Source organism: Fistularia commersonii, chromosome 2 (assembly GCF_037954325.1).
Source record: "Fistularia commersonii isolate RoL2024-O1a breed Wild chromosome 2, RoL_Fcom_v1.0, whole genome shotgun sequence".
Taxonomy (NCBI): Eukaryota; Metazoa; Chordata; class Actinopteri; order Syngnathiformes; family Fistulariidae; genus Fistularia; species Fistularia commersonii.
This window is the reverse complement of record NC_141285.1, coordinates 18,394,457-18,538,635: the sequence shown is the minus strand read 5'-3', so window position 1 is coordinate 18,538,635 and position 144,179 is coordinate 18,394,457. Positions and strand designations below refer to the sequence as shown.

The following is a 144,179-nucleotide window of genomic DNA, read 5'->3' as shown; positions in this document are numbered from 1 at the left end:
GCTGGGGTTGAACCATTTCAATAAGTTACCATGGATTTATCCAGTCAAAACCGCTGACTTGGCCGTCCATGTGCTCGCGCTTCATGTCACCGCTGGGACCTCTGTTTATTTCATAATGCTGCCATTTTCGGGAAGATTTGATGAAAAAAAAAAAAAAAAAAAAAAAAAAAAAAATTAAAGTTTCCCAATTTGACAAAGAAACTTTTTAGTTCAGAGTTTAAAAACTGCTGACTCTTTTCATGCTGTGGAAACTTTTTCGAAACATATTGTAAAGCGTTTAAGATTGGAAGCGGGCGTATCTTTGAGAGAATTGTAAAAAGAAAGAAAACAACGAAAACAGCACGGGCAGGCCTCGTTTTAATAATGACACCAATAACAGGTAAATAGCCGCAATAAACATACGTGTGCGTCGAAAATATGGTTTCCATCGACTCAAATTGCGGCATTTCATTTACCAGCCTGGTGAATAATCACGCTGTAAAGATAGCTCAGTCAGCTTTGAGTTCTTGTAAATGACTCTCTCCATTCTCCGTTGAAAGCTGTCTATTTAATTTCTCTCTTCTGTCCTCAGAGCGGTAGCTATTAAGTGCCTTCATATGTCAAGCCAGTGACACCTCCTTCATTCTCTTCGGCTTGTTTAAGCGTGCCCCTGTATTGTTGCCCGCCGTGCTTGACGTGTTAATAGCTTAATAACGTAATCTGGCAAATAATGACACCTCATCACAAAGACAGAGGCCAAATGTTTACACGGAAGGCTGTAATTTATGATGACAGTAATCTGAATAAAAATGAATTTACTGGCATCGTCTCATTTGCAATAAATTTTCACTTCTCCGATGAACAACTGATGCTCCGCGGACACCTTCCTTTGCTCTCTAGCTGTCTCATTACCCTGCCTTTCAAGTGGCGGGAGAGACGGAGGGAAAAGGAGACGGAAAAAAGGGGTGAGAATATGTGAGAGAGAGAGAAAAGGTGGGAGAGGAAGGAGTAGAGGAAGAAAGACAGAGAGGGCAAGGAGGAGACAGCCACTGATAGAGCTTGTTATTTTCAAAGCTATTTTCCTCTCTATTGTTTGCTGTGAAACAGGAATAAGGGAGAAAAAAAAAAGTTCACACCGATTTCAAAAAGTCTCACTTCCTTTTAGACAGATGTGGTGTCATCTTTGCTGTTTAATTAAAAGGAAATGGAGGTGATGATTGCAACACAGACGTGATCTGATATGATAATGTATTTACAATCATCAAGATGATCGTCATTAAGGATGTGTCAAGGACGAATTCATTGTGGGATTTGGGGTCCTGAGCTGTCAAGTGTATTTTTCTGAGGCAGTTGTGAGATTGTCAGGAGGATGCCCTGACAATGACAGTCACAATTAATAATTTGCCGAAAGAATGTGATTGAGTTTTATACAGAGTTTTGTCGAGGCAATTTCTGAGGCTACAAACATTTACACCTGCGAGAAAAAAAAAAAAGGCCCAGCCAAGACTGAAACATGAGACAAAAATACCCTTGATACGTGGGCTATATGGGATTCCATTATTAAATGGCTTTGAATTATTTTATGCACGCCAGCTTGAATTTTTCATAAGCGGTGCATATGGAAGGTTCATCAAAACAAATTGTTCGATTTTGACAATTACTACAACAATCACATCCTTCTTTCACTGCACCTGTTTCAAAATGAATAATTTGAAGTCATTTTAATTGCTTATGTGACAGCTAATCATCAAGGCATTAATTTATTTATCGAGCTTCATTTGAACTTCCTCCTTAGTGATAACATATCCAGCCTTACTCTCTAGAGGTACAAGATACTGATTAAACTGTAGCAACCTCCTTCAGTATTATGCAGATGCCAAAGCGTGAGCCCTAGAGTGGCTGCAATAATAAGATGTATGATCTGCACTAAGTCAAGATATATTGGTCATAGAAGTAAAATTTTAGAGGAAGAAAAAAAAAAGCCTTGTTGATGTGATTGGAATATTTGAAACTTAAATTGCTACCCGTGGGAGAGCGATGTCTGCTCTAACTGCGAATTTCCCTGAGCCGAATTCGCCATCTAGGTAAGCGAAAAATGTTTCTTGGGAGAGGCCGAACACATTCGGAATCAGAAGACTGACTCGACATCGTCGAGTCGTGTTACGTGACGAAACAGAACTGAGGAACATCTGCTTTAAACTCTCAGAGAAGCGGAGCATTAGCCTGAATGTTTCTAGCTGCTGGTGGCTCATCTGCAGTTGGTGGTGTGCCGGGATTGGTGCGATGGCTATGGGGAAATCAGCCACTGTTCTCTCTCTCTGGGTCCCAAGCATGGCCATTAACTGACTGCCAGCAGCTCTGGGAAGAGGAACAACAGATGCCAGCAACTGAAAAGCCTCCAGCTCTTCAGCTAAACCAATCCCAATTGAGTCAGGACGGGCCTCTGTAGATTTTTGGACATACAGTGAACAAATGTGGACATGAAAGGGGGAAGAGGAGGGCTGTTCTGGAGGTAAAGATTTGTTAACCCTCTTGAACTTGACAAGAGACGGGACCGAGGCACAGATTAGCCCTCTCAAAGCTGGCTTTAGTAAAAGGTTGCTCCGTGAATATGTGAATATCGGTGTGAAGTGCCACGCGCTTGTGCGCGCGTGCATGTGTGCGTGTGTGTGTGTGTGTGTGTGTATGTTTGTGTATACTTTGTCGGCCCCTGCGCATTTGCGTTTAAATAAGTTTGACTGTTTGCACATTCAAAATGCGGACACATGCCGCAGCAAGGACATCACCGCATTAAGCACTATGTAATTACAGTGATGAAACAAATTAATTGCAATATAATTACATTCTATGACTCTGCTTTTACATTACCAGCAAAGATTTCCTCAGTTTTGCCATAGCCTTTCGGTGCCCACCCCTGCCCCCCAAGTTGTTTGACAGCTTTTTAACTTTTTTTTTCCTCCCTAAAAATGTTAGCCTTTATTGTTGTATACAGTTACACATAGAGTACAACATCAGAGAAATTTGACCACTGCATTTAACCCATCATGGATGCACCATGAGCAGAAGGCAGCTAAGAAACAGCGCCAGGGGAGCAGTTAAGGGTTCAGCGACTTGCTCAACAACACTTAGACAGGCTTGGAGGAGCCAGGAATCAAACTGGGAATGTTCGGTTCCAAGGACAACCGCTCTAACCCTCTGCGCCAAGGCCGACCCCTCCGCCTTTTTTCCTCACTAAAAGTTTTAAAAGGGTTCAAATTCTTCATAGTTTAAATTTGGCAAATCTACGAAGGTGTCAATGCCACCTCGGGGTTGACAGGGGTCACCGCGGTTGCTTTTTACTTTGCAGCGAAGCCAAATACTTCTGACCACATCAAACTGTCCGAGGAGCAGGGGAACGAGGAAATGACGGGATGGCAAAGTAGGAAGTGGAGACGGAGAACAGGGCGGGGGGAGCAAGAAAGCACAAAGCCTGAGTAAACACAGCTAGGTCTGCATCTGGAACCAACTAAAAAGATGCTTAATAATGCAGAGCCGTGCAGGCGGGCCCTGTGCAGCTGTTGTGTGCGCAGAACCATGAAAGACTCTCCATCTGACAGCTGGCTCCATCTAGCTGGCTCCATCACCCTCTCCCTTTCTTTCTCCGCTTCCCTCTTTCGTCTGTGGTCCAGAGTGGCAAAGAGACAGCAGATTAGGGATTAACCAATCCCTGCCATCCTCATCTGTCCCATCTGCCTGCCAGCAGCCAGGTTTTTCTGATTCCGCAGAGAAATGGGACATTACGGGGAACACGGGGAGAGGGGGACATGAGACGTTGGAGAAGACAAAGCAGGACTGACTCGGTGGATGCCGGGACGACTGAGTCGGGGCAAAAATACAGTGAATGAGAAGTGACTGGCTTGTGGGCAAGGGGAAGAACAAGTGAGTGTCAGAAACATGAAGGCAAAAGATAGAACAGCAGGACCTGACTGGGATAGACAGAGGCACATTTAGTGTTCAGTTTGGGGAATAAAAGAGGAAAGACCTCAACCTGATGATGAACTTCAGGCTACTTTAACAATTTAAATCAATGCCATGATACACGCTACGATTCTGTAATCTCATGAAACATTTACAGAACCTGCCACTCTGAATATTCAACAACTTTTCAACGTACCACCGTGTCTTAATCCATGACTTTCCCACTCCGGGCGGTGTATGAACATACATCACTTTATGTGCAGAAATTCCACCTGAAACAAAGCTGGCGCGCTTTTATAGAAGCTAAAAATACAGCCTTGTATTTTGTCTCAGTATCAAAGAGACCACTTGTCTTTTTAATAATCTGCCAGCTCACATTTGGCAAAGACCAGAAAGCACACTCATAGAAATAATTGCTGTTATCTGTTAGACTCAATAAAACCTCTACAATTGCACTATTTGAGATAAGATTGTGTGCCTTTGCCATGTGTTCCCCTAAACGAAGCCCCACTAAATGATTTAGACAGATACACACTAAGTATCTACTTATACATTATGAGTGTAATAAGCTCCGGGCGATTGCAGGCTATTGGAAACATCAGTCATTGAACAAAATAACAAGGAAATACGAGGAACATGCATGCAAATCTGTTTTTTTTTTTTTCTTTTTTTTGCCAAAATAATTCAGATTTCCGCTCTTTTCATTTACTGAGCATTTCGCATTCTCTCACATATCAGTCTTTTGCAACGAGATCACATCCTGTTCTGCAAATTGTAACCGCGGTGTATTTTCGAGCGGCGCATTTTCACAGCATTTGTATCGTATCATAATAATGATTCAAACTTCAGGGACCATGCTCTGCTCAGTGACAGGGGAATTTAAAAAAGAAAAAAAAAAGTTAGCTCCTTTTCCTCTAGAAAGGCACCTGGTATCTTAACAGGCCCTCAGCACTAGTACCTGGCTCCCTCTGTGCACACCTTTAAATCACACCCAGGATAGTTGCCTTGTCAAAGCTCTCTCGGAGAGCCAGGCATCTGAGAAACATTAAAACACTTCCTCATGCAAGCCCGAGCCTCCCACAGGGCAGTGAACAGGAGCAGAGCCTTTCTCTCAGGCCCAGTATCCGGGGAGGATACTGCTCAGTACCGCTTGGAAAGTCCCAACTCGGACAGCGGTGGTTAATATTTTAATAGCCTACGGCTGAGACAGTTATCATCCAAGTGTATTCTTGTTGGTGGATTTAAAAAAAAAAAAAAACTCTCTCTCTCTCTCTCTCTCTCTCTCTCTCTCTCTCTCTCTCTCTCTCTCTCTCTCTCTCTCTCTCTCTCTCTTTCTCTCTCTCTCTCTCTCTCTCTCTCTTTCTCTCTCTCTCTCTTTCTCTCTCTCTTTCTCACAGTTAAGAACCCGATTTGAGTTTTTAATTATTCTTTTTTGAATTCCCCAACCAACTCTCCTCTGTTCTTTTCCATTTGTGCTGTGCCGTTTTTCCAACACTTGTATCCAGGGAATCACTGACAGTGTCCTACTTAACTTTTCACTTTCTTTCTTGTGATTTGTTCTTTTCTTTTTTTTTTCAGTTGGAGGGACTATTACTGATCAATCCCGGCTTCTCTCCAAACACCTGCATTTATATTGATCAGTCATCCACTTTCTCTACTTTTGAACTGAAGGGAAGACTCGTCAGCGCAGGTAAAAAAAAAGATCAAATCCCCTTATGAAGTTACAGCTCTGTACGGTGAGATCCTTTACACAGGAAACATTGTTTACCCGCAAGTGCCAAGCTTTGGAGTTAAATGGACGCCAAAACAATTTTCACCACTGAACCGGTCTCCTTATGCAACTTTGGAGCAACTTTTGTTGTTTCCACTAATCAGCATCTAAAGCTTCCGCCCTCCTCCCACGGTGCCCTTCTGTCATTTCAATCAAGTAAGAAATGGAGGAGAGAAATCAAACAAAATGTGTGTGGAGTTAAATGACAGACAACGGAACCATCTGCACATATCTGCATTAGTGCTCAGATTTGCATGTGTGTTTACATGTCTGCATGCACACGTTTGCATATTAAGGATTGTGTCAGCGCACATGCAGGTCTAACAGGTCTTTCTCTGTGAATGTGTACGTGTGCGTGCGTTTGTGCGCGCGATAGCACCGATGTGCTTGTGTGCTTATGTGTGTGTGCCTGTGTGTGTGCGTGTGTGTGTGTGTCTGTGTGCATGTGCCTGCTCTGAGCCAGCCGTCAGCGCAGCCTGCAGGGAAGGGGCTGGGGTTACGGCATCAGCTGCAAGGAGGAATGAGAATGGCTGAGAGTCAGACAGACACTGCCGTGGGTTATTATGTTTGAGTCAGACCATGCACTCCTGGGAGCGCCAAAAATATTGCTGTTACAGTTATAACATTATCACAGCAGAATAAATAAGACTGGACCTACAACTCCAAAGGAAAGAGTTTTCTAAAAATAAATGCGCGGGATAAAACCCAAGTAAAATAATTAATTAGATAAATCTCATCACAGCACTCCTCTGCACACTTAATTGAAGTGTGCTAAACATGCCGGCGCTTTCAAAATTGAGAGGATGGGTCAATCCGAACCTCTGCACCTCCATAATGAAAGAGAAAAAGGAAGATAATAGCACACATAACCTCAAGCAATTAAAGGGCTCTAGAATGTGGTGAACAAGCTTTGCCCTCTTGGACACTGTTGACCCAGGGTGCCCAACAAGGCCCGCTGGGAAATAAGCACTTATTAAAAATGGAGGAACAGCCACAAATCCGCCGAGGCTGTAATATGCTATAGAGTAATTTAATTCTACTTACATGTATCACTTCAGCTTCTGCGCCGCGTATGAAGCAATTCAACATTTCATTTGACAAAATATGACCTGTCAAGGGGCTGAATAATAACTCCGCTTGATCAAACGTGCGGATGTGCAATACGGTATCGGTGATGGTTCCAGAAAAGGTCCTGCCATTCATGATGGTAGTAGCTCAACATAATTGTCATCTCCCCAGCTATCCGGAAACACGATGCAACTTACAAAAAAAGCAATTCATAAAAAGCCTCATCTACTTAAGGGATTATTTTGAAAGTCTCTCTTTACCCTCCAACAGACTGATGAAAGACACTTCCTTGCTTGATTTGATCATCCTTCATAAAGGGGGAAAAAAAAATAGTATATTGTGGAATCACAAGTCCTGGCATGGGTTTGGGAATATTGGTTGTACCCTTCTCAAGAGTCGGGAAAATCCCCTGACATGGTCTCTCTTTCTTTGTGCTGTGTAGTTTCATCGCAAATAAACATACTGTCTGTTATTGTTTTCCCACAAGAGTCTAAGAGTTAAAAAAGTATATTTTTTCGTTTGCTCTTCAAAATGAAATACAGGTCAGTGTCCTACATAAGTTTGCTGCAGTTTGAAAACATTTCTGCAGCATATTTTATGTGTAAGGTTCAGATTTTTGCAAAATTTCGGAATTCATCACGAAGGAGGTTTTTTTCCGGATAGAGTGTAAAAAAAAAAATCTCTTTGCTCAATGTAAATAAAGATCATTGCTATAGATATATATTTTAGCATAAGAGCAGAAAAAAGGACCACTAATGTGTCCATGAATAAAACAAATGCTTTTGGGGAACAATTTAGGATGTCTGATTTTCTCTGTGGGTGTTGAGATGAATAAAAAAGGCCCTTCTTGAGCATGCATGTCTGGTTGTCTTTGGGAGAGCGGCCATGCCCTGTGGACAGATAAAGGAGTGATAGGACACCGGGGGATAGGGCAAGGACACGTGGCGGCCCGCCCCTGGTCATTGGTGACAAGAGCGGGGGGACGTTAAACACACACTGGGCTGACTCCACACTTTGATTTAGCGCTTTTGCCTAATGTTACAAAGGGGGGTTACAAAGGCCCACTGGAGATGGGATCAGCAGATCTCACGACTGTCGTCATAAAGAAGCCTGCGGAGGGCTCAAACCTCGGCTCTCGTCTGATGCACAAGCCAGGCTACCGTGCATGCGTATGTGTGCGCGCGCCCGCGAGTGTGTGTGTGTGTGTGCAAGAATGTGTCAGTGAAACACGCAGGGTGAGAAAGTGAGAGAGCGAAAGAGGGGTGGTCTGTAGACCATTGAGAACAATTCACAAAGGGCATTTAATGATTCCATATTGATGATCTGTAAATGGCTTAATTTGTCTGAAGACACACAGCAGAGGCTTGCAGTGGTGAGAACCGTATTGACTCAAAACACAGGATTTAATACATATTAATATTAGATGAACAACTCATTAATGGATGCATCAGACAAATCATAATATTGTGTCATAAATAGATTGAAGCCTTTTAAGAATTTATGGAATACGGAATTATTTTTCCCGATACAGACCCAACTTGCAGTCATAAAAATGATAAGCGATTTAGATGCAGGTAAATAATCTCTCCCTTTTTCCAGCTAGTTACTCTCACTGTGGGCTGGGAGGTGATCTCTGCTCCAGACACTTTCAAGTCTACTTAATGTAGCCTACACAGGCTTCACAGGCTGTTTCATGCTCTTATGGAAAACAGGTCTTTGAAATCCCTCAGCAGCCCAATCTTAATCTCATTTGTGAATATGAGCCGAGCCACGACAGGACCAGGAACATCCTCGTCTTCCTAAAGCACCATTTCATTTGTCAGGAGATTTGGGTCGGTTGACACTGGAGGAGTGATTTAATTGATTTTAATCACACACCTGAGATAGGGAGAGCAAGGGGGCTGCCCTTAACGATTATTCAGAGGGCCCATTCCGCGCCGTATCTCTGCCTTTAGCCCCGTGTTTGTTTTGATACATCAGCATTTTGATGGATAGGACTTAGATTATGAACTTACAAAGCAGTGTGGAATTTCAAATGTGACCTTGGTCTTAATGTGGGGGCTAGAATAACAAAACCATTGTTCATCGGAGAAAAGTATATTACGATGTTGCACGCTTTGGTGAAAAAGCTTTTTCCAAGAAGCAGCATGCAGTATGGATTTTCTATTTCCAAATGTTGCTGTCAGCTTCCTGACAGTGTTGACGTATTATCTGAAGTTGACTGTCTACTCGGTGTTTAACAGACACACATTGTGAGAACGTTCCACAGTCAGCGCTCAACTTTGTGCCGCTTAAAGATGAATTTCTCCCTTTTGCCTCTTCAGGAAGTTGGAGCCTTCTCCTTTCCCTCAGCGCTCCAGTAATTTGTTATGAAAGATTTTGTAGACCAAAAGCAGAGGCAGTGGGAGGGGGTGGTTGGGGGATTGCGAGGTGGGAGGGGTGCAGGACCACGTTGTTGCAAGCCATTAGTTGGGAAAACAGTTTGGTGAACATTATAATGCAAACCAACCCAGAAAAAAAGAGTGGAAGACAGCCTGGGGAGAGAGATTTAAATATGTAATAAACTAATATTTCATTTATTTCCCTCACATGGGAACCTGACCATTTAGCTGCAGCATAGACAGATCTAAACCTCCTCACTATAATCAGTGAAGCCAGCAATTACAAACTTCTGTGCGAGTATTCAGAAGTAAATCTGAAGCGATTGGCATGCACAATGCTTCAGGATACGTTTTGTTTTTGTTCCGCGTGTCCGTCTGTATGATGCAGTTGCATCTTTCATTTTCCCGTGCCATTGTTGTTTCGCAGGCCTCCTATGGTTTGAAATGTCAAAAATAGCAGTGAAAATCGAATCAGAAATTCAGAATTCTATCATATTAAAGCTATATTTTGCATTGTATTATTATGTTGTCTTTTGCCCTCATTCCTTCATTCACAGGATACGTCAGAGCTTTGGCTTTGCCCCGCTAACGGTAGCACGGTGCGAGCGGATGCTTTATTATCTGATTTTTCCTGTCTCTTCTGCTCCGTGTAGAATACAATGGCATTCATTCTTGATGAGGTTGCTGTCACTTTTAATTTCTGTTAGTTTAGGCAAAATGAATGACAGTCGGCCTTGTCATAAATATAACATGCGCCGCATTAATTTTTCAGAGAACAAGAATGGGAGGCTCCCGTTACTAATTCCTTTTCAAATGTGTAGATTTATGGCCTTCTCGATGAGTGCATCTTTTTCAAACTTTGTAGCAGAAATATATTTCCATCTCATTAATGAGCAATTAAGGAAACGTAGAGTTTGCAGCAGCCAGAATCTCAATACAAAAGGATGTGTGTTTGATGGTTCTTCATGGCAAGTGTGTGTGCGTGCACGTGCATTCTTGAATGTATCCTCGTATCTTACAATCAATTACTCGTTACTTTTTCTAACCCTGCGTGCGTGCATATGTGTGTGTGTGTGTGTGTGTGTGTGTGTGTGTGTGTGCGTGTGTGTGTGTGCGTGTGTGTGTGTGTGTGTGTGTGTGTGTGTGTGTGTGTGTGTGTTTCTCCCACCTCCCCAGATAGATTCTAATTATGGGTGACTCTCATCCCTGAGTTTGCACCATGCCTGCTGTTTGAAAATCGTCACTGACAGGTCCACTCAACTAACCCTTATACAGCAGCCGAAAGCCTCAGCATCACCTCAGTTTGTAGTCGCATCAGCAAGAAAAAAAAAAGAAGACGAAGAAGAAGAAGAAAAAGAGAAAGTGGGTTTCCTTCAGTCAGTATTTTAACCCAAAGTGAGGGGAACGATGATTCTTCAATAAGCCCTTTATCAGCCATCTTTGTTCTTTGTAAAGAGGGAAATTCACTCTAGCAGGTTTTATCACGCCAAATTAGTTTGTGTTGAGTCCCTGCTTTATGGCAAAAAATGGATTTTTAAAAAAGTAAGAGAGATGAAAATATGGATTGGATATGCTCAAAAGAAGTCCTCTCTCAAAGGCAGTACATCCTCAAAGAAGTTGGGGGAATCTGATATTCTTTTTAATGTCTGGAAAGCTGCTGAAGACATGAGCTACTGTATGTCCTTGTATTGGGTCCACTGTGATGATATATTACACGGGACCAGGTTAGCTACTGAGTATCCCCAAATATCTAATAAAAATGAAAAATTGAACAAAATAAACCTGGAAATTATATGAAATATTTTGCAACTAAACTGTAGCCTCAGATGGTGAGTTTTTGTAGATTCTTATTTGAAAATTCTGTTTTATGCATTTTTAAAACATGTTAAAGCAATTAAGATGTATTATTGCGCTGCTGCTTTATCGGTATGGTTATGAATAACTGGCAATAACTGTATAACTGCTGCAGGAATAACAGGCGGGAAATATCACATTTCTGCAAGTCTGTTTTGAGCGAACAATCTGGCAGCTATTATGTGACATTAATTTGAGTCATGATAGCTGGTTTAAAAAAAAAAAGAAAAGAAAAAAAAATTGCTGCGGCAACTAAATATAAGACCCGAATCCGTAATAATTCAATTTTCAACACATCCCATCCTGGAGCAAATGTCATTCATATTTTAACCCTCATTAGGAAAGTCAGCGGCAGCGGATCTCTGAATTACATTTTCAGGATTCCACTCATCTTGAAAGACAAAATCACTCTAAAGATGGCAGACATTGACAGAGGAGTATGAAGGAGTATGAGAAGTATATATATATATATATATATATATATATATATATATAGATTGATAGATAAAAAACAGGGATACTTCTTCTTCTGGGCTTTTTTAATGAGGTAAAATCCCCACTTCTTGCCATTTCCCTGCCTTAATTGATGATTATGTTGTTACACAGTGGAAGCACTTCCCTCTCTCCTCCCAGTCATTATGATATGGACAGGCAGCTCTTGAAGCTTCAAAGGGAGGAAGGATGTGATTTAAGCTCAATTCAGCCATCCCCTGGCCCACAGGTAAAAACCCTTGTAAACAGTGAATGCTAATCGCTAATTAGCCCTGTGGCTGAATCACACAATTTCTGTTTGAGCTGACCGCTGTTACGGTGCTGCTTAAGGGCATGTTGTATCTCTTTTGACGACCCAATTAGATATTCAGCTGCAGAACCATAAGGCAACTGCATCATGAATATTTAAAGAGACTGCCACAGATGAGCACGAAGGGGCCACTGAACTGCATGTCATGAAGAGAATGTTGGGCAAGTACCACAATCAATAGTCTCTTGATGTTCTCCGTATTAATGTGATGATTGGTGTTTTTTTTCTTTTTTTTAGTGGTGGAATGATACGGGTCTCAGTGACGAGAGGGCTGGAGTCAGAAGGGGTCAGGATCACAGCGATGAATGTCCAAATGAAATCTCTGGTGGACATGAGCGTAGACCGCTCCAGACAAAGCAAGTGCTTAGGAATCGAACTCCAGGTTTGCAGGTTTGACTCAATCTGAAGGGACTGGCAGGTCTGTGGCACTGCCATTGAATAATTAGGCTACTGTCCTTCACAATATGTCAGGCTAACTGACTGAGGAAATGCTGCATGTTCTCACCGCAATTCCTTTTTTTTTTCTTTCTCCATCGCCCTTTTGGTGAAGTCTGAATATAAAGTCAGCACATGTGCTGACTCGGTCTTGCATTGGGATATGGAAAAATGAATGCCGTGTCAAACGTGGGCACAAATTGCAATGTTACTATCAGCGCAGCCGAGGTTGAAAAGACAAATTTTCCATTCACTTTTGACAGACAGGTTGACAACCTGCCACTTCTCACCTGTTCTATTAGCTTTCTTTCTTTTTTTTTTTCCTTTTTCTTTGTTACCGATGAATATTTAGTGAGAATTTGTTTTTTTCATACATAAAACATTTGCTTTGCGATACTGAAAAGGTGCATTAAGGGGGTAATGGATTCCTACTTCCTTGATCCAAAATAATTATGATAGATGTGTCAGGCGGAGTTTGAGTGTTATGTGGTTAATTGGTATTATAATGCTGTGACACCTAAAATTGATTCTTTGTTTTGAATAACACTGCAAAAGAGCACGCTGGCTTTCATTATTGTTTCTGTTGAAATGAGGATTGCCTGGTTAAACTTGACTCGCCCTTAACAGGTGAGTAAAGACCTGTGAAATATCTTCCAGAACAAAACAAAGGTACTTCACTTCAACAAGATTGTGTTACCTGTCACTGAATTACAGGAGGTTCAAACACTTTTCTCAAGTAACCAAGGTAAACATGTTTTTTCAGCCTAGGGGCAACTGAATGAATTACCATTCATCATTTCATTATGCAGCTATACTGTATGCTAAACAGCTTTGCATAGTGAAAGAAAAAAAAAAGTTTCCTTTCTCTCTCACCTAAAATTGATACTCAAAGTTACCTCAAGTAATATCCCTTATCTGTTCAATTGTTTCCCTTTGATTTCACCGTGACAGGATCATTTGGATGAATAGCAAAGAGCAAGTGTAAACCTCTCACCCTCCACTCACTTACCCCGTATAACTCCAGGCAAATTGTTTTTACTCCGGACCCCACGACAGCAGCTAAAGACCCACCTGCTCATCCAATAACAGCAAATCAAATCACATAGGCTTCCCTTTCTTGGTTTCAAAGGGACATTCTCTAAGTTGATTCTTTTCATTTAATTCCAGCAAAGGGATAGACCCCCCCCTCCCCACCTCCACCCCCATGCTCACCCTTTATCTGCTCGTGAGAGTGGGGGAAGAAACAGAGGATTATCGATTTGCACTCAAACAGTGGGCCAACCTAAAAAGCCCCAATGAATTGTCACTCATTATTGAAATTATCAGGCACTAATTAAACTGGCAACCCTAAGCCCCCAGGGCTGTGCTCATCTCCAACTGAATTTCAGCTCCTCAGACAGTAATAGGGAGGCAGCATTAGCTGCTACTGGATGCTAATGAGACCTGGAAGCTGTCTCTCCCTCTTAGGGTTTCACAGAAGCAACTGCTGAATGTGAACCACAACTACAGCGCAGAGCTGTTTGTGAGCGCTTGATTGGCAGAATGAGAGAGAGCGAGAGAGGGAAGGAGCGTGCATGTGTGGAGGAGAGTGTTTTTAAGGTGGCTGTGCGAATTCAGACGGTCCTTCGAGTGCAGCATCAACAGTTACGTTCGGCGGTAATTTCAGAACCTGGGTTTGAATTTTTTTTTTCTTTTTATGTTATACACCCCCCATTTGTGCTGTGCATATTTCCGCCCCACTCCCATATCTCTTATAGCTGTGCCGGAGCTATTGACGTGCTCTTCGTGTGCTTCTCCGCGTCTTCTCTTAGCGAATCAACAGACACGGTACCATTGAGAGTCTGACTGACTTTATCACATGGTACACAGCTTGTTAATAACTTCCTCTGACAATTCCTCCTCATCTTTGCTGATGACCAGAGGGACAGCTGTGATTGTCATGTTTGTAGGGGAAGAAAGACTCTAAACAATGATGTCACGTCAGCCTCTCTATTAAAAGACTTCATATTTTGAGCGGCATAATTAATACTCTTGGGCATGTCGCTACCAAGTTGGCACTCCAGGCAAAGGGCTGCCACTCACCTGATAATTATTTTTGGAAATGGAGCCCAAATTACAGTGATTGACAAATGCAACAAAGCAGAGACAGCCCTGAGCATTGGTGAAGAAAGAAATGAGAAATAGTTAAGTGGTTAATGCACTTTCGCAGTGGATTTAAAGTTTAAATCACTTGTCCTCTCACGTCTCAGATGTAACTTTGGCTGGGGTCAAACATTTTAGCCCCTGTATCCTCCAGTTGGAACAAACGAAAAGGCACCTGCAGAAGTAATTAACACTTTTATCAGTTCTTCTTGCCAGTGCACGCAGTTAATGCAAATGTTAAATTAATTCAACGGCAATTTCTACTCTTTCTTGGATATATTCAGCCCTCTGTCGCGGAGCTCTTCGAGTATATGAATCCAAGTGAATCCAAGTGTGTCTTCTCTTCACAGGTTCTGGGAAAACAGGCAAACAGTTGTTAGCCTGTCAGGTTGCATCCGTTAGATGGCGGATAGAGAAAAGCGGCATGCCTCCATGCTTTTTACACCTTTCGCCATGCGTAAATCAGCCACTGTGTCATCCTACTTGGAAGAGAGAGGGGGACGAATTATATCAAGTTATTTGTTTTGTACCAAAATGAAATATTTATCGGGAGTGAACACCTACCAGGAACAGACGACAGGCCAGGGTGCTTCATCTTCTCAGACTCATATTTGGCTTCCACCTCCGCAAAGGCCAACCCATGTCCTGGGGGTTTTCAGTGATTCAGGGAAGTCCGCGAGCTTTGAATTCACATTTCAAAGCTTGAACTGGAGGACTGTTCTGGAACTGTAGGGAAGAGATGTGTACACACTCTCCAACCAATTATATGGTGATCTCCTTAATTTTTTCCCCATGTTTGATAGGTAGAAGATTAATAACTCTATATGGCCTTATTTGGCCATCTTTCCACATTTTTGACTCTGCATTTCTATATTGAAACAAACAGGGGGGAGCTGCTGATTTATGCATTTGTGGTCGGGAAGGTTTCCACTACAATATCAGGCCACAAGGAAGATGTGAAGTTACAGAGCAGTCATTAGGGTTTATGTCGTTTTCCTACAAAATACCCTGAACACACATCATTTACCACAATTTAAGCTTGAAATACTGGTTATAGAGAGGAAAACAGAAAGATTGATGGGAGGTACTGAAGAAAAAACACGAAGGTGGAAACCTTAAATCCTCCAAGTGAATTAAAATTTTAGGTCTATTTAATAGAAACACACACTGACAGGAAAACCATGATACTGTTGCGGTTTTAGAGTGACCGCTCTGAACGAATTCCATCACATTGGACTCCATTGAAGAAAATACAGTTCGCAGCGAGCGGCAGCAGGGTGGTAGAAAGGGAAATATTATTTGCCTACGCTCCAAGTGGACCACTTAAACGCTTCTATTATTGATAGTAGCAATAATGTGGAGTTCTGCTCCATGTCGTTTGCTACGTCATTTCATGTGTTTCAACAACAGCCCTCGCTAACCCCCGTATGCTGGGAAATCCATTACAGTAGGAGAATGCTAAATACATTAACAGAAAAAAAAAAAAAAAAAGTTGGATTGCAAAAAGTGAGAATCATTGTAGCTTTGTCCAAACCTATTACAACACTGACCCCACTGACATCAAAGTAACAGTGATTGAGATGGTGTCATCACAGGCCCAGACTTCTCTGCCAGTGGGCCTACCGTACCTGGAAAACTCGTTTTCTGAGAGGTCTCTCGTTTGATCGTGCATGCTGGCGACGCATGTCAACCCGGGTTATTCCCACAGTTAATATTCTTTCATAACCCGCCATGCAGGCTGAACTTGATTATTTTGGCACATGGGCAAACAGCTCCAGTGTTCAGGTGGTGCATACAGTATCAGAGACCCCAGTCACAAGGGTGATCTATTCGCTGAAAAGGCAGGGTTCTGGCAAAAGACTCAGCACCATGGAATAATGAAGCCGGTCCGACTCTGTGAGCATGGGCAGAGCAGGTTACATTAGAAATGCATGAAGGCCAATAGGTGGTTACCTTAGGTCTGCTCCAACCCATTTATATTCCATCATCTCGTATCAAAGCCGGAAAATGTTTTTGGAGAGGAGGAAAAGCGGTGAGAGGCGAGCTATATTGAAATGTGTGTATCAACAAAACATGCAAAAATGGCTGTCAGATTGCACCGGGCATGTGAAAAACATGCAGAGGAGTCCAAGTTGATGGCCACCACAGAAGGCACGAGACATTTCTTTGGAAGCCTTTATGGCTGAGATAAAGCCTGGCTCGAATAATGAATCTTTCCTTTAACAACACTTTAAAAAGCACCATGATTTTTACTTTGCTGTCTCATTACCAGTGTCCACTTGGCAGAAGCGGTAGATTGAGCTGCCCAGAACCTGGGCAACTTTCCTGCTGTCCACCCACCCTCTCTGCTTTTTCCTCCTCTCTCGGAGACTTGGTGCTTACTTAATCATGATTAATCGCTGCCTGGATAATCAGATACAACATCAAAAGGTTGGAGATGACAGTCCAAGGACACTTGGGAGGAAACAAGGTATACCAGGCATTCATTAGCTTTGGCATGGCAATCATATATTAGCCCATAATACTTTATTGTCCTAATTAGGCAACGGAGGGGCTGCAAGTTTTAGCACTACCAATATAATCCACATACATATATAGTAATACTAGCAATTGGTTTACCTCAACTTCTGGCTGCACAATGCAAGCCTCATAGGAAACACCCTGTTAGGTCTGTTATTGGTTTTATGTTTTTGTTTTTTTTTCTTCCTTTCCTCTTTCTGCCCTGGAAGCGGTCGGTCTGTGCAGTGTATTATGTCCACTCACACCCAACCCCTAAGCTGGGCAGTGTTTTTGATTTACAGTCACCTACTTGGGACAAACATAAGACAGGGTTTTCCCTTCCTCCATTATTTTACTCATCTCACTTCACACTGTGAGGTGCAACCCATACTGTATATTTCATTTCTTTTTTTTCTCCTCCCTCCCCTGTTTTAAGTCTCCCTGGATGGAGCCTGGCTTGCACTGCACCATTTTCCCAGCTACAGTAGCAGTGGTGCTGGGCCTTGTTCAACCCCATTATTTCTGGGAGCCAAATTCCCATGGTCCCAGGAACAGGCGTGCCAGCTCTGCCTTCTTGGCTCTCTTCCCTGGTATTGTTTCCTTTGTTACATCCAGAGCTGCATTTCAGTCCGTTAATGTTTGCGCTGGGAGGTCCAAATTCCCAGTGTTCAGCTTTAGAAAAGGTAACTTGAAGTTCAGAATGCAGCCACTTTTTTTTCTCTAGCAAATTATATTTTTCCCTCACTTTTATTTTTTCTATTTTTCTTGTTCTTTGTTGTGATGCTGTGTATGCAGCGATAACAATACCATAAACTTGTTCTGGATGAATTCTTGCATTCGGTGCGGTCGTAAAATCCGTCTTTTACGAACACCAGAGGTACAGCTCATAATCCAAATTATAATATTTTTAATGAATTTTAGACTTCGTTATCACTTCTGGTACATGAAAATGTATTCATTTTATTTGCAAATGTTGAAGACGCATATTTTATATATGTAATTAATACTTTACACGATAAACCGTGTCATATCTCCACCCCAAATTCCTGCACAGATTATGCTCGGGAGGATCTCCAGATTATACAAAAGTGATCACCAAATTTGAAGACAGGCTTACTATTGAAGAATGGTGGCGTTTCCTCATCTGTAATCCACTTTATCACCCATCATTCCAGCGTTAGCACCCTAACTCCTTTTCTCTGATGTCAACTCATGTAGCCACCATGGCAGCTCACACATGGGATTAAATGCAGGGTTTGTTGGCTCAGCTCAGCATGGAGGGAGCATTTCCGACTGATGTTGGCTGTTCCACTCCAAGCCACAGCACTTGTCTCCCAGAGCGCAGACACGACGGTGTCAGGTAATTCTCTGAGGAAGCGCCACATGCCCCTGCAGAGAGCAGTGGGGAAGCCGGTATCACATCTCAGGAGTTGTAATAGCAGCTTTGAAGACTCCAGTCCACTAATCCCACATCATGTGATCATGTGTCTAATAGACCGACTTCTAATTCACAGCATTGTAGGGGATTTTTTGCTGTCACTTGCACCAGCAGAGGTTTACAGTAGGAGAGTGTTATGTGTTGTGAAAATAAATATGAGACTCTGCGCTTGGCTAAACTTGGACACACACAACCACAGGTACACACAGATGGACACACACACACACACACACACACACACACACACACACACACACACACACACACACACACACACCTATGTAAAGATCCATAAAAGTAAGCACTGACATTTCATTAAATTTTGAACTGTGAAATGCAAAAGTAAGATGATTATTTCATGTGACTCGAGTCATTAGATATATGGTCCACAGCGAAATAAAAATGATCAACAATGAACACTCTTTGTGCAGGACCAAAGCACTTCCTTAATAAACAGTTAACAGAATTTATATTAGGTCGGCCTATGATCAATAATACCATCTCTGGTGACTCTGCAGACAGTCTGATCACACATCACAGAAGATATTCCTTGTAAGAAATTTGAATCAAATACCTTGAAGACTAGTTTCATACAGTGAAATTGTCTACTCCATAGTCATAAGCTGTCAAATCTTAGAAAAGAGAAAAATGCAACAAGACCCTCTGAGTATAGTGTGTGATCATTGCAGAAGCCCAGGTCTGTTGAGGTTTGTGTGACATTTTAAAGTCCTTTTTGAGTGATTATCTCTAAGGTACCATGCGCATTAAATGGCTGAGTTAACCTTAACACATGTAAAACCATTACGCCTATTGACGACAGCACAGTGTAATCCTACTTTGCAGTTTGATATTGACACTCATGATCAAATGCTAAGCTCTGCTAGCAGATAGGTTGTCCCTCTCTGGGGGACGGGGAGACAGGCAAATGAAGCAGCACCAGATTGATGAGAAATGAGTGTTCTGTAAATTGTGTGTGTGTGTGTGTGTGTGTGTGTGTGTGTGTGTGTGTGTGTGTGTGTGTGTGTACACTCCTCTCCTGTAAGGGATACTGCAAAGCCAATCAATTAATACTTAAAGTGGAACCAATTCTTGTTTCACTTGGGAACTTACTGAGGGCTTTGCCCCTTCATTTTCATACTGAGGCCTGCATTCCTAATTATGAACAGTGCAAATGGATGTTAAGCCATGCCAAATTAAATCTTAGTTCATTAGATATAAGCTCTTTAAAGATTGAAAGAAAATATTTGAATTTTTAAAAAGTTTCAATGTGCAGTGTCCCATTTTTAATGAGGACGTTGCAATGTGAGGGAGGAAAAAGGGAAATGTCTTTGTGTGGATGAATAATCTAACCAATATGAAATATTAAGTCACTGTTTTACCCAGTGTTTCTCCTCAGGCTGTAGTGTTAGGCTGGATAATAAAAGATTTTCCTTTGGTGAGGTTCTGCTTTGAATAAAATACAGAGGTGCATGAAGGGGAAGCTCAACTGTCTAGAGGCAACTGGAGTTCTGAATTGCATTGTAAATATATTCATTATTCCTAAAAAAAAAGGGAGGGTGCATTGTTGACAGACGTCAGTTTCATCATTAGAAGTATTCTGAGTCAGACAGTAAATAAGTAAACTTCTCTTATGTTCTGCAGGAAAATGCATAAAACTTGAGGATTTTAATTTTTAACCATGTTTGCCGCCTGGATGAACCCTGTTATTGTAACGTTGGCTTAATCTACAGTGAGTCTACAAGCTTGCAGCAGTCTGGTCCGACGGAGCAGCGGTACACTGGAGCTTACCTTTACGTTGAATGGAAACCATCCCTTGGTTTGTAATGGGGGGAGCAGATGTTCAGCATCATAGCAAGGGCTCTTGCTGTTCTACATCGGCAATAGCTCACCACATGTGAAAATTTATAAAAATATTCACACATAGTCCAATAATGGAATTTTTCCACACAATGACTGCCTTGTGAATATAGCATTAAAAAAAACATTTTTGAATTATAATTGAATTATACCATTGTCTTGCTCTTTTCTTTGGACTAAGATCTTCCTGTTATTTATCTGTCATTGACAATCTCGCAGAGGCCCATCGAATGCGAAACACGGGAAGGGAGGACCGAGTGTCGTCAGAGTTTTACACAGCGTCCATTGTGTAACAGCTGTAAGATACAGAGAGAATTATTATTAACTCTGCATGCTGCTCTGCTTCTACCTCTGATAAAGTGGAATCCCAGAACAACCTTTGGATTTTGGCCAATAACCTTGGAGGGTGATGCTGATTGAAAACAGTAGTTTGAATCCAGGTCAGTCATTATGTCTACACTGCTGAGGCAAAGATACAAGCCTGAGCCGAGGGTGTGGTGATGCATCAAAGGGAGAGGGAAAGCAAGGAAAATATTCATTTCTGTTAAACACTTACAGCCATGTAAGAATAATTCAAAATCTAGTTAGCCATGAAATTCTGAAAAAAAAAAAAAGAACTGCCATTTTAAAGGAGGGGCGGGGGGTTATAACGGCATTAAATTTCTCAATTCCTCTATAATTCCATAATCACTTGCTCTTTTGATTTTCACTTTACCTATTGGGACAGAAGGAAAATGTCGAATTTGCTGTTGTATCTTTCAGAATGATATGACACCCAAAACCCAGGAGTGACTGTGTCTTTTCTCCCCGCAGGAGAAACAAGGATGATGATTTGTTGAGAGGCCCCGGGGAATGACTGCGCCTTGAAAACAGGTGGCACAACATCACACCCCAGACTGCCTTCAGGGAATATTTGTAGATATTCAGGAAATGCACAAAAACAAAACACTTCCTTCGTACAAGCAAACGCCACCTACAGTACAACCCAGGCTCTGAAGGTGATTAACTCCGCTCCAGGCGTATTACCCCAAGTGTCATTTTTCAGACTTGAAAGATATGCTTTTTAAATAAGTTACAATTTTACACGTTGATGAATTCCGTGCTATGACTTTGACTTGCATATATTAAGCACGAACCGCGGTAAGCACGGGTAATATGTCGCCTGTCGCGCCGAAAGTCTCACCGACTGACTCACTCACTGCTGAGTGAGATAGGTCAGCAAGAACAATTTCTTCATTTTGACAAATCACTCTAAAATCTATTAGCAGAGAGGCCAACTGTCAATCCAGCTGCCCAAAGGTCCTTACAGGGCCTTTTGGTATGTCTGAAAAATGATGTAATCAGCCCGTCCTTCCTTCTTAGCAGCGCTCCATCCATCCTCTCTAAAGGCATGCTCCCTTTGGCCTCGCTCTGGATCAAGTCCCCATAAGGCCCCCTGACCCCGTTAGAGGCACATGATGGGCGGCCCTGTCACTTCAAATGGCTGCCCAGGTCCGGTTTGAGACTAACCCCTCACTGTGAGTAAACCTCTGCGTTATTTCTGTTTTATAGGCTACAGGCAGAAAAGTCTGCGGAATAGATGTGGACAACTTAGTTATTGTCACGCCGGGTGAGGCGGGGAATGTCGTTACCGGGTTCTGAATGAGACTGGATTGAAAGGTATGAAAACTAGCCGGCTGTCGTTTTCGCAGCGTGAGAAAACTAAGACAAGTTTCCCGCACTGTGTCCGCAATGACAATTATCTAAGACAAATGTATCACAGTATATGCCGGATTACATATTTGGCCACTGCTTACCAAAGACAATGTTCAAAGGGGTTATTTAAATTTCAAGGAGATGAACACCTCATATATGATGTGTGTTTTCACTTTTGGAGAGAAACGCCTTTGATGGTGAGAGAGGAAGATGTGGGTTTGTTATTGAAGTATAGAATAATAAGGCCACTCCATGTTGGCCGGCTCTCTGTGTACAAAGACCTTGATATGAATCCAATGCACTATGTATGCCCCTTAGAACAAGCAGGGATACAGGAAAGCATGTGGCTTTTGATCCTTCTTTCCTTCTGTTGTCTTTCATCTGACCCATCCTCCAAAATTGTCACCAGAACTCATGTAGAAGGCAGAACAGAGTTCTGCTAATCTAATCCTCTGGGGTTACGCTGTTTTTCTGGCTCACTTCCACTTCTTGAATACTTATGGACATTTGTAGTAATGAAAACTGGCAGTGGATGCCACCCTGAGTCTTTAAAAACAATCTGAAACAGATCGTACCAAGTGGACAGGAGCGCAGTCGCGGCTGAGCCTTGATTTGCCATCTAGTCTTCATTCGCCCTTTCAAAAAAAAAAAAATGCTCTCTGTTAGGACGCGGAGTTGCATCTTTGAAGAAGTGCCAGATTATCTACGATATCAGCTCGGTCGGTGTTCCCCCCTTGGAGGTAGAGAAAGAGCAGGTTCCCCCTCGCTCTTTGCATGATGAACGTGTCAGCGAATTACACTCTAAAAAACTGATTGAGGCTATGAAGGGGAGGGCATACCAAAAGATAATATGTTTGGTTTGGAGTTGATCCGCTGAACATACATTTTTCTCCCACATAAATTTCCTCGGTCCATTCTCCGCAGCAGTCCCCCCTCCGCTACCACCACCACCACCACCACCACCCGTACCCCTCTGCACAGTAGCAGAAGACTTAAATTCTCTGGATTCAGCATTTCAACTTAATGCATTTCATCCCTTTCACCTAAGGGTAGCATTTATAATCAGGAAAAGTGATTTTATAGTAAATGATGCCTTTAAAACTTTTAGTTTATCCATACCGCATATCTGTGGTGTAGTTTTGGGAGTCCGGCTCCAAATACTCAAATGACCGGGCTTTGATTCCGGGTGGCTGCACGAAGGTGCCCGTGAAACCGACCGTGATGTTTGGCCGCTCAGAAACCGGCAGCGTCGATAAGCTATAACTGAATTCGATAACGCTAAAAAAAAAACAAAAAAAAAAAACTTTGCATCCAAAGGAAGAACTTTTTATTTGTTGCAGTTCTTCAAGATCTTGTCCATCGCCACAACTGATTTATCTTATACGTTTATAAAGAGGCTTTTACTCTCAATTCACAACCTAGAAATGCTATTATGCCAGTCTTCCATATCAATTTTAAGGCAGCCTTACCACTTCAGAGGTACAACAAGGTATTCATATGATAATAATCATAATATGTCAAGTATCTCCAGCCATCAGAGATGCCAGTCTCAGTTTAATGATTCTGGGAAATTGAGGATTACCCAGGATATGAGAGCAAGCCTACAGTTTTCATATAGTGTGGGAGGTTGCAGGGCTCTGTATTAGTAATCACAGGGGAGAGCTGAGAGGTGGGAGAGAAAATCTGCTTCTTCTCTTCTCTCATTCATCATAGCAGTCCTCTGGTGAGGAAACATGGCAAATGGCCAAATGAATGCACTTCATAAAGCGCAAATGTCTCCTCTGATGTGCCTCTCACCAAGCATCTTGAGAGTGGGGGAAAGATTTCCACAGATATATTATTGTCAAAGTCTGCTGCCCCCGCTTCCTGGTGTTATTATGATATTGTTGGAGATTTAACAATAAGATTTGGTGACTTCACTCAAGCAGTTACCATAACAATGTTACAATGATGACAGCAGTTTTCAAAAGCTGCCTAAACTGAATGAATCATATTGTTGGACTCAGTGATAAGTTTTTGAAAAGAATCATTCTTTTCTAATCTTTTATAATACTGTAGCCGTACAAGATAATCAGATAACGGAAAGAAAATTCTCATAGGTAGATAAACGTGATGTAAGCAGAAGGGATATAAAATAAGATATTGAAAGTGGAACCAATTCACACCACGGACAATAAGGTTGTCGGCACCACAGGGAGGTGCTATAGATCTGTATCCCCCATTTAATGCAGCACATGTAGGCCTAACTCAGAACAAGAAATAAATTTGTAAGGCTTCTTCCAGCATCCGCAGCATCAGTTTCTATGTTTCATATTTTTTGTGGCACATATTAAAATAGAAAAAAATCCTGTCATTTCGAGAAGAAGTGTAAATGCGGTGAGACACATTAGGAAGGTAAATATGAATTTGTATTGCTTTGTTTCAGAGGTGAAGGAATGAGGGAATAAATAAGGAGCGTGGCATTTATCTTTAAAGATCGATGAAAGAATATGTGACATGCTCTCAATAGATAGTAAATGCAATGTAATCTAGCATTTAAAACTCTCTGGCTCCGTGTCCTTTTCAAAATATTATTCTTGTTATTATCATTATTATTATTATTATTATTATCATTATTACTATTATTATTATTATTATTATCATTATTATTTTCATTATTATAAGTAGTAGTGGTTGTTATTAGCATTATGAGTAGTATCATTATGCATTTGTATTATTATTGTTGTTGCTGACGTCGTCATTGTCACCTTCATCCTCTTATTTTCAAAATATGACATATCTAATTCATATCACAGTATACTTTATATCACTCTGCTTTACATACCAATGCACTACTTTTGAAAGGATAATAGATATTTGTGAGAAATGTGGTGAGCGTTCGTTCATAACATAAGACTTCTATTTTTTAACAATTAAGAAAAAAAAAGTTGAAGTTCTCAGCAGGCCTTAGTTTGTAAATGCACATGAGTAAAAACCAAGGAGGGAGATCTGGAGAAAAGAAAAGACATTTTGAAGCTGAAATGATGAAATCTAACGGAGGCAACCTGAAAGGCTCCTTGTTTCTATGCATGTGTTTATAGTCTCTGTCTTGTTAGACCAATTATGCCTTTTATGTATAGTCCCTCTTTGTATCACTGTATTAATTACAGTATTGATTCAATTTAACACCTAATGCCCAAGAAACATAAATCATATTTTCCACTTAATTGTGTGTTTGAACTAATTAGGGCAGAGCTGAAGTTGCTAATAAATATGTAGGATTGTTATTTATTATTTATTCCCTGTGTTGTCACAATACTATTGTAATGCGATTAAATTGTTTGTACATGTTAAACACTATAATCAGGTTTTTGCTTTTTCCAGTTATTAAGACTTCAGAAGTAGTATGATATTGTTTAAATATTTCCTGGCAGCAGTCATTCTGTGTTTAATTTGAGTCAAGTCCACAAAGCCTTTTGGCTGGCAAATTTTGTCTGAAATCTGTTAAAAAAAAGGAAAATACATTTGTGTGTAAGTGGTGAATTCTAACAATACTGTACTTTTTCCTGTTGTATTAAATGATTAGTTTGTCCTTTTTGGTTATTTCTATCATCACGTCGCCTCACAGTAACATTCGGACATTTAAATTGAGACTTTAAAGAAACAAGTGGTAAGACAGGGCAAAGAAGGTGGGGGTAAGAGATCCAAGAAGGCTTGGCTTGTATAATTACACTCTCAAAATGGCATATTTACTGTCTCTGCCAGCGAGGTCATGCCTTCTGTCGTAGTAAATGTAGTGAAGTATGAAAGAGCCAATTACGGCACACTGGGTGACCTTTTAACAACTATTACCACATCCCATCAACACATTATCATGATGAAGATTGTGATTTCACAAGAATTACAACGTTGCCCTGTCACGTCAAGCCCAAGACAGCCTTGTCGTCTGATGGCAGTGACAGCACAGCTTTGAGGAATCAGCACAATAAAAGGAGACAAGTAAAATGAAAAAAATATATAAAGAGTGAGACAGAGAGATATGGTAGAGGGCTGGGGTGCGGGGCGGGGGGGTGTGGGGCCAGAACAATAGCCCCATACAGTACATTAGCTGTAGATGTCAAGCACCTCAGTCGTTCCCAATGAAAAGCACAACAAATAAGACGTTGGCCTGTTTGTATTCATTATCAGTCAGCACATGCCCCGGCTCCTGCATTAAACATTAGACTGCCTCTGATGTCTGCTTAACAGTTTAATTCCCTCCCCGCCGCTCAGCCTGTCATAATAAACCCAGCGAAGCACACACAAAGTCAAATAAGAGTGTGAGGGGGCCGCCTTTGTGTGTATGTATGCATGTTTGTATGGCTGTTGTCATGTTTGTTACTGTGTGAGAGTGTGAGAGTGTGTGCGTGCGTGTGTGTGTGCTCGCATGTTGCTGGTTGAGCGACAAACAGATCATCCATAATAGTTCTTGGCCTCTATTGTCAGCCCGGCCTTTATTGTAGTTTATCTAATCACAGATTAAGTTGATTTTAGAGAGGGATCTTGTCCGCCAATGGTTCTTGGTATCAGTGTGTGTGTGTGTGTGTGTGTGTGTGTATGAGTATGTATGTTTTGTTGTTTGTTATGTCTGTGTCATTTCTTCCTCTATGTATATGTGTGTGTGTCTGTGTGTGTGTGTGAGTATTTTCTCTTCCTGCGCGTTCCCTATCTCCCCGCCACAGCCAGAGGTTGGCAAGAACACCACATGGTCATAACAGTCTCCTTGAGAAGGGGACCAGGCTCTTAGGCTGGCAGGCTGGCAGTCTGGCACAAAGACACCAACCTCTGTCAAAAAGGAGGACACCAATGGACACAGAAATCCCTATTCAAAAGAGATGATTGGATTAATTAGATAAATCCACTGTATCCAATGCAATTGTGTGTTGTCCAGAAATATGTTCATGTTATTGCTAAAGGTATGGCCTTTGACCTGAGCATTCACACAGTAACATTGGCATAAGGGTGACCATCTGCTCTCTAATCTGACAGTGTTGGAAATATGAAGGCCTTCATTTCCAGTGAACATTGATATTATTAGATTTATTCCACTTTGATAATTTAATCCACTTATGAATTTATTCAGTGTAGCTGGCTGTGCTAATCACTGGCTATGAAAACACTGCAACAAAAGCTGTCTTCTAATATTAATAAATCACAAGCACTGGTGCACTGTAAATATGTTTCAGCAACATTATCAAAGAAGGGGAGGGTTTATCTTATTTCTCTCTCTCAGGGAAAATAGTGTAATTACCCCTTGGCGTTGTAAAAGAGCAAAACAGTTTCGGGTTTTACTTTTTCATGACATTTGAACAAAGATATAAAATTTGAAAAAAAAAAAAGAAAGAAAGAAAAATCAGTGGTTGTCTTGTATTCAAATGCTAATGTGTGCTCGCTGTAAAGACTGTGACATTAGTAATTCAAGATGTTATTATTGTGTTGGGGTTCTTTTTTTTTCTTGTTGAAAACCCTTTATTTGTCTTGCAAACGAGAGAAGAGTAATACAATGCATGTATGTCTTTTAAAAGGCATGTTTAGCCAGCAGAATGTTAACTAAGGTAAGCAGTGTTGTTTTAGCCCCTCAGTAACCACGCCAATTATCTGTAAACTTATTTTTTTCGACTTCCATGCATACTTAATGCATCCCCTGTTTCCCTCTCGCCATCTGCCCCCCCCTTCCATCCCCCCATTCCACCCCCTCCACCTTCCCTTCCCTCCCCCCCTTTCCAGCACTCTGGAATTTTTATGAGATAGGACAAAAATGGGCACTTCCCTTATTAACATCTCACAGTGGAAATCAAATATGCAAGGAAAGTAGTGTATCTACTAATTAGTGCTGAATTCATAATTACTGTGCTCATTGATGGAGATACATTTGAATACGTTCATTTCCTTTGGGAGAGAGGCAGGCTGTCCGGGATAGACTGGGAGAAAAAAAAATCCCCTTCAGCCCCCCTCCCTTTTCTTTTGGAAATTAGGGATCCGTGGCACATGGCGATACTACCAGACTAAGATCCGAAGTGCCCGCAATTTTCTTCAGATATAATTAATCAAGTGAAGCATGTAACCTAATGAATGTGTTTGATATCCGCCCCTATTCAAATATGGGCTTTATCATGATGTGTGCCGGAATTGCTTAGAGCTATGCATAGACAGTGACATTGCATGGAAATGTTCTTCAACAGTTACTCTTTGCGTGTAAACAATATCCATGCTTGTCAAGGCATGAAAAAAAACAGACAGAGACACATTTTAATTGCAGTAAATTAATAACAATTAAGCCGCAGGATGCAGGGTATCTTGACAGTGCTTTGTTGTTGCCCTGGAGATAATTTCACCGACTGCCTTGCAAGTCTGACAAACAGGTGAAAAGGTACAATGAAAAATGTTTGACATTTTTACAGATAGAAATATGATATGAAAACAAGAGCAGCTTGGCTCACTTTCACAGTAGATTAGAGAAATACAGACTTGATTAATTAAAACACTGACTTTGGAAGTATCTGAAATACTGGAAGACTTGGACCATGAAAACTGATGAATGAGTTCAACGTTCAGTCAGAAAAAGCTGTCCGGCACAGTAACCGATAAAAATGAAAAATGAAAGCAAACACGTTAATAGTGCCGGGCCGGTGGGCAGATAGACAAACGTACATTTCACAGGGAAGATCTATAAGTCCTTACTGTGACCTCGGAGTGTCAGAACAGTAGAGTCACGTGACGGACAAAGGCTCTCTAATTAACAGAGAGGACTCTGGAAAGCCGCTCCGTAATGAGGCACCATGCTGGACGGGCCTCCACTGAGGCACTTGGCCCATATGCAAGGCTAGCATCGCAAGAATTTACATACTGCAGGTCAATTGAACATATGCACACTCAAAACTGACTAATGACTTCCACTAGCGCTCTGATTCTATTTCACAGCCTGCTCTCAGGATGGGCATAGTATAGAACACTAATGAGGATAACATTGGGAGGCATACGACTACAAACATTAATATATGAAGGGAGACATGGGCTCAATATTAAACCTGGGTGCGGGGGAAACGGGTACCGCAAAATATCCATGGGTACAACTTAAAGCTGCATGGCTGCACCTCCCACACAAATGGAGGGGCAGGATTTCACAGTGTGGATGATCAGCAGGGAGCAAAAGCCAATGTCCAGTAAAGTGCCATCCTTGTCTCTTTGCCGCACATTTACTCTCAGACAGCTGATGCCCAGTACCTGTAAGGCCACCCATTCACTATTAACGTTGTCCCCTGGCCCCCCCCCACAGTTTGGACAGTTTGGGGTCTCGGCAGGGGTGTGTGTCCATCTGTATGTAGCTGCATGCTTGTCTGCTTGACTGCTTGCATGTGCATGCATGCGTACAATGGGCATGCACATGTATGTTTGTGCATGAGAGAGGGGGTTTATTTTGAAGGGGGTGGCAGTGAGGAGTTGGAAGGTGTTAAAAGTAGGAGTGCTGGTGGTGGTGGGGGGTGGCTCTTATTTGGCTGGGTGTAAAAAAATGCCCCCAGGTCTCCTGATGGAAGAGACAGGTATTAGCTCTGAGACCTCAACAGTCCCAGCTTGCCATTAGTTTCCTCTCCAGCTGCACCAGGATCCGGACTATGAATCTGCCATGGCTGGTCATTCATCAGTTTCACAGTCCGCACCAGCACACACACATTCCAATAACAACACTGTGAAATAGTGAGTGAGTGAGTAAGAGATACACAGAATGTGAGAGGGATGGAAGGACAGAGAGCAAAAGTGTGAGAAAAATATCTTGTCAAACAGACTTTTACTTGAGCAAGTGTGCAAGGCAACTGCATACTGTACATCTGACTCAAATGGGGCTATATTGCCTGTCCAGCAAGAGAAAGGGAGAGAGCGTGCTCGCGGACAGGCATTCGTACCGATAAAGCCCTGCTCCGAAATGTTTGTCTTTGCCTGATTGTATACATGTGGGTGCAGTCTACCACAAAAAGGTGATGAGACATGATATAAATTAACTCTTGGTCCTGTGCGCTGCTGTTTCGCACAGTTGAGCACTATCCCTGGTCCCACAGAGTGATATGGAACTTCCTGTCAAACAGGAAGCATTTAAATGTTGGTTGGAGAGTTATGGAATTGCCTGTGGAAACATATCGGGAGAGGTCAAACGTAGAGGTCAGCACTCCAATCTTTCCATGTCAAGGTCTTCTCTTGTCAGAACTTTGTTTGGTCTTTGTTTGTTTTGGGGGTTCTGGTGTTTCTTTTCACTGTCATTTAAAATCAAGCCATTCACCTTAAAAAAGGATCCGGTAAAGTATGAAACTATTTTTTTATTAACAAATAAACTCAACAGATACCCATTTAATAGCTTAGCTCTATAGTTGTAGGAGTTTATCTTTAAATATAGTCTTCTTTCCAGTATTTAACAGTGCATATTCCTTTATCCATGTTCAATAAACATGGAATGATTTCTTCTGTCAGCACACACAAAATAAAATTACTGTATCATTTTAAAAGTATCTAAATAATGGTTGCAAAGATTTTTGAAAGTCACCGTGTCTTTAAAACAAGTCTGTATTTCACTGAGATGCTACTTTTTATCTGAGTCTTTGTCATTATAAACCAAATTACAAATTACTAATATCTTATTTTTTTCTAAAAGTATTCAGTTTCTTCCGGAGCATGGTACCAAAACAATAATTATTTATTTATTTACATTTATTTATTTTGTGTGCCCTGAGTGAGTGAAGGCCACAAGCTCTGTCATGTAGTGTATATGCTAACTCAAAAGGAAGGACAGGTCCTAGCGATTCGGTCGCTTGGGTTGATGTGACCAGGACATGGCCATGGCAGCAGTGAAAGCCCGGTTGAGCCATAGTGACACGTCGTCTCCATCCATCTTCAGTCTGAAACATTTTACGCTAACTGACAGAGCGTGGCGCTTGCTTACCCACCTCCCAGAGGAAATAGTCCAGACTGGTGTCTTCTTGACATGCACTAAAGAGTGAGCAGTCCAGAGGTCCAGAGGGGCATTGTGTATTCAGTCCAAGACGAAAGGTTAGAGCCTCTGAAAAAAAGAAAGAAAAAAAAAAAAGTACTTCAGTATATATTGTTGAAAGTGACAATGACTTTTTTTGGAGTGTTATTCAAACCTGTTCAAAACAAAGTAATTCAATTACTACATTCAGATTCATTTCCTCTCGTTGCTGTTTATGTGTATACATGTGCAGTTACAATGTAGGCATCTATTAAGTTTAAAATAGAAATAAGTTTACGAAGGGAAAATAATTTATAGCGCAAATACTGTCTGAAAATTTTAATTATTTTGGAAAGTAGGTAAAAAGCAGCTGTATATCTGGTAATTTTCTCTTAAGGTTATCAAATGAAAATAGATACACACACATATGAATACATGCATACCTTCACAAATGCATACATTCATACAGATACACTGTAACCTTCTTACTGACACATTAAATTTTTGTCTACACTTCTGTTCATATCCCGTATCTCGGTCAGGTATCAAAAGAAGAGGGGGAGGTAGAAAAAGAGAATTGAGCAGTGGTTGTAGTAATAAATCACAGGATCGCTGGTGACATTCATACAATACGGATACAGTGTTAACTCAATGAGTCGGACAGCCCTAGCCTGTTCCTCCATCCTGACCTTGCCTCCCTGTCGTAATCAATCATGTTGGCACGGCACACACGCTCCTTATTTATTATTACTCTGGACCTGCATGTACAGTAAACAATGAGTAGTATACATTGGAAAGACGGAGAGAGTGAGATGCTATTATAAGAGAGGAGGTAAAGGTCCAGTGGAATAACCGGGGGGCATATGTGTCCGGCTGGACTACTGAAAAGATGGCAGGCAACCACTTTTAGAATGCGTAGGAATGACCAATACTAAGTGCCCGTTGCATCAAGAAGGTCACAGTATTATGACCAGTTAAATTTTTACAAACGCTGCCGCTGATGTTCTGTGATGTTCACACACTGCACTATATTTGCCCCTCATATGAAGACTGGCTTCAGCCATAGTAGTAGACTACACTGACAGGAAAGTGGTGTTAAAACAGTTTTCATGTCTCTATTTACTCCGGGATCACATTAAGAAGCTGTCAGACAAATGTCATTCAATGATATGCCTTCTGACTTTTTTTTCTTTTATAATTATTGTAATCCTATATCTGTGATTCTCAGGTAGCAGGTGTATATCTTGAGTGACAAACCGTTTTCTTTGTAAAACTAATAGCTTTTAAAGTCAGTGTAAATTAACAATGACCCAATGTGAAGCCTTCATCACACCACCATAACAATCCATGAAAGCAAGCCAAGCCAGACGTCATATAGTCCCATATGCAGCCTATGCAGGGGGCCTGTCTTGGCAACAAAACAGGGCCTCCATGTACAGAGGAGGGCCCCTGAACTCCTCATGAAGGATGGCTGGCTATGAGGAGGGCCGAGGGGGAGTCAGTTTAAAACACATACCATATGCAGTGAGGAAGAGCCTCATTTATCAGCCCCTGAAATTCCTTGGTTTTTACACCTCAGACCCCCCAGCACTTTTTTCCCCTCCCCCGGGGGTTAGTCACCTCCTAACTGCGCACCGTAGATGACAGGTCACAGAGACCTGGCTTTTACTTCAGACCACAGCCCTGATTTGTATTTCCACAGAAACAAGAAAGATTTGAAATGTGGGTTTGTAATGGACACTCTTCAGCGTAAAATGTTAAACATATAGCAAAATGACGGCCGTGGTTTACCCGAGATCTACCTATCAACTTTCCTCTGATTTAAGATTCTTTTGTTTTTTTTTTGTTTTCTTGTAATGTCCATCAACCTCTCCTGTCACTTTTGCCCTTCCCCTACCCTTCCTGGCCAAGCTCTTCTTCACAGTTGGACATCATCTGGCCCGTGAATGGCACATTGTTATGCCTGTTCCTCAGTGGCCGTCCAAGCAGATGCCATGAGCAGTCGCAGGACTGGTCCCCCGCACAAGGTTGGTACCTCACGTCCAACGCTGAGGCTGTAAATTATATCCCGTGAACACGCAAACACTTTGCGGTCAACTGACTTTCAATAGTTCAGAGAGCCACTGAAGGAGCATAGCATATCCTGATTTTGTTTGAGTGAAGACCAGTTTCAGGCAGTGAGGGAAGTGGCCCCGCAGCGTATGACCATGGCCTAGACGAAGAGATCACACATGGACAGCTGGGCTTTGAACTTCTTACCCCTGCGTTCCTGGGGTCAACAGCTTGGTGGCCGCAAGGGTCAACCAGCAGTAACAGGCCATCTTCTAGTGAACTGCCAGACTTGTTTTGACTGGGTCCCCATGGCACCATTACGCCATGGAGACTGGAGGTGATTTTCTTTGTAGGGATCAGGTGAAGCAAAGTTTAGATATGACATTTAGACTTCACTCTTCAACATGGCAAAATATGTGGAGAAAAAACTACAACAAATAGCTTCTACAATCAGAAAAAAAAAAATGTCCATTGTAAGACATGCACTTTTATAAAGAGCCCGCCATTGGTATGAGCTTTTATCATAACAAACATAAAAAAAAAGTAATTTCATCACGCCTGGTAGATGGATAGTAAATGGCACTATAGATCTAAGCGGATACGCAATAAAATATCATTAGCGGTGATGCTGGGAAATATATGGTTCAAAATCCAATCAAACACATCACCTCAGTGTATTTGAAAAAGAATCATTCTTGTTGCAACTTGCTACTGACAATATTTACACACTCAAATCCCATGTCTAGTCAACGGATGCATCGTGGCTCTCGAAGATATATGGGTTACTTTTTTCATAGCACCTCAATTACAAAAACATGTATTGGGGGAAGAATAAATTAATAATAAAACCTCCTATCTGAACTTCTAATATTTTGCTTGGCGAAGGGAAACGAATTACCCTTTTCAGAACTGATGATGTATTACTAGCGTTTGATCCTTAGAGGTTTCACCATGCTCACATTCATTACTTTCAAGTGCTGAGGTGTATCTGCAATTAGAAGCACCTTGCAGTGGATTTCTGACAGTCCCGCAGACTTGAAACACCAGATCATAGAATCATCACAGCATTATACTGCAGGAGAGGGGACAGTGTCTCCTTCGAATGGAGGCTAAGATGGGAGGATGGGGCGGTGGCGGTGCTGGGGGTGCTTAATTTAACCATGTGCCCATAAGTGAGGGGAGCCAGTAAGCAAATGAGGACCTTTCATTAAATCAAAGGTGATTTTTGTTCTGCTAATGGGCGCCCCAAAAATCTAGTATAGCGGCGAAACATGTGATCATTCTCGGTGGAGCCTGCTATTCTGCTACAGACCGGTCAGGGCTATTCTTATTACAGTATGCATAATGTAATGAGCATGCTTGTTTAATTTAATCACACAGAGTGGACTGTGTAAGTATATCTTTAAAATGACAAGGCCATACAAGTATCCAGTCTGATACAAAAGGGGATGAATAATACAATCACTCATCAAGCATGTAGAGTTAATGCACTTCCTATTTCACAAATGACAGCTATTTACATGGCACGGTGCACTCATAGCGTAGTTTTCTCATGGCCCTTTTCACTGCATTTTCCCATCACGGAGCACAATTTTACACTCCTATGCTCAACTCTAAAAGCAACTTCAACAATATCGTCCTCAAGAATCTCTCATCCTCAAATTCTTCATTGACTGGTCATGACAGGGCCAAAACTGGCCCTGAAACACCTCTGAGAAGCAAAGGAAATTTAGCCAAAAAACACGCTGAGCCATTATGTTAAAGTAAACGACAGCACTTCCTAATGTCATTTGGCAGTGCTAGCACTCAGCAATTAGGGCCTCTCTTAATGCGATGCTGGGAGCATTTCTCCTCAAGGTTAGCGCCTCATTTCCCCACGATGGGTCTGCGGGGCCACACCAGATGCATTGTGGGAGCTGGGGGGGCGCAAGTTAGGACAGGTGTCTGCCACCTTGGATATCTCCCTTTGCAGCTGGCACCAGCTGGCACCCCCAGTGCCCCATCTGAACGGTCCGCTCTCCCATCTCTGTAGTGGAGAAGGAGGAGGAGGAGGAATAAGGGGGGCATGTCAAGGGCAGACCTGGTACAAGCTCACTCACAGGGCACCCATGCCATGACATGACCCGGCCACTAGAGGCCCTGTCAGCAGTGAGGGGTAGGAGTAATGTGGTGCAACCATGCCCGTTTGGAGACCTGCTCCAGCATCCCTAATGGACCGGCAATGATGAGGCCCAGCAGTGCCAGAGGGTCAGAGGCAGCTTCTGTGGAGGACGCTGCTCTTCCCACTGGAGAGCAGAGGATGTCATGTCTGAAGGTGGTCTCTCCGGATGCACAGCAGTCATTTTGCCAAGAGGTAAATGGGAGAAGAATCTTTGAATTAGTGAATTACTGAGGCATGTAATGTACATTTGTACATACAAATACCCTCACATGCATTTGTTAAGTTCACCTAGATAAAGCATATGCCGTGTACAGTATACAAGAGCGGTGTAACGAATCCTCTCTTCATCATCTAGTTTAATTAAATTAGTTTCAGAGAAGCACTGATTTATTTTAATAAACATTGTGTTTAGGATTGTCCTGGTTGACAAGAGATTCTAATATTTTGTCCGTACCATTTAAAAGAATCACCAGATAAAAATGTGTTCTGCAACAAATATAATCAACGGAAACAACAATCATAAGAAATGAACACATCACTCTAAAATCTTTACAATTTTTTTTCTTTTGCTTGGGGCAGGTTATAATGTTGATGGTGATGTGGACTACAATACGAATCATAATAATAATAATATTTTTATTGTTGCTATATCATCATCATCATTATCATTATCATTATTATTACCAGTGGTAGAAATAGTAATAGTTGCTCTAGAGCTGATGTATCTGCCAAATAAGTGTATACAGTATATACAAATAAAGAGTGCAAAAATGCACCGTCTAATGTACACATTTGCATATGAACAAGGAATGTTTATGTATTTTAATTTGCATAATTATGGCTAAAGTAGTCCAGCATTTGCTTTGTGTACAATTATGCAAGGGTAGCAGCACATATGTTTTGTATATTATAACTGTGTCATGTAAAAAAAAAAGAGTAAACTGATATAGAAACAGCACTATCTTTATTCTTGAAATAAAATGTAATTTTATACAAATAACATGATTTTAATACCAAATAGATCTTACAGCAGTTTAAAAAAAAGGGGGATTTCTTCTCTCATCATGTCATATTCAATTCAGAAGCTGTGTGTTCTCCAAATATGAGAGTCCTGCTTATTTCTACCGACAAAAAACAGAAAGGACTATTTTTGTCTGAGTTGATGTTGCGGGGTAAAAGCAAATTGTTATGAACGCACACCAGCCGAATTGTCTACAGTCAAGAGAAATCACTTCGCATTAGAAGCGCATTATGTTCCAGGCAATACCACAGAGTGGTTCTCTACTCATGATGTGAGTTAATTCACTTAATATGTCTTTAATGGGGAGAGGCTTTTCTTTGTATAAAATGCTTTCCACACTGACCATTATCTGAAATCAAGCCTAATGATGGCTCCAATTTATGATAATGACCATTATCACACAGACCACCATCAGGTCTGCCAAATGATCAAATGCCGGTGCATTTCTTACTTGCGTTTTGAATTCGTTAGTCATGTAAATTTAAAACCCTTGATGAGGCTTACCCGGTCTCCCCTCAGCCTCCTGTGTAATATTACACATTTGATGCTCATGCTACTGTTGTTCAGACCTTATAGTGAACTAAGGCTGCTTTTGAAGTTCTCATCCGGTGTATAGTATATCATCTTTGCCCTCATCAGCCCTTAATGGGCCAAAATAAAAGCAGAAATCTCATGTCCTTAGTTAACATACTCATCAGCTTCAGTGTATGTAGGTGACTGTGAGGCAATAAATAATAATAACTCATAATAATACACATTTGCTCTTGGTATCTGATGCCACATGATTCTTTTGAAGTGCAGACTGTTGATTACTGTAAATGAGAGCTGTTTCAGGGTGGATTGTGGGTAATTATATGCAGTGCACCCTAGGGAGCAGTGCTAGGACCCAGGGGACAGCGGTTCCACGGGAGAGTGAAGCACAGACAGAGCAACACATGCTGGGCCACCGATTCCCAGCATGAAACGAGTCAACAGGCCTGTCTTTTATTTCTAATGTCTGTGATTTACATGAAAGAACCACTGTCACTGAACCGCAACAGAGTGTTGTATACCACAGTTTGATTGACAGGATTTCATATTTCACATGTCCCTGCACCAACTACTCCCTCCCTGAATAACTTGATGATTATTGCAGCATTATCGCATAGAGCACATTTTCTGTAAGGCAACGAATAAAATCTCTTCATTAAACATGTAATAGAAGAGAGAGATTCTTTTTATCTCAGTTGTTTTATTATTTTCTTGTATCATTTAAAATTGTTATTCCATGTGTAGACATAATCTAATTTGTACATTTGAATTAAAAATAAGAGAGAGGTGAGTGTTTTTTAATAGATAGATAGATAGATAGATAGATAGATAGATAGATAGATAGATAGATAGATAGATAGATAGATAGATAGATAGATAGATAGATAGATAGATAGATAGATAGATAGATAGATAGATAGATAGATAGATAGATAGATAGAACATGAATACATATAAATAAATAAGTGAATCTATAAATGAAATGTGAGGTCTGCATTTTTTTTTCCTTATCTATCACATATACATTGACAATGGAATTCAAATTAGGATGCAAGGTGAAGCAAAGTTTCCAATCATGCTGGGAGCCCTGCAATCTCTGTCTCTTCACTTGAGCTCATTTCTCCACTAATGACTTTGCCCTCTGATGCAAGCCAAGGGATCATCAAAGGTCCTTGAAACAAAAAGGGAAATATAGCAATTACTGGGACTTTCATTGGCAAGAAAGAGATTAAAAAGCTCGTTGTTGTATAAGCACCCAAGAACTGAACTAAGATCAATTTCACAATTAAATGTATATTCAAGCACTTCAGTGCAAGATTATTCATCATCAAGTTCTTCCTTTCACGGTCTTCATTCCTTTTTTTTTTCAATGCATGATAATAGAATCAAATGTATTATGTATTACTAATCACATGACAAAAGCCTGTGGTGCCATTAATGCATGTAGATTCCAAAATGCTGTGCATGTACAAGAAAAGTCATTGCCTTTTTAACAGTGGCCTGAGGGAATGGAATTGTCCCTTAGCCTCCATAACCACTGACACAAAGGGTCCCCAAACAATTTCAAATTACTACTTTATTTCTCTCTCTTATATAATCCACCCACATTATTAAATCTACCACCTTCTGGGACTTTACTGATACAATATTACAGTGCTAAGATGTTTACATTCGAGACAGCCAGCTTTCCTTGTTATAAACATGTATGCCCTTAGGACTTGTACAATGCGTATGCATACTACTTGGCCTAAATGAAGCATAGGTCATTTTGTTTTTAAAAGGGGTCAATATTACCTCAAGCAAGGGGCCAAGGCCAACACCAGAACCTGACTGAGCAGAAAATGGCTCCTGATACTCACAGATGAGATCTATTATATATTAAACATGCTTGTAAATATTCACTAGTCAGACCATTCAAATGGAAAATATGGTTTAGGTCAAAGGTCTATGAAAATGTTGTCTCCAGAGGAGGTCCCCCCTAGAATAAAAGCAATGATGATAACAGGGAGGAACACCCATAGGGGACTAGGAAGAACATTAAGAGTTGTTTTACATGTTTGACTGTGAGACACCAATGATACCAGGGAGATAAATGATGGGCACTTATCAGCCTGGAGTGACCTAGAGTTATGTACCATGGCTAATGGGATGTTACACTCCCATCAATTATATACAGCTGGGATGTATTACAACGAATTAGGACTTGATAAAGTTTTCAAAATAATTCTGTCCAGCCATTTTATTAACATAAAATTACAAACAGTGATGAAAGCTTGCTGTTTGGACACAACACTCCATATTGAGATCTATGAACAGTAAAAGTGAAAAAGGTACAGATGCTAGATAATACACGGACATCAATTTATTAGCAGTTTGTCACTCTGACAGGATCACATGACTCGAAAATTATTTCATCATGTTCAAGTCCAACTGTGGGACTACGGTGTTATCTTCTATTTTTGTCTCTCTCAACCGTATATTTCAGAGGCCAGGAACAATGTAGTCTGACAGACATATTCTTTATGAGGGGCTCGTGGTCTCTCTAATTTGACACAGTTGTCAGAGATAAAGCTCCTTAGAGAGTGTGGCCATGCTCTGGGTAAGAATGGGGATTAAATTAACACCCCCACCTTCACATCCTCTGACCCCAATACTGAAGAATAAAACATACATGGTGGCTCACTTGAGCAGCCCACATCTGCCTTCCAACTTCATTTCTGAATGTCACAATTTGATTTTAACGCTAAATTATGTGCTGGTCAGCTTCATAAGCAGAAATCTCGAAAACAAATTTACCAAACATGCGGCTAATGTGATCAGAATGAAAATCCAACCAATTTGCATGACAGGCATTCAGTACCTCATAATACATATAAATATGGCAATTTGTTCAGCGGTATCTTTACTGTAAATTTGGGAGGGTTAAACGCCACCTCAAGCTGCTCAGACAGTGTAACAATACAATACACTCCGTCTCCTTGGTAGATTCCTATCAAATGACCAGGGCACATAAAATCAAATCAACACTGGAATGGATCATATCAAATTCTAATGAAAACATAATGTGCTCTTAAAATGTGTGTTGGCCCGGCAGCCAGTCATCCAGAGAGTCTCCCCCAGATGACGTGATGAATAGGGAACACCGATGGAATATGCATCAAAGTCGAGCTCATGATTTATGTAATAGCAGTCACTTGGACACTGATTAGCTGCTCTGTCAAGCGTGTAATACGAGAGGCACAACCCCTGGTTTATCAGTCATTTATCTGAAGTGCGTCCTGATATTATCACTGGATCCTAATGTCATCATTATGCCGCACAGCATGTGCGGGCCAGTGTGTCATGGTGCCGACGACACTGCCTGTCAGGAGTTCAAGCCTCTTCATTTGCAAAGTGCTCAGACATTCATAGCACTATGTCAACAGTAAAATAGAGAAGCAGCATCATATCAGGGATGGAGGGATGGGGGCACACAGGCGCGCTAAATAAGTGGACACTTGAGGGTGCAGAGAAAATCTGTCATATCTTCGTGGCATTGCTTATATGACGATCAGGCTAATTCTTGCGATGGGAGCCGAATGACAAAGTGTCAACGGAAAAAAAGAACAAAATAACAGGTTGCTTTTTCATGGAACAGACATAAAATCTACAGTACACTAGGTACACACAATGACAAAACCCAGACCTCCTCAATGTGCAACATGAGGCCCACAGAGCCATTTCAGCTGATTAAAATGCACACTCACACACACCATGGTGTGTGAGAGGATGGTGGTTGTTCAGTCTGTCAGGACTTTCCTGCTCTCTGAGAGAATATCTGATATCATAAATGACTTGAACTCCTCCTACGCCAACATAAGAGTGAGATTGCAAACACAGGAAAAGGGAGCAAGACACAGACATGCAGTATATGACTGAGCTATGACAATCATCCCTTACCGGATGAAGAAAACTGCTAATAAACAATTTCTTCCATAATGAGGAAAGGTTGGGGTTGTTATTCCCACAAACATCTGGTGCTGTACACTAAAAGGAAGCTGTGCAACATGTAAGTCTATCAACACCTCACACAAACAAAAATAGAGAGGGAAACTGAGCAGGAAAACGAGCTCTTTGAATCTCAAACAAAAGATATCAGCGCGGGTGCCAACACAGACAGGGCACCACACCTTGGCAATGATGCTGCTTACAATCAAAGGAACAGTCGTCATCTGCGGACCTGTGTTTTTAAAGGATATCTTTAAAAGATTGAAAAGATGTGTCATTATGGAAAACAATTGAGTATGGAACCTTTGATATACGGCTTGGTACGTCACTCACACGCACTTCGGGGCTGTTTATTTCAAGGCACCATGGCTAAAGAATTCCCTGAATTTATCAAAAAAAAATACCCAGTATAAATTTTATTCGAAACAAAATGCATGCCAGTTTTGTTCTTCATAAACTACAGAACAAAAAGGTGTTTCATTATTATTATTATCATTATTATTATTATTATTATTATTGTTATTATTATCGCTGTTGTTCTTGTTCTTGTTCTTGTTGTTGTTATTTTCATCATCATCATCATCATTAATAACCAAAATTGGATTGTTACCTCGTTGTATTAACAAACAAAAGCTTTCACTGCCAGTGCCATGTATGGTTATTTTCTGGCCATCGATTGCAGCATTAAAATGATTTGAAACAGCATGGCTCAGAAGATCCAGCAGAGGGGGCTGCTTACTGCAATCATATGCTGATTAATTGAACTTGATTCTCCCCATGCTGCGAACATAAGTTGTTCCACACTGTAGGCTACATGTTGGTATGTGGGTAAAGGTTACAAGGCTTTATCGAAGTCACCTTTTACCACAGGTAGCCCCTCACACCATTTTTGATGAATATAAAGAAAACAGTGATTTCCTGATTATCCCTCATCAAGCATATATCAAACTAGGTTATGTTCATTTTTATTAATTGTGCATGTTGCTCTCTAATTAGCTAATGAGAGACAAAAAAGCAGGTTTAGAGCAGAAAAATGCAAATTACTCTTAGAAAATAGCACCAAAAAAGTAAATGGCAAGGCTGAGAATCATCCTTCATTGAAATGTCAGAGATAAATGGCTCAAATGTCACATCAATTAAAACGGGGGACAGTTAGTAGTTCATTAAAGAGAGAGCCATATTGCACCGTCGGGTACCGTTGCCAACCCTTACTATCTGGGGCAGACTGGCAGAGGGTCCAGATGGCACGGAAATCCTCACAGATTTCAAAATGGTCTCTGCAGGGGTGGCGTTTTCTCCCCCTCTCCCACCCTCACCGCTGAGATGGGGTGTGGGCCACAGGCCCACGCCGGCCTACACATTCCAAACCGAGGCATGCAGAGAACTGAAGGTACCACAGTTAATAAAGCTACAGAGGACAGCAGACACTTTTAAACAATATACAACAAAAGCAGCACACATGGTCATAATGGCTGAAATAAATGCTACAGTTAAATCTAGAACTGCTCCAGGCAACACGAGGAAACTCCCTCTACTTTAAACTGCATAAAACTCCAATAAATGCAATGTTCACTGCCTCAAGTGTTGGTTATAATAATAAGCTGGATTTATTATTCGGCACCATATACATACAGACATACATACACGCGTGCTTTTTCATTTATTTATCTTTTTTTTCTTAATACTACAGACCTTATATTAGGGACCCAAATGACCCAACTAAAAAGCTGCCACAGGAGATGCGTCAGCCATTAGTGGAAATGTAACTTGACTAAAATGGATGCTGGGAAAAATCACTGTTATATTTTTCTTGAAAAACTATCGAGCAAATTGACAAAATCACTAATGAGTCTATTCTTGGGGCGTGCAAGGGACCTCTTGAAAGACGGCACATCCCAATTTGAGACTTGTTCGAAGAACTGTATCTTTCTCCGGCAAGGGAGGAGTCGGGACTTTTGCGCGACCAATGATAGAGTAGAAGCGGACTTTGGCACCTCGTGATTGGCCGGCTCGACCACGCTCGCTGGAGAAACAGGAAGAGACTTTCTGTCACGCTGGTTAGGCAGAGCGAAGAGAACGGACTTTTCCCTTATACCGTACGGATTCCTCTTCCGTTACTGTAAGCACCGGAGTTCATCTTAAGCTTTAAAATAATTTTAAGACTACCTGTCCGTGTGTCTTACAGATTATGACCGCGTCGGAAGACGTCATTTGTGTAAAATAGTTTATCGTCGGGCCCTCAAATGAAAAATAAGCCACTCACGCTGTCGACTCAGCTGCACCCGAAGCTAACTCTTCGGCATTATTATTATTTTTTTTTATTATTATTATTATTTACTTCGCCCAAAGGCTGTATAAACAGAGTCAATTATACTCCACGAGTCTAACCAGTTTTCTAAATGGCGAACTGTCTCCTCAGCTTTAATCCAAAGTGCACTGTGCTATTGTTTGGCTCAGAAATTTCTCGCCTTCATTGTCAGTTCAGACAAGCCCCCGATGAATACAGTGAGAACAGCAAGAGTAGAAACATGAAAGTTGAGGCAGGCGCATTTGTGATCGCATACCATGACAGATGTAGTGGTGTGTGAGTATGTGCTGCTAGTTTTGAGATACGACGGGGGGGGGCGTCTGAAAGTCTCAATGAAATAATTGATTCCTTTCTTTTATCTGATAACCTTTCCTTTGCTTTGTAAAATCCCATACGTGCATGTGATTTATCCCTGGACTGGAGGCCACCTTTACCCTTACTGTTTATAAATCTACTAACTGTTCTGTTTTTGCATTTACTGTTTTATATTTCCACTTTTTTCCTCTTCTAATTTTGGTTACTAGATGCTAATTTGGATTAGTAAAGAAATCCGTAAGCACAAGGTCTTTGAGCAGCTTTTTTTGTCAAAATGCATTTCCATATTTCTATTTCCACTCGAGTCATAGAAAGCTGCTGTCATCAACATTGCTTCAAACAGCCAGTGGCATGTAATAGTCTGCTCAGTCGCCAATTGATTAATTGTTTTTGACGACATTTAGGGTTGTAATCAAATGCGATAAACAACATTTTATCAGTTTTGAAATATTTGATTCGGAATTCTACAATGTTTTTCTCTAAATAAATAATGTAAAAAGAAGGATTTAGTTGTGTCTGTATTTCAGTGGGGACACCATTCAAAACGTACCAACTTTCTGCCGTGTGTTTTTTTTGTATTATCCAATCATTTAAAATCCATGAAAAGTAATTATAAACTTTATTGTCAATAAAGAGGAGAAAGAAATGTATCTACAGAATTTTGACACTTTTCAGCTCAAGGTTCTTGGAAGGATAGGGTCTTGGTTAAAACTCTAACAATCAATGTGACCTTTATTTATTATAACCCTCATCTCTCAAAAACTCACATATAACATAGTCAATCATCTCCCCTTCCCTCAAAGTAAAAATAAAAAAGGAGCTGCTGTCTGGTTATTGCCAGTATCCATCTCAGTCGTCAGAAAAGCTGCACGTTTTTGCTGTTGTTAAGGGCTGGAAACCAGAATCCCATCGGAGTTGCACCCTAAGGAACAAATTTAATGCTAGAAAAACATCCCGGCCATCAACCAAAAATGACGGATTGAAAATAATGTCGAGCTATCTTGGGAATCCCCCACCAGACAAGGGAACAGACTGCATTGTTTTTCTCATTTATGTGATATATAGAACAGAAAGAGGGGAAAAAATGGGCGATTTATTGGTTAGATAGGCGTATTCTTTGCCATGCACAAAAGAAATATTGGATAGTAATATAAGGATCAAGTCGCATCATGACATTGTTTGGAGGCAAGGTGTTCGAATATGTAAGTCATCATCTGTTGGTGGCCCACTAGGTTTCCAATAGATCATTCAATGCAAATATGTTGGAAATTGTGGAAGTTGCCACATGAATATGTCAATGAACACAGTGTAATTTGTGCCTTCTTAGTGGGGCAACTAGATGGAGAAGCAGAGGGAGAGCCTGTGCACTCAGAAGACCATCTCATTGCTGAGCCCCCTGGGAAAGATCCAAGTCAGTGGATGTGAGAATGGTGTGCACACCATCCAGATCCTAATGGATGTCGCACCTGCTGAAAGGTACTGTACAACAGCCGGGCCGGTGACATGATAAACAAAGGTGTGAAATTTACAGGCAGACAGAATCCACTGCTGTGATGGAGTGCCACCATTCCTCATTGGAAGCAGGGCATTTTTGTAGATCCCACAAGAAATATCCTGGAGAAAGTTGGGCAAATATGAGCAGGCTCTAGAAATATGAGGGGCACTAGAATATAGTTGTGCTTGAAATTAGATTTCTGATGGCATGCAGTTGTGATTCTTCCTGCAGTATATTTGAAATTTCAGGAAAAATAACTTGTTTATTACCCACATGGGAGTTGATTAGAGCAGATGTCTGTAGGGTCAGCAAAAGCCATAGAGAGCACGGACTGCTCGCTCTTGTTTATTTATGTTCCCCCAACTTGTATGCAGTAGTCCTGAGTGTGAAACGACACTCAGAAATGTAATACTTGATTGCATTTCGTGCCCTACCCATCCCTCAAAATTGCTAGAATGTTGACAGTCTTACTGAAGCGACTGAAACTGATTAAACCCTGCCTTAATAAGTAGTAATTCCATATTTTTACAGGTCCACATCCAAACTCTCAGATTGGTTTTGATTAGATTGAAATTAAATATCCATGTATCACAGATTCACATTTGATAAACTTGAATGGTTTGGGAAATTAAACCATTTTCATATGCACCCAGATAGGAAGTTATCCTTTTGAAATGTATGTTCAAGTTCTAATTTATGGAAACCCATTAATGACCTTGTATGTTATACCTCAACGTGCACTTCCTTTTCAACTGTCTGCCATTTCCTAAAATTTATCAAGCAGTAAAAACATTCCACTTGTCGTTAATGAGTTTAAGTGAGAAATATTAATAATATGAAATTTTGATTATGGAAGATGTCCTGTAACCATGCCCAAGCACCTTTCGCCGTCTCCTTGTGAACAGGGTTTAATTTGTGTGTTCAGGTTCAGTAGGAATATGCAAATGAATTTAATGATTCGCATCACTAGATCATTCCTCAGTTTAATATCATTTTCTGTGTCGGTCATAAGCAAAGCTTTGATCACATCACGTCTGAACGTTCTCAAAGGTGTGAGCAAGAAATTGTGAAGCAAAGTGTCTAGATCGTATCGTAGCCAGTGCTATTGTCATAAGGCAGGCAAACCAGAGCTGCCCCAGATATATGGAGTAACGCAATGTAAACAGGCATTAAGGGAGGCGAGATAAACTGACAAAATATAGGCTTATCTTTCCAACCGGCTTTACATGTAGATCTCACAAAAGCCTGTGTGTAGCTGTAATAGTTCAGATCAGCCATTTCCATTGATTTATTTATGACATACTAAACAAGGCTCTTCCCAGCTCTGGATCTGGTTTGGTACCAGCTTAGGAAGTCAGGGTGATAAATGATCTCTAAGGCCATATTTTGGATATGAGAAATAGATAACTTCGATGCATAACTTGAAGCGACTCAAATCTTGGGGAGCTCATATGACTGTTTTTTCTCTTTCTGTTATTTTTCCAGCACTCGCTATTGGTTGATATTGAGCTGCCAAAGCAGCAAAAACGCGTTTGTGGCATTGATAGATAGTTATTGATAAATGCCCTTATAGCTACATAAATGCTCCTGAAGTATTGCTTACACACCATGACTGTCAGCTCTTTCTAATAGAAACATCTCAAGCCCCTTTTGCTTCCTAACTGATCTTAGGAACATTTCTCGAAATCAACCTCCTCTGCCAGTCTAACGACAGCCCTGAAGGCACCATCAGATGAACAAATTCATTACATCTCAACAACCCCTGTTGGGGCCCTACGCACCACACTCTGTGTTAACCAGCTTCCCTCCCCTTTAGTTTTTAGCATGGCCATAGTGGTTCCAGAAAAAATGATTCACATTTTGTTTACAGGAGATTACTATTATCTGAAATATGATGTTTCTTGCCTCCCTCACACAGGGCACAGACACATAATACTGAGGAAATCATACTGCAGTTTTTTATTTGGGTGAAAAATGGAAAAAAAGGGGCCGGACTCCTGCCCCGAGACATTTTGTGAGCATATTATTTTACAATGCTTTGATCAATTTGTCTGTCAAGCTGCCTGAGATGTGGGGGGCAGAAAAAAGCAATTTAGCTTGTGAGGTCCTCAATAGAAATGTACTACAGGACGCTGTATATGACATGTTGCATTAGAACCTGAGTAGCCTTTATTGCCTGATAATGTCGCAAGGCAGTGTTGATATCAATCATGCTTTAACAGCCAGTGTGATGTGTTTTTATGAAAAGAAAAAATAATGCATGAAGCATTTCTTGGAAAATAATTGATTTGATTCTGAGCTGCGGGGATTTCTTCTTTTAACATGAAAATATTGTATTAAAATACAGGCACAAAATGTGCTTGAAGCTAAAAATTGTAGAGAACAAGCTCATTGCATATGCTCCTATAGAAAATTGTAATTAATTTTACACGGATAAACATTCTGTCTCATTTGCATATAGATATAAACAATATATTTGTGCATCTGAATTCCCAGCACACTTGGGTCACGTGAACTGCCTAAAATCCTAAGTGGCTAAAACCAAAAAAAAAAAAAAAAAAAAATTATCATTATATTTTCCAGGCCATAAATCCGCCTTTTTTTCTCTGACACAAAGCCACATAAATCTGTGTCTGATTTTTCACATTGCACATTGTTTTTAGTTAATGATTTTCATCTGTTTGTTGTTGCTGTGATAGCGGGGAAATGTACCATATGCTCCAGCAAAAGACAAATGATTAGCAAATGAAATTCTGGACAGCTGTCTGACTGAAAGCGTTTGGTTGATAGCATTCTGCTACCATAATTAGCTTAAGCTTTGGGTTAATTAACTTTCTACCTGGATATGCATAATAATAGCATTCTGCAGAAAGCCAAGGAGCTTCCAGTATATCAGCAGCAAAGGCTGGCTTTTTATTTTGGATTTCGGGAGCATATTTCAATTTCAAGAGGCGATTTAGCTCGGGAGCATCATCAAATGTTGTAGATTTTACTCCCCGAGCCAGATAATTCTGAAACAATGGGGGTGTATTATGTGGCAGAAATGCCATTTCTGAATGTAATTAAAGCGGATGAAAGCAATCGCCAATTTTTAAACGCTTTTGTCTAGCACGAGGGCTACTTGTAAAAAAAAAAAAAAAAATACCCATCAAGACGAGAAAGGAGGCAAGAGAATCCCCAAGTCCTTATATAAGAGGCCTTTGAGATTGAAGTGAAGTACAACAGTAATTAGTCTTTTGTATGAATTTGCCGGCCATGGTCACGATTAGTTAAGTATATGAGGACTGCATTGCTCTTAAGGAGGAGGGTGTTGAAGTCTATTTATCACCAGTTATCCTTACAGCTTTCCATTATCACTGACAACACCGGATGGGGCCTGAGAACTGCCTAATTGTTCTGAGGTGGAGTGTTTTTGTGTCAAACCCATCACCCCAGTCACATTGGCATTCATAAGCAGCCAGACATTTTCCATCTATCTCGGCCTAATACCCAAGCTGTCACGACAGCTTTTTACACACTACCAACGCCAGTGTGAAATATCTGAGGTGATGCATTTATCGTTTTTCTCACACTCATATAGTGTTGTGAATCAATGTCCTGGTTCACGCTGAATAGCAGTATGGTAAATGTGTTCCCTGTTTGGGGCCTGTTTACATGATGTGCTCACATGCTGAGAACCATATCTAGGGCCTATGCTCTTTTTTTTTTTTTAATTTATTTTTTCCTGCAATTTTGTCTCTTTCACTTTAAGTCTCCGGCCTTCTCTGATGGTCTGTTTTACTCAGTATGAAAATGTGAATTCTTATTTTGCATGAACTATTGCAAGGGCAGTGTGCTAAATAAACTGCTTACATTTGTTAATAAAATGCTTTGTCATACAAACAGTGATCTGCTGAGATATTGAATGAAATCATCAGAAGGCAGGGAGAGGGACGTTTTGACACGGTCTCTTTGGAAATGGTATGAATAATTCATAGTGCAGTGATATTCCGATGATTTTTGTTCTATTTTTTACTGCAGCCTTAGAATATTGTTTTGCATGTTGTGAAGTGCTGTACTCAGCTGCGTATTCATTAAGGTGCTGCTCCCACTGGCCCTTGGACCCATCTGTGCTCTATGTTTATGCCTTGTTCTCTCGGGACTGTCCCAATCAAGCTGCATGTGCCATTTCCTGAGCAAACCAACACCTGTGTAACACACTACCTGTAAACCGCCCCGCACAGACGAGAAACTGACATTCACTCAGATCAAAATCTGCAAATGTTATGCTTTCTAAAATGGAACCTCCAGGGTGAAGAGGAAAGTCAAGCAAGAGTTCCCGCTTACTGTAGATGTGGCTAAAAGCAGCTCCTGCAGTGTGCTTTTTGTTGTTTTTTTTTTTTTCCCAGTGTCTGCCAGGAAGTTTTCCTGACACAAGGGTTGTGCTAGTTTGTTTTAGAACTTGATTGGATTCTATATCTGCAACACGCAGAAGTGTACAGTGTGTGACATACTAGGGCAATATGCAGAGAGATGATTCCGCTCTGACATCTTGGAGAGGAGTATGAGTCAATTATGCCCAAGTGTTGTTCTTGCTTATCTTCCTGCGGCACCAAACAAGGATTTAGTCAAGGATTTAGGGGTGAGGGGGCGGTGGTGGGGATCATGGTAAGCGGTTCACAACAAAACACTCAAAACTCCTGGGAGCGGGCACTGATTTAAAAATAAATTACAGAAGACGAAGCGCTAACACTCAAGGGCCCTCAGCAGTGCTGGCGTACACAGGTGAAGATTAGCCTCCTCGCTAATCAGAGGAACAAGGCAGTAATTTGCTCTGAACACAGACAGTAATTAGGAATTGGTGACACTGGATTCCCATAATGCCTTTGTGCTTGACGTGGTCAAGTTTTGACAGAGGCTATCCATGCAGGGTCACTGTCCCCCCAGTCTCCCGGCCCTCTTCAGTGGAGGCTCTAAAAGGTCCCTGCAGTTACAGGGGATCCCTAATGTACTTTATGCCTCCCTCACTGGCTCCTTACCATTCGGGTAATTGGAATCTCTCACTGTGGCACTTGAGAATAGAGGCTAAAAACGCTATTTGAAACTGCTCAGTAGTCTGTTGTAGATAAACATTGCTGCTTCGGGGTGTGGATACACTACATAATGGAGTAAGAGTTAAGGCTCTGGTATTACATGCCTGCACTGACTCCTGTGGCTAGCCAGCTGGGAGAAGGCCTAATTGTTGTGTGCTTTGTTGCCTCCTCTGCACCTACCACCACCACCTCCGTGTATCGGGATGGAGCGTCACGGTCCCCTCGAGTGGACATTCCATAATGAGAGTCGTCGGATATTTAGAGAGACGTTTATCGGGCCCATTTGATTTATTTTGAAATTGCAGCATGCTGAACGTGAGTTGTACAACAGAGCAGGAAACATTTCTTGCAGCTTGCCACTTCAAAAGCTCTTGACTTTAATGCTGCAGTAGCTAGATGGGCATCTGAATGATCTTCAAATGGTTGAACGAGCCTGCATTGAGCAAGTGGCTTACAATTGTATCACTGCCTTTGGTTCAGAGACCATCAGGACCTTGACATTCATAGAGACATGCTGTATTTTTTTTCCCTTTTAAGACAGTCATTTTAGGCTTTTTTCATGCTCTCTTGAGTCTTTGACGTCTTTGAGTTAAGTATCTGCAGTTATAAGGCTGAGGAAAATATTGGACCGCTCTTGGCCTTTTCTATTTCATCCTCTGACCCGCCATGTTACCCATGATCAGTGAAGGAGAACTCTGGCAGGCTGTGTCAAAAGTGACAGCCGATCGAGTCAGGATGAGCGCCATCACGCTTCACAGAATGGAGGCATGAGTTCTGAGTTTTTCCCCCTTTTTGTGCAATATACCATTACACCCTTCGCCAGATTCTTTTCAATTAGATCTCGTGGTTAACCTGTTTCATTCTTACGTCTGCTGCAGATAGAAAAAGTCTCAGTGAAGTCTTGTGCAACTAGACATACAGAATATGCCAAAGGAACCTGCTCTTTTTATTTTTTTAGGCTTTTGTCCGCTACGATTGTTTCCTCCTGGATGAATAAAATAACTTTCATCATTATATAAATGCTCAATTCATTCTTTATATTAGTGTTAGAAAATAGCTCTTCAAATGACTCCCACTTTACCCAGCAATGATTTATGGTAATTGGAAATTGATTGTGACAGGAGCACAATATTGGAAAAATTTCTGAAATCACAATCTTCTGTCAAGGGAAATATTCTTTGTAGAGCTGCGGATCCTTGCTAGATTTGAATTATTGAATTATTACCTGTGATGAAAAACCGAATGCCTAAATGACATTAAAAATATTATAATTAGTCTCCATATAAGTATTGATGGACGGTAAATTATTGTTTTTTTTTCTTTTAGATATACATTTAGTTGTGAAGTCAAACTGACTTACTCAAATCAATTACTGATATTCTTGTTTTATAGTCTGATTAATGTGTTGCTTTATGTGCAGGGGATTGCTGTTATGTTCAGACAATTGAAGATTACTCCTCATTTGACTGTTTTCATGTGATTACACCAACATTAATCACACAATTCATATCTCTTGTCTGTAGGGCACACTTTCTAATGTTGCCGTCTGGAGTTTACAAAGCTCATATGATGTTGGACGGTTTGTGATTCACTGAGGAGACTAGAAATGTTGCCAGCACCGAAGCTACATCTCAACTGCCCACGTGCTCTTTAGATAAAATCCCCTATCGCACCCAGAGGTGACAGACTTCAGCTCAACTGATGTTCTTCCACTTTTATTTATTTATTTCACTGTTGTTTACCAGCCATAACATGTACTGTATTGCATTAACTTTTACTACTGTCAATGTTCTATCACAGAGAACACCTTTAAAGTAGGCTCATCCATAACGGTGGGGAAATTAGCCACGGTGACAAGTCTGAAGTGTGAGCTGGAGGTCAAAGGTGCCAAGCCTTAAGCAAAGGTACTCTAGCCTTTGTCCAGTAGATTGTAAGGGCCTGCAGGTCCAACAGGAACATTTCCACACACAATATCCCCGAGCTGTCAGTGTGCAGCGGCTGGAACATCCTCTCAGAGAGAAAGGGGGGGGGCAGCATGGAGGGGTAGACGATGAGGAGGTGGTGGTGGTGGGGGTGGGAGGAGGTGCATGTGGGTGGAGTGAGGGGGTGCAGAGAGGGAACAGTGGCCTGAAGATCCTTATAGAGAGAAAGAGGAGATTTGTGTGTGTGTGTGTGTGTGTGTGTGTGTGTGTGTGTGTGTGTGTGTGTGTGTGTGTGTGTGTGTGTGTGTGTGAGACAGAGTTGGGGGGGTCAGAGTGTAGGTGGTGTAGAGCCAAAAGAGCTGGAGAGGGGGGGAATTGAGGAGGGAGGAGGAGGAGGAGGAGGAGGGCAAGTGAGCGGAGGGATAGAAGGAGAGAAAATGACAAGTAGGGGCTGGCTGGGCATTCACCCATGCCGACAGAGATTGCCATGAGCCATGGCCATTGTTTGAGCGGGTCTCAGCGCAAGACCCGCTGGTGGGTTCCAGAGTTTTCACCACTCAACTATAAACTGCTGTGTGGTTTATTTAGAATTGAGAGTATTTACACCTTTTACTGTATTTACACCCACTGTTATATGGCACCCAGGAGATTTTCATCACACAGCCACAAACTAGCAGGCAGAGCAGCTCTCTGAAAACTGACCTGCTCAGTCATAACACTCCAGTAAAGCACAGCTTCACGTGTCCAATATAAAACGTTGCTCAAACTGTGACCCGCAGAAGTGTAAAAACACTTTAGGGCCGGGTTGTAATGGTGAGGAGGATAAAGACGGCCTGTGTGTTTAACAAAGTAAATGTCTATTATTAATACTATACAGGATAAGCCAATTTTGAAAAGGGGGCACTTAAATGGTGATATTATTTATTTATAAGTTCGTACAGCAGTTAATGGAATTGGCGGCCTTCTTTAGATCCACATCACAGCTTGAGGTCCACTTTGCAGTAATGCACATGCTAAGAGAGGACCTTCCCAGTAGGGTCTTTAAGTGTCAAATATGGGTCAGTCTGCTTGCATTGACCTGGGGGGTGGTCAGTAGCGGAGAGAAATTCAGCTGTTAAGTGATGCCAAGTCAACCATCGGCAAATTCCTCCAAGCATCTACTCATGCTAAGATGCACGTCCAAGTGCAGCGCTTTGTCGGCCAGCTCTGCACCGGCCAAAAAATCCATTTATTCTTGTCATGAACTATAAACTAGACCCAAGCAGAGTTGTAACTGTTGTTAACGCTGTGCTCTTAACTTTTTTCACAGAACAGCTGCGAGACTTTTGAAAAGTTTTTTTTTTTCTTCTTCCTCTTCCCTTTCCAAAAACGGTCTGCTTCCTTAATGTTGTTTGAAATAAACTGTTAGCACTGTTACTGGTTTGACATCCGTTTTGCTTCCCACTCTATCCCGCCGCGCTTCATAGAAGCATAAATTTACTGTAATAAATATGTGGATTGCTGCCTTGGTATTTGTTGAACTTTTTTCCTGTCTTTCACAGTTCCTATTTGTCTCACAGTTGAATGAAGGGAGCCCTGCAGAAATGCATAAGTTTGGATTTTAAACACGTTTCCATTAACAACTTTACTTTCCCTCAGTAAATTATGTCATCTTGCATCTGTGTCACTTGTGGCATGTTATAATACTCTTGTGACATATTCTTGCTCTGTTCAACCAAGAATTCTGTATTATGATTGCTCCTCTGATCCCCACCTCTCCGCCCTATCCTGCCTTATATCCCTCACAGGAGCAGCAAGGCCCCCCAGAGCCGCGTGGTCAACGATAGCCCGGCAGAAACGAGCCCCGAGTTGCGGCGTTGCGTTGAATGGCTCCAGGCGTACTTCAATGAGCCGCAGACCACTGGGAGTCTCCCACTCCCTGCCTTTCACCACCCTGCCCTGCAAGGAGGTCTGTCATGGATAAATATTTGCAGAGCCATGACTGGGATCAGGCTTTCACTCTTAATTGTCAGTTACATCACTTACACTCACTGGCTCACTGTGTTATAATGAAGTATTTTATGGCTGGGAGAGAGAGAGAGCGAGAGAGAGAGAGAGAGAGAGGCTGGGAGAGCAAGAGCAGGGGAAAAGCAAGCAAGCAAGCAAGTGAGTGGGTGAGCAAAGGAGAGAGAACAGAACACAAAGCTGTAACTTGGTTCAGTAATCTGTGGCAGCTCTTACCACGCGTGTTGGTCTTGGCAAGGTTTTCCATGATTCTTGGCACATTCTTTGAAACTGATCGAATTCCACTCTTGACATTTTCAGACGGGAAGCCTTTTTTAATGAGAACATGTGAATGGCGGTAAAGTTTCAATGAGCGTATTGTTGGCTTGACCAGTCACCTGCACCCAAAAATGAAAGCGCCCCAAAAATGGACAATACGTGCACTTTCAAGTGCTAGTTTTGCGTTTGCCGATCGGGCCCTTAGAGGAAAACAGGGAGTGATGAATGATCCCTGACATGTTTGTTTTGAGAAAAACACAGGTGCTAGACCTATCATTTTTGAAATGATAAAGTTTTTCATTATTTTTGCTAAAAGAAAAAAAAAAAGGTGGGGGGACTCACTGCATTTAAAGATTTTCAGAAGCCCTCATTTAGACGCACAAGCACACCTATACAGGGAGGGAAAAAAAACACTAATGTATGCATTTAGCAATTGTGCCTCTCTTCCCCTGCAATCAGTCCTTAGTTTCTCTCTAATTTCATGCAGATCTGCAGTGCTTGAGTGATGGCATTTTCAATGAGCAGGTACTCCATTGAGACCCTGTATACAGCTATGAGTCCCACGCTCCCGCAAAGGCAATGCAGAAATACATCAGGACCAATTACGATATCAACTTTCAGTGTGATTCCCTTCGCCACCAAGTGCTTGTGTACCAGCCCCAGGCTCTTTCAAATCGCATCTCATCTGAAGTCTTTGGGGTTTTAATTAAATTTCAGGATAGATGGAATTCTTCATTAGTACCTGATCTGAATAGGTGATTGTGCTGTGTTCTACCTCTCTCCCTCGCCTGTTGTTTTGGGGCTCAGTAAATACAGGGTTTAGGGTTGGATTGCTCTCAGTAGTCGGAACCATGGGCCATGCCAGTATAAAAATGTTAAATGTTAGCATCAAGAGTATTTGTCTTTTGAGAAAGGAAAATAGAGATTTTTTTTTTTTTTGCTTGTTGATTCACAGATATTAAGCATTAGATTTTGGCATATTGCTGTACAAATTCTTACTTGATCTATTCACGCATCTACCGCCTGCCTAGGGAAAAAAAAATGAAAAAAAAATGAGTTTAATCAGGTCATTACAATCTCTGACAACCAACTTTTGTTTGCTCCGTTATCTTGTGGGAGAACCTCTGTGCGACAGCAATCGAGCTTGTCATGTAGTATTGAGATGTGACCTTCACTTGAAGTGTTGCCATGTTTATTTACACATTTCTGACAAAACAAGCCACTTTTCATATTAGCTGTCACGACATACCTGAGCAACAGAGGTGACATGAAAGGAGATCCGAGGTGCGGTTTTCTATACCGCATGACTGATTGTCATCTGCAACTTCACACACAAGTTTGGTCGTCAGCGGTAGAGGGATGGTAAGAGCATGCATGCGTAACGCTCAGTGTGTGTGTGTGTGTGTGTGTGTGTGTGTGTGCGCGCGCGTGTGTCGCTGTGTGTGTGTGTGTGCACGCGCGTGCGTGCACTCACATTTTTCCTCTTCAGAAAAAATACAGACGCCATCGTTGGTTCTTAAAACGATGCATATTCTTATCTCATTAATTATACATCCATATGTAACAGACGAGAGGATCTTAGTCTCGGTAAGCGGCGCAGGGAATGAGCGGGGAGGGGGCCAGGCTAAGGGGGTGGGGGGTGCTCTTCAAAGCCCAAATGACTGTGTTCCTGTAGGAGCTTGAACCTCCCCCTGTGCACAGCACAGGGCGAGATGAGACACTCACCAGGACTCGCCCCTGTGATGTGGAGAGGAATTAGGGAAATGAACGTTTTCAGAATATCGAATAATCAGAGAATCATCAGCACCCCGTCAGCCTTCAAAAGTATGGATCCCTCAAGACTCAAGAGACACTTTGACTGGGAGTCAAAGTCTTCCCTCCCATTAGACACAAAGGATAATGAGGTAGCTGTATTTCTACTATTGTCTTTTTACTCTCACAACCATGTATAAGGTGACTGTCAGCCAGAAGTCATGTCAGTAAATCTGTCATTATCAGTGCTGATGGAATTAGATTTAGGATTTTCTGCACAATTTATTGTTTGTTTGTTTTTTCTTTTCTTTTCTTTTTTCCACCCAATTTGCCCGCACACACAAAATAATGAGGATATCAATCATAAAGTCAATATCTTCATAATCACAAGATCTGTTCGATTTTACTGTGGGTCATTCTGGCTCTGCCTCTGCAGCAGCCCCATGGCCTCTTGGTAGGTAATGACCTGTGACATAATTATGGGATGTCTGTAAACATGTAAGTGGTTCCTCTCAACTTTTATTTAAACAATTGACATCACTGCTCCCGATCTAAAGAGGGTCCTGACCTCAGACACACCGTATTAGGCCCTTTATGAAGTATGGGGCCAGGGGACTGCTCTCCAAACCGGTGGTGGTCACCTTGACTGACCCACATGAATTCTCTGTCACTGATGAGGCCATAGTTCTTTAACCTCTGTACTATCAGATGAAAGCACAGACACTTGTGTCCAGCACAGAACTGTTGAAGAAGTCTTCACGAAGAAACAGCTGCCCAGACTTTGTAAAAGACACAAAGAGGGCAGTAGCTTGTTGCTCAATCTGAGGGGGGAAAAAAGGCAAAAACGTAGAGTCTGCTGGCACGACACATACTGGTTATTTGTCTGTAATATTTGCTGCCACCGGGAATTGTCACCGCTGTAGTTTGGGCGTGCTGTCATCTAAGCGATATCAATATGTACCATGTACGTCGTCTGGCCAAAAAAACAAGCTTTATGACATGGAATAATGCATAAAAGAAATTTCACTTGTGCATCTTATCTCCTCATAATGTTAAGTCTGTCTGCATAAGAGCCCGTCATCTCGTTGACAGCGTGATTATTACCTGAAAAATTATTAAACAGTTCCTACAGGCCCTGTTCAAGACAAAGAACTCACATGGGTGTGCATCAATCAAACGTATCCCCTTTAGGTTTTACACTTATTCCCCCCAGTTTAGGCAAATTGCCTTGTTCGCATGGCTTTGTGTAGTGGAGAGTGACTATAAGGTAGCGGGGGGAGCCTGGGGAGCAAAGGATGTTCACTCCGTAGAAGTGAGACAGGGGTGTGACATGTTTTCACACAATGCCAATTTAGAGGGATTTCATAAAGATCACTTGTCATGTGCTCTCTTAGACCATATAAATGAGAGAGAATGGGAGATCACTAATTGAATTTTCATGACTGAGTACATGTACTGTCTCTACCCAAAGAATTTCACCCCCTCTTGATAACAAGACTATTGTTCCTGATCTTGCTCGCCGTGCAAAGTGTTGTTCACGTGCTACTAAAGCTCTATGCATCGGTGTCTCCTGGTTCAAATACTGTCCCTGTTATTTATCAATCTGACCATTCAGTCACCGCCTACTAATCCAGAAAAATAAATACATTTATATGTATGTATGTGTGTGTGTGTGTGTGTGTGTGTGTGTGTGTGTGTGTGTGTGTGTGTGTGTGTGTGTGTGTGTGTGTGTGTGTACATATATATATATATATATACATAATTTAGCTACTGCTAAAGTGCTAATGAAATCAAAGCTGTTAATGTGGTCGGTTAAGCTGTGGATGATTTGAAGAATTCTGCCATTTAAGTGAAGATGATATAATGAATCTACTCTGAATAGAAAGCAATTAAAAGGACAAATTGGTCTGATTAACCTCAAAGTCATCCCACCGACACAAATGGTATGCAACATTCAAATTATTATTATTAAAAATCTGGAGCAGATTTGCAGTCTTTTTGGCCTCTCTTAATCCTTTTAAATGAAGGAGCGAACTTTTTTAATTTTAGCTGTGACCTTTGAAAGCATAACCTAGATTTTTCTGCCATAGAAATAATTTTCTCACATCAGCTACTGTAGCATGTTATTACTAGTTCTAAGGTCAAATTGAGGGACTCTTAGTATTCATTTATTAATAAGCATTATTCTAAAAAAATTAATACAGAGAACCTCTGATGGAGAATGGACATTAAACAGAGACGGAGAATATGAAAAAAACATTAATGAGTATATTTCAAATGTGAATAATCCATATTAAACAAAATTCTTATTTTCACTAACATCATCTTCTCTCATCAGCTGTCAGTCTTTGACGGATTAAAAAAAGGAACTCTCTCTTCGCTTCCTCTCCTCTGTCTCTCGCTCTTCCTCCGCTCTCTGTTCCAGATGCGTTCACCAGCCGCGTGTTATGGTTGCTTCTGAGAAACGTGAAGTTTGGAGAAACCGTCTCATACAAACGCCTCGCTGAGATGGCGGGAAACCCCAGAGCGGTGCGGGCAGTGGGAGGAGCCATGAGAAGGAACCCAGTGAGTGTGGCTGACATTGATTGATGGGCTTCCCTCTTATTGACTTTATTTAGTCAGGGAGGGAGTGTTATCTTTTTTGTTTTTGCTTGTTTTGTCATAGGTACTGCAGTTTCTGAAACTGCACTCTTTAGCGAGCACAATCAGTATCACATCCTGAAATGTAAATCAGTTATTTTTTTACAACTTTGACTTTTAAACATTCCTGTTAATTGTGTTTCCTTCTCTTTCTTTTATTTCTTTTATGTTCCCACTGAGAATTTAGTGGACAAACAGTGAAACGAATTGCAGTACAATCTCAAATATTGATGCTCAACATTCTCTTAACTGATGAGCAAAAATCCAAAAATCACAAATAAATTGAAAGTGTCAACAATATAAATGTTGATTTGCTTTACATCCGTACCTTTGGACTAGTATGTAAGATACTCAACATGCCACTAATTTACACTTATTATAGTTTACAGTCATTACATTAACTTTCTTTACATTAACTTAGGTAAAAATGTAATTTATGTATTTTAGAATTGTTTCTCTTAATTGAGAATTCTCATTTTAGTCTGTGTATTCTAATCATTTTAAAGGATTGAAAAAAAATGATAGGACTGATTTGAATTATGACTGGTCTGTTGTGAAAAATAATTCCACAATTTCAAAACTGAAATGTGACATTATTTTTCAACATGTTTTTCCGATTATTTATGAGGAATTGTAATCTGTATTCCCACATCTAGTGTCCGAAAACCAAACCGGGGGTGTGTCTGAATACGTGCAACTGCGAAACACACACCTCTCCTCAGAGGAGTGAGGCAAAGTAAAAGTCTACCTACAGCATAATTCAAAGCCCACACCTTTTGTTCCTGTTTACTCAAGCCTTTGTTGAAGATGTTCTCTGCAAATCTCAGATTCTTGTTGGAAACCTGGCCTGCATCATTTTGCCCATGAATCCACTGTGTACCAAATGGAGGGCTAGAGGGCAAGTGGTGTGTCTTCTTTTGATCAAACCCTTTGATCAAAGCCCGTTTAGCTCTGCCCATGTAGTGCTGTGGGCACCACCGGTGTGCTCTGTGAGGAAGAGAACACTTCTTGTACTGCAACGCAGCCGGCGAGAGATATTCTCCTATATTTGCCGCAAAATAACTCGTGTTAATTCTCACCTTAGAGTGATGTGTTTTCCCCTTGGATATATATATATATATTTTTTTTGCAATTCAATGCAACTTGAATATTTTTAATACGATGTGTTTCTAGATTAATATATATATAAATATATGCTTTATACATTACACTCCTGGCATCGTTTCTGGTTGGCTATATAATACTTCTCAATGTCATGTTTTACAGATTTTTTTTTCCCTTTAGTCTGGGAGCCTGAGCCCTCTGCTCCTGATACAGATCCAGAGTCAGATTGTCAGTGTCAATTACTTGTCAGTAGCACCGCTCCACTCGGGCTTCAGCTGTGAAAAGCTCAGTGTGTTCAATCGATCCTTGCCTCTCTGTGGCACTTCTTCACCAGGATTTGAGTATTGATAAGCCTGGTGTAGTGCTCTTTTCCCCCCAAGTGAAGAGGCAGATCCGGAAGCCTTGAGGGTACCTTGCTCTCCCTCCAAACCAGGGGAACAATATTGATCTGAATACTCGAGCAGTATTTCTCTGTCTGCAAGGTTAATCTGGGGCTTGGAAAGTTTTATTGCTGTTGATATGGGAGCAGGTTTAATGTTGGATTTCAACTCGAACACGCGGCACGTCCCACTTTTATATGAAACGCTTGTGGAGCAGCCATGAAGTTAGGATGAAGTGACTAAACCAGAAAAATACAGTCACAACGCTACAGCAGTTGTGATGTTTTATCATAAATCATGAACAAAATCAGGGCAATATTAAAAAGGGGGGGGGGGGGAGGAAATAATTGCACCACGATTGCCACTTTTCTTGTACAGAATTTCTGAATTCACAATGATCGAAGTGTTTTAGGGTTGCTTGTTTAATCTTTCTCCAGCCATTTAGTTTACAAAGAACATGGGACCCCCCTGGCAGTCGTCTGCAACAAGAGTAAACGCTCCACCAACTTCCTCTTTTTAATGATCACAGAGTTATCAGATCTTAATGTTGACACCCTCTCAATTGAATATTCATCCTGCTGGTATTTTTGCCCATTAATTTTTGATTGCTTCTTTGCTTTACACTTTTAAAGAGTAAAATACATTTATACCCAAAGACTGAACCATCATCCTCAATGTGAATTTGTTCAGGATCAAACCAGACACTTCTGGTGTGGCACTTTGTTTTCATGCAGTGCAAGAACATAAACACAAAAAAAGAAAAGTGCAGATTCACATTGTCTGCACTTTGTTACTTTTAATACACAACATTTATGTGATAAACTCAAGATTCTTTAATACATAATGCATATCCTCTATCGCGATCTTGGGATGTGGCATTGCCATTACAATAAATGTCAACCAGAGAAAAAGCAGATAACTTGAAATCAGTATGTAGTTTTATGACGTTATTTTCCACAGTATCGTTTTCATTTAATAAACTGTAGGGTTGCACAAAAAAGTATTTGTATTTTACGGAGCTGTTATTAAGTTGAAAATCAATTATCGAGTTTCCATAAACATAAAAAAAGTACAGCAGAGTGAAAATATATTCATCTGTGAAGAATGTGTTTCCATAATATCTGCAAAAGTTGCACGTCCATATCCTCAAGAGTTGAATCCCTTTCTGTTTGTCTGTGCCAGATTCCTCTCATCATCCCCTGCCACAGAGTCATTTCTAGCAGTGGACAGAGTGGGCCGTACATGAGCGGCAAGGGCGACCATCTCAAACAATGGCTGCTCACCCATGAGAGGCAGAGAAAGGAAAGCTACTGCATGACAGAGACCAACTGTCCTTGATTCAGTACACACGCACACACACACACACACACACACACACACACACCGAGACAGTCACACTCTGACAAGTACTTTAAAAAAAAGATACAAAACAGGGCCATAAAGTTTACTGTGCTCGACACACACTGTGGAACAACTGAAGCCACTTGTAAATATTCAGATTATATTTCTACTTTTTTTTTTTTTTAATCTAAGAATAGAGATGCTGCATAGTTAATGTGATACCGAGTTGTTGCAGAATTAGAATGTACAAAAATAACTTAAACAGAGAACAGTAGGAATTACAAACATATGCTCCCATGGGGTCCCAATTGCGTTTGCCAGATAGTGCTGGAATGGTTTTTCTAAAGAGTTATTATTCCCTTAAAAATATGTCTCTTGCATTGTTGTTGTTGTTGTTGTTTTTTTTTTCCTTAGCTGAATTAGTCTTTGTACCTCTCGTCGTTTTTTTAATTTCCTGCCAAGTAAATGCTTTGTTCAACATCCAGTGATAAAGGCTCTGAATTTTCCTGCTACAAAGCTTTGTAGTGAAGCATTTGTTTTGTCTTCATTTAGATCTCATTGTTTGCTCTCGCCTTATAATCAACCTAGAGTGGAGATGTCTTATGCATTATATACTGTACTTTTGTTACATTAGACGTGTTTAATGAATACATCTCAAATGTCAAATTATGGCTTTTCATCAATTCAATTGTATTTAATTCTAGAATTGATTTCATGCGGCGTGCACTCAGTTTAGCTCATAATTGATTATGCTGTATGCCTCTTCTCTCATCGCCGCAGCCCTGTTTGTCAGAGCCCCATCTTTTTTATTTCCGAGTGCTGTTTTCCATTAGAGGGCAGTACAGAACGGGAAACTGAAATCAACATTTCAACCTTGAATCCATCCTGCACATTTAATCTGTAACTTGAATGTTTATATGTTATTTTATTTTCATCGCAACCGCATTTAATCCCTCTGAGATGAATTATTTTATCTCAGAAGGACCATATGGAGAGGGGTGCGGCGTATGTTTTCCAAGTGTGTGCTTAGAAAACATCTGACTGCAAATGTGCTATAGTATTTCATCATGATGCTATGGAATAACATTGAGCGTGCGCCCCCCCCCCCACCCTTCTTAAATTGTTGATTCTTATAACTGTCAAGTGCAATTCAAGAGTGACCCTGACATGCACTTAGTTATTCCTCCTCTGTACCGCCAAGGTGGTTTAATGACCCTCCCAAAATAACCCCTGCGCTAACCTTTATGGAACCATTTCAAGTGGCCCTCTCGCTGAATACATTTGAACTTTGCTGCATTTTTTAATTTGCTCATCCGATCAGCACCCGTGCGGCTGTCTCGCTGTGCTGCTGGACTCACTTACTCTGCCATTGGAGCACTATTGTAGCATAGATATTGAAGCAGCAGACAGGCAGATGAAGAATGAGACTCAGTCTGTGGTTTCACAGAGGGCTAATGATGCCTGTGGTGACTACAGGCTACACTCAGCCCCCTAACGAAGGGAGCTGTGACACAGCCACAAGGGGTCCCATTTAAGCCAGGCGCACTCTGAAGTGCACTGTAAGCACCCTCTTTTTTTTTTTTTTTTTTCTCGCTCGTGGCTAAGTAAATTCTATGGAATGCCATGAGTTTAGCAGTCAGAGATACTGATGTCTGTGGAGTTTGTAGTTGATGTTGAAAAACAAGTCCAGCATCAAAGCTTCAAACACGCTGCCAGTAATTGGCCGAGTAATTGCTTAGGTACCCAAGGAATCGCTTTAAATTATTTTACTCTCTTTTTTTTTCATTTTGTGTATTTTTACTGTATTAGTATGGGTAGCGGTGTTATCGGTACATTTATATTATTTTGTGGTGGGTTTTTTTTTCATCATGTGTATCACGTCCATATCATGCTGGCTCAGACATAAAAAGGAATTAGATTAAAAGGAGCTGAGACGATCTCATCATCCGCACTGTTAATCTCCACGAAACCTTTAATTTTGGCCCTAATATCTGCCCGTGTTTCTGAGAGGGAGTACAACATATGTGTGCATGCATAAGCATGCACAAGCGTGAATGCGAGCATGTGGCCAAGGGTATGCACGTGTGCACATGTGTATGTCCATATGTGTGTGGGTGAAGTGGATGATATTGAGTCTGACTTCATAAATCACCCAGACACTGATAAACTCCCCATGCACCCACACACCGCTAATGGGCAACCCTTAAGGAGTGTGAGTGTCTCGTGCGGCGTTTGATTCAACATTTATTAACCCCCCTCACACACACACACACACACTTTCATATACGACACGCACACACTCATTTGAGTCCCACAAAGAAAATGGTTGGTGGCATTTGTTGTGCGGGGTTTTGACCTGGCCAGACTGTATTAATCAGGCCCCGAAGAAGTAACATATATTTTAGCTTATACAGCCACAACAACAACCGCCGCATTTCTTATAAGTTATATCATGTCCAATTCGCCACTTCCCATGTCATATCCTGCGCTCCCCCATCATTGTAGAGCAATTTTCTGCCCCCACATCAAATACGAACCCTGCGCTTCCGTCTTGCCCCTCATACATGTTGGCTCATAATTCTGTTATCAAAACACTCAACCCGCCTTGTAAAAGCTCAGAAGCTTAGGAGGAGACCCCACCGAGTGAAGTTCTTAAGTCACATCACCGATTCATAGATCATCGCTTCTCACTCTTTCAAAGAAATTTAGCTACTTTAAAAATTTGTGAAACTTTTTTTTTCCCGAACATATTAAACTGAGCACTAAACAGCACACTGCTGCTGGGAAGCCGGGGAAGTAGTTGCCATCCAGATATGCCGTGTCCAACAGACTTTCGTTGATAGACATTGGAATAGATAGCTGGATAGACAGACATTAGTCTGAGGCTTGGCTGCATTATCAGGTTTCCTCCCCCTCTGTCTGTCTGCCGGGACAGCCCGGCCTCAGAGGCCCTGACACTGAGGCACCACGCAGCAAGCCACAACAGCTGCCACAGCAGCATCTAATACCAGCACACTCCATGCTATGACTGCGACTACAAAGAGAAATATCTTTTCAAATGTGGCATACTTTGATGCTCCTGTAATGATCTTTGTGTTTTGAGAAAGAGAAGGCGGGTGGATAAGGATGGAGGATTTGTAAGATGCCTTTTTTTTTTTTTTTTTTTTGTTCTTTTTGGGGAGAAAAAAAGCACCTCTTCCCCTCCACGAGAGCGAGTTAGGACAGTCGCGATGAGATAGACCAGGATTAAATGAGAATGTAAAGGAAACCCTGAGAGGTATCAGCATGTGTGTGTATGTGTGTGTATCAGTAACTTTGTGTCAGTGTGTCATTGTAACCTTATGAACTTGAGTGAAGGACTGCGGGTCTCTAATTAGGAACGGCTGATGAGTGGCCATATATTACGTGAGAGTGGATGCCTGCGAGTGTGTATCCCCGCATGTATCAATCTGTGATTATACAGCACAGTTGTCAGCATGGTAAGTAGTGTGTCTCGGCGTGGAGAAAGTGCAGGTCTAGCCTTGGTCATGTTGACGAAGGGGCGGCACTTCAGAGGCTCCAGGACCCCATGGCACCAGTCTCCCCAGTCCCCCAGACAGACTGGGAGCATCTGGGCTCTGTCAGCGCCTCTGGCCCCCGCAGACTCCGATCTATATGACGGGAGAGAGAGGAGTGGATTGGATCAGGGAGAGGGAAAATATGAGACAGATTCCTCAGCCTTGTGCAAAATGCATGCTTTGTGTGTGTGTGTGTGTGTGTGTGTGTGTGTGTGTGTGTGTGTGTATGTGTGTGTGTGTGTGTTACATTAAGGCCTGATAACAGGTCATGGTGATTAATTTTGTATGATGTGAGATGGAGCCTATTGATTAGCGACTAACTTTGGAGAGGGAAAAAAAAAGTCCTTTTTATAAATTGTCCAATTAAGCATTAATTAAAAGTGTGCAGTGGAAAATATGCTAAGCTCGTTCTGAGCAAAATCATGACGGATAAGGATTAGACTCTGACAGATATCATTCCAGTGATTTACTTATTTATTTATTTATTTATGAAAGCTTGGAATGATTTGATCAAGTAGATATAACACCGGAGTGCCGCCATATGAAAACTGATACACACACTTGCCAAGACTAATTAATCTATACACTAAATTAGGAATATAAATTGTCGTCCCAATATAACAAGGTCAGTTTTAACTTCTCCCTTTACACTTTATTTAACTGTGCGAGAGAGAAAAAAAAAAAGACGCCCTATCAATGTGCTTCGCTTATTATGATTGACGATTGATGATTAAGTCCTCCAGCTGACACACACCACCAAAGCCGGTGAGTTGGAATTGGATGTGACACATACACAGTTCTGCGTGTTAGGTAATTCGTTGACGAGGGGCCAAATTCATTTATGGAACAGCAGTATTGGCAGCCATGGACACTCTCTGCAAAAACAACGATAATCACAGAGGTTTGGCGCGGCGTGACAAGGACTCTTCAGGGAAAGGCCCTTACACGCTGCTTTGTTGGCCATCCCTCCCTAAGATGGAGGGAAACATCCGCCACTGTTCTTAAGATGAGAGTTGCTGGGAGCGGGAGGAAACAGGTTTATATAAGGTGTGGATAATGTCTAAAGTGCTCGATTAGCATTTGTTCTGTTTTGATGGAGGAGCTTGTACTTCATTAGTATGTGGAAGCTGCACAATTTTATATGTATTTTGCTACAACCTCTGTCTTTTGGGGAGAGGCGATAAGTGATTTGGGAGGGGGGGATTGATGAAATAAAGGCTCTGATAAATCCTCTGTAATAAAACGTGAGGGGGACCTTGTCTCAAGCCATTTAATCTCTTTTTGCATTCTCCATTTTTTCTGCTAATGAGCCTTATTGACAATCAAACAGAAGCTGTCATCCCCCAGGATGCAACACTCCCAGCCCCAGCCTGTTTGTCATAGTGTCCTGGCAATCAGGACTGCCTGCAAGACCAGGCTGGCAGTTAGTGGTTCTCACAGCAGCGCTGCCTGAAAATGGCACACTTCCTGTAGAGTTGCAGCTGCCACCTCTGCTACTTCCATTACTTTCTATAGCATGCAGATGTTGTATCAACATTCCCTGCCAAGGGGACTGCAATAACTGTGAGATTCATGCCATGTTTCAGAGGCACGTCAATTTCTCAAGTGGCACAATTAAAGAGGGAAATACAGTACCAGGTTTTTCACAGGCGCTGAAATCGGAAAAGGGCTTTTTCACTTTTTTTTTTCCAAAGGGGGCCATTTCACAAGGGTTCAGAAATCCACCCGATTTTTACTGCCCTTTTCCTGAGTTGAGCTGTTCTGTGAGCCTTTGTGCGGCAGACCTGTCGTGACCCACAGCGGATATGGAAATGGGGCTAAGGTTTTATGGGCCAAACGGATTGGACACAGTCAAGCTCAGGGGGCATGAATATTGGATGTTATTTCTGCTCCCTTTTTATGTAATCCATTGCCAATACATTATTAATAGATGATATCATATCCAGAACTACTGGACAAAGCACTACAGAGGGGTAATATGAAAGGAGCTCTATATGGTGGAGACTGGCAGAAAATACAGCTCAAGTGATATTATGTTATCACAGCAGCCCTAAGACTCCCTGACCAAGCAATATTTAGTGTAATTTTTGGACTAAGTGAAGTTTGTAAAAACGAAAATATGGTGAATACTGTATTTCTACGAGGGGTAAATCTTGCATTTGTGGGTTTGAAATTCACTGAAACATTGATGAAGTATCAAATGACACCCAAATTCAAATTTAATGGATTTCGAAGCACTGGGATACTTTGCTCATCCTTCTTGAGTGCAGTGAGTGAAGTGGAAATCTTCGTGAGTGTGAGCTTGAGTTTTTCTTCCAAAGCTGGCTCCCAGTGTACAGTAGCAGGGGAGCAGTGTATTATCTGATGTACTGATTCACAGCCGGCAGACTGTGCTAATGTGGGATTATATAAAAAAAAAAATTAAAAAGAGGGTCATGTTCCCAGTTTTGATTCAGATGTTGAATTGTTCAAAAAAAGGTCAGGCTACCTATTTTGATTCATTGTCATCTCAAAGTTATGATCTCCAGTCTCGTAGTTTATGAGTCACGGTAGCTATATCCCACTTGTGTTTAAACTCCTACCTCACAGGAGTTGCCCCCCCCCCCCTGCACAAAACACATCACTCAGCGCTTACACAAATCCTGTCATTCCAAGAATAAATCCTTAAAAAAGTACTTCACAGCACTGCCCACCAAGTAGAAAAGATAAACTACGGTCCACCTTTTAGTTTTCCATGGTCTTTCGTGATACCTTACACATGTAGGCACAAAGGTATTTTCACGGCTGCATCCATTAAAAACCGAATGTATAATCCCCTCAATAATACTTACATAGGGAGTGGATGCGTAAGGTAATATGCGTTTTTTTAAGGTCAGTTTGAATTGTTTTTTCTCATGGGAAACGACAGATTGATAAAGACCAAACAAAACCTCTTTTCTGAATGCTTGTCCTCCATGGCCTCAATGAAGGTTTCTTTCCTTTATATCATCCAGCCCAATTCCCAGCATGCACGGCCATTGTGACTCTTTCAACTGGAGCTCTCCATTGACTGGCTCATTGTCCGGCCGGTCTTTTGTGCGCGCTATCACCGAAGCGCAATCTTTCACCTGAACAGCACAGGAGCGCAGCCCCGGATGTGGTCACCTAAAGCAGCCGACTCACCCATGGAGACGGCGGGATCCACAATTAATCCAGTGCTAATGAAGAAATATTTATTGCATGTATCAGCTCTTAGAAATCTGCGGTGATGCTTGTTAATAACATGCTATTAGTCATGCTCAGCCAGCCCGCATCGGGCAGAGATGTTCAATATTACTGCTCAAGCTTATATTATTGAGATGGTTTTTTTGAAATATAACAATTCACAAGCAGATGTTTGAAGCGTGGCCCTCGGCAATACAAGTCTAGTTAGGATCGATATTGCTTTCAATATTTCTTTCCTTTGACAGATAACCAGTACTGAGGAAAGTCTTGATAAGAGTGGCAACATATGGATGTGGCGAGCCTCGCTCTCTTTTGATTGTGCGACCCCTTGACCTTTCCCTGTGTTTGAGAGGGAGGCAGCCACATGGTATGGTGGGGGTCTGTCAGGCTCTGGTTATGGGGCATTATTGACCCAGGATTTATAAATATTTAATGCACACATTAAGATCATGGTGGAGGGTGGCCATTAGAGTTCTCCAATAAAGAGGCTCTCAGAATGATTGAGTGGTATGGCAGAGCTAGTTGCTCGTCGTTGGGTACAGCAAAACCTGCTGAGACAATATACAGTATCTCGAGCCTGCCTGCCACGCTTCAGAGCTTTTAAAATTGGCAACAACTGAGCAAACTTGTCATTTTTGACTGCGCTTACAGTTGGACCTGCTCAGTTAGCCAACGTCTCTTCAGTGACAGTTTCTTTGGGTCTGATTTGTCGGGCTCGATAGTTGTGTCTTACCCGCTTTGGTAAGAGGTTATTAACTTTGAGTGCAGAATGCACCAAAAACAAGCATGTGTGTCTCAAATAGCAAATGCAAAGTCAGGATCACCACATTATCAGACACATTGGATTATCAAGGGAATGATATGAGGTGCAAGAAAGATCACAGTTGACAATTAAATTGCTCTTTTGAGTGTATCTGTCCTTTGCGCTATCAGCAGCTCCTGGACTATCTTCTGGTACCCCGAGATCCGCGCATGCCGGTTGACATAATAAGCTGCGATATGCTGATTGCCAGTCAGGTTGCCGTCGTCTAATGGCGCATTAAAGGGAGAGGTGGCCTCGGACAATGTTGCCTTGATGAAAAATTGACATTTTGTGACCTGCTCTCCACAAACACTCAGGATGCCAGATAAGACGCTCAGTTGTTTTTAAGGAGAACCACTATTCTTCCCTCAAACACTCCTATCCTTCTGTTTGACCCACTTGATGAGTATAGATTTCAGAGTGGCCCCCCTTTCAGCTCTCAAACTATAAGAGGTTCAAAACGATACCAGCTCTTATAGACAAAGGATAACCTTGCTCTTTCAATGTATCGATTCTTTATTAACTAGGTGGCTTAATGCAATGAAATGAGGGATTTGAATGAGCCCCATTTGGGGTGCTTTGAATAAAAAGCTTGCACTGTTTATGAATGACTACAATGAAGCTTTGAAGCACCACAAATGCTGATACAAAGACCGGTAGGAATATGTCACAAAGTCATAGCACTTTGTTGCAAGAATATGATTAAGAGCAGTTTCCATCCTTTATGGGTTTTACACTTTTCCACAGCTTTCAAACATTTTTCTCTATGGTTCTAAACACTACAACTTACAGATGAATCACAGGTTTGTCCTCAGTGGGTTCGACTGTCTCTTTTGTCTGTCTTCAGATTTTCAGTTTGTCTGCCAGCCAAACTGTGTTTGAGCTGAAGAAGTCCACAGTTGAGGGGCTATTGTGTTTTTACTGAAAATTTTAATAAAACATCACTTATCCATTTCTGTTTCCATTCCAAATGTTGACATTTTTAAATTTTCTTCCCTGTAAACACATGTAAGCTATGTGGCAGAGTCATAAGTGGTGAGTAAAAATGACTTCTATACATTCTACAAAACAGAAAATAATACAACCACAAATGGAGTGTTTTTTTTTTGTTTTTTTTTATCTCCAAGGTTGTCCCTCATGCACATTAGTCTCTATTGGATCTTAACAACTATCATATGGGTCACAAACAATTTATTTGACAATACAACCAACAAAGTTTTCTCCAAAATGGTCTGTATAGATAATTTAAAATCAATATAAAAATAAACAATGAAGTTTGACTTCCCTTTTAAAAAATGGACAGAGAGTCTTGACCGAGTAACACAAATTTTGAGGATACACATGAAATATATGCACATTGCATTTCATCAAATACAAAAAGAAAACAAATGAAGGCAACAGTTCTTGGCTGAATTATCTGTGCTGCATCACTATATTAAGGGCATGACGATTAATACATACATAATGAAAAGCAATATACAAAATTTCAGAGATAAATACATTATTTATAGTTGATATGTTACAAAATTTCCCTCAGTGAGCGCAAGTGTGTATTTGAACAGAAATATGACAATGAACTACTATACTCCTACATTCTCAATGGATTTTAATTTTGTTTTTGTTGCTTTTTTTTAATGTTTTTTGTTGATCTAAAAGAACATGAAAAAGACAGATGTATAAATATTTAGCACAAGTTTGGCAATATCACAATAGTCTACAATTTTAACCACATATAAAACACATAAGGGAGTTGGAGCTAGAAGGGGGAGACTGCTCCTCATCAACAAGAAACAGACTTCACAGTAGCCTAGGAATGCATTAATATACAGTGCTAGCAAAAAAGTTGAAAAACATGGCAAAACACACTTGCTTAAAAGGAAGCTCTAGACATGGAAGTACATCATATTCATCAACAGAGCAGTGTTTTGTACACATCAGTGTGCTTGTTGAATCCAAGAGGTTTTTTTTAGCTTTTGAAGATGATTTCTAGCTACAATAAATTACAAAATTTAAGTTAAAATGCAGGAATGAAACATGTTACAACCTTACCCGCCCAGCCCCACCCTTTTTCACGTGTGTTTGTTGTACTTTTATGATCAATTTTCTACATTATATATTTCATATATTTTCCAGTTGAAATTCAAACTGTCTTGGCCCCTGTGTATTTTTCCTCACACATAAAAATACAAAAAAGTCACATTATAAAGACACACAACTGTTTGTGAATCTATTAAAAGAGAGTTGAAACAGAAAAACAATTTCTGAGGCAAACAAGTTCATTGGCAAATGTACTGTACATCAGTGTTTTTACTTTACAACCAGATGGTGAGTCCACAGAGTCCCTTCCAGTATTGAGTGTGTGGTCGACTGGACGTATCCAAAGCACAGCCTGACAGGTATACAAAATAAACCCTTCATCATCCGGCGTCCTCTTCAAGGGTGTTGAAATTGGGAGGGGGGCAAAGAAAGAAACAAAAAAAAAAAAAAAATCCCACGGGAAAAAAAAAAATATTGTTCTTTGTGAAATCCTTTTTTTTTCCTGTAGGTTGTGAAAGTCATTTTAAAAGAAAAAAAAAATCCCCCATCATCTTTAAAAACTGAATGAGCGGTTCACTATACATGACACCAGCTTTTTTTTTCCGCGGTGTGCCGAGAGGGTGTCCGGTGAAGTGGTAGTGTGTAGACTGGTGCTTGAGATGACGAAAGTGCATTTACATTGGGGGGACAACAAGGCCGGACATGGCTGAGAAAAATAGGAAAGAAAAATAGAGATTAGTTGATTTGTCTGAAACAGGGAATGGAAATTAATATTTAAAAAAAAAAAAGTCTGTGTGTGTTTATGTACGTGTGCGTGTATGTTGGTGTGTGCGTGCAAGTACGTCCTTCCATCTGACAATGCGCAAGTGCGTAAATGTATGCCTTAATGTGCCTGTTTGCGTATGTGCCTGTGAGTGTTTGCCGTGTTCGTCAGCCTGCTGCTGCTGCCCTTCCTCTCGACGATAGAGAGTGTGTGTGTGTGTGTGTGTGTGTGTGGGGGGGGGGGGGGGGGGGGGGTGAAAACCTCCCGCCTGCTCTGACATTTCAGCCCCCAGCACGCCATTCCTGCTATGTGTGATATTTCTCCTGGTGTTGGGGTAATGGCAAACAGAGGCTGAGATCCCCTGGAGACGCGGCCGTGGTGACGGCAGAGCAACACCGCGGTCACTTTCCACAATGCTACGCTAGACACTCCTCCGATTGCTCCCGTTTCTCTTGATATCTCTTTATCTTTAACCCCCCCCATAACATTAGTGCATCAATCCTTCATTCCCCGAGTCGCGCCTCTGCGTCATTATACAAGAGAGATTAGGCAAGATCAAAGGTAGCTTCCGTTATTTTACCAAGACCATCTGCTTAGGATATCATTAGTGACTGTACCTCACCCCGAGAGTTTATATATTCAGTATTTTCACACGTTTTAACAATTAGGCAACTACTGAACTGCCGGGATGATATATTATTATATTGCTCTGAGTATATTTGTAGAGTCATGGTTGAAATGCTTTTAAGTTTGCCAGTGCAGATGATGGCAAGGCATTGCTCATTAATTTCTGCACAACATGTATTAATAAGTATGAACGTGTAGCAAGATGAACTTTAATTTCCCACTTCATTAAGCCCAATGTTATTAATCTTGGGGCACACACTACGGCTAAGCTTGTTTTCAAAGCAGTCATGTTGGTCATGACACACGCACAAAACCTAATAAACATAATTACTAAAACAATTCTTGCAAGGTCTTTTCCTGCGACATCAGACGGGATCATTTGTACGAGGGGGCAACTAGGATGTATGTTCACATGTGTTTGCACAGACGTGAGACGACACTGGCAATCATGTACTTGTGCACGTGTTTGCTTGTATAGATGTGTAAAGACATCGACGTGAGTGATTTAGTGAGTGAGTGAGTGAGTGAGTGAGTGAGTGAGTGAGTGAGTGAGTGTGTGTGTGTGTGTGTGTGTGTGAACTGAAAGGTGTAAATTGGCCTGTCAAAATGCATATATTTGTAATGATTAATCCCTCACCAAACCGGACAGAGGCCTGAGCAGCGGTATCTGACCAGTAGTCCGTAGGGAAGGGATGAGGGGGTGAGGGGGGCTCACCTTGCAGTCCGTTGCCGTTGGCGCTGGTGCAGGATGGGGGTGGGGAGGCCTGGGGTCGGACCACAGGGGCAAAGGCGCTCTTTTGTTTAACTGCAGAGACGATAGGGAGGGAGAGGGAAGGAGGGAGGGTGAGAGTGAGAACGTGCTGTGAGTAATGCTAGAGAGGGAGAGGGCAGTTAAGGTAAGGCTGGGGTTGTGTTACTGCCGGGGGTGGGTGGGGAGGGGGCAAATGATCAGTACTTAAACAGGCCCCTACCTTTAAACGTCTTGTCCGGTTAAACACGCTAACATGGCATATAATAAAATACACAGTAAAGAATCACGTGTCCTGTGAACTGTGTGAGTTTTGCAAAAATAACACCAAGCAAACCGCCATGAATGAATATATTATCGCCAGCAATAATGCTGTAACGCTGTCATCAGTGATTCATTGAAGAGAAAATGAACGCGCGAACTGGAATTAAATCAGGAGCAATTTAGTGCTACTATGCCGTGCAATAGTGGCAAGCTACTCACTTCCATATGGGGAGTTGGCAGAAGATCCGTTGAGGAACCCTGGGGAGCTTGGCACTCCCAGGTTCATACCAGCATTGCCATAGCCATTCATGCTGTTGCTGACGGTGTTGTAGCTCGACTGCTGTGGGGTGCTGCTGGAAATGTAGCCCCTGGGGGACACGCTGCTGGTGTTCCGGCTGTAGCCCACTGAAAACACAGCAAGGAACGAAAAAAGAACATTTGTTCATTTCTTTTGTGCCGTTCAGTATTTACCGAGGAGCTGTTCACCAACTGGATAAGATTCAAACAAGAATTTAAGGCTGCGATCATTTTTATTCCCACGCACTGGAGATGACAGATTAATTAAAAAAATAATAATAGCAATAATATATGCAGTAAATTGTACATTTAACTGCACATGTCGTAGGTGTAGATGGGTCAGAGACATGTTGAAAAAGAACATTTCTATCCATTTCTTATTCTAATGAGTGGAAAAAAAGTGTTAAATTTTAAGAATTTCTCAAAAGGCTGAATCCCCCCCACCCCCCCACCCCGGAATTCCCTCAAGACACCCTCCATATCCACGGACCAGACTTCTGAAATCCACGGAGTTATGGATTCATAACTTAAATCACATACCTTGGTCATTCCCTTGTGACTCAGACACATTGACTGCTAGCTGGCTGCTGAAGGAGTTGACTCCCATCATGCCGTGGGAGGCTGTGTTAGCGAGAGAAGGGATCTGGTTGTGGTTGCGGGGAACGCTGTACAGGGCCTCGGCAATGTCAGCTGCCCTCTTCAGAATGATCTCCTGACAAGCGCAGAAAAGGCAGAGGTTTTTTGTTATTTATTTATGTTGTTTTTTTTTTTTTTTTTTCTTATTTATAGCAGCGCTTTTGCTCTGATGTATGGATCACGGCTATACGGTTAACTCGCAATGCATGGAGCCTACGTTTTAGTGAAAAATGCCCTTTGATGAGACTGTCGGTGAAATTTTTAGCTGTTCCCGACCCTGAAGGACACGGCGGGTGTAACTAAAGCGGCTGTGTGGGTACCGACCTGATTGTTGTGGGGCATCCCATACAGGGCTTCCACGAGATCAGCCGCCCTCTTCAGTAGCACCTCCTGATGAGGAAAGTGGGAAAAGTTAATTTCTAAAATGGAAACCCGATTCAGACCCTGCCGGTCTGTGTAGTACCGATATCCAAAACAACATTACGGGTTTTGGTGAGCCTTGAAAACATTCAACTACCTTAATAAAAGTTATCCTGATTTAAGAGGCTCCATTGCTGTGTTTATATGGTGCTTCTACTTTGCTCCTTCCAACCATGCAGAGCAGTGAATAATGTTCCCTATCTTAATTAAACTGGCATAGTCCTTTAAAAACAACACCTCACCCCTGATTCTGGGGTTCATGTTTGCTTCAGAGTTCAATGCTGAGTCCCCTCTCTTCAGAACAATAAAGTGAATTAGCTCTGGGTTAATCTAGTTCTGTTGTAATGACATTAAGGAATTTTTCAATTAACCTCTTTGACTGGCTGTTGCAAAGGACTTCACAAATGACTTCCCATCCAGCAAGAGCTGGGTGCTTGTGCCTTGGGGACACGGATGCTCAGGATGTGGTCTTATCCATGTCTGCATGCTTGCCCCCGCTTGACAATGCGGATTAACAGTGTTGCTTTGGCTCTTAACACTGAAAATGAGTTGGCCTCAGATCCTGTTCATCCCGCTCTGTTTTGGGCTTTCAGCTAGGTGGGGTTTGGCCCGTTTTTGTGTCTTTATCTTCCCTGAATTTGGCACTTACAATTAAATCCCTCTCAAGTAACCAGACTGCTCTCTTTGTTTTCTATAATACAGGAGGCAGTATGCTCTATGGAAACCCTCTTGTCCTTTTAGAGTGCATTTAATCTGACAAAGGCAAGTTGCAGACATGGATGTTGCGTGTGTTTTAGAAAACGTTCGCTTGTTGTCACCTGCTGGAGAGCGGAGATTTGTCGACTGTGCTGTTAGAACCCCGGTTAAAAGCAATGCAAATCTGTCACCAGAAACATCTCAGATGGCGCTTGTTTTCTTCCCACATTCGCAGTGTTTTCTTTTGCAGGCCTCGGTAATTTGTCTGAAGTGTTCCATCACTTGGCAATAGCAGTGTGGGATTAAGACGGCAGCTGCCGTAAATGAATGTAAACACAGTCTTCGTGCCTTCAAACAGCGGCCTCCAAGATTTGGCCTGCATTTCCAAGGCATAGCGTATGTAGTATGTATGGAGTGTGTGTACGGCTCCTTTCATCCTGAGGAGCATATCTACCACACTCCTTGATTTATCAAGATGAATCACTGTAGAAGCCACTTCCAGCATATGCCATGCTCTCTTATAGAAACATATCGCTTAATCCACCCCAAGTTACCGGATGGGTGGCTCTTAGAATGGGCATTTACCTCTGAAATTGGTGTGTATGCTCAACGTTGCATGCATCTAGTTTGCATACAAATAAAGAATTATGGTTGTCGTGAAGCAGGTAGACTAAATGAGAGGACCAGCTGTCTTGATGTGTTCTCATCAGGCAGAACAGATTTCTCTCTCTCTTGCTGAGTGAGATAAAGTGGATTTCTTTCTTTTTGTCTGCAGTTAATAATTACCAATAATCTATTCTATCATATTTCAAGATCTCCTACATGGCTCTCAATTTTAAACAACAATTAAAGCAATTAAGACTGTCGCATTCACAAGTCATGTTTCATTCTCTGTAAACCGTCCTCTCCCTCCTTGTCCATATGGCACGTTGCTGCAGTGACATAAGGACAGCTTGGAAAAAGGAGGAGAGAAAACGATATTGCCTCTCATCCTTAATCTGTCGTTTACCGCGTGGTGTCTTAACTAACCAAGCTGACGCAAGGCTATGCTTAAGTGGCAACCTAGTCATATCCGCAGATGATGAGAAGTGCTGCACCCAATCAAAGAAGAAGTTTGTTTGCTTCTGACGAGATGCTTTCATGCGTATCAGCTCATGCTGTGAATACGATTAACACGGAATAGTGTTCTGAGGGCATTTCCATGTAAATCTGAATACTACTCCAGAATAAGTGTAATTGGCTTTCTTGTCATGGAGACATATCAGAACATGCCATGTTAAATTGAAACAATTAGAGGCCTCAAATTATTTCTTTTGTTCTGTGACAAATGCGTGACCAATTTCTGCTATTCTTTGCCTCGCTTTGCATAAAGGTCTCCTGTTCAACAACTGTTTAAATGGAGCTGCTCAGATGACAGATCACCGAAGATTTTAAAAGCAGTATCTTTTTTTTTTTTCTTCTTTTCTTTTTTTTTCCCCGCTTTCTTATTGCTGGGAACAAAAATGAAAGGAAGCCAGGGAGCGTTATTAAAATACCTAATAATAAGAGGAGATCTGGCTTAAAACAGTCCAAATGTGATTCTTGGAGCAGTAGATTAACATGGATGTTGTATTTATATTATCACAGTTAATAAAAGAGGGCCTAGGTTATGTAGCTTGGAGTGCTAATGCCATTATAAAACTGTAAGGCAATTACTCTGTTAGCTCTAGCCTGAGGTAATGAATGCATTTAGAAGCATAGGGCCATTAGATGAAGGTACTTCAAAGAGCACAGGAAGAGAGATTCATTTAAATACATGGGTAATTGCTTGACATGAACACATTTGTAATATTTTCTCCTTGTGGATTACACAAAGAATTGGGAAAGAATGGGCTTATGCTCATTTTGGGAGGAAAGAAAAGAATCCAAAGCAATCAGCTTAATAATAAAACAATATTGAGTTTCCACTTTTAATTTCATAATGAATCTAATTTGTTACAGAAGAGAGAAATTGAGTGTGATATAATGTGATATCCAGTCTATTTGTCCATAACTGCCAGAGGGCACAAAATGGTATTATAAATTGTCTTTTTTATATTATGAATAGAAAATTGTTTTATAACAAGATCTTAAAAAGGAGGGTGAATTCCAAAGTCTCTGTTCACTTAACGCGATGCCCGCAAACCAATCTCCTTTCTCATCACTTGACTGCTCACACTTATTACTTTCATATTCACCCTGGACTTTGCATTGAATTTTTATATCTCCACTCCTCCCACAGGGTCAGACTGTCATCTACGATGTTGTCTTAGAATTACGAGGTAAACTTCAATCAGAGGCATCTTCCCCCCCTTTTTTTTTCTCTGTGTAGCAACAATATTAGCGTGCATCCCTTGCTATCCATGAGCACTCCCATATTGGCTTTCTGTCTCCTTACAATTACCACGTGTCTTACTGGTCCCAGGGAGAAGGCTGGTGGAAATCAATAGCGCAGTAATATTATCAACTGGAGGGTGAAGTCACGGGAGGGGGGTAAAGGCAGTGAGTGGGCCTGGTGTCGATTTGCCTTTCTGCTAATGCACACTGCGCGTCCTCCAGCTTTATCTTCTTTTTATAGAGTTTCTCTACCTCACCTGCACCCTGTAATGGCTGCTCTCTATATGCTGTTTCTGTTCTCATTCCAAATGTACATGCGAGCCTCGGCGTGCCTCGGGCTGTTTTATTGGGAATGTGCTTTTGACCCCGAGAGCTGACCCTCAGATGGCAAGCTTAACAATGACGAATCACATGGTGGGATCATTTACATGCCCCCTGAACCCCATATTTGGGTCCATTAGAGAGCAAATCAAATATTTATGTTGTTTATTGGAAGTGCAGGGTTTCATCTCACTATGTGATTGTTTCATGCAAAGGTTGGGAGACCATGCTATATTAAGTGTGCGCACACTCAGGAAACTAATCTTGGGTCCAGTGTCAACAACTGTCTCATAGCCCACAACACTTTGCATTCAGGGAAAGAAGTATGGCCTCTCTATAATAAAGCAGTGCTTAGCAATGGTTTTGTCTTTTTTTCCGGAGCTTTGGATTCCGCAAAGACTTTATAAAACTGAAAGGGAAAGGGGGAAAGTGTTGTGGATATTAATGGAAGTGTACTCTACCATTCGGTGTTAAGTTTACAGTTAAAATTAGAGTAACATTTCATGCCTGGGTGTTGTTTCCTGTCTCCACGGGGACCAAGTTTAATTGAAACACTTCATATACTGAACCAAAGACTAGCTGTGATGTTCTATTTCCCCACATTGCCTTGGTCAAACATCTATAGCCACCACACAGTCTGTTCTTTATTAAATTGTCCGTTGGACGTTAATGATATTGCTATGTTCCATGCTGGGATTTAATAGATAAGGTCTTTAAAGGTTTTACAGTATTATTAAAACTCTGAGGTGGCCACCACTTCAGTACATGCTGAGGGGTTTGAATGTACTAATCAGTCATATTATTACACTTGACACATCTGGAACGTCAGTCGCCAAAACGGTTACTGGCAGGGTCGCAATTAGTGAAAACACGGAGATAGATTTTATCAATAGGAAACGGAACATGTGAGGGAATCAAAGGAAACAGAGTGAGTAAAAGAATCAAAGAGTCTCTGCACGGAAGGAATATGAAAGAAAAAAAAAAAGAGGAAAACGTGCACCTTACAAGTGAACGTTCAGCTTCATCAGTGTGTATGCACCACGCTGGTGTATCTAAAACTATTGTGGCTTTTAAAACCCTTCACCCAGGTTGGCAAGAAAACAATAAGAAAAGCCAGCGCGTAATAACATGCAGTCTTTGTCTATTAGCTGCAGTAAGACTAGGGGGTTTACGGCACAGGGTTCTGTAAACAAAAGATTAAACCAAATCGAGCTGCAGAAAATGAAAGGAAAACATGAGTGGGGTAATGAGGGTGCAGACGTCGTTTCTGACCAGATTACCATCTCCACAGACTACTGGAGAGGAAAACGCCTGATTGAGCTATTTTACCACACAGAGAGTTTACGCCTCTCTCCTCACACAAAACCAATACAATTACCACGCTGGTTAGTGGGTAAGCCACATATGTGAAGCAAAGCTGTTAGGGTTTAGAGTGCTCTACATTGATGGTAATGTTGTTTTGTTTATTTGTCACATTCAGCCTATGAAGTCATTACAAGACGGAAAAAGCTCCGTCTAGCTGCTGCTCTCGTGCTGTTCCGCGCCGCAAAGAAACCGCACTGACCTTCGGTAACCTTTCAGGGTCACCGGGGTGTCTGGGGATGACCTTCTGCAGCCTCTGGAAACCGTAGTCGATGGTAGGCTCATTCAGGGCTGCAAGACAGGAGAGACAAACGTCGAATTTCAGTGCTAATTTTTCGCAAGTGAGAGGAAGAAAACTAATTGAGAAATCCGTTCGAGTTTACATTACAGAAGTCATTTCAGAATGTCTAATTTCAAAGAAACCTCTTGGGTGAAACAATGTTTCATAAAACATTAGCAGCTCCACGGGGGTAAGCGTTAGAAAATGACAAGGGTTCTTCTGACACTTGTGTCACCAAGTGTTATTCCATTAACAGCCATGATGACCTACATCAGTGTGAGAATCCATCAGAGGGACCCTCCCCCTTTTTATCTGCTTGAGAATATTGACTACAGCAAACTACATAGCAGGGATCTTTTAATCTAACAGAGCTTTAATAATCTGTGAAAGGCTGTCCACACATTGATCTAGTATAAGCTGCTGTCATTTCAACCTTCTGCATCAACTGTACCGCAACAGAGGTCCTGTGAAATACAGCGGTAGATCCCATGGAGCCATTAATCTTTCCCACCCCTCAAATAGTAATCTGGGGCACGAGGCATATTGGGTGATGAATCAGAGGCACAAAGTAAATGAATCATAACCCAGACTTTGGTGAGAGCAGGGCGTTTTATGTCTGACAGTCCTAATGGGTAATTGAAGGTTTCCTTACAGCTCCGCCTGATTCTAAACAATCATGTGTACACTCATAGGCAGCACTAGGTGAGGGAGGGAGCGCCGGGGAGAGAGGGAGGGGAGGAGGGCAGGAAAGGAGGACAGCGGTGTAAAGGGGGAAGGAACGACTTAATAGAGAACATCACTTCTCAATGTAGATATCATTTTCAGGAGAGTAACTCCGCCGAGCAAGGCGCTTCATAAATCAATGGCTTTCTATGGAGACTAATAAGAACTGCCTGCCTCTATTCATTGTTCAGCCTGTAATTTGGCCCATCACTCATTACTCAGCATGTAATTTCAGCATTAACACCGCACAGCTCGCTAAACCTGCTGAACACCAGCGAAAGTGAAAGCAGGCGAACGTCAATCCCACACACACACACACACACACGCGCGCACACACACACACACACACACACACACACACACACGCAGGCAGCCGCCACCACAGGGGGAGCGAAGCACAAGCCAGGGAGGTACGGCAGGAAAATGAACATTTATGTCCCTTTATCTTTTAGTCGTCCTCGTGTAAGTACTCCTGTAACCATGCTCGCACATCCTTTGGATACACAGTAAACCCACTCACGCATACAGACGGTCCAAATGTGCTTACACTAATATCCTAAATCAAACACGTGCGCCACTTGTGAAAACCTGAATACTGTAATTGCCGACTCGACCATGATCAAATGGAGCAATTATTTGCTCAAGCATGGACAATGCAGGGTACTAATCAATACAAGGATCTTGCTTACAAATACATGAGTATTCAGCCCTATTGGCTTGGCACACCTGAGTAAACCCAATGCCACAACATACACTACAGGAAATCTGATATGACATGTCATCATGCATTCCAAAATGACAAAGGTCTACCTCGCAACGTGGGGGAATGCCATCCTTCTCCTTAATAAAGGATTGATCTGCCCTATTGATTGTACATGACAAGGCTGCGGCGAGGAATATGCCCCTTTCTTTTGTTATTTCCAACCCCTTTCTTATCCATGCGCTCTGGTTGTCCTATACATGTGTATATGCACACGCGTGTTATATGTATGTGTATAAGTCCACGTCTGTGCAAGTGCACGTTCCCGGTCGAAGGAGTGAATGTGCATAGCCGCCCTGCCAGACCCCAGTGCTCAGTGTGATGTAAATTGTGTATGTGTAAAAAGCACTCCATAATCAGGCCATCCATCATCAGAGGCTGTCAGTGGGCTCTCTCAGGGTGATACATCACGCTCTCCTGTCCTCTGCCTCAGCTGGGGCCTACACAACCCACCAGGCATGCTGGGAACACAGCCGGAGAGACATACAGTACAGTACAGGACAAGGCCTAGGTTGGAAGAGTTGTTCCATTTGATGTGTCTTTCCAATGATAATGATGCCCTACTGTAGATGACAGCATAAGAGCAATGTGATTTAGAGGGACGCATATGCTGTGGCCTTAAAACAATTGACATTATTTATTTGCTTGTTTGTTTTTCAAGGATTTGCAGGTGATATACAGTGTAACACTTCCTCAGTATGCTCGAAATAAGTTTATTTATCTTCGAGAAAAAGCATATAGATGTGCCTGGGTTTAATGGCTTAATGTTCTACAGTTCAAGCGTCAGGCATGATCTCCACATGTCGACATGTCGCCAACTCATCTATCATGGAGATGATCTTTGTAACAACCCTGGCGTAATGAAATTGGTGACATAGACCACCATCTGCTATTGATTTCATGCAAATGCTTTTGACAGCTGATGGAGACTTGCATTAGCGCTAAACGGTGCTGTCAGTTGATGAGTTGACAGTTTTGTAGTCATAGCATGTACACTGCTGCAGACAGACAATGTCAATAATCCTGTAAGAGCTGCTCATGATATATACTGAGCACACATATACAGTCTGGGAAATAAATGTGTTACCTGTGTATTCATCGCACTTCTCCACAACCATTTTCCAGCAAAGATTTTCTTTCATCTGCCGAGTTTTTACAAGAATCATGGGGGCCAGCTTCTTTTACTTTTCCCTTTACCACACCGTATTGACAGCAGCCTCTCTCCCATTAATTCAGCCTCTAAGCCTGATTTTTTTTAATTCCCTGGTATTTAATTTTGGTCTATCCTCTCATTCTGTCATCAACTTTAGTCTCTTCCAAAATGCAAATATAGAACAGCGATAGTCTCGCATGAACGAAATTAGGCCCATTTTCTTCATCCTTCCATCACAATACGGTCAAAGGGGAGGATGTGGAAGAGGCATGCGGCGTACCCCACCCCTGCTTATCCCCCACCTTCTATATGGGTTCTCAGCCATCGCAAGGAAACATGAAACCCTCCACACACATCCCATAAATCCTGCCCTGGGTGGGGAGTCTAGCCAAAGGGAGGAGGGACTGAAGAGGGTGGAGGAAAGGAGGGAGGTATGATAGGGGCGCGGTTGGTGGTGGTGGTGGTATGTGTGTGTGTGTGTGTGTGTGTGTGTGTGTGTGTGGTGTTGGTGGGGGGGGGGGGGGGGGTCGCTGGCACGTTCCAGTCACGCCCGCTTCCCGGCCTGCGGCCAATCAATACCACTTTCCTGTTTTAGAGGCGGGTAATTATGAGGTGGAGAGATTGTGTGACCTCTCACCCCTGCTGCATTACTCGCCTGATATTAAGATAAATTGCCTGATTTTGGGTAAACATATGCTGCAATTCAAACTGTCAGCACTGGTTTGCTCAGGGATAATTTGTATTGATCTCCTGGCTTCTTCCCCATTTTGCTTACTGACCTCATGGATAATTAGAGAAAAAGAGACACGGGGAGGTAAGGCAGGGCATTTGAATACCTTGCAGAAGAGATGAACATGGGAGGGTATGGGGTGCAGAGGGAACATAATGTACTAATAGAATTTCATTTTTTTTTCTCCTCTTCCGCTCTAAGGTAGACAGGTTTCAGCCAATTCAATCCCTTATTCCTTTTGCCTCTCGTGACAAATATGACAGATTTGATTGTTCATTGGTATTGTCGAGCTTTAACTTCAGGGATTATTTGAATATATATGTATATATATCAAATACGCACACGCACCGCTATTATCGAAGGAAAAAAAAAGTTTTAGGAACATTTCAGTAAATTTGTCACCCTTGAGAGTAAATGATCATGTTTCAAAATGTGAACAAATGGAATGCATGACTCCTTCTGCAGCTGTGACCATATCATCCCCGATTTTGAATATCACGCATGCGCGCAGGCCTTTGTGGCCAGGCTTCAGTGGAATTCCTCTCAGTGGAATGTGCACTTCCCGATCTTGTTTTGATCTGATGCCTTAATCTCATCCTTTCATGCCACCATCACATTTTCTCAGAGCGCTCCTTTAGCCGCCTCGATCTATCCACTTTAGTTAAAATGTAAAGTGGATAGAGTGTACATGGCATCTGAGTGGGGTCTGCCGCTCCTTCTCCATGTTCTCTAGAAATAGGACATGAGTAACAGCTTCACAGAAACAGTGTAACATGGCCGATGTTGGCAGCCAGAAGTGCTTACATTGCAATACACCACTATGTGCCATCAGTGCATATGCAAGTGGATTGAACAATTGTATTGACTTACAGTATAAGGGTATAAACAATGGGAAATGTTTGAGCAAAGCAGTAAATTTAAGGGAAATTGTTCCTTGTTAAGTCGATGAGCCTGAATGGAGTCTTGCACAGAATACTAGCATTCCTGCCAGCCATTACAGCTTATTACGATAACTCTATCTTTCTTGGAGATAAAAACCTAGCCTTGTTGCCATTTGCCAGCTATTACTTTCGCTAATTATACTTAACTGCTTCGAGCTTATCTCCACTCCTCCTACACCATTGAGCAGTTATTTTTTTCTTTCCCCTTAACACAAATTAGAGGTGGAGTGGGAGTTGGAAGGGGGGAGACAGATAAACAGCACAGGCAGAAGTTCATTCAAGTGTTATTGCATTTGTGACTTGTCAAACCGTACAACTGAAGCCTTCTAGGCACCTGCAGTCAGTTAGATGGATGCGGCTCAGAAAAGCAGCACCACACGCATCGGGGCCCCATCTAGCCGGTGTTCAGCGGAGTTTACAAGAGATTCGGAAAGACTGCTTTGCATCTTAAGAGTTGCTGTGAGGAGTTCAATTTAAGTATTGTTCATAAAAGTCATTCATGCCGCAGCTCCTCATTAAATCCTGGTGTTGAGAGGAAAGAAAAAAAAAACATGCATGCAGATTTAAAGGTCGTTATCAAAAAAAGAAAATAAAAAAAAGGAGAAACCACGCCACGCCAAATCTGAATTTTCACAGCAAACCAATGCAAAGCAAACCTCATCTGTTTTAACACTGACCATATAATCTCCATCCACTGCGGCCAGTTATCACTGAGTGATTCCATCTCCAGCAGTCTCAAGATGAACAGGAAATTAAAATTTCAAAGATCTGCAGTTAAGATAAATCAATGGAGACAGATCAATGTTCATTGAAATTTCATGAACTTTGAGCCAATACAGATGAAAATACCTAGACAGTTACAGTCTCCAACAGATATTTCTCCTGCAACAGATAAAATGTAATTAACACCGTTAAAAGGAGCAACGTTACAGATTGCACATCCATAATTTCAGACTTTCATAAGGGTGGTATTATTAGAAAGGCCAAAGACACCTGTTCAATCCCCTTAAATGACATCTAAAATATGTGTGCCACTTCTCTAAGGACAACGCTGGTCTTTCACACATTACCGGCCAACAGAAATCAAATGGGTTCCCTTCACAGCTGATTGCAAGCGCAAATTAATATTGTAAAATGAAGATCAATACATGGACGGAGAGCGGATCGATGACGGCTAAATTACGACCGCGTTTTCCCCCTCATTCAAGATGAGTTGTGTTTTCCTCCCAAAGTCAATACCACGCTGCCTCCCTCATTCATTTCTCAATAAACTCGCAGATGAATTTCAATCAAAATGCGGCAATGGAGGAGGAATAGAGGAGGGAGAAATGAGAGGTGGAGTTCTTTTAAAGCCCGTTGGGTGTGGATCATGTTGAAAATGGGGCAAGAGGAGGAGGTGAAGAAAAAGAGGAGGAGGAGGAGGATGGGAAAGATCCTCGTCTGTCAAGAGCCCCCCCTCCCTGCTCTGTCTATCTTTCCTGTGGCAGAGGACTGATGCTGTGACTTGCTGAGGACAATCCATTTTAAGAAGCATTACAAAACACACCTCTAACAGCACGAGGGAGGACGGGGAGGGGGGGTGCAAAAAGTGAGTCCAATTAAAAATGAATCAATGGGAACCATCTTTATTGTGGAGGAAGAACACGCACACATTATTTCAATTTTTTTTTTTTTTTCTATTTATTTCATCTTGAAATAAACCTGCGATACATTTCACAGAGATATGTACGAAGGGGAAATACAGGCTCAACTGCAAGTACTTATTTCAATCAATTTCCCGGTGCTCAATTTCACAGGTCACTTGCTGATAACACGCTCTGGAATAATGCCACAGTGTGCCTCGCAAAGCCTACCTGACAAGCTGTCTGACAGTGGGGGTGTTCGAGCACGTGTCACGTCAGACCTCTAATTGGACACCAGACCCTTCCTCTGTGGAACCTTGTCGCGCGCCACACAAGCTCACAAGGCCTTCAAACAAAACCCATCTAACTTTGCAACGAGGATGCCATTCCACTCCGATTGAGCTCGTGCTAAATACCAGAGTTGTAATGAGACAGGCAGGTATTTGGATAACATGTTTTGACACATGCTAAAAAAATTTACACCGACTGGTTACAACCCGCTTGAGCATGACCATGACATTTTAAAATATCTATTTCACCCTAATTAAAAATGTATCAACGCTTATCCTCCATCAGAAATGCCGTATATGAGAAATTTGTATCGAATATACACCGCTTTTACGAAGGCCGGCGTTCACCTCTAATGATGATCTGTTTACATGCCTCCATGAGCGCCTTTGATTATAGCATATCTTAGCAGCAGGCCACACCCCGGCGCTGACCAGCATCCGATGGTGCACCAAGCCCAACCCTTTAGGACAGGAAATGAAAAGGAAGTTCTCCATCTGATCAGCTTCTGAGTCTGTGACTTCAAAGTGACGGCAGGGCGGAGAGGACATAAGGATAGGCCCGATTCACAGACCGAACAGCAAAAGCTGCTATCTGCGCCCTGATAAAGTCTTGTGTTTGTTTAAGTAACTTTTTTTTTGAGAGGAGGGTCCAAGATCACAAAACATATTGTCCCTCTTTCTAAGAGCAGAACAGGAAGTGTTTAATTTGAGGCTGCGGAGCAAGATATCACTCTGTATCTACATTTATCTCTCATTTCCTGCACCAAAGGATTTAAGATTTAGTTTGGATGGACATTTTGTGTATGGTATTGGAATCATTTTCTCTACATTTATTACTATAGACAAGAAAATTCACTTTAATCTTCACAGAAAGCAGGGGTCTTACTTCTCCCCTTCCTCTTCCATTCCTTACAGCGTTGACATTTCTTGATCTCCACCTCTATTGAGTGAATCACACATGACCCTTTTGTCCTTATGTTGATGAATGACTGGCTCATACCCATTTTGTCAGATTTTGGTGCAGTGGAGTCGATAGCATCACCTTGACGCGGAAAGTTTGTGATCCATCAGCCCTCAAGGCTGTCTGGCCACAACTAAACCCTGGCAAGAGCAGCTCGCTGTAAGGGGGCATCTCATCGTCCAAAATCCTTCACCTGGTGCGCCGCGATCTCGCAAGTTCGGACAAATGGCTCTTATTACTGCTGCTTTACAGTACGGGGGAGGAGGAGAGGATAAAAAGGGAAAAAAAACACTTGACTTGTACTAATAGCTGAGAAGCCATGCTGGTCACCAAAGGTCTGAAGACGAAGCACCCTGTCAGTGCCCAGCTCGGGAAATTAGCAAATAATGTTCCCTTCCCCCTGACAAATGTGTGACAGCTCGCCTTCGCCAATCATTCTCTCCTAACGTTATGATGCATGTCCTGGATCCCCACTGGAGGATACAGGCGAAGTTTACTGACCCTCAATTTACCCATGACAAATGGGGTCTTGGTAAATGTGCGTTTTCTGGGGCGCGGAAGGGGTTCATTTTAAGCAATCCTGGTTATGTGGATGTCACTGATTAGGATAAATAGAGGCTGAGTGTGTTAGGACTGCTTGCAGAACCATATTACCATGGGCCTGCATCGCTGCCCCTGGAGGGGAACCCTCATGGAAACTTGGCCAAGATAGAAAACCAAAAGCTCTTATGCAATTAGGAGATTAAATTGGATAAATCGTTTGGTCCAGTTTTTCATTTATGATTTAGTCTTTGATGTAGGACTGTAACTACACCATAAAAAAAGGTTACAATGCTGCAAATTAGGCTGAAAATTGAGTTGTTGGTTTGTTTTGTTTCTTTTCTTTAATAAATCTGGTCACTCAGGCATGTTCTCCTTGTATGCCCGACCAAGTATAATAAAGTATTGACTCAGGTGCAGCTCGGACTTTCGCCTTTTGATTTTCTACAACCTTGCTGACAGTTGGTTCTACCAGTCTCGTACCAACCAATGGATCACCAATACATGGATTAGACAGAGGACGTGTGTGTACACTCTAAAGTACAGCAGTTGCTATAATGTGAAATGTACAGAGTGGAAAAGAACCCATATGTTCTACATTTTAAAATCCAGCATTTAAAGCACTGACACCTCAGAGCAGTCAGTAGACTTCTGCCCACTGAAAATGTATATGGTACGTTTTTGTGTATGTTAGTGGCCTTAAAATTCAATAATCAACGGCAAAAGGATTTTTTGACATGAACTACAGAATGCTCAATTTTAAACGTGGACTGTGAGTTTTGGAGTCATTCCAGGGTAGGAACTAGAGTGAGGACGTGTCCCTCTGCTATTCAAATTGACTTCAGTCTCCTCTCTGTTGACTCTCGGTAATTTGTGATAATTTCTTAAATTGAGCGAGTTAAATCTCCACAATTAGGGTGGCGGTACAAAAAGAGTACACATTAGGAAAAAAAAAAGGAGGGGCACTCCTCAAGTCACTAAATTGTGGTCAAGTTATCAAACCATACAGTTGGACAACTAGACCTTTGCTATTAATATGTTGCTCCTCTTTGTGACAGCAGAGTTCTTAGTTACAAAATGCATTTTGAATCCGGTTTAATATTCTATTGTTATTCCGGGTCACTTGAGTTAATCAAGGTCTTTTGCGTTCTCAAAGAAAAAAAATTAAATGAGATCTTTCACTCAAAAACACCTGCTCGAATGCTCCATTTTCAAGAACGCAGTCTAGTCGGCCTTCGAAGTTTAAATTCTGTAATAAATTTGTAACATCCTTTCGCCGAGCATTTTACGAGCATATGGAATCCATGATACTTTGGACGTTTTTTTTTTTTTTTTACGCGTCTCTTCTTCAGTCTCCTTAGCATCAACCCTTGCACAATGAAGGTGAGGCACATCGGGACCAGCAGAGCATAGAAGCCGGACCTGTCTATTGGTGACTTTCTCTTTCAATTCACCTCTCTAATCAATTGTACCACCATTGCCTCTAGGGGTAATTGTATCTTTATACTAACTGGAAGTGAGTAGGAACTCAAGGAAGACAGAGTAAGAATGGGGGGGGAAGCGGGGGTCAACAAAGATAGAGAGAAAGGAACACGTTTCCCCAGTAAAACCTGATGGTAATCATCCCAATCCGCTTAGCCTCTGTGACTAATGGGGTCTGTTCTTAAGGGACCTGGCCCTTTCACCAGGGTGCTATAGAAGCCATTAATGTCTTAACTTATACACCTTCTTGAGGCTGTGCAGTAACACATGAACACACAGGCACACATGCACGCGCACGGAGCTTCTCCATCCCACTTACTCCCTCGCAAAAGGCACACATACATGAGTGAAGGCGCGCTGTACTCCTGTTTCATTATCCCGGTGCCTTGTTGGCCTCTGCTCTGCTCCTGCTAGGGAGGTTAAACGCAGGAGAGCCGGGCCAGACTGCACGGATGGAGGAGAAGGGGACGGATCGCTGGGGTTGGTGGTGGTGAAGGTTTGGGGAACAAGAGAGGGGGGCTTGATGAGAAACAGCTGCCCCAGGATGGAGGGATCTGGATGGGGGAGTAAGGGGGGATAGCCCCCACTTTGCAATTCTGCCGTGCTCAAGGCCAGGGCTGTGCTAGAGGACTGGGGGTACTGGCTGGGGGGAAGTGAGAGGGCTTTGACGCCCCCTCCACCCCCCCACAACATTTCATTCTGTCCATCAGAGTTTGAACAGACAGAGGCTTCCAGGTCAGACAGGCTTTGACCTCCCCAACCTCAGTCTCTTCACCAATGATGACAGATAACACCACCACTTCCGTCTGTTAGCAAAGATAGGTGGTTCCTTTAGTTACAGTGCGACACACACACGTTCACTCCGGCGTTCACCCCTATCAGAGCTTCCATTCCTCTCCCCGGATAACTTTTCACGTGCGAGTTCCCTCCGATCTGAGACATTTGAAAACCGCGATACAACATTTGCGAAGGTGCCTTATTGGCCGAATCGGCCACTTAAAAGAAAGCATTATTGGGCTCACAACATGATAAATAAAGGTAACTGGCAGAATGACATATCCTGACAGCTCAACAGCTTGAATTTAACCAAGTTTGGCAGGACTCTCGTATGATAGAAGGTCAGAGGGGGATCGAGTTGCACTCGCAGGAGCCTGTCCGTTAAACACCTTCTCACTAACAGGTCAGATCTCACATATTTTACATTCAACAAGCTGGGTCCCAGTTAGTTCATTATGAGAGCCCTAGACTCTGGGCTGAGGGCTCCATCCAGATGCTGAAACAGGCCTCTGGAAAAAAAAGAGAGAGAAGTAAAGGTTTTTGACTCACCGGTATACACAAATCTCCCAGGTGCACCTTTGCAGAACTGCTTGGACTTGTAGGAAAGCGTGACTTCCACAACGCCAGGGATGTGCCGAGGTGGAGTCTGGACACGGATGGCGTGGGGAGTTATCAGCTGGATTAGGGAGGAAAAGAGAAAAATAATGAGCCCCTCTGCAGCAAAAAAGTAAAAAGTCTGAAATGCTGTAAAGGAGGTTTTTGACATTTTTTTTTTTTTTTTTTTAGAATTAAAATCCTCCTTCCTCTGGCTGAAATGCAGTCAAATTAATAAGAGACAGACACGTCATGACATCTTACCTCACTCCATACAAGCATAGTGCCGAACACAACTTGTAGGCCATCGAAGAAGTTGTCCCCGATGATGATGACAGTGGCTCCCCCAGTGGTCCATCCCTCGCTGGGGCTGATCGCCTTGATGCACGGGGTGGCTGCTTATCCAAGACAAAGAGAAGAGCAAATTCAGCACCTAGGCTTAAACACTTCCGATCCACGTCTCTTTTTCCCGTACAGAAATATTAGTGCATCACGTCAACATTCAGCACCCCTCCCTCCCCTTGTCTGTCTCACAATGACATATATTGGAAATTGCCCCTGAATAAAAAAAAAAAAGAAAGAAAAATGATGGATTTGTCCTTTAAGGCTTGAGAATCAAAATCATTTATCAGCGCGCTGGAGTGGTGTAGTTAAGCAGACCCTTCAAATGGTCCACTTCACAAAGGCTAAACGCTGGGCTTGCCAGGAAAATGATTTGATGTAGCAAATTATGTGTCAGGGCAAATGTAGCTATCAGAATTGATTAAGCAGGCACCCGCATGTACAGTAAAATTTCAAAGTTGAACACATCTTAAATGAGTCAAGAATACAGGCTGTTAAAGTGGAAATGACAAGCTAAAGCTTTGCTGGTTCATTTTATTTCATTACCTTTGTTCTGCATACCCAGTACAGTGTAGGCAACACTGAGTGGAGTCTCAGGTTTCATAACGTGAAACGCGCTCATGAATTATTCAGATTAACTTTTTTTTTCTTTGTTTTTGTGATCGATTCAATCTATTTCATATTGTTTATTACAATGCTTTTCATCTGGAATGACTTCTGCAACATCGCTCTGCCATTCATCAACAGTCTGGGTTGTTATTATAATCTAATTTGAGTGATCTGGTGCCTCACATTCACTGTCATTTGATGCATTACCTTAATATGTGTATGTTCAGCACAACACCGTGTTTACAACAGAAATAGCAAGACAGCTATCCATAAAATAGTAATATCAAATTTAATCTATTTCCATCAATATCCTTTAATACACAATGAATAGTGTGTGCTTTTATTTCCTTCCTGCTGCTCAGAATGTGAGCAACTATTGCACAAGTTCCTTTTTTTCTTTTCTTCGCAGGCTCAGTTCTAAACCTCTATTATCCTTTCCATCCAGTAAGTAAATCACAGTCGGCCCTTGTTGTATGGATCACCTCAGACAAGACATCTCCCTTTGTTTGCCTTGCTGTTGGGCCTGTTCAGGTCATGTTTGCTCTCTCTCCCTGCCCATAAAGTGCACACACATACATTGGTACTACAGGGAATCTGACTTTAACAGGCGCTGTTGACTTCATGCTAATCACCTCGTACAGATTTTCATTTGTGAGGCCTGGAGGAGTGACATTTGCTTTCCTTAATTGCGAAGCAGAGCGTCTGAAAGAGGACCAACCCTCCATGGGCATGCTGGGCCCCCTCTGAGGGCCTGACCTTCATCAGTGCGGACGATTACAGCAAATAATTCACCCTTCAAAATTACTGTAAACAAATTGACTTTGGGGATGTGAAGGGGAGGCGCGAAGGAGGAGGAGGCAAAGACCGGACCTGATGGTGACTGTGACTATTAGGGGGCAGCTGCAGCCTGGAACCCACGACAGACATACACAATCATGTGCACACGTACACACAAACACAGATGCACCACCTCTGAAATCCCAGTGCCCTCTCCCACACACAGACGGACCCAAGGAAAGACAGTGACTGAGACCCTAAGCCTTCTACCCCTCCGCCTAAAAATTTGCATATGTCTCAATGCACAGACAGAGAGGGGAGCATGTGCTGAATGGGGACCGTGGCAAAGTGGATTACACAGTCAGTGCAGGCGATCTGATGACAGACACACACAATGCCCCCTCAGCAGATGATAGGCATCATGAAGAGTGGACCGATGAGGATGCAAAGAGATGGCCTGCTGATCTGAGTATTACATCACAAAATGTATGCAAACTTTTGAGCTACGGTACAGGAAATTAACTCGATCTGAATTCATGAGTCTGTTTGTTTGGATTTTTCTTTTAAAAAAAAAAAAAAAAATGTTTTTAATCATATTCCGTTCGGACGCTTGACTTTATTTCACGATCCGTCTCTTGTCCCGGTCTTTTCCTCTCCGTTTAGGGTTAGCCGTAAAGGATGTCAAGCCTGATCCTAGATCTGAGCCGAGGAGGTTTGGGCTCTAGTATTGTGACACTCAAACAGGTCTGATGTGGCCCTGCGAAGCCGTCCTTTGTTCTGCCTGCTGAAATGTGTTGTAATTGTGCTGTGGGATGTCCAGATGGTCGGTTGATAGTGCAGCTGATGGGATTATACCTTTTACCTCTCCCTGGGCCATCTGTTCCCTTTGACTCTCTCTCTGCCTCTCTCTCTCTCTCTCTCTCTCTCTCTCTCTCTCTCTCTCTCTCTCTCTCTCTCTCAGCCTCTCGCCCACTCTCAACCCCTCTCTCATGCTCTCTCCTTCTCTTTCTCCTTTCCTCCTCTCCTTTCCCCCCATTCTTTTCTCCCTCTGTTTCTTCCTCTTAGGCCCAGCAGTCTGGATTCACTTGTCTTTATTGCATAAACCCTAACAGCATTACAGCCACTTGGCATGCAAATGAGGCAGGCGCTGCAGGCTCTATTCTGAGTCTCCTATATTGTCTGGTGCTCCGTAATGGTAGAACTGAGCTATGGAACGTGTGTGTGTGTGTCTGTGTGTGTGTGTGTATTTGAGAGAGAGTGAGTGTGAGATCCTGTGTTCGTTGCCGTGCTGTTAATGTGCTGGACACGACATTGTGCGTGTGTGTACGTGAGTGTGAAAAGACTATTTGCGTCGCATTTATGAACTTATAAGCCAGAATATGCACACGTTTGAGTGACAGGCAGTCACAAAGCACATTCGTGTTTGAATTCATTAAATGCTTGTTATGTGACAATACACTCAAGTGAACAAAAAATGTCACATGGTGAGACGCAGTCTGTCACCCACAAGCTGTTCCCCGTACAGGCCAATAGGGGGCAGCACCTCTTGATCAATGTGAGGCAGATGATGCAAGTGCAGCCAGAGCTAAGGGATGCTTCTCAGGACCCTAACGCACAGTCAGTCACTCAGCCAACAACATATCTCAGGCTTCTTGCCCAGTGAACTCCAGGAGAAGAATGTGTTGCTAATTTAAAGCACGCTTACTGTCTCCCCGTGAGTTGTCGGAGCACTATGGAAGACACGGGTAGAATTACATTTTATGACCACCTCTCGTTTTCTCATGCGACACAAACAAAGCGAGTGATGATTGTCGGTGCACGTTAAATTGGTGCATTATACATCTCAACCTCTGAGGCATCGGGGGGGAAGCACACTTGGTTAAGCAAAGGGAAGATTTTTTTTTTAATTTTTTTATCAAAGTTATTTCACAAAGACATGTTCAACTGTGCAGTTGACAATAGCCTCCTTTTTTGCTTTACAGGGTGTCACTCTTGTGCTTTGAAGAGTGTCGTGAGGAGAGGAATAAAGGATTTGTTGGAGTAACCTGTAAAGAACACAAGCACACAGATCTACGCGTGTGCACATGCACGCAAACACACACACAAACACGCACACACACACACACACACACACAGCACAGGGGTCCCATAGGAGTTGGGGAACATGGAGGCGAGGGCTCAACCTCTTTAATTGCTCTCCTCATTAAGAAACTGGTTGCTAGGCGATCCACACCTATCGTGTCATAAACGTGAAACACACAAACAGAACGTCAGTGAACATAATGACTTTGGTGCTCCGGGCAGGACTTTAATTATTTGATTTTGTTCTCCAGTAGAGGAGTCATTAATAAAGACAAAAACAAATAGATTAGCTTTTTTCCCCCCACTAGGACTGGAGTGCACTGAGATATATTAATTGTCTAGTCCTTTTTTTTATTAGTAGTTGTTGTATTAAACATTACATTTGCTTTTGGTGATAGAACCATTAATGCCCATTAATGTGTAGAGAAGCTTGTTTCAGTCAGTGGTGTATATAAACTGTTTGCCCAGCCATAATTGGCTCTTGAAATGTGAAGATAAGCAATTTGCACAATTGGCCCAAGTCTGTTCACTTTTTTTTCTCTCACATTCTCTCAGTCGGGTGTGCTCCCATCTGCAAGTGGAGACCATAAAGGTCACGAGGTTATGTTTAGTGCATTTTACTTTTTGGATTTCCCATGGTTTGGTGGTCCCTCTTCTCTCTCTTTTGGCTGAGCAGGCAATCAGTCTATCATATGGAATCAGTTGGAAGAAAAACAGTAAGTTCTGTTTTTCTCATAGTTCCCCCAACACACACACACACACACACACACACACACACACACCCTCAACCCACTCTTCCCTCCCTGCTCTTTCTTTTCTCCTTCTTTCCCTTGTTTCAGCTCTCTCACAGCTAAATCTGCAGAACCCAATGACAGGAAATTGACCTCACAGTCAAATTCTTAAGCAATTTGATCATGTTTCAAATTGGCTTTCAGGACAAATGTAGGTGCATTAGGAGACTGGAAGTGGTATGGTTTTATTTTGAATTAATTAATTATATTATTATTATCATTATTATCGTCGACAGATAGATAATAAATGCATTTAGGTTTGCACTCTATTTCCGGTCAAGACATAACAACAGATATGAGGGAAGCAAAAAGAAAATGACAAAGTAAAAAATAAAAAGTGATCAGAAAATCACATATTCTAAAGAGACGAAAGCAGCTACGTGTGTGACTTGGAGTATGGGAGGATGGCTGAAAAAAAGTAAGAGAGGAAAAAAGGAGCGTAGCAAATTATAAGATGTAAAAATGTGCCTACCATTCTCCAGATAAGGAGGCGTACCTTCTGAAGGGTCGAGTCTGCGAGCCCTTCGCCCATGCTTGGAATTGTTGTGTACGAACATGTTGTCAGAGACAGCCAAGACATGGCCGTCCACATTGACAGTCGTCGATACGACAACCTGCACGAGGAAGGACAACAAATAATATTTAGCATTTTGTTCAAATAAAAAACAAAAGGCTGAGACATAAAGTTGTTTTTTACAGTTTTTGGCTTAATACAGCACCGCTGTGTCTGGTTATCACGCGACTGTTTCAGGAGGTCGGAAATATCACATTACAGTTTCTGCACCCCTCGTCCGCATTGCTTTTGCTCCTCGGTGTCTCGCATTTGTGTACAGCTAATTGACTTTACAATCACTAAAATACATTTCCGTTTACCCACTCCACCAACTGTCATCATAGCCAAAGCTCAGGATTATCGATCAGATTGTCCATCTATTCAATGATGGAGGGTGCCCCCCCCGCTTTTAAAATATTACTGGAGTCATTAGCAACTGAGGCATACTCTATCCGATCACTCAACAAACATTTTACTAGGATCGGGTTCCAAGCCACACTCCATATTTCATAATGCTTATTTTTGTTGTTGTTTTTAGCTACCACATCTCTAAACAGCGAGCCACATGTGAATGGCCAAAGTGTGTCTGAGCCGGAAACAGAGAGCCCCTCTCAGGTTTGCTTCGCCGGTAAGTGACCTCGGTGTAGCAGTGGAATTTAGGGGAGGGGGTAGGTGGGGGGACTTTTTTGGTTAGTTTTGGGAAGGGTGGGAGTGGAGGGGGAGGAGGGCAGGGAAGGGGAAGTGAAAGAGCTCCATTCTTTTGAGCAGGTTCAGAGCTGGGCCAAGCTGAGGATGATGGATTGGGCCCTCTCTGGCCTCCAGCTGGTTTTTCGGGGTAATAAGTGGAGTTGAAGGCATGCAGAATACACAACTTTGGCCAGAGAAACACCTATGGCAGAGCATCTGGGAAATCTATTTGAGGAAAAAAATAAAAAATGGCATATAAACTGCAGGGCCAAAGACGAGGGGGATGATCTGAAATAAATCTGCAAAATCTCGTTGTTTCTCCATTCAACGTATACATTGTATTTCACAGAGGGGCAGAGCTCCTGCTTAGCTCCGGCGGACCCTTTGACACACAGATGTGAGAAGTGGAAGCCCCGGTGCCTGTCATGCATCAGTCCACATTCACCCCGAGGGAATATTCGAGGAGGCAGGGGAGGTCTTGGCGGTGGTGACATCAGGAGGGGACACCCTGTCTTTCCTGTTTCATGTCTGCGCTTCCTCCGAGAGGATTCTGGCTTGATTGTGTATCACAGAGCACTGCTGTCAGTGACAGATGCCCTCCTTTAGTTTGCTGTTATCCTGATAGGACAAAACTCCCTCTCGCTCTCTGTCTCTCTCTGTCTCTCTATCACGCCTTGAACTAGCATGGCGCTTGTGGTGAACACGTCTTGCGAGGATGGATGGATGGCTGGATAAATGAATCAGCAAGCGGAGAATGGGGTGTTCGGGGGGGAGCTGATAATTTCAAGGCTCAACTACTTGACACATTAGAGGCGAGAGGGTTAAGGAAGCAGTAAAAGTGCTCAGTGGTCATGTCCTTTTGGTGTAAATCGCTGCGTTTTGTCAGGTCACAATAATGATGGCTTTCAGATGGCTTAAAGTGGTTTTCATTGGCTATACGGAGAACTCCATATGTGTACGTTTAAGTGTATGCATATGTGAGTAAGATTGAGAGCGGCATATAGAGGAAGCAACTATAGTCGCGCCTATGTATGCGTGCGCATGCATGTGCATGTGTGTCTGTTTCTATGTGTGTAAGAAGGTATGCATTTCCGCTGCCAGACAGATCTTGAGTTAACACTGTTGTTACATGTGGTCGGATCGTCCTCCCCTCTGTGCTGAGGCTCAGAAAGCTGTCAGGATCACAATTGATGGCACTCTTAAATCCTATATCTTTATTTGTGTCAGATGGTATACCCTAATAAATATTCTGTCCGGAGTCTCTCTTCTTTTCCTCAGTTTTTCGCCTCCTCCAGTGGCAATAATAGAATTACAGTCGTACGTGTGCGTCGTGTGCGTGTGTGTCTGTGTGTGTGTGTGTGTGTGTCGACTCATGTATATACAGTACTTTGTGTGTCTGGGTGTGAAGACAAGAGAACCCACAAGTGAGAACCGTGTAGAGGCATAACATATGTGTGAAGTGGATTTCAGTCACCTGGAATCTGCGCATGTCTCGTGGATTCCCTGCATTCTTCAGACAGTTCTGATTGCACTTGAGAAAGAACTTTAGGAAGAATCTGTAAGAGAACACAAAAAAAAAGCAAAAACCGTTCAATTTGACTATATTCAACAAGATCATTACGCAGGGAAGATGTTTGTTCATCTTGTTTTGATAACCCTCAATCATCCTTTCATCCAATCGGCCCAAAACGCACCGATCCGACGCTGTCCCAGCTCAATCAGTTGCCGTATTTATAATTCCCTTAAAATCAACCCCATCAGTCTCTTTGTCATCTCATCCTCACCTGAGTTCATGGGTCTCTCCCAAAACCCATCTGCCACTAACATACAGGAAGTCACTTGATATTCCACCCACCTCTTTAATCCCAGGACGCCCCCTGTGCAATTAAAGTTCTCCTGTTCAATAGGGAAGCAAATGAGGCCCACCTGTGACCAGGCCTTGTTTGAAGAGCATCAGGGATAAAGGACCTAACAAGGTGAGAGCGCGCCACAAAACTTATAGTCCTGTCAGGCAATTAGGCGGACACTCCAGGGACCACCGTATGCCACACACAGACACACACATAACGCGTACATACACACACAGCCATGTACTTGTGGGTGGGTGAGGCAATTATGCCACAAATTACAACCTGGCTAATCGTCTCTGAACAAATGTCACGTCTGAGTGAGATCTGGGCTTGGTTGGTTTGTAAGCAGCCTTCGGACCGCTTTCTCAACCGGCCTCGCCAGATTGATTTATCTATTAATTTTTTGATAAAGCAGAACTGTGTTTCAGATTGCGCTGGAAAGACAAAAAAAAAAAAAATTTAAGAGGGGAAGCCCGACAGTTTAGGCGATGAGAGAGAGAGAGAGAAAAAAAAAATCAAATCACAGATGTGGCCTATCCTGGAAAATCTTACACAACCATACAAGATCAAGTATGAAATTGACTTGTTCTTTTTCAAAATCTCTCCACAGAATCATGACAGATCGCGCCTTGGCTTTCTGTGATTTATTCCGAGCACCGTGTCGTGATATATAGTCTTTTTTAATCGCATCACCCTCGCGCTGTTTTATGCAATACTACAATTTCTATTGTAATGCTAACTCGCCGCACGGAATCACAGCGGCTCATTGGATTACCATAGATTGCACCATAGATTGCATGGCCGTTTCATTCAGCTAAATACAGTGGCTTGTGTGGCCTTTGAGGACACTCTAACAACACTTAAAGGCTTCACGTTCACCCAGTGGGATCCCAGCCAGGCAATAAATCAGTCTAAAATGACCCCCCTAACCCTGGCCACATTAACACATGCACTGGTCATTTAGAAGCGTTCTTCGATAGACTCCCATACCTTGCACTTCAGCGAGGGCCCAAGAGAAGAAGGAGAGGTGAGAAAATATTTTCACTCCGCATCCAAGGAGCTTTGGCTCGGACATCAATAAAAGACGTTTTAACCCATGCCAGAATGCTGATTGCCTGTTGGTGTGTGGTGAGGCCGTAAAAAACCTGACTTGTCATTAGTGCATTTCACTTGATTGTGTTCACGGTGTTTTCGGGTTGCATCTGTTGGCTGATCATCAAAATGACCATTATGTACTCTAATTCCCTGACCCTGTTTTTATTTCCCCGAAGAGTCATAATGTAGAGCAGCAGACATCTGTGGAAAGCAGACCTGAAATACGACTTTTATTTGTCTGTCGCCTCTCATACAGATTGGGTAAGGCCGGGCGTGCATGTGAGCGTGTGTGTGTGTGTGTGTGTGTGTGTGTTAGTCTGTGTGTGTTTGTCTGTGTGGTTGTGTGCGCGCAAATCCTTGTCTGCGTGCGCTTGTGTGTGCATCAATCGTTTGTGGACAATTTATGTCAGAGCAAGAATAGACGTGCCAAGCAAAGCACAGACTTCATAAAAGAAAGACATTATTTTCGGAGTTCATCCCGCCGACCCTCTTGTTTACTTCTGCCGTGGTTTACCTTACTTTACTACTACAACAGCAAAACCAAAGGTGAGGGCGCAGTAAGCACAAGAAATTAAGTGTCCGCGCTCTCGTAAAGTCGCTCCTTTATGTTTACTGTAATGGGGGTAATTAAGCACAATTTCTCCACTAAAAAGATAAGCTAAATTTTCATCATCTGTAGTCCTATAGCATCCATTACATTTGAGTTGGTTAAGATTCTCCATCAGCACAGTGCAAATTGGTCCTTCGTGAAAAGGAGAGCAATTAAGACGGGCCTCCTCTCTCTCGCTCTCTCGCTCTTACTTCTTAAATATCTACAGAAGTTTGTGCTAGTGTTTTGGCACGCACGGAGACAAAAGGAGGTTGTTTAATTGTTTTTTAATGGGATATCAAGTCGTCGCTGCCATTAGATGTTGGCAATGGAGGGCAAAGGGGGATAGAGAGAAAGAATGAACTGCAATTAGGTTTGATTAAAGCTATCCTTCTCAATAATCAGCTGTTCTGACAGGACAGGGGGACCCTGGTGGCCGCTGAGATGGAGGAAGGTGTTGAGTGATATTAAGGCCAATGAAGGGGATATTAACATGGCTAATTAAAGCTCTTCCAAAGCTGGGAGAGGAGGCTCTCAGTGGACCGCACTGGATGAAATAATCGGCCAAGGCAGCTATCAGTTGGAGGAGATAGAGAGCGCGAAAGGGAGCGCGGGAAGGGGTGGGGTGTAGTCCATCTGGGGGGGGGGGGGGGGATGGTGGGTGGAGAGTGGGGGGGCGGGAGTAGGAGGCATAAAAGAAAACTATGAAGTGTGAAGAAAGACAAAAAGGAAGACATCGACAAGCATATAGAGAAACACTTCCCAGGCAACCACTGAAGCTCATTTTGACATCAACCCTCTCCGTCTGCATGCCTGAAGTCTGCCAGTATAACTAAGACCTGACATCAGCTTTTATGTCTGACAGCTAGTCATACAGGTCCACAAATCAACATTAAAACAATCCCGTTCGTGCCTTGGTCTAAGGCAATTAATACGATTCTCCTGTAGTACCTCCACTCTCGCCCACTGCCGAAGCTACTAATCATGCCATAATGATTTCTCTCCCTCTGGTCAAAGGGGAAATAGATTGTCTCTTTAGTAATGCAGCAGGCTCTGCGCCTTCCACTCCCTGGCTTCACAGACCCGGTAATTGAGGAGAAAAAGGCCGACTTTGGCACTTTGACTGATTTGAGGGCTGCTAGACCCTCTTATCTTTACTCTGATCATTTTAGGCTGACACTCAAAGGAAGACCCATCGCCCTAATTCTAGCGCACCCTCTCCCATCATCAAACAGAGGGAGGAACAGAAAAAAAAGAAGAGAGTGAGAGCGAGGAGAGAGCGGGGGGGAAAAACAAACAGGCGAGGTGAAGGCCTTCTCTCATTTAAGTGGCCAACTTAATTGCCGGGTTGATGTCATTCATGCATAAATGTCCATCCCTTTGATTTGAGTGAGGAGGGCAAATAAGGATCATTTTGTATTATTAAGGCGGTGCGGGTTATAGCTCGACTGGATGTTTCATTCATTCATTTTGAAATAATTATTTTTAATTGAGAGGAAATCCAAAAGTTAAAGGCCGCTTGAAATTGTTTTTCACCGACCAGTATCTGGCAAAAAAAAAAAAAAAAGTTCCGACTTTACTTTTGTTGGTTTTCTGTCAATGCTACACCTTGTTGTTATTGTTCAAGAGATGGGCCCTGTATTTATTTAGACCATTACACAATACACTGACAGATGGCCATGGTATCAGTAAGAGTCAGGTATTGACAACTCTAAGCTCCTGATTGGTGCCCCGGCACTAATAACTAGCATGTGGTGTCCACAGCCGGCAGCCATGACAGTGAGGTCATCCGTTGCAGGATGGTGAGTATCGATCACCACCCTGCTCCAGCCCATCAGGCCCCAGCTGCCTCCAAGACTCAATGGGCCCCTGTTATAGGAGCCCTGTAAGAGATGACTACCAACACCGCGCTACAATCTGCTGACACCAGATCTCTTCGCTGAGATAGTACTACACGGGTCAATAGCGTATCGGATTTCCAAAACGCCAGGGTCTTAATGTCAAACCTCCTGCCTTCCCTACCTACTGCTCCAGTTATTAGGCACTCCACTGAACTGCATTCAGATCCCTGTTGTGACAAGGCGGAGCAGGTAAAAAGAGAAATAGAGACACTTATAGATCTTAATCTTCCCGAACACTTATGTATGCAACTGAGTGGGCTTGATGTATACGCCTGTTAAGTCCCTGGGAGGCCGAGCGGGGCTGCGTGGCTGTTTCTGCCGTATTCCGGTTCACCCGCTGTCCTCTCTCGTCAAGCAGAGCTGTTTTTCTCGCCTTAGCCGAAGTAAACCACAGCACATTAACAATATTTGCTCTACCCCTGTACAAGCGCCGAGGGACCGGACCCACAGATCCTATCACTTCTTTATCAGGGAACAAGTGCCTCACTATCCAACCTTATTGGGTTTGGGGAGATTAACCCTTTCCTCTCCTTGACTCCTCGCATCTCCTCTGAGACAGCGAAGCAGATGTCATTCTGATTACTATTGTCCAACAATGAATATCCCAACTAGATTTGAGGTAGAATACATTTGACACAACTTTTTTTTTTCCCTGTTTTGCTGCGTTTTTCAGTTGCTATTGTCAGCTCCTTGTCTTACTACATATTTTATTTTTTTTTGTTTTCAGTGTGTGTATTGCACGGGTGTCACAAATAATTTATGTGCTTCCCCTGCACCCTAAGATGTAGCTGTGTCCCTCGATTCATCCCTCTTTACCCTCTCCTCCACCATCCCCCTCTTTCTCTAATGGGCAGAGTGGCATTGACATTATTTCACTTGAGGATCCCTCACTCTGTCAATCCCTCTTCATTTACTCCATGGCTACAAGACTCATTATGGTAGTTCTTCCTCCTTCCCTCTCTTGTACTTTCACTCATTCTCCTCACCTCCTGTCTGGCTCATTCAAACTCTCTCTCTCTCTCTCTCTCTCTCTCTCTCTCACTCGCTGTGTCCCTCTCTCTCTCTCTCTCTCTCGCTCGCTCACACTCTCTCTCCCTGTCTCTCTCTCCGGACACTGTTAGTTTCTTACTTAAGAGAATCGCTTGTCTTCACAAATGGTTTCACGTCAAACCCACTCCCAGCAAGCCCCCACCGATTCCCTTCAGGCTTTGGCACAGGTTTACTGTAACAGATTAGACGAAGACTCAGAGCTCCCGCTAACTATCCATCACTTGCTAACGGTGGACTAAGGTTGTGTGCTTTATGCAGCTTTTAGCTTCCGCCAGCCACACATTGCATGTTTAGCCCCAAGCTCTCACTCCACCTCCACCATTGCCGTACACGATGATACTGCTGAGGCTGTGTGCTGTTGCATGCTTTTCTTTGTTTTACTCCGTGTATGACCTGCGCTTTTTAGATAATTTAAGAAGAGCCCGGACCTTTTTTCCAGCGGCCCGTTGAAAAAAAAAATCAGCGGTTATTGTCGGTCGACGTATATATCCCGCATCATTTACATCCAAAATAGAATTCATAAATATCATTAAATAATCAGTGGAACTGCAACAAACATATTAGGATAATTAGTGATAATGACGATGTCTGCCAAAGCGATGTCCGTCTTGCAGCTGTTGACAGCTCGGAAAAATGATCGTATGCATCAACAATATGGGAATGTTTACTCAGCTCGCCAGCTGGACAGCAAGGAGGTATCTTCAGGTTGTTTTTGCGCAGGAGAAATGTGGCGCTTTGATTACTGGTCAGCGCTGGCGCTCGGGGCCTTGAGGAAATACCAGTCAGCACCTCCCCGCACTAGTGAGATGGAAGATAAGCATGTGTTGGAGTTACTGGCCGGGGTGAATAGTAGTATTTAGGGTGTTTGACATGGGGTCCTGGAAGGCCCCAGAGTTGATCAACAATGAGAGCCATACACCACCATCTCTCCTGTGGCAGCTTGGAGTGATCAGGCCCCGGCAAGAAGCAGAGGAACGCAGTGCAGGGGGGCTCTGACCATTTACTGACAGTCACGCTGTATCCAGCAGGAAGGCGGGAGCTTATTTGCATGTGTATTTATGTGTTAGCTTTGCACACAGATCTGTGAGTCAGTGGTTTTTGCTGTCCGTCCATGCGTGCTCAAACGTATATGAGTGTATTTCTTTATCGTATTATTACTAATGTATAATACATACATCCAAAGTGGCTGTCATGACTGGTCAGTCATCATAAAACATGAGGCAGCCACTCTGACATTGCCGCCACATTAATGTGTTCTCAGAAGAAAAAAACACTCACCGTGGACTGTCATGTAGGCAGGGGGGATAGAGGCAGAAAGACAGAGAGCAGGGGATAGAGGCAGAAAGACAGAGAGCAGGTCGGTGCTTAAAGCTAACAGGTAACCTTTCTGTGCACCTAGGACAAAGGCAGGGGGAAAAAGAAAATGTCAAATTAAGAGGGGCCAGGCAGAGAGACGTGGCTGCCATATTTGTGTGAAAGCCCAGTGCTGTTGGCAGCAGAGATGGCTGCTTTCTGATTCATCTGGGGCCGTATGGCAAAGCTTTGTCAGTCTGTGCGAGGTATAAATAATTCAGGGTGAGAGATGGCAATTACAGGGCCCTGCACAACCAAAATGAATATTTTATAAGGACTAAAACTGCCCTGGAATGAATCACACACATGGAGTCACACACATACACACCAACACATACACATGTACACACGAAACGTGTGTGTGTGTGCAGCATAAGTGAATGTGCACACATAATCGCACATGCGCCCAAATACACATAAAGGTACCATATGAACCCTTAACATAGCTGTATTGTTGACAACTATTATATAAACAACTGCATTCAGACCTAATTACTTTTTTAAATGCTTTGCACGTTTTACTTCTCTAAATATTTGGTCAGTGGCGTAACAGTTTGTCTGACATGATGAAATTTTTGTTGCGTCCCATTTCCGAATGGAAAACATCGACCTTAATAAATTAAGTATATCCTCATGCAGGATTTGAGTGGACTGTCGATCATGAAATGAATTTGCATCAAAAAGAAAGCAAAAAGTATTATCGGTATATAGTTGTGATCAAAAAACAGCCTCCTGAGACTTTAAGCCTTTACTTTTGACTCTGTAAATATGGTCTTTGTATGTGAGCAAGCAAGGGGGTGGGGAGTGGGGGGGTGCAAAATGCTAATGGAAAAAGATTAAACCCAAAAGCCGCCTGGAGCATTTACCTCTAAAGGGTTTTGTCTGTCAGGTTTCCTGCAAAACTCTGTCTTTATAATTCTGAGACAAAAAATAACATTGTTCCTCAGTCCCGAGGAGTGCAGTGACTTGGTTGAATGGCCATTGTGTGAACCCAGTAATGATACCTTAGCTTTTGTGAGAGGGAGGCCAGGTAGGTCCGTGACATCAGCGTCACACAAGTGCTCCTCTGTCCGGATGTTTAGGAAAGGATTTCGTCAATGGTGGGAAAAGGGTATAGAGAATAAGTAGAATTGGCCTTTTTCGTGTTCCTCTTTGATTCATTGACACCCGGAGTTTCAAATACTGCGCTTAAAATAATCGCGTTCAAATAATTGGTTTTATACGATCATGTGAATAGAACGCACGCTTAAGCAGAGGATGAAATAATATCGGGAGTCTTTTTTTTTCTCCCTTTTTTTTTATTTCATCTGGAGTGTGGCAGTATATTTGTCAGTCCAAAGGGAAGATGGCAACCCTCTGAGGGGTGGGGTGGTGGTTGGGGGGGGGGGGGGGGGACCCCAAGCATGAAGACACAGATCGCATGTGTTGGAAAAAATGACAGCATGGCAAATGCTACGAGAAAGCTGCTTCCGCACCGAAACCGCACACTGTTGGCAATACAGCTAGCTGTCGTGAAGGCTGCTGACAAACCCGTAGCGCGGCGCGTCTCGCCCCGTTTGTGAGTTTTCAAAGAGTGTGATTTGCAAATAACATGAGTCTCTGGGCATAGGCCGGGCATGTAAGTGCGGTGAATAAAGCCCCCCTGCTCTGCTCAGGGAAACCCTTGCTTGTCAACTCGGTTCTTTGTCAGCAACCTGACAGATAAATAGACAGTGTTTTGCCAGTCACTCCTCCTGCCTTATGTACACAGAGGCGTGTGTCTGCTTCCACATACAGGTTGACTGGCTTTGGGGAGGAAATGGTTGAAAGACACCCCGCTGCTTCTCAGGGCAATGACTGAAAATATTGTGGGCCACTTCAGACAGCCTCAAACAACAAATAATGGGGGTTGATGTGTAACCAGATAAAATGCAGATCGAATAGCTGGTCTAAGCATCACTACAGGGCTTATTTTTCATGCAAATTACTACTAATGAGCTTCCTGAAATCTGACTAATTATATCAAAGTAATTTCTTTAATTAGTTTGTAATAATTCTTCTCACCAACATCATAGTAAACAGATTAAGCTATATAAAAATACCAATTTGTCACACTTTATACAAGATGCCGTGCAGATGACGCTAATCTTGCTTCTCCAAAATGCCAGAGCAAACATTTATTAAAGATTTAAATATGTACTTAGAGAATGTTTTGCAACATTAAGGAGGCATATCTTTGGCAAATTTGTCATCATTTCTCCACAACAATCTTTCCAACATCTAGTCCACTGAAACCATGAGAAAATAATACATGCAAATGTTGAATTAATATATAGAGTTTAGTGTCAGTTGTTACGACTTAAACAGTGTTTTTTTTTTTTCGTTACATCTTGTAAAATGGCATTTGGATATCTATCAAACCGCATTTTAATATTCCTGTCATTGTTCTAATCCAACATCAAAGATTACACCTGAGAGCAACGGGAAATATAAGGCATCAAATACAAATTTGAAACACAACAGACAACTTGTGAAAAGATAAGAAATTGCATTAATCTACCTCTTTGCATGCCTTGTTAATCCAGCAACATTCTTCATACCCCTTAAGAGAAAAAATATCTAATATACCGGTAGTCACAAGAGAACATGTACGATTACCGATCTTTCTGATACCCTCAATCTACACTGAGATGGATTAAACATTCAATTTGTTACTCGCCAGACCACCACCTAGGTTCACCACTTACCATACAAATGGAAAACACGCTAGTAATCTATTAGCCTGCCTGGCCTGACACTGTATTATGTTGTATTTGTATTATATTTACTTCAGGGAAATTACGATTCAAGTCATATTTATCTTCATGTGGAAATGTGTGTCTAAATGGAAATCACCTATAGTGCGAGGGTGGATGCAGCGCAATACTAATGTGATCCATGAACCGTGCGATTTAGTCACCCTCTATGGATGCACTATGGGCTGATTCTACATATCAAACATGCTCTCCCCCTGTTAAAGCCCATACCCAGAGCCCCCGATGCTGTTTGATAATTATTACGCTCACATTACAACACAAGACCTTGCCTGTGGAGCTGGAAGAGTTGCCCCCTCCCCAATAAACACGCGCACACACACAAACCGAGCGCGCACACGCACCTACGAGCGCGTACACGCACACTCTTTGTCATATACAGTAGTAAACAGCTTCCCAGTAAGCTGTTTGCACTTCACTGCTCGCTCTAGGAAATAAAAACAAAGAGCAAATTGGGGGTTTTGCGTCTCAGTGAATAAATAAGGTTATTTTATTCACAGAATGCATTACCTTTTAAAACATGTGCCTAATGCGTTGAGCCTTTTCATTTTACAAACAAAGCCTAAATTAGGAATTAAATACATTGGTATTTAGATAACGGTATTAGCTTTATGACATCAATGGGAAAAAGTTGGACGCCATCCATATCATTCCCATGCTTCCATTGTTACGTTAAATTGCAATATTAATCCTGGCTCAAACCAAGGTACTGTAGCTTTTATGCAGTACACTTGAATTATGCTATTGAAGTAATTGATAGTGATTCAGTCATTGAAGGTACTAATCCCATGATTCAGTTCATCTCTCTCAGTGCCATTTACCTCCAGATGTTTGGAGTTTGGGGTAATCAATAAAGAGGGAATAAAGATTGGCATTCACAATACTCCTCTTGACAAGCTCCAGCCGAATGTTTGTCAAGCAAATTAAACACACTTAGACTTTTCACCTGCTCCTACAACGACACCACATATGGCCGTGAAGTTAAAAATAAGAAACTGTGCATACATTACCATGCATAATGCACAACTCCCTCCATTTAATATGCAAATTTTGTAAAATATTACTGAATACCTTCTGTTCGGAATGAATAAATTTGAATTGCAATTAGAATAATCTTGTATAATTAATGAAAACTGTCAATTTTGGTTCCGAAGTAATTTGATTAGCATGTTGATAGGACACTTATCAAGTTCAGTAAACTGTTAGATTAAGAAGATGAAAAAAAAAAGATTCTAAGGATATTTTTCTCAACGGCTCTGACATTTTCCCTTGGCATTGTAAACAAAGACAGTAGCTGGCAAACTTCCTGAATCGAGGGGCAAGAGAGGGAGGGTGGAGAGACAGAAAAAGAGAAATAGAGATGAGGACAGAGATAGAGAGCCTCTTGAGATAATCTGCGAATCTCAGTCCGCAGATGAAAAAGAGTCTATCGTCGAGGCTCCTGAGTGAGCTACTCATCTCTGCCCTCTGCTCCCCTGCTAAGCCCAAGTTTATGGGATTTCTCTCACGGACCATTTGTAGTTTTCATATCACAAGGCGAGTTAAAAACAGCACAGCTTTTATAAATGTTTGGAGGCTATAAATGTGGAGTTCTCAACCGAAACCCGCAGACAACTGATCGCAGCCTGCAATTCATCTGAGAGCAGCTATCTATTAACGATAGAACGAACAACAAATTGATGTATGCCATTGTTGTATTGTATAAAACGCAACCATCTGTACTGTCTACTGACAAACAGAGCTAGTGACCTCCTTTTCCCCTCTCTTTCTCTGCTCATTAGCTATCCTGAACCTCTTTTTCTCCTGCTTTCAGTTTTCAAACCCCCAAATGAGACCTAAATCGCTTGCAATACAGGTTAGCTCGAGGAGGGGGGTGGGTGGGGTGCGGGGGGGGTTTGTGGGGGTGTGGGGGGGCAAACATCTGTCGCGCTAGGTACCCACACGCAGCTCGGGGTATCTCCTGCGAGGAACTTTGGGGATGTTTAATTCATAAACGCTGTCATCCATGTAAACCTCCTGATTTCATAATGACTAACTCTTGGTGGTTTAATTAATTTAATAATGCCTTTCAGAAGCCATAAATGAAAGGGTCTCTGAAGTGGTGCATTAATTACCCAGCGCCAATGCTAGCCCTGTCAGAGTGGTGGCTGTCAAAAGTGGGGCAAAGTGGAGGATGGGCATAGCTGACATCCAGAGGTCAGGGGTCATGCCAATCACGGTCCTCACCGCACTTAATGAGTCATAATTTGTGTCTAGTATACACATGTATCGAGGTCAACCTGTGGTCACGTCTCTCCTTGCTACGCTACAACAACCGGAAAAAAAAAAAAAAAAAAAAAAAAAACTGGTGGGAAAACAAGTTAGTTACATTGTCAGTAATAGGATGTGCCGTGGCCACATTATGTTGCGCCGTGTATTTACATGGCATCCACCTCTGGAAGTACAGTGCGTCAGAGCTCTGCCTCCACCTCACGCCAAGCTGATCTGGGCGCCGTTGCCCATCCACTGCTTTAATTATAATGTTATGGCTTACTTGCTTACAGGGTTATAACATTAGATAAATCAAACTTCATTAAAAGTCGCAGCAACTCAACGCATGAGCACACAAAATCATCACAGAACCAACAAGATTATATTCCAAACTAACTCCATGCATCTCATAAGGAGGTTGTTTTCCTTTTTCATATTTCATAAATATGAACCAGGGAGGTTTGTGTCTGTGCCTGTCCATTTATTACCATAAAAATCAGCTGACTGAAGTATCTCACTATCTGTGGAGGCAATTAACTGTTTTGAGAGAATGCGTAATACGGGACTTTGTAATGGTATCATTTGGAGTCAAGGCACAGATGCGCCGTGCGGAGCCATACTGTAATTAGAGAGAAACGCTGTACAGGTTTTCCACTAATTAGCAAATTATGCTGAAAATAGCATCAAGCTAATTAACAGTTATTATGGCATTTTTGAAAGTATGACTTTAATTAGCAAAGTCCTGACGCAGGCAATTTCAAACTCGTCTCCGAGAAGATGAGGAAGAAGAGAGAGGGGGAGAAAAAAAAAAAAAAAAAAACACGGGGCATGATCAAGAAGATACCCAGATTATTATGATGCCGTCAAAAACTAAAGGAAAAGGATGGGGTGGGGGGGGCAGGAGGGGAAAGAGACTGAGTGAGTGAGGGAGAAGAAGAAGAGGAGGAGGAGGACGGGGGAAGGTGGGGTGAAGCTTTTGTGTGTTGTGTCTGAATCTCCATCCAAATGAGGGGACATGTGTGCAGTACCATGTTGCCAAGAGGAGCCCTGAGCTGCGTGCCCAGTGTCAGGTGGCAGCGGCTCACCCCTCCGCTACCAGGCAAAGACGAGAGTGAGCTCAGCTGGTGCCCACAGCCACTCACTTATTCTACTCCGCTGCACATTAAAGGAGCCCTCGAGTGGAGCCAAGCAATGCCAGTCAGCCAACCTGACAACAACACTCCGCCTCCTCCTCATTTCCGATAGCGTCTTCTTGGCACTTCCCCGGGGTTGCACTTTGGCCGTGACAGCGGTCGTGAAAGGCAGATGAAACACTGCGGTTTGAAAAATATATCTTCTCAGACGTCTTTGAAACGCCGACTGTAACGTTCTCTGGAAGATCGTCGGTCTTTAACATCGCTATTGTTGATGTGATGTGCGAAAGACTATTTTTTTTTGGGGGGGGGGGGGGGGGGATTCGCGGAAGGCGCGTTTTTAAAAGGCACCTGTGCAGAATCTTTGAAGGGAGGAAGTGTCACAAATGGAAGTGGGGAAAAGAATGAAAGAGTGGAAGAGATAGAGGAAGAGAGGAGCGAAGGAGAGGGGTGGACTGAAGGGTCTTTGAAGGCCCAGTGTGTGAGAGAGAACAGAAGTGTGCCTAGCCCCAGGCAGCCTACGGCTCAGGCCCATTAGCTAGACTGACCTTGCCCGCGCCTTTGTCTTTGTGCTCTCCTCCCGCTGCTTCCCCTTCTCAAGCATTCCCTTTTTGTTGTCTCCGAGTGAGATTGGGAAGGGGGCCATATTTTTCTGCTTTCTAAATCCCCCCCCATCCCAACTAACTAACACTCCACCTCCCCACCGCCGCCACCACCACCACCACCACACCCTCACACACACACCTTGCCTGAAGCTTGTGGCCCAGAGGGTTCAGTACCGTGACACCCTTAGCCGGTGGCCACCTCTGTCCTGATGAGAACTTGGCTGCTGTGGTCAGTGCCCCGAAAATGAAAATGCAGCATATTGGGGGAGGTTGGGGTGGGGGGTGGGGGGGTGCCCAAATCGTGGCGCTGCAGGCCCCTTGCATACGTGCACCCACTCTGGGCAGCCTGCCTCTTTATTGCCTGCCTCTCATTTGAGAGGATGGAGCCAGGCTGCCAAGTTTTGACACCACCACATATGGCCTCCTCCATCAATCGGACTAATCAAGCATCAAGGGGAGGCAGGACCAGCTTAATTGCCAGCCAGATATAGCTGCTCTCACTTGACGTGCAACTGAAATAGAAACAGGTCTGAAAAGGCATGACAGGAGATACGCACGCAGCCATTGTTGTAATAATTAATTAAAATACGCAGCGGTAGCGCAAATTTGCAGCGCGGGCTCTGCGGCGAATTTCAACAGATGTTTCACGGACAAATAAACACTATTGCAAATATTGCTTTAACATAGCATCATCCACTCATTAAAATGTGGATTATGTTCACATTTGTAATGTTTGGTACCTCAGGTTAGAGAAGTGTACAGTAAGTTGTTAGGGAGTTTTATTTTCCCATGCAGGCTGCAGTTCTCTACTCCTCCTGAGTCCTTGAGGCATTCTGTCTGCCTCTGCCTGCCTCTCTCAACTTCCTGTTTCCCTACACCCCCCACCAGGGTAGCAGCCACGGAATAACTTAGCACATGGAATGAGGAGGAGAGATCAACAGCAGTGATCCATTCATCTTGAGTTTCTCCTGTCACTCTCTCTTTCCGTTTGTAAACACTGACGGTCTGTGGTCAGAATGGCCTTTTGTCCACTGTGTTTTTCTGCATCCCTCTCTTATTCACTTCAAAGGTAACAAGTGACAGATGTCTGTCTTCTCTGTGGTTTTTATACACCAAGGCTCATAGATAGCATCTGGGCTGAATGTCAAACTGTGAATCTTCCCTAAGAATTTTCTGTGGTTATGCCAATCTCATTGTTATTAATGTCAGAGACATTGCCTAGAGAAGTCTTTAAGATACTTCCTGTAGTTCACAGCAGGGCGCGGTTGGTGAGACGTGTATGTAGAAAAAAATGATGGACAACAATTATAGGGCAAAATTTACAACAGAGAAACACAAAGCGGGTCACTCTGATGTACGTAGAAATGTTCTTGACATTTGCAATTTCTTAAAGAATCAGATTTGGCGCGAGTGTACTTAGCCACAGGTCATGACTAACAAAAGGCAAAATATATACGTAAAAGGCAGATTTATAACGGCAGGGGTGGGTAGGTACTGTTTTAGCTTGTAATCACAGCACAGTGTTGTGTTTACTTTGCGTTCTCATTTCTATCGCAGCCTGCTTTTGGTATTTACATGTTTAATTGAGAAGTGCGCTGTCGGTTTCTTGTGCCCATCTGCCGAGTCCCTTCCTCCTATCTGGCTCATTCTTCAAACTGACAGCTCTCTCTTTCTGCATATCTCTCTTTCACTCCCGTGCCACTACTCCTCTAACTTCTGTCTCTCCCTTCTCCTCTCCCTCTGTTGCCTGTCAAAGCCGGATAGAAGTAATGACAAGGCAAGTTCCTTCAAAATCAAACCAATAGGTAAAAAGAAAAAAAAGCGCGCAGGCGGTCTTACAATAAATTTCTGCAGTCGGGGTATCGTGTCATGAAACTCTGCTCTGTGGTCCTTTTTTTTTTCAACTCCACGTCTAAATCACCACCTGTCAGGCGCAACGTGTGTGTCATTGTATCCCCATCAGCATGTTTCATTGTACACAAAACCACTTCTGAAGAGCTGCCTCTTATCAGTCGAGTGTCAGAGAGCCCCCCCCCCCCCCAGCACCGCCACCTCCTCTCCACTGCCTTTCTAAATGCTTTTCTATTAAGAGCAGTGTTGTGTCCCTCTGATAGCGGCAGCTTCTCCACTTCATCATCCATAATCCCAATAGGCATCAATGGACTCCTTAGCTTCAACATCCACACCAAAGGCTTTGCCATTCAGTGTAAATGAAAACAACCTAAATGAGAGAGAATTTGAGGAATTCCCTTCAAGCGATGAGAAAATAGCCCAAAAGGGCCAACTACTCCAATCATGACTCCTCTCCACAGTGCTTTCTGGTCCACTTTTAATTCTTTTAAGGTGGCATAAAAAAATGCCGCTTGCTTTTCAATGTGGTTCTATTTTTGTTAACTGCACAACATGACAGAAGAGAAAACAGTAAATTCCCCAAGGTAAACAAATGCCCTGTTAATCAAGTAAAGAGAGCCATATGAGAAAGCAAAGAGGAAAAATATTCACCGTTCCGCGTTATAGTAAAAGCATAATCTAACTTTCACCAGCTCAAAGTCTAAAATGATGTTTCCACCCTTCCCAGCATGCAGCGGTCCCAGTGGGAGCCTCAATGTGATCAGCAGCATCCCCACCACGTCTCCTCATTATTGAGTAAATAGGTTTGGGCATGTCCTCAGTAAACAAAGCCAAGACTGACAGTTAAGGGAGTGAGGGGAGTCGGAGGCAGCCTCGTTCCCAATTAGAGTCGCCTCAGGCAAAACTTTAAAGAGGAGATCAATCCTACAGATCGCTAAACTGATCCTGTCACAGGCTGGGGATATTTAAACCGCGGTGCAGAGCAGAGCGATGCAGGGCAGTTCTCAGTACAGTTTGACTGTGTGTGCTAATGACTCGGGGGTAGGCTCTCTCACCAGGACACACACCCCACAGCGAGGCTGCGGTGATTGACAGGTGAAATCGGACCTCAGCTGCAGTTCTCAGCGCAGTAGGGGCCAGATGGGGAAATAGTGATTTGCGTTTTTTAGTATGCGGCTCCTGAACTTACGGATATTCCCTAATTGTCTCCCTTACTTACCTGTGAGGCCGTTTCCCATCACAGATGCAGAGTACATTTCAAATTAACCCAGGATGTTTTGATTTTTTTTTTCCCCCTCACCCTGCACCTTTGAAGCTAACTTATTAAAATGTACCGGTGGGGCTCATCGCTGTCCATCTACTCAAGGTGAAAAGTTACCTCTCACTAATGTTGAGTTGAAATAAAGGGACTTGCATGAGGTGAATAAGGCTGGAGTCACGCCTGAGTTTAATCACATCATCCATTTGTCACATACCACTAAAGCAGCAGATATTGTATGACTATGACTACAGGTGAGTCTCTGGCAGACTCCAACTCCCAAGCACACATGAGTAATGCGTAATGAGCTACTGGGCTCTCTGCAATTGCAGGGGAACTTAACATTTAAATGAGGGAATAATACATTATGTATAACATCAAGGTTCCCGTGCAGGAATTAATCACGATCATAAAAGCCTCAGACAAAATAACGCTTTCAAGCCTTTGCTAAATGGTTTGATATAATTCTGAAAACATTTTTTGGTGCCATTAAAGATAAGGGAAAAATCTTAAAAGGTTTGGTTTTGCTCGTGTGCGTCTCTTATTGACAGTCATTCACTTTCAACTTTATTTGTGGATTATTGTAAATCCCCGGTACAAATCATATCATGAAATCATGTAGCTGGGACATTGGATGTGTTCTGCTAATGCTCAAGGAAGATCCCCTGAGGGAGCCATTGAGTGGAGGGGGAAATGAAAGGGAGAGGCAGAAAAGAGGGAGAGAAAGCGCAGGAGAGGTGGCGAGCAAGTTACAGGATTGGGCAGGGAAGGGAAGGGCGGGAAAGAAAGACAAGAGGAGGGGAGGGCGGCAGCAGTAAAGCTGCACTTTATCCTGACAGATCTCCTTTACACACTAATTTCCTTGTTAAAGAAGAGAAAATGGCACTCAATCCAGAGAAATCCTTTTCTCCTGGAGCAGGCCTGTCAGCTGAGAGATGAGTGGATACAAGCTGAGCTTTCCTCCTCAGGCTAGCTCCCCCTGGCACACAGCAGCCGGGCTACCGCTCACAGCCCGGCTCACTATCTATAGCCATAATTAATACGCCATTGGAATATAATGAACCATACCATGATACATGAATTTCGGGGGCTGTTGTCGACAGCAGTCATTTAACCGCTCGCTGGAAATCAAATGTGAAGTGAATTGATTTTTGATCATGTCATCTCCATCACAAATGGCAAACAAATCATGTACGAACATTTCATGCTCGGTCGCTGTTTAAAAACAGCTCCGCGCTTAGTGAGCTCCTCCCCCAACCCCCTTCCCCGTGCCTTCACAGGTATATAAGGGAAAACAATGAAATCCAGCAACGCATTTATCGCCAAATTTGTAATTCGCCCGCGTATTAGCTTGGATTTGAAAAACAGAGAAAAGAAAAACCTGTTGTTTTAAGTCAGGGGTGTTAGCCGTTCAGTCTGGATGTTCTCATCTCCCAAGATTACTTTTCGCTGGGTGTGTGTCAAGACTACTTTTCAGAAATCTCTGTAACAATTCAGATGCGATCGATAAGGAGTGACAGTTTATTCTAAGGCTTAGCACGGGCCAAGAAAAGAACGAGTGAAGCATCAAGTTTAGAGGAATGAATTTGTTTTGGATTTGATTTTTCCATTAAATTTATCACCACTTTAACTCCCTTTTTCACTCTTCTCCTCACTTGTTCCCCTTTACTTTCTTACCCTCCTATTCCTCCCTCGCTCTGTCGCTCACATCAACAACAAGGTGGTAAACGGCTGACAATTTCTCATCTGCGATTTCCATGTCCTCACTTTTCAGCCAGTTTTGATTGCTTCACACCCTGTACCTACGATGCTTTTTGTGCTCATCTGTGACCCCGCAAGATGATCCGGGGAAATTATCACACACATTTCAGTGGCAGAGTGCCAGTGCCCTTTATAACACTTCATCATCTCTGCTGTGGACAGAAAATAGTTGAGGAACATTTTCTTACAAAACTGTGTCTATTGCTGGTTTGGCACGAAATCATATGGTAAATCTATTACCACTTTGTCAAGAGAAACCACTTGAGGTTTCCCACAGTGTAGCAGCAAGCAAAGTGGGAAACTGTAACCCTGAAAATCCTGTCCGATTTCCCTTGTTAAAGTGTTTTCAAAATCTTCGTCGTTTCTGGATTTAAGGGTCATCGAGGAAGCCAATCGGGGGGACGGGACCGTCGGCGAGCCGGCACTGTGAACAGGACAGGAGCCAGCTGATGAAATTCATCCATACTTCTCACTTATGATGACATGATTGATTTTCCCTCAGAGTGCTCAAATGTAGGATTGTCTTCCTACCCCCATCTCCTCCTCCGTCCCACCTCAATCTGCCCACCCACCCGCCAAGCCGGCAGCTAATGGATAAAGCCTCTGTCTGTCTCAGGCACGGCGGAGAGTTGACGAGTGGAAGAACAACTGCAACGAATGAAGGGTGAAATCTGAGAGTGCAATTTTCCGTCTGTCAATCTCCCTTCAACAGAACAAGTTGACCACCAATCAGCAGAGTCGATTCAGGGCTGTCGGTTGATGGGCGCTCACTGAGTGACAGCGTCATGTCACTGCATTAACACAGCAATGAAAGGCATAAAAGGCTGTTTTACAAAAAAAGAAATTGTGAAGGGCCCCAGCCAGTTATTAAATTTCCGACTACGATTTAGGGAGTCGGGACCGTATTTTTTCTGCCTTAACAAATGAACAAACTGACAGGTTAATGCATAACATATCACTATATAATTCATGGTTCGGAATTTGGGAGACTCCTATGATCCACTTGGTGCTTCAAAATACAACCAATTAAACTATATTTAATTATTTAAGGTAGAAAGTGAGGGAGAAACATGTCTTAAAAACTCTTGCTTGCAGTCAATTATGATAAAACTTTAATGAGCCTGGATAGAGAGCCATAAAAACTGATAGCCCCTCCGTCATGAATTATATATCCATATCGATTTTGTTTCTTTGCTATAAGAATTGCAGGTAATCGTATGTTACCACATGTAAAGTGCACTTCCCTGGCGAGGATAAATATTAACTATCAAATATATATGAGGTGTGTGTGCATTTATGACCAAGCTCATGTAGAAAATGAAGAGCAGAGATGTCGAGGCAAGGGCCATTGGGAATGGATGAAGGGTGCCATAGCTGACAGTAAGAGAGACCCTTAGTGGTGCTGGCTTGATATGTTACCTAGTTAGCGTCACAGAGAGAGGAATAAATAGTTCTTTATTATTTGTGGTTGCCATCATGTCTCTCCTAATAGACAGGCTATACTGAGTTTAAACCACATTATCCTCGTCGAGACCATCACAATTACTCTTGAGAGCTCGGCCTGATGTGTGGATAAGGCAGGTCGCCCATGTCTTAATGAACACAAACAATGTGAAATGGAGGAAGGAGCAGTGGGGGGAAAGATAATGGCAGGGGAGGGCTTGTTTTAATAGAGACAGCGCTAAGTTGTTTGCTATGATCTATGTGGAGTCGGAGAATGCCGAAAACCCCCAATGTTAGTTTGCGGAGATATTTTTTCATGATCCTATTACCCAATCAATCCGCAGCCTTTTGTCTGTATTTTCGCCGGCGAACAGGAGGCACAAATCCTGTTTGGTCGCTCTCCCATTTGCGAGCGTGCGTCTCAAAGCCTTTGTCACCCGGTTCTGCCTTGTTGGACATTCGGCGAGGGGTTAAAGGGCACCAAACTGGATCATCCGGCAAGAGTGATATCCCCAGCACAAATGGCTCTGTGCTGGGTTAATTGATAAACTGCCGCTCTACTTCATTAGTCAGACAGACCGGGCTTAACGAAGGAACACAGAGAGAGTGTCACTCTGAATATGTTAATCATGACTGGCCATTATGAGGCTCTCCCCTCTACTTCCTTGTCTCAATCTCGGGTGAACTGCAAAGAAGAGGGCTGCGCGCCTGCCTCCAGCCCCCGTGTCTGCTTGTTTCAAGCAAGGCTATTTATCAGTGACAATAGAAAAAAAAAAAAAAAAAACAGGAGACAGACAGACGCGAGAATGGTCCTTGGTGTTATTGAATATAAATATATAATAACCATGTAAAAAATGCATCATTTGGCCTTTTCACAAAGGCAGTTGTAATATAGAGCTAGGTGAGCACTGTACTTGACGTACACACTGGAGGTGAGGGTGTCAGGGGAGAGCTCGCTGGAGCGAGAGGAGGTTTTATTGTTGCCCAGCCCTTCCGCTTAAGTGCACATGGCTGGGAGGAAGCTGGGACCTCCAGCTCTGACCTCTGCGCATGTATATTTAATAGGCCATCAGTTGGCCGGGGCAGCGCTCTGATCAGGATTCAGAGAGGGGCTTTGAACACCCCTGTGTATTCCTGAGTGTGCAGCCTCAAGCTGCTCTCCCCAGCTGTGTCAATCCGACAGCACTGTTACAGGCACCCAGACAAGGCGCTGGGCACTCCACTGCTACTGCCTAATGACTACAGAAAAAAAAAAGCAAAACAAACACAAAAACAATAACATTTGGCGTATGGAGCTCTGCTACCATCTAATGAGTGGTTTTAAAAGCTGAAATATTACACCAGCTGACATACTGTATGGTGAGCAGGATGTGTTTGGATTACATCAGGTGTACTATACAATGGTATGTTCCCCTTAATAATAACAAAAAGGCAATCTCACAGTGACTGCACTACACACGGCGGTAACGATTGCGGAAACAGGATGGCAAACAGAGAAGTGCCACTCGCGTGTCTTTTCTTCTAACAAGGTATCACTATACTTTGAATCAAGCCAGCTCTGTGTGTGTGTGTGTGTGTGTGTGTGTATGCGTGTGTGTGGGTGTGCGTGCAAGCGTGTATGAGTGTATGAATGTCACAGTGCATGCGTGTGTGTGTGTCTGTGTCTGTGTGTGTGAGGGCAGCTTAACGAGGGTGGTTCATTTGACAGGCAATTAGTTTGCGGAGCTGCTATTGACAGCCCCTGCGCTTGTGTTTGTTCAACAGCTCTGGGTGAGTTCCACGCTCCCTGGGCTACGTGACAAAGCACCTCCGACAGGGAGCTCCTGATCTCCACCGAGGCTCGGAGGCTCACACTGTGAAGGGGGGTGGGAATGGGGGGGGGGGGGTCGGTGAATATGTGACAGCCTAGCTGAGAGAAGTGAGGAGTGAGAAGGGGGAGAGATCCAAAACCCACAAGGGTCTATTAGGGGGTTGTTGCAAGTTAATGTAGCTACAACACACTTTTTGTGTTGTATTTTGAAAGGCCTGAGCAATGATGTTGTCATTTGTTGTTTGATTGCAGGGATAGCAGAGGGTAATCTTAGGAGACACGCGGGCTCTCACACTACATGCACACACATAAAAATGCAGCCAGAGAGGAGATGAGGAGGTGGGGTAAAGCTAGAGGGAGATGGAGGAGAGGAAAAATATAACAAGATCCAAACACTCTTTTATCCCCGAAAATCCCATATTCTAATGCAAAGGCCCATCCCTCTTTTAGTTGCAACCGTTTCGTTTGTAGAGCCAAGCTCCAATCAATATCATTATTTTCACAGAGAATCGAAGTGCCTTCACAGAGTTAATGGGGGATTGAGGTGGTAAACGTTTACCCTCTCACTGTCAGCAGAGCAGTGGTCCATAGTGGGCCCAGATGACAGCACTGGCCCTGCTGTGGACACACTATGTGGAGATGTCCTGTGGGTAGACAGGCTGCATGGACTGTCAACCGCCTGCCATGCCCTAGATGGCCTAACATATCAGCCACTTGAGTTAGAGCAGCAGCATGGGCTTTCACTTCTGCAAAGGGCTAACAGAAACAAACCGGCCGGTGCTGGCAGCGGCATTACGGCGCCGTTTGACCGTGGTATTGCTGATACAAGCGGAGCTGGAAATAGTTATAGCTCCGCCGCTTTCTTTTAACGAAACAATTTGATGTAATCCGTCGGTAATTACAAAAAAAAAATTGTACTAATACGTGGCAATTATTTTCTATTCTAGCCATCATAAGACTATGGATCAGCTGCTCCGTCACATTTTTCAAGAAATGAAGACTAATCTGCAGCTGGCAACAGCCAGCCACATTCTCACGTATAGCAGCATATGCTAAATAGCTCTTCAAACGTGCAGATGCATTGCTGTAAAATACTTCTCCTGTCTGCGTATCTGCATCTCCCAGATGGGTCCCAAGCTGTGCCAAACTGCATCTCATCAACTGCTATGAACTATGGCATCACATGACCGCAGGAGATATGCAGAGTCCAATTCTGTCTTGCCCTGGCACCAGATGATCGAGCGATGAATCACTAAGGATCCCACACTTTGTCATGACGGAGGTACCGCAGAGGAACCGAGGTCTGACTGCTTTTTCTGTTCAGAGTGTTGAAAGTTCCATTCAGCGAACGGGAGAACAGAACAATAATTTTGTCCAATTTATTTCCTTTTTTTCTCCTTGGAAAAAGACTAATCAGCAGGGTTCAAGTTGACTTCGGTTTGCATGAGGGTGTGACAGAGCAATGAGAGATTTCATGGGATGTTGCCCCATGATTCATTGAGTTATTGGTTTCCGCCCTGTTTTAATCGCCGGAGGGCCCGAGCCAAAAAATCTCGGAGGATTCCGGAGACCTCTTTTCTCCACCATTCAGCAGAATGGAATTTGTTCTGCGAGTGCCTCACGTCATTCCAGGCGTCCTTCACAGTTTCGGGGGCCCTAATTCAAACCACATGGACACAACGTCCGGTTACGGACCTCTGCGAAAAGGACACGTTCCCATTGGCTGCTCCGGGGTGGGAAATGGGGTGTCTTGATGGAAAAAGATAACAAATACATCTAAGTTGGAATCACAATATAGCCAAAGTACACACATATTCACAAGCAGAAATATACACACGCATGTATATACACACAGACACATACAAATAAACATGCAGATACACAAATACACACTCGGGCCGTGAAACATACACTTATGGACCTGCAAAAGCTGTTTGCTTGACACGATGGAAGAATGAGCAGCAGGCTCTGTAATATTGCTCCTATTCTTCATTGACAAGCATATATATTTTTTGCTGTTCCCAACTGACTTTGCGGCGCTGAACTCCATTTATGAATTATCTGACATATTTCCTGCTATTTTTTTGACAGGAGTACTCAGAGGAAATTTCAAGGCACCTTTCTCCTGACAAGTAGAAATATCAATATTTGAATAAATTGCAGATTTGGATCTCCTTACATGGATGCTCTCCAGCAAGAGGGAGTGCGTGTGTGCATGTGTGTGTGTGTGAGAGTGCGCACGTGTGGATGTGCGTGGAGATATGAGTGTGTGTTTGTGGGTATGTTTTTGTATGTGCGTGTGTGAGTGAGACTGTGTGAGAGCGAGACTGTGAGTGAGCGAAATGGGAAAGGGGTTTGTTTCATTCTGTTACCACGGTCTTATCCCCCGAGCCCGCAGGCAGAAATCTGTATGCAGCATTTCATTAGGAGAGAGCTCAACTGAGTGACATGTGAAGCACACCTCACCGTCGACCTGATGAAGTTTACTTCTCTCAAACGACAAAAAGCCACTTTGTAGACTAGCCCTTTTTTCCACAGAAGAAGAGAGGCGGTGATGGCTGAGCACCAATAAAAGAATCATGAATGTTGTTTCAGAGAATGGCAGGCCTATCTGTAAACAAATATTTCACTTCGAGAAAAATATAAGCTTCAGAGCTTTTTTTTTCCACTTTGTTCCCTTCTAAAGTAGATGTGGCTTGATAGAACTGACAGTGTTCAAAATATGATCACCTAAATTCAAAACCTTGTAAAAAAAATAAAAAAAAAAAACAGCTGACAAGACACAAGAAAAGGGAAGAAACATATTGTTCTTATCTCGCAAACATGACAAGTGGTATGTGATGAGAGTAGCATTTCACCCAGTGAACTAAATTTACAAACAAATACACTATTGTCCTACACCAGTGATAAATACACCATCTCTGGATAACGGGTCAATGTCAAGCATTCATAACACTCAGTGTTGTCTTCTTAAAGCTCCTAGTGTTACGTATGAGAGACTTCTGCCCATCTGTCTCACTCTGTTTAGCTGCAGTAGCTGCCATGCTGTCTGCTTGTATGCCTCTGCCGCTGATAGATCACTCTCCTGCCCACCCCTTCAACCTACCCCTCCCCTCGACACCCCACAATCATTTCAGGGAGCCTGAGAAATGGCTTAGCCATGTGAGGTTACTCAGGTACCAAAAAGGCCGTGACCTTCTGACCCCCCGGCGCTGACCCCCCTGACCCGCATGTCATACTTTCTCCCTCTCCAACACAAAACAAAAACAAATCTTATCATGCGCCTCCACGGCTCAGGGTTGAAAAAAAGAAAGCCCTTATATCAACGTGGTGCTTTGACAATCATCTATCCACATGACCTGTGATTTTTCCGACAGGGTCTGCTTGACACCTACAACAGAGAGGTGACGGGCGCGCAGGTTGTCCATTTCTCGCCTCGCCTGCCCTTATCTCCTCTGCTCTCCATCTCTCTCCTCCGTCCTTCTTGTGTGCACAACTTAATAAGCAAGCAAGGGGTAGATTCCCATTATGGAAACCCTAGAAAATGGCCCGGACATTTTCCCCCATATCTGGGATCTCCATCTGGAGAAGGCACTCGCGCTCTCACTGCCCCCCTCGTCCAATCTCAGTGTGTGTTTTGGTGAGTCTATGCTGCTGAGATGGCTTTCACTCTCCACTGGCTACAATGAGATTGGCCCACCAGGTTGACTCTATTCGAATCGACAACCCATTTCAATAACGTAACAAAACAGAACAGAGCGACGATGTTGAATAAAACATTTTCCAGGGGTGCTCAGGGGGCAAGATGGGGTCTCGAGTAATCTACATCTGCAAGATTTTGGACCGGGGAACATATTTATCGTGCCATTATTTAATCAAATAAACCCATTTGGCAAGTTTCCACTTTTACATTTCCCTCCAAACTGCACGTGTGCGCCACTCCAACATCAGTTTGGGCTGCTTCACAATAGTTAACAGACTAATAAAGATTACACTGGGGTCAGCAAGTCACTAATCTCCAGCATTATTAGTAAAAACAAAGCCTACAGCCATGCACATCATCACATCTGAGTGCCTATGCATGTGCATAAGGTCCGAACATAATATGGTGGGACTTAAACCATACAATAAGAAGAAAAAATAAATATGCTAAGAGCAGCAGGGGTTGACCAGGCCAGGCCGCTGCAGACCTATGTCATCACTCCCTCCGGTCTCGGCTGTGCTCCCCACCCAAGCGAAAGGTTCAGTGATTACGGAGGCTCAACTTCCCTCTAAGAAAGCAAACCGGAGCTGCAGTCCAAACAAGCCCAAGCCAACAGCGAGAGAAGACTGCTACACCAGGCGGCTCGGGTTTACCGTCGCCTCCGACCTGGCTGGCCCCCGGGCTTGCATTAGTCCCCCAGCCCAGCCTCTCTAGGACAAACAAACAACCACCACTTACGCAGTCAGGGACAAGCAGTGAGGCAGGGAGAACTGGTGCCACCAGCACTGCATGGAGGGGAACCTGACCCAATTGGATTTGCTTTATCACCCCATATAATGATTCCCAGACTGGCCAGTTCCAGTGGTAGAAAATAAAAGATTACAAAAAAATCTGCCTGCCTGCCATTCTGAGTTTGGCCCAAAAAGGGCAGCTCCCCCAAAACAGATGGGGAGGCATCTCAAAAATGTTCTATGCCTCTGGGGACATGTGGTTTTCCCCATCATTATATAACTGTAAACTCCTGGATGTCAGAGATTGGGGATAATAACTTTCAGATGTTGGCAGCTCAGGCCAATGCTGGGACCTGCTGGATGAGAACAGTTATTTGGCAGGGAGGAGGAAGTCCGAGAGATTAGGACTAAGATGTGACAGGAATAAAAGTGGATCTTGACTGGAACTGAGTGGGTTGCCATAGTCTGTTCCAGCGTGTTCAGCATTGCATCGGGTGCTAATGATGACCCTCTGGGAGGAACAGGCTCCGTGTGTGTGTGTGTGCGCGCGCGCCCGTGCGTGCGCACTCACGGGTCGGGTAGAAAATGAGACTCAAATTAATATCCAAACCTCAGGAAATCATGTCACTGTGTTAACATGCCGAAATCAAGCGAAAGTAAGCAGGACTTGACGCTCCAGTTTTTACCATTCCATTTCAATTTTCAGATAGATTTGATATGACAGCTTTAGCACTCCCCATTGCAGTGCAGATGTGCCACTAATTCAGAAACAGATACACCTCCTTCAATAAATGAGTCCTTATAGAAGTGTCATCCTGTTAAACCATTTTTATTGGTTTGTCTCACATGGAGGGAGAGGATCATCGTTCAGCGTGGCCGCGGCTGTAGTGTCGTTTCATTGTGGTCAAGGTTTTGTCACTTAGCACAGATGTTCTTCTGATATAATGAAACATCTCTTAACATTTTTCATAAATTCCTTCTGGAGTAAAAAGAAAAAAAAGCGCACAGTCCTGTTTTTCTTCTTTTTATTTTTCTCCCCTTTGCTTTAAAGTATCGATTGCAGTGCTGAACAAGCAGAGGAGTGTTTTTTATTGTAAATCAATACTGATCGATTAGCAGCCTGGGTGTTGAATATGGATCAATATCACACCAGGCTGTGGAGGAGATCTGATTTCAATTGGCAAGAGAAGCCCACAGCAGGTTTCCATCAAGCGGTAATTCAAGACATGGGAACATAAGTCAGATGGATTGATATAGACTAGCCAGGACCTTTCTTGCCACTGAACCAGCACAAGGAAATTTCTGTCATATATCATTAACGCAGTTGGGGCAGGCAGTAAAAAAAAAAAAAAAAAAAAAAAAAGGGGGGGAGCAGAGTACCTCACTGACCCACGGTGAAGAGCAATGGTCAAACATTGAATAAATAATGAATTTTCTGTTATTCTATAAAGCAACTCCAGAGTAAAACAAGTACAACCAACCCACTAAAATAGCGGTAGATCTCTATTCTTTCTACACATATACGCTGCAGTGTGGTCATGTTCAGTGAAACTTCTGGTCCTGATTATGTGGAGGTCAGCCTGAGATTCATACTGTAAGCTGTTATTAATTTACTGAACAAATGCCCTGGAGAAAACTGGTGAATGGTAAAATATTTTCATTACACTTATCATACAGTCGATCTTTATTAAACCTGCACATTTGTTTAATTTAAGCGGTGCAAAAAAAACAAAACATATTATAATTTAACTGCGCACATATTTCACCGGAGTGCATCGAACGTGCGTATGTTAAAAAAGCAGGTCACCTCGTTCATTCATCACTTGTTTGTGATTCCTGAAGAGAAGAGCACTGTTCCAAATGACAGCATTGTAAAACAATAAAAACAGAGCTATAGTTAGAAATAACTTGTCACTTTTAATAAATGACACTGGTTCAGGGTACTTTCACTGGGACTTCGCCTCCGATACATCCCAGGCACCCCTGGGGCCAACAGAGCAGCCAGCAGACCAGCTCGTTTCCCCGAGGTAACTGATGACCCTATCCCTGAATTCCCCCATTTTTGTCCTGTGACCTCACACCAGCGGGAGCAGGACCATGTCCGATGAAATCTTCAGACTGCTTCCCATCCTAATCTCGCTCGTGTCACACTACAAATTGCTACATTCAGAAAATGGAAATAGATTGAGGTGGAGACGGAGGGAGGGACTGACAGAGGTACGGGAGGATTGGGGGCAGGGGTGGGGGTGTTGAGGAGTGTACATCGACAACCAGTCCCCTAAGAAAAATACTTGAGGAAAGAATGACTCGGGAGATCCCAACAAGGAATCACATCTCAGCGAACATATTGATCTGATTTACAAAACCTCCGCTCTAATGCGAAACAAATGGCGTGGGCGTGAACTGGTACTTAACCATAAAACCCCAGCATTACTCCGTCTCCGATGAAATACCACATATATCCCTCACCGGGGTCTAATGTGCTGTTTTACGGCCAGATACGACTGAGGTTGACCCAACAGTTTGTTTGACAATTAGGGGAAACCTAATAAGGATTGAATGGGACCGAGAACATGCAAAGATAAAGAAAAATAGCGGAAAAAAAATCCTTTGACTGGCCATTTATAAAATCAGGATGTTTGATAAAGCTCTGGTGTGATTAATGCTGCAGGAAACCAAACAACATTCTGGAAAACACTACAGAGTTTAATTATAAAGGAGTGCTACTAAATATTTGAGAAAGAGTGGCATGTTTTATTTACTTCAGATTTAATGTCAATAATGTACGATTTTTTTTTCAGTGCGGCGACTTATCACAGCGATGTATCGGGGAAAAGTGAATAAATCTTTATAGTTTGTTTTCTTTCATAATATCAAAATAAATCACTTACACCGCTCCGCAGCCAGGGTTTAAATCACAATAACAGAGCGCTACACCGAGTCAGTGAATGCAACTTTAACAGCATATAAAAACATCCAGAAAAAATGATAACCTTATTTCTCTTCTCTCTCGCTCTCTCTATTCATCTCACTCCCTCTCTCTCTCTCTCTCCCTCTCTCCCCTCCTGTGCTTGTGTGTGTGTGTGTGTGTGTGTGTGTGCGCGCACGTGCGCGTGTTGTACAAGGTTCGGTGTTGGTCTTGGCCCAGCATTCATCCTATCACCCCAGCTCTGGCCTTGTTTCTGTCAGCAATGAACCAGGGGAGTAAGGAGAGGGGGAGAGAGAGAGAGAAAGAGGGAGAGAGAGAGAGAGGGAGAGGGAAGGAAAAGGAAGAGAAGGAAAGAGTGGGTGGTGAACGGGGGAGGGGTTGTCTCCATGGACAGATGGACTGCTCTTTCTCAACACATGTGGAACCATGTTTCGTCTTTCACTGCCGTCAAGCTGGAGCCGAATCCGTCGCTCTGTTGGCCCGCGCCAGTCTTTCGTACTGCACACCTCTCTCTTTAGCAGTGTACACACACACACACACACACACACACTGTTGCAACAGCGTACACGCACAGACACACTCACCGCACAAACATCTCCTTCTTTCTCCGCACACATGTTAAAGTCATCACCCCTGCTCAGTGCTAGTAAAACACAACACCCCCAGCTTCTCTGCTGTTGTCAAGTCTTGCCATTAGCTGATGCCACTGGGGAATCCTACCCTAGTGAGGTGGGTCTCCCCCGGGAACGTCAGGCACCACGTTATGTTCAGCCGCCACTCATGTGAACCCAAACATGTGAGCATAATTTGGAAAATATCCTTTATACTGTGCGTCTTTGTACGTGTCTTGACATTTACAAACTGCGATAAAACTGACATGAGGGAGGAGGGAATAGAAAACAGGGCGAGAATAATTTGAGGTAATGTTTTGCTTAGTGAACAGTATTACCCAATCCTAGATGTTGGAGCGCTGTGAAGGAGGTTCTGGCTCCGGGGCTGCAGAGAGGGTCTGGGTTTTATTTTTCGGCAAGTGCAAGCCAAAGGCGTTCTGCCAAGTACAGCTTTCGCTCTCAACACTTCCTGCTCTTCCTCCTCTGGCTCAGGAGGAGACAGGCTTCACTCAAACATCACTTCAACTTAGCCGGCATTGCCCAATTCAGCCCCACCCCCACCCTGGCCATTTCTCAATGGGTGTCCAGGTTAGAACTCTGACGAAATGAATCCATAAATAAAAGGCACGCACAAGTGTTGCATGCGTGCGTGTAAATACAGAGAGAGGCAATTTCCTGCAGAAATAAACAGCTTTAAACAAGCGCAACACCTACAACTTACTGTCCTGGCAAAATAGTCAGAAGGAACACCTGCAGCAATCAACTCGCTATCACAGCAACAGTCACCCTTTAATTTTATGACTTTCATTATGGATGTGAGAGCTCAATACTAGATTAACACTACCTAGCGAGAGCCATCTTAATTGCTCCTCTGCAGATGCAGTGAAAAAATGTCATTTAGGTACTTCATAAACAGACTTCTCTTCGCAGGTTATCAAGACAGCCGCTCAGTGAAAACACACCCTCAATGCTGATGTGCAATTAAAATGGTTTTAGAAATCCTCTTTGACAGTCCAGGGCTTAGCCAAAAATGTAAATGACATTAAAGGAGACAATGAATTTAATTTTGTTTAATGTCCCCTTTCGCTGATTCTCATTTACATCACATTTCCACATAAAGGGCTGACCTTATAAATACTGGCATTTGTTCAGCTTTTGGAGGTAATCACGGTTTTGCAAAAAACCAGATGGGAGCACGCAAATTTTCCGATTTTTTTCTTAGGAGGCCGAGTGAACCACATGTGAGACGTTCTAAGGCTGTGGTCTTTTGTTTCGGGTAAACAACTTGACAACAAGTCAAGTGCACTCTGGGAAATGACCTCGTAGGTGTTACACAAATGAACGATAACGCAAAGTCATTTAGAAAATACACGCTCGCTAATGAGGGACATAACAGAAAGCTAAGCAAAATTTACATTAGGCCAAAAATTTAATTGCATTAACACACAAACAGGTGCAGTGAGGCCTTTATAAATGAGCTAAATGAATAAAAGCCTCCCACAGCACAATCATGTGTGCTGACCAAAAAGACACAAGGGGAAAAAATAAGGGGAAAAACAAGTCAATGTCATGAATTATTCAGTGGCTGGGCTGCTATCCAAAGGTCATCGCTCTTTGACCTTTGTGACAGGAAGTGAAAGGGAGTGCCGTGGCTGCCCAAATAAATGGAGATGACATGTTTAGGTCCACTCCAGAATTTGCTCCTGAATGGCCGTGTAAATGTGGCACGGCACGTTAAGTTGCGTGAACGTACAATAAATTCAAAATTCGCATTACAACACGCTGCGAGTCCGTTCATCTCGATTTAAATCGCTGCCACCCCCGGAAAGCGTGACCTTTGAACCCCCCGGCTCTCGGAATGAGTAATTTTCTCTCCTCTTTCAACAACATGCGCTGTCTCATTACAAAATCCATGCATAAGCCTGAACAATGTATCTAATCTTTCACACAAGAGAAGACAAAGTCAATATGCGAGAGAGTGAAGACAGATACCAGACCAGGAGAGTCATCGCAAATTGAGTTATGTTTGGCTATACACTACATACACTGTAAATGGGAAAACCATCTAATCAGATATTGTGCACCTCATCATTATAATTCTAAAGACTCAAATTACCAACTGAATAAACCTACACCCCCACTTAGTTTAAAGCACCATTAACTTATAAATGTGACATCTGTGGCACTGCTGGATTTATAAGGGGAAGAAATGATTATACCAAACTGCAAATTGCCGCAGTCAAAGAAACAGTGCTACAATTAGTCATGAAATAAAAATTACTGTTCCTTTTAGTTAATATAAGCACCAACTGTTTAAGATTTTCATTTTTCAGATCTTATGCGGAGAGCAAGAGATGATAAGCGATAGAGTTCTCACTCTGTACCACGGGGGTAAGCGCTGATTTTCGCAAAACATACTGAGGATTGAGACGGAAACGGCACAAAACAAAAAAAAAAAAAAAAAGGGGGGGGGGGGGACCTCTCTTCATCCAAAAAATGAGTATGAATAATGTAACGGCATCAAATTGAAGCGCTGAAATATTTAGAGCGCAAGCAGTGCTGAAACTATGTGACAGCTGTTGGGCCTATATCTAACCAACTTTTTAAGAGAATCCTTCCTCTTCAAAAATCCGAGTGAAAATCTGTATCAGAACTCTGAGAGAAAATAGGGTAAACAGATGTCTGGCTTGACCGCAGGAAAATAGGACACATTTGGAATGATAAGTTTCCCAAACTCTGGTGGATATGCCAAATCCATGGGAACGCCAGTTAATGTCTTCCTAGATGCCAGCTAGCTGTGCGCGCTTTCCCCTCTTACCATCTGGGAAAATGTTACAGTGAATGAACGCCATCAGTGATTCACTCAAAATCTGCTTCTTAAGGTTTTCGCCCATGCTACTGTTTCTCTGGGAAATGTGGCAGGGGCTAGCTGGTTTCATGCTGTAATTGTGCACAGATGAGACATGCCTGATTCAACAATCAAACCTCTCCCCTCGCTTTATGTCACTCAACTATGTTCTACTCAATTGGAAATAATCAGTCTCTGCCAGCAGCGACCGCAGCACAGGTGCCTGTAATGATGTGCATGAGAAAATGACAGATGTAACAGGAATGGCTATAAAACACCGAGGCCTTAACTAAGAGCTTACCCATATGCACAGCGGGAATAGTTGAGTAAATAATTTTTTACATCGAAGGCCTACAGTGTGCCCTGGTCATGTCCGTAACTCTCGCGAAACCACGCAACCTTTTATAAGAAATCCTTTCTGTAAAGCCTCCCTCAGTCACTGGGAACCTGTGTGGGTCTGTTGGGGTGAACTGACAGGCTCATAGTTACGACATGGAGACAATGGGAGGGTCTAATGAGGAACATATGCTTTTGTGTTTCAACAGAGCTGCTCATTGTGCAAGGAAAGGGATACTCTACTCCTATTCAGACTCGTCACAATGAAAATCTGAGCCCTCCCCGAGCCAGTTGAGCTTACAATATCCCTCCGCTCCTTTTTCCCCCGTTCTTTTTTTTTCCCACCCCTCTTCTTGACGTTAATTCTCCATGTGTTCATTTTGCTTATCGTGCTAATGTTACATGCTTTGTTTTGTATCACCGATTGAAGAACGGTCCGGTGTAGCAAAGTGGCACGGAACGAAACAAAACGGAGGGGAAAAATTTAAAATTATGGACATTTCAAGTTGTGTTGAGTGATGAGCGGTATCTATCTAAATGTGCCTAAAGGATACTAATTTGATTTGGTCAAACACATCACTGCCTGAAAAAGTGCAAGCGAAAAGAACATAACCGATCACCCCGAGCATCAGCGACACACAAACAGTTCGCGTTCATATGGGGACGTGCGTGCACATGTCAAGGTGTCTCTCTGTCTGCGTGTTTGTGTCCTTGCCGCCCGTGTGTGCATCTGCGTCCATCCGCTTGTGTGTCTGTGCAACTTTGAGTTCAGACAGCAGTAGCTCGGGTAATCCATCCAGGCTCCCAGGGCAGTCAGCTCCTACTTCCTGATGCATGAGAAGCTGCTGGAGTGGAGTGGCAGCAACAACTGCTCAGCCCTATTTGATTACTAATAAGAGAGTTGTCCCCTCTGTCAGATACCAGGCATTCTCCACTAAGCAAACAGTGATTCCGGCTAGTCAAACATTAGCATTGCTGTCTCTCCCTACTACGTGGTGAGAGTTACATTGAGATTGTTGAGATTGACGCTCAGACTACACCTCCTGCCTTACCCCTATATCCTTCACACACACACACACACACACACACACACACACACATGCAGACGAGCGCGCATGCAGACACACACACACACACACACATAATTATTTAAACATATTCCGATTGACTTCACAGTGTAAGGAAGAATGTAAATCCCTAATAGAGGAGCATTTATTCTACCTCTTTAGAAAAGCAAGTAGCGGATGATAAATTTGTGGTGCCCACTCATAGAAAAAAAAGGTCTATCCCTTTTCAAAATCAAACTTTCGTCTTATCCACCTCGATGTTATTGTGCGAGGAGGAGACAGTCATTGAAAAACAACTATTGACAGAGTAAGCATCGCTGCCGTAAACAAAGAGGGGATGCCAGCCAAATAGATATGAAGTTGCCGGAGCTAATTAGGTGTATTCCCAGCATGATCCTCTAGTGATTGAACCACCTGTGATTGAACAAACCCTATCCAGGTGGTGACCGCCCCTCGGTGCACAGGTACCTGGGAAAGACGCCCCTCAGACACTCACACAGGATCACCCACAGTTCCCACACTCTGGGCTGTAAGATGCAAGTCAGCCCAACCGAGCCGTCTGGCGCACCGGGAGGGAACTCATTTGTTCACTATCGCGTCCATGTGTCTGCTCATCCCCCTCAGTCACTCATCCATTTAGTCACTCAGATGCTCACTCATTCACTTATTCATTCCCCTGTTCACAAATCAGAGAGAGGGAGAGAGAGAGAGCTGCGAGCGGAGCAAGCCTTACCTGTCAATGATCACAGGGTCTGAAGGAGTCTCATTCCTGTTTCCACAGCTTTTCTTGTCACAGCATCGGCTGTAGAACCACAGACAGTGTCTCTTAGAACAAACAATACTTTGCTAAATAAATAAAAAAAAATGCACGCACACACACAAACACATTTATCGAGTGCCTCGGGGTGGTTCTGATATTGTGGAGGGCAAAAAAAAAAAAAAATGCCATGAGAGTACCTTCACTCAATCTATCCATTGCATTGATGCTGATGGCTGATAAAAATGGTGAAAAAAAACATGTTGTGTTGTTTGGTTTAGCGTTGGAGGGGAGGGGAGTAGGGATTGGGCCAGGAGGCAGGGGAGTCACTTTTCACAGCTTCAGCTTTTGTTTACCTCTAATTGCCAAGCTGCTATTTCTGAGGGAGATGCAAGGTGCCACCCTCAACCAATATTTCTACGGGGCATTTATCAATTATGGCCTCAAAAGCACTAATCTATCTTCCACCACATGTTTAAACCATTCCATTCCTAAGCCTATAGCTTGCTGCCTCTCGCCTCTTTGATTGGGACTTGAATCAAAAAATACAAAAAAATAAACAAATGCATCATCCCGGCTCCATTTTTATTTTTTTATCTTGAATTCAAACACATCAACATATATAGAATAAGATTGATTTGTGCCATACGGTGCAGAGAGAAAAAAAAGATTCTTGCAAAGCTTCTGTCACTCACCCACACACCATTTAAATATGCCTGATTTACACGATAATAAAGAAGCGTTTTAAATTAAAAGTGCTGAAAGGTATCAGAGTGAAAAATACAAATGCTTTTTAAAACAAAAAAATATAAATTATAGCCTGAAAGAGGTTATTCTTACAATCAACACTATATTGTTAATTTTCTTATCTGTTAGCAGGCAGCTAAAACTGTTATCTATTTAGCAGTAATACAGACCCCTTTCTCATTCTGCAAATATGTATCTGTGCACACACACATATCTATCTATCTATCTAATTATCTATCTATCTCTCATCTATCTATCTATCTATCCATCTATCTATCTATCTATCTATATATATATATATATATATATATATATATATACACACACACACACACACACACACACACACACACCTCCAGAGCACCGGCATATTCAATGTGTCACAAATAAGTGATGGATGCCGGTGTAAATTGAACGTGAGTGATGAGTTTATGCATGGAGAAAAAGACAAATCATTCTCATGCTGCACTCGCTCACAACTGGGTAACTTGAACAATGCTCCGGTGCAACAAAGGGGAGGTTAACCAACAGTATCCGAATTCAATGTTCACAAAGCTCACGCTGAGCTCAACAATAACAACAAAAGGCGTTTTTTCCTTTTAGTATCAATGACACCGCTGAATGGTTGCGGAATATGAGAGGTTGAGATTTATGCAGTTAAATGACGCTAAAAGGCTGGCTGATCATTCTTGACAGGTGGGATCAACTGAGAAGTGACTCCAAGAGAAATAATGGATGCATAGCATAACTTAACATAGCAGTGCTTGGTGAGTGATTGCATTTGATGTTTTGAGTATGATAATAAGAAGAAGAATGAGAGGAAGTAGAAGAAAAAGAAGTTTGGGGGGAAAAAGTAAAAACCACCATGCATAGTCACACTCGAGTTGCCCTTCACTGGGAAAGACACCAGGGCATTTTTACTGTCACGATCAAATCCCTGTCAATGTGGGAATCACATCAAATCAAAGCACGAGACGACAGCGGAACTCTGAGGCTGCTGAGGGACCACATGACATTCTGGACTCTTACATCACATCATTATTGTCACAACTTATTGTGGTGGGGGAGTACGCTTTTGTAATGAACTATAAAATACAACAAAATATGAAATTTAAAAAAATCACATATTCTGTAAATAATTATTGAAATGCTTACCTGCACATAATCTCATGAGTAAGAAGAACTCTGCACATTTCTGGATTCTTGTCTTGGCCCTCATAAACTATGGCCTTTGAAAAAGGAAATGAGATGAATGGAAAAGTGAAATCAAGTTCAATTTCCAAAAGGCAGCATCTTCATGAAATAATTAAAATGGTGCTCGCACTGAATAAAATAAAATAAGACACCACATGATATAAACATAACACAATACATCAGATACATGTTTAACTGCAAGCACAGAATATGTTCAGAATTGTAAAATTCTATTGATAATATTATCATCATCGACAGTGATAATTACAGCTGTAACCTTAAACTTCCTGTCATAACAATAACATATAATTATAAAATAAACAGAAATTATATTTTTCACAATTCTATTTTTTAATGAATCTCGATTAAATCCTGGGGATCAGACAGACGGGGAGATTTTCCATACAGAGAGATCCAATAGAAGTGTCATCAATATGCTTATAATCTGGGGATATTTGGGGGAAAAGTGTTAATGGGCAATCTGTTGTTTATTTTGAGCCGCTAACAATGATCTTTCTGTGGATAAAAAGCGGTGTCTGGCGGTACGGTTGAGTAATTTTTGAGCATTGGCTGAAACAGATGGCGTGGAGCTATCAGTTCTGCCGCTCTTCTCTCCCTCCCCTCGATCCCCTCCCTCCTTCCGTGTCTAAGGATAGACACTTGAACGCCCCACACGCTGAACCGCGGCGCCGCGCGTAAAGGCGCAGCGGATATTGACAAAATATTTATCGGTGAAAGGAGATTTCCCGAGCAGCAGCACAACGCGTTCCTCATACCATTTTTTTTTTCTCCTTCTTATTTTAAATAGATTTTATTTTTTTTCCCACTGTCACGCTTCAGGCGTGTCTTTGAATTAGTGACACATCCGAACCAGGTCGCGTCACCCTCCTCTTTTTGAAAAGTTGTCCCAATTGACCTGATGTTCCTTCTTTTTTTCATTTTTTCTTTTATCCTCCTTTTCTTCTCTTCTGTTCACTTCTCTTTTCTCCCTGTCTGTCTCTTTCTCTTTTCTGGGACCGCGGCGATTATCTATATTGGTGTGATTTATGTCGCTATTTGCAGCTGTAGAAACAGAAATCCATAAATTGCTTGTTCTGCGTCATTGACTCGGATCATTCGCGCAGGAATGTTGTGTGTGTGTGTGTGCGAGCGTGCGTGCGTGCTCGTGCGTGCGTGTGTGTGCGTGTGTGTGTGTGTGTTTGACCGGTGGCGTCACGGCTCTATTCTGGAGCCCCTACCGGAGACCCCCCCGTCACACACACACACACACACATACACACACATACACACACACACACACACATATATGTTATTACTAAGTAAGTGACTTAGTAATAAAACTAAATATTGAGCGCCTGGAAATGAGGCCGTCTGGATTTTGTTCACCTTGATTGTGATCAGATTTGTATGCGTTTAAATAAAAGAGAGATTGTGCGTCAATCAAAAGCATGAGCGTGTATGTGTGCGTGTTTGTGTGTGTGTGTGTGTGTGTGTGTGTGAGGGCACCGGAGCGAAAATAATAATGATATTTATAAATGAAATAGACGACGCTTTCACCTTTTCGCCGAGGAAGTCAAATCGGATCATATGGAGCAGAACGTGGCGTTTAAATTTTAATGTCGGACAAAGTGAGCGTCAGGGGAGAGGGATGGAGGGGGGGAAAGAAAGAAAGGAGGGAGAGAGAGAGAGATAAACTCAGATCGACTTTGCAGCCCTGCAACCCGATCTGCCCGGACGTAAACAGCCAAGATGGAAGCTGCCTCTTCATTTTTTTTTTAACCTTTTTACTTTTATTTTTTGCGCATCAGCAGCGTTTTGCGGGAAACATATTAAAAATCAATGTTTTAAAAACAATTGAATTAAATACAATTAAACTTGCTGTGCAAGACAGGGGTGACAGTTTGCACGGTGTGTTAACTATATGTGAGCGCGGGTGTGTGTGTGTGTGTGTGTGTGTGTGTGTGTGTGTGTGTGTGGGAAAGAGAGAGATACTGAGCCACGGACGTGGCGTGCAACGACAACTTACCTGCTTCGTCATGGAATCGATTAACCGTATGTAAAGATCCTGTTCTGTTCTGACACCTGGGGAGGAGGAGTAGGAGGGTGGAGGAAAACAAACAAACAAACAAACAAATAAACAAACAAACAAACAGTGATTAATTTTTATAAAGAATGTAAACATTCCCGAAACAATAAAATATATATGATTGAATAAAATAAAATAAAACAATCGCTCTGGGAAGTTTCTCAACTTTTCCAATTATTTATTTTTGTCACATTTACGCCTTGATTGGTTTATCGATTGATATCGCGCCCCTGCGCCTGCGCGCGTGGAGCGAACGCCCGGCGTTTACTCACCGTTGCTGTACAATAACTGTAGTTTGTAATGTATCCCATTGTTGGTTTTTTCACTGGTTGGTTCCTGCAGGAGGGGGGGAATTAAGAATTTTACTTTTGTTTTTAAAATAGTTTAAAAAAAAATAGATAAATAAATTAATCACACATACCCAGGCCAGCTTTGTAATAAACGCGTGATTGGGTGTAAAACTGAATACATAAGTAAATAAAACGTCTGAAATGTCGCTTTGCTATTAAAAAAATTGATTTTTTATTTGTTTCACTTTGGAAAAAATATAAATTAATATTACACGTGACTTCCCCCCTTTAGTAACCTGTTTCACAGATCATAATTTCGATACATGTGGGGGCTGTGTGTGTATGAGTTGTGGGGAGTGTGTGTGTGTCTGGGGGGGGGGGGGGGGGTGCATGGTTGTTTTCCCAAAACAAAAACACACACACACGCTTACTTTTTCTTTCTCCACAAAGTCCACAAACGCCGTCCTTTCGATCTCCACCGGCTGACCCTGCCTGTCATACAGCGCCAGGACGAAATGGAAAAAATTGGATTTTCTGAGGTTGGACGGGGGCTGCTTTTCGTAATGCGCCCGTGCCAAGCCGACACCGCTGCGGGGAGGAGAAGGGGGGGTCCATTGTTGGGGTGGGGGTTGGAGGGTAGGGTAAGGTAAGATGGGGGGTGGGGGGGAGAGAACAAGAGACCATCTCGGTTAAGCACCGGACACCGGAGAGAGAGGTGGGGGGTGATGGAGAAAGCTGATGGAGATGGGGTGGTAGGTAGGTAGATAGGTGAGTGGGGAAGGGGTGGGGGAAATGATGAAGAAGAAGAGAGTGGAAAAACCAAAACATTGCACGCTGGAGTGCAATTGGGAGGTGGGGTGGGGGGGATTTCTTGATTTGTCCCAATAATGGGGGGTAATCTGATGTAATGTCAGAAGGGTGAGGGTGGGGGGGATTTATTGGGAGACCGTAATTGATACGGAGCATTCAGGGGATTGAAGGGATCGATGGGATGATGATGGTGGTGGTGATGAGGGAGGAAATAATAATAATAATGATGATGATAATAATAATAATAACAGATTGGGAGGGGAGGTGTTTTGTTTTTTTTTTTGGCGTGCGTACCTTTGCGCGGCTGTGTTGGCGTCCACCACCCCGGCTGTGTGCATCCAGGAGCGGACCGAGTTGAGTCCACCGAGCGGTTCCTCCTTCATCGTCGTCCCGCCCCGCGGTATAGTCTCCTGAATCCCAAACATTTAGGACAATTTGTAGAAGGAGGGGAGGGGGAGGAAAAAAAATAATAATTACAATAATAAAAAAAAATAAAAGCGGCGCCTCCTGTGAAATGAAGGAAAATAAACGTCCAGGCGTGTTATCCTTCAGGGTTTGTTTCTTTTTGTTCTTTTCTCTTTTTTTTCTCTTTGGGAAAAAAGAGGAAGAGGCGATTCGAAGGGGAAACCCGGTCCACAGGTCTTGCCTCCCTCTTCAGTCCGTCCGATGTGAACAATTCTCAAAGTGCTGCACTTCGTCAGAGCGATATCCACAGACTGGGGAAAAAAAGTGTTCAATAGACAAGATTTTTTTTTTCTTTTCTTTTCTGCGTGTGTTGCTATTGTTCCTTTTCTTTTTAGTTGTTGTCTCTCTTTTTTTCTGCGCGCTATTCACAGAAAAATCGATGCCGGCTGTTTGTGTTTTGTGGGTGATGCTGCTCTCAAAGTGCCCACATCCCTGAAGCGCCGCATCCAAAACCTTCAGGACTTCTTGTGTGAATTAAAAAAAAATAATAAAAAAATAATAAAATAAAAAAGAAGAAAAAAAAATAACACACCAGCCCCGCTCCTTGGTAGGGAAGAAGAAAAAAAGAAAGGGAAAGAAAGGAAAGAAAAGCTTGCTTCGCTGCTGCTTCTCCGCAAGACAAACACGGGCGAGGAAGGCTGATCACCAGCGGAGGTGTTCCTTGTACACAGGAGAGGTGGATAAGGGGGCCCCTTTTTTCGCGTCGTGCAGGATGGATGGGAACATGCAAAACTAAGCCCTCTTTCCCCGAGGACTGAAATCTTTCCCGGGAGCCAAAACTCTAAACCCACGGGAGAGGCGCTGTCAGAATATGACGCTGAAGGGGGCGGGGCTATGCCCATATATGGTGCTCTGACGCTTCCTGTCGAGCAGCGGCGCTGCGCCGCGCCGGTCCAGCCCTGTAGTGCAGCAAGCCTGAGATTCTCACTCGCTCCACTTTTTTTTCTCCTCTTGCTTAGGCCCCTATATGTGGTGAGTTTGATTTATTTTAATATGGCAAAAAAAAAAAAAAAAGAAGCAAAACAACCATCCGGGTTGAGCCCATCACACATAATTAGGAGCGAAAAAAATGATAATAAAAATGAATAAATTATGATACTAATAATAATTATAAGAACGCGATAATTAGTCTTTTTCTCTGGGGTTATTGTGGTTTAACCCGACCTGGCGATAATGGCAAAGGCATTCCAGCAGTGTTAACTTTTGCGATTTCAGCTCGTTTATTCCAACGGTTCCGAAGTTCATTATTTATCACCGGACGTGGCCAGATAAGTTTGTGTGTAATTCGCCGAGAGGCTCTCGGGCCATAAATCACATTTCGGCCACGACAGTCAGTCTTTTCTTTGTGCCAAAGACGTGTTTGTGACTCCGTTGTAATTAAGGCGTTATTAACACAAGTGATTTTACCGCATTAGACACGATCATCGACGTGCTTATTCGAAATCAAATCGCGACTGGTTTGCAACTCCGGGCTGATCGTCCTAATTTATTTATTTTTTATTTTTATTTATTTTGTTTTTTTAAATTCCTGATCTTTTCTATTGTGACAACAGAACTGATTCGTATTATTTTTTATTGTTATCAATTCACATTAACGTCACCGTTATCAAATTAATTATGTTGGCGGACGGACGGAATAGGGTTCTCCTGTGTGGCCCCTCTGACCCTCAGAAAAATACCAAAATAAAAAAAAAAAGACCCACAGTGTCTGAGGATATTAAACCAACTTCAGGAAAATCTATCCTTCTGTGTCTCTCTTTTATTTCACGTACGTTCCTGAAATCAGTAATGATAAGAAACATCATTATATATCATTATATAAATACGTATACATATATATACAGATAGATAGATAAATAGATAGATATGTTGTTTTTTTTTTGAGCCAACTGGCCGACTGTTTGAGAGGGGCGCAGCAATTCGGTTCATTAGTGGTGAAAAGAAGGAGTGGATGGAGGGAGAGAGAGGGAGAGTCAGGGAGAGAGGGAGGGTTGGAGGTGGTGGGGGGGCTGAGAGGAAGAGAGATGTGTGCTATATCCTGAGCAATCTATCTAGCTGGTGCTGAGGGTTAATAGCTGCTGCCAAAGATAAGTGAATTATAAGCTGTTGCTTTCACCTCCACACATCTATTGCCAAATTGCTCGGTCACAAATTGAGACTTTTTTTTTCTCCCCTAACTTTTATATCATATCAGAAAAATAAATTGTATATTTTTTTTTAAATAAAGAGAAAGATGATCGTGATAATAAAAATTATAACGTAAAGTGAACGCATGTTTCTTGTTGGTATCTTTTATTTTCCCACCCCACCCCCCCGCTTCCTTTGGTTAAAAAATCAAAACGCACGACGTGCAAATGTTTTAGTCTGTTCCGCAGAGATTGCAAGTATCTGTTTTGCACAGAACTCTTCCTTTCTTTCTTTCTTTCTTTTCTCCCTCCCTTTCTTTCTGTCTTTCTTTCTTTCTTTCTTTCTTTTTTGTGCACAGTTTTCAAGTCGCTTATTAGAACTTAACCCCTGATTACACGCACCGAGGCGATTTAAATCTGATTATCAAATTAGGAGACTTTGAGACAAATCCTCTTAGATCTGATACTGTTGACTGGAGAGGGGTGTGGGGTGGGGGGTGCATCCCCGGCAAACCCGTCACGTAGGTAACGATGCCGTCCTGAAAGGGAGTTTTAAACCGTATTTGACAACAAATGCAGCTGGCCCCCGCTATTTCAGAAGATATTAGAGGGAAAATGAATGCAAATCTGTGTGCAGGAGCCATCTGGACGTGGAGAGAGGGGAGTCAGCTGCCGCGCCGCCGCCGCCGCCGAGGCGCGGAGGCTGAATCCGTCTCAGCTCATTCAGTTGGGGAGGGGATCATCTGCGCGGTGGGCTCAACCCACGGAGGAGGCGCTCTCCATCCTTGGGTGACACGGTACCATAATAATAATAATAATAATAATAATAATAATAATAATAATAATGCGTAAAAACTTTATAAAGTCATTTGGAGTGAACTGTGCCAAGTGCGCACCGGACGATACCCAAGTGCGCGTTGTTTTTTTCTTTTTTTTTTTCGCGCCACCGTGGCTCGGTTTCTTTCTATTCGGGGGTCGTGGGGGTGGTGGGGGTGGGATAAGGGGGTGCCACTGTGATCTCTGATCTCAAATCGAACTCCGCGGTGCGACTCGGAGGACCACCACCACCCCCATCCACCACCACCACCACCACCACCACCCACGTCTCTGCCGGGGACGAGACTGTTGAGGGTGACGTCTTCTTTGTGTGTGTGTGTGTGTGTGTGTGTGTGCGTGTGTGTGTGTGTGTGTGTGTGTGTGTGAATTTACGGGGCGAGGCCCTCATGATCTCCTGAAATTTGCATGTAAATGGCGACATCAGCCTATACGCGTGCCAGGGGCCAGCGGGCCCCCCAGATGTCAAGGCAAAGTCAATCAGCCGGCCGCTGCCCAGCTGTCCATCCGTGCGCTTTATTGGGACAACACTTTCATTACGCTCACCTGCATTGTTTCCTTAATGGATTGATTGGCAAAAAAAGGAAGGGTGATGGTGTGTGTGTGTGCGTGGGTGTGGGTGGGTGAGGGGGGGTGTTTAAGAAGAATCTTATTAGCGGGCCACCGACTGAGTTCGTTCACCCGCTTTCATGCGGGGAGTTTGTTTTTAAAGTGATCTTTAGTCGATTAAATATTAATACGCATCATTCCAAATTCCTAACTCGGTAATAAGCAGCCAGCCCACATCAAGTTGTTTACAGTAACTTCTCTCGCGTTGTTTTTCGAGCCATTGTTTCGACTCGGTGCGGGCTAACTTTAATAATAATTAAAAGAAACCCTTCGAATATTTATAGTTTTTAATCTTGATAATCTTGACACGTGGTTTCATACAGAAAATGAGAATTTATCGGTTGAAAATACATTTATACAATGTGAAAATAGATAACTTTATTTTCAAATTAATTATATTCGATAAAAAAATCAACCAATCCTTAATCTCCTGTTGTATTTTAAGCCATAATGAAAGTCTGCTCACCGCTGGGCCTCATAAAGGCGCGGCTAAAAATTCGGCAGGACGCAATAAAAAATACCATATTAAAATAGGTTTTTATGCGTTTTTAATTATAAGATGGGGATTGGAAGACATTAAAAAAAAGTATAATAAGAAAAAAAACAAATATCCAAAGAATCATGAGATCAATCATGGATATTGGTGTCAGGCGCACGGAGCTGATAGACGGACAGCGCCCCTCGTTGGTTACACTTGAGATCCTCTGTGTCGATATGAGGCAGCTGGGCTCTTCGTCCTCAGTGACAACCAAAGAGCTAAATCTCAACATAGGTTTTTATCCTGCAATACGCACACACACACATCGTCCCCCCTACTCTAACCCTCGAACTTCCCGGGGGTCCGAAATTCTTGTTTGTTTGTTTTTTTATTTGTTTCATCCGCGGAAGGCCAAGCGATGTCTAATCATTCTTTCATATATATTCATATATTAAGAGAGGCGTCTTTTGCAATTGCTGCAGGAAAGAGACATAAATATATATATATATTTATAAAAATGCATAATTGTGGAGACCGGAGGATTAACAGAAAGAAGAGTAGAATTGTGTGTGTGTGTGTGTGTGTGTGTGTGTGTGTGTGTGTGTGTGTGTGTAATAAATTTAATCGAACTCATAATAATAGTAATAAACAAGTAATAACAACGTTATTACCGCGTGCTTTTAATATATCCGCGACACACGGCTGCGTGTGACCTCACACTTCGTCACCAACTTCTTGTCAGAGTGCTCATGTTAATTGTGTGCAGTGGTGAGTTCTGTCAAGGGCATTACCCGTGCGCACAATTTGCATTTCCATTCTGCTGTGGAAATGATGAGAGAGTTTTTCTGCGCGGTTTCGAGCCTCGCGGCGCAGTCTGTGGGCGAATTACATTTAAAGGAGGCGAGAGAAATTAAATAAGAAACCGAGACCACTTCAGGGCTATTAACATCTAAAATATCCCCTGGAAATTTAGACCAAAATACACATGACCAAATACCCAGGATACCGGCGCTCTCCCGTGCAGCCCCCGTCTCCGTCGTGTCCATCACTGTTTTGTGGACCTATCGCAAATGCTTTATTTAAAATAACTTTTTTTTTCGATGGCGGTGGAGAAAATGTGATTATTCAGCCCTAAATCGAGGCATATTAACTTGATATGTAGACGCATTAATGCTAAGTGTCACTCAGGAAAGTGGGATGGGGGTTTGGGGGAGGGGGGGGTTGGAAAAATCTGACTTTAAAAGGTCATTCATGAATCTAATCAGTAAATATGATGTGGGCACATGTTGCGTCGGGCGATGTGGCCTCCAAAACGAGAAGCATCAGCTTTAACCTTGTGGACTTTTTTTTAAATATTCTCCCTTTATTATTATTATATTTCTCTCTATCTCTTCTTTTCGGGCGAAGGTAACAAGCAAAAGCGTTTGTCTCAAGAGAACTTTAATTTGGCCGTTGACCTCAGAGATGGAGCTCGGTCCACCTGCACGAGTTAAAATATTCTTCTCATAGGAAAATGCAGATATTCCGCGTGTTGCGTCAGTATTTCTGATTCAGGGACAGCATCATTAAAAGTGATACAGATTTGCCGGTGATTGGCACCGAGTCCCAAACTGTGTCTCAACCATGCACTTTATCCGTACCCCGCTGGTAAGGAATAAAGATGCTTATCATTATTGATATTGAACTGTTACTATTAAGGGAAATGTTAATTCTAATGTCAAGACAGGGGAGTCAAGGTGAAAGCTGCAAAGCAATAGCTAAAAATACTCCACGCCAGCTCGAGTAGAGTGTGATCCTACAGTGGAGTGTTACTGGCAAGGGACCTTTTTGCTGCAACAAAGAGGTGGAAAAGAGGAAGTTAATGAATTAGAGTACAAGCCAGATTTTGTCTTTGTTTCATCCACTCTTGTCCTGTCCCTATTTTCCTCCACCGCCACCCCCTCCACCCTTTCCTTGCCATTAGAAGCACTGCAAATTGTAGAATGCTGGTCTTTGTTCTACAAGAGTCAAATCACATGAATTGCTGTCCTGCGCGTACACACACACCCCAAAAAAATAACACACACACATACACACACACACACACTGACAAACTGATCATCTTAAAAAAGCAACGCCCTGGTGCTCACTTGGCCTACTTTCCACGGCAGCGCTGGGACGTGGGAAGAGGAATAGAATTCAGGGGAGGATGTTCTTGCACTCTGGGAAACATTCGCTATAGCAAGTGCGATGCACATAAACATAGCCTTTGCATTGTCAACCTTAGACCGCGTTTGCCCCAGATAACTGGTCCCTATGTGCTAGACTATTCTCTTTGACTTTGCAATTGAAATCCTGAGAAGATTATGCCGAAGCTAAAAGAGGCAAACTCCAGGGTGGGATTTCAATTGTCAATTCCTGTTGGATTTTACAGCATTATGACATATAGTCCACCATCTGCTGAGCATCCTGTGACTTAGTCTGCGTCTATTGATGTGATAGTCACCGCAGTGCAGGACCTGCGGTTTCCATCGCCAGTCATCTTAGTTTACATACTCTTTGACACAGATGCATGACTAAGCACGGGGGGTCTTCGGGTTACAAAACACGAGGGCACATTAGGAAGGTGCGGGAAAGTAACCACTCCTAACTTTAGCTAAACAGACTTCCTGAAGCACCAGATAATCTGGGGCTTCATGTACACCGCCTAACCAAATGTCGACATCTGTGAGGGTGTGCATAAAGAAAAGCTCCTCAGAGAAACGGGGATAATAATCTTAGTTCCCCTCACCTTCAGCTTGCCCATAGGGGTTTGAAAGGGAGATGAAGAAATCCTATGTAAACATGCCAAGTCAGATTT

The 144,179-nt window shown here is 42.6% G+C and overlaps 2 protein-coding genes across 7 annotated transcripts; one reads left to right on the top strand and one right to left on the bottom strand.

The window, feature by feature from the left end:
* The first annotated feature begins 42,643 nt into the window (after positions 1–42,643).
* LOC147236621 (methylated-DNA--protein-cysteine methyltransferase-like) lies at positions 42,644–61,674 on the top strand. The gene is made up of 5 exons (XM_086162113.1): positions 42,644–42,723; positions 44,555–44,703; positions 53,504–53,664; positions 58,156–58,295; positions 61,037–61,674. The coding sequence occupies exons 2-5, from the start codon at positions 44,567–44,569 to the stop codon at positions 61,190–61,192; spliced, it is 594 nt and encodes a 197-aa protein (XP_086018239.1). The 5' UTR covers positions 42,644–42,723; positions 44,555–44,566; the 3' UTR covers positions 61,193–61,674.
* Positions 61,675–71,212: 9,538 nt separating this feature from the next.
* LOC147236620 (transcription factor COE3) lies at positions 71,213–138,050 on the bottom strand. 6 transcript variants are annotated; one of them, XM_086171641.1, is made up of 16 exons: positions 137,123–138,050; positions 136,450–136,606; positions 136,001–136,064; positions 135,669–135,724; positions 133,604–133,677; positions 131,678–131,746; positions 97,453–97,534; positions 95,211–95,352; positions 90,402–90,535; positions 90,093–90,219; positions 79,487–79,575; positions 74,455–74,520; positions 74,035–74,206; positions 73,417–73,602; positions 72,901–72,990; positions 71,213–71,501 (listed from the first exon to the last, which is right to left on the bottom strand). In XM_086171641.1, exons 1-16 carry the CDS (start codon positions 137,251–137,253, stop codon positions 71,470–71,472), a joined length of 1,671 nt encoding a protein of 556 aa, XP_086027767.1. In that variant the 5' UTR covers positions 137,254–138,050; the 3' UTR covers positions 71,213–71,469. The 6 variants fall into 6 exon arrangements, with proteins under 6 accessions (XP_086027767.1, XP_086027776.1, XP_086027783.1 ...); XM_086171650.1 differs by having other exon boundaries at positions 95,235–95,352; XM_086171657.1 differs by having other exon boundaries at positions 90,402–90,532; positions 95,235–95,352.
* Between the last annotated feature and the right edge of the window lie 6,129 nt (positions 138,051–144,179).

What these genes read in the sequence shown, in the direction of transcription:
- LOC147236621 (XM_086162113.1), top strand. Translation starts at nt 44,567, where the DNA reads ATGGAGAAGCAGAGGGAGAGCCTGTGCACTCAGAAGACCATCTCATTG. An exon ending in GATGTCGCACCTGCTGAAAG is followed by an intron (nt 44,704 to 53,503) that starts GTACTGTACAAC and finishes TATCCCTCACAG; the next exon opens with GAGCAGCAAGGCCCCCCAGA. An exon ending in GAGCCATGAGAAGGAACCCA is followed by an intron (nt 58,296 to 61,036) that starts GTGAGTGTGGCT and finishes TGTCTGTGCCAG; the next exon opens with ATTCCTCTCATCATCCCCTG.
- LOC147236620 (XM_086171616.1), bottom strand. Translation starts at nt 137,253, where the DNA reads ATGTTTGGGATTCAGGAGACTATACCGCGGGGCGGGACGACGATGAAG. An exon ending in GCCTCCTTATCTGGAGAATG is followed by an intron (nt 90,536 to 95,210) that starts GTAGGCACATTT and finishes GTCTTGGATAAG; the next exon opens with CAGCCACCCCGTGCATCAAG. An exon ending in CTATGCTTGTATGGAGTGAG is followed by an intron (nt 90,220 to 90,401) that starts GTAAGATGTCAT and finishes TCCCTAATCCAG; the next exon opens with CTGATAACTCCCCACGCCAT.